Below are 135,066 nucleotides of genomic sequence, written 5' to 3' on the forward strand. Positions count from 1 at the left end.
GGGCAGTTGACGCAGGACACCTTCGGGGCTTGATCCCGCAGCCGGGGGAGTGCCATATGGCCACTATGGTCGCAACTCAGTCAGTGGAGATACAAGGTTGCTGTCCGACGCGCCAGTGATGAGAAGCTTTCGTCAATATGCGTCAGGGCAATGTCTCGTAGCCGAGCCGGTTGAGTTGGCCTGCTTGGGTTGAGGTCCACCTCACGTTACACTCGGAGACCCGGGGCACCAACCTGCGCTTTGCCGGACATGGGAACAAGGCCTCTAGGGACCGTTGTCATCCACCCCGGAACGTGCCCTTCTCTCGGGACTAGGAAATGACGAAGCTTAGGGTTAACTTTGTAAGCGCCAGTTGACGAGGGTATCCGGGCGGAGGTTGCAACACTAACGGCGGCAAAAACAAAGTCGTGCTGTGGGCAAAGCGCAGGTACAATTCCCTCACTTACACCGTCACGACCGTATACGGGGATGCAAGCTTCACCCTCCAACGGAAACGTAGGGCACAAACGAAAAGGGGATTGACGAGTACCGCGAAACACGTCCGACTCGTACTACTGCAACAAATCGCCCCATCCTGTTGTTGTTGTGGATGGGTGGTGGACGTACGGAAAGAGGCAATCTCATGGCCAGCAACTTGACTTCGGTCCTGACAGTGGAGGTGGCCCTCTCTCTCTCTCTGCCGTTGCCCACCGTGGTGGTCCGGCACGGCACTCACAGACGCTGACGCTGTGGCATCGGAGAGCATCCCGCGTGCGCCCTGTGGTCGGCCGGGATCAGGGTACAGATGGTGGATTTGCCCTGGGAATGCCTTTTAAGGGTCTCCACGGGCGCCGCTAGGATGCAGCCATTATTGACGGTCACGTTTGCCCAAGGGAGAAAATTGGGTGTCGATCATGAGGTCATTGTCGATGGGAGAGGATGAAATTGCTGGAGGGGAGAAAACTCTTCGATGGACCCTTCCATGCCGTGGGTCTTGCGGGGGCACACGGGGGGGCGGGCAGCAGTGTGTTGTGCGGTGTTTGGGGGCACAAAAGTGAGATGGCAGATTGGTCCCTGACTCCGATGCCATGATCAAGGTTGGAACGAACAAGGTTTGCACTGGGTTTGGGTATTGAGAAAGGGCGGGAAGAGAGGGGAATTTGGGGGGGCAGAAAGCGACGATGATCATTTCTCGACGAGGTAGGTTTCTCGATGGGTGGAATTCATTCAATGGAACCCTTGATCGCGGCCCCCCCTGAGAAAATCATTGGAATTATATATATTTATAGAGGGCTGAGCCACGATGGAGGCAACTTGGGGAAGTATTGGAGGGGAGGCACTGACGTTATTCGCGTACGATTCTTGCAGATATCAGACATGGGGAGAGGAAAGATTGGCGTGTCCAGATACATGAAGCAGAAGGCAGGAAAAGGGGGTTTGGTTACAGGATATGTTTGGTGGGTGGGAAGAGACAGGCGTGAATAGCAACTAACACGCCCCCCGGTGCCCCGAGACGCATGTCCGACGTCGAGGATTCAGCACTCCTCAGAAAGAACGTCGGCAGTAGGCAAGGAGGGCCGTGAAGCCCGGTGCTCCTAGCCTCCGGTCGGTCGACCGCGGGACTTTGCCACGCGTTGATCTCTCGTGTTCGGCCGGAATACCGGGGGGGGGGGGGGCCCTTTCTCCCCACGAAGCAACCGCCGGGAGAGGGGTCCCCTTTTTTTTTTTCGTAAATGGAACCCCGGGGGTGTGTATTGGGCGGGGGGGGGGGGTTTTGTTGTGTGTCTTTTTGGTGGGAGCCTGTTTTGGGGGCGCGGCTTGCGGGGGGGGGGGGGGGGGCACTTTCTCACCACGAAGCAACCGCCGGGAGAGGGGTCCCCTTTTTTTTTTACGATAATGGATACACGGAGGTGCTTATTGGGCGGGGCGGGGGGGTTGTCGTTTGTTGCTTTGTCGATGAAGCTTGATTCGGGGGCCGGGCTTGCGGCGGCGGCGGTTCCTCTTGGACTAGCATTGCTGGGTGGTATTTTCCTTTCTGTTCCCTCATTCCTTCTTCACCTCCTCTTGCCCACCGCATGCGATGCAACCCTTCAGGTGAACCTGTCAGTTGGAATGCATGGACTCTGGAGTGGGAAAAAAACGGTTCAGAATGCAGATCTTCCAAGATTCCCATGGCGCCAGAGACCCTGAAGTTGGCAGTTGGAGGGGGAAATTATGCTCGTTTGAGGAGGTACATGGAGGGCTCGGATGAAGCTATACGAACTTGACAAGTCGAAAGCAAGGTCAGTTTTCGAGTCGGAGCTCCGGGTTGGTGGGTGAGTGGTGGTTCGGTGAGTCGAGTGCCGAATGCAGGTACGGAGGACGGGGGGCCACGGTTGTTGTCCTGCGGCGGCGCTGCGGATACCCTGCTGCGTACGGATACCACCACTTTGACTGGAGTGGAACATTGTTGCATTCCCTTTTACGGCTCGAAAACCATTCTGATATTGGACTTTTGAAGGGGGGGAGGGGGGTCCGTCCGGGAGTGGTGATACTCTCGGGGGCCCGGGGGGTTGGTGGTTTGAATCGGGCCTTGGAGGCGGCGAAAAACTTTGAAGGCATTCACGAGCTATTGGGATATTTCTCTCCATCGCGACGACGATCAGATGCACGAAGGGTAGCATGTAAGACGGGGAATGAACGGTGGCTGTCCCCTCTCCCCCTTCTACTTCTCCCCTTCTCATCGTCTCGAAGCCCTTGACCGAGATTCCATGTCCAAGATGATGCTCGAGTTGAGGAGATTTTCGGTGGATATTGGACTCGATGGGGAGTCTGATACCGAGATACCGTCGGTACATACATGTTCAGGTATCCCTTCATTTTACCAGACCCCATTCCCATTTTCATTTTCACCCCCCCTTCCCATACCCACTCTTACAGTCCTACTTGCCGAGTTATGAGGTTGGTGATATTAGAGAGAGAGATGAATCGACGATCCCAAGAGCGGACGTTGAGCTCCCCACCCCATATCCCCTTCCCTCACTTCTGATCCTGCTCCGACTCCCATGTAGCCTCCTTCTCCTTCCTCTTCCAGACTCTAGGTTCCCCCCTTGGAATCATCTCGGACCATGAACCCACGGACGAGGGCCTTTGCCTGCGAGGAGGATTAATCCCTGGCAGGACCCTGAGATGGCCTGAGATGAGGGGTTCCTGAAGATCTGCAGCAACAGTAGCAGTGGGACAGTACGGAGTAGTAGTAGCCGCAGCAGCGACAGTAACGGCGGATAACGGCGGCGAGCGGGCGGGTGGTTGGGCGGGTGAGATAGAGGCGAGGGTAATATCAAAGTGTTCAATATTGGAAGTTGAGTTTGAGGGGGCTCCGGTCAACCGTCGGGGGATCATGGATGAAGTGTCAGGGAAGGCTCAGGGGACGGTTCTTTCTTTGGCGGGAATGAGGCGGTCGGGGTGAAGTTGATTCACAGCCTCCTTGGGATGGGGAATGGGCTGAGGAGAGATGGGAGGGGAAGGGGGGGGGGGGGGGGGGGGGGGGGGGGGGGGGGGGGGGGGGGGGGGGGTGGGGGGGGGGGGGGGGTGGGGGGGGGGGGGGGGGGGGGGGGGGGGGGGGGGGGGGGGGGGGGGGGGGGGGGGGGGGGGGGGGGGGGGGGGGGGGGGGGGGGGGCGTAGATTGGGTAGGTAGGTGTAAGTGAAGGTTTTCTCTTTGGTCTCGTGATGGCTTCATGGGATGAGACGCAGTCACGGGATACGAGGTGGACGCACGCAGTACTGCGTGAGGTATGTACGCTCGGGTTGCTGCGGGCCTGCGGGCTTTGCGGCTCTACTACGGATACTGCGCGTCGTCTGCGGGGTGGGATTTGGGACCGCGTGACTGGTTGAGTTTCCTCCTTTGAGCTCTGAGGGGTTTTGCTCGAGGATTTGTTTTACTTGCTGCTGCTGTTTTGTTGCAGAGACATATGCAGCTGCCTGTTTGGCGCCTCCTATTTTTATAAGTAGGTGCTTGAAGTTGATGTTGACATGAGATTGGCTTCTGGAGGACTTGAGCTGGGAGCGTAAGTCAGGTTCCTATTCTGCTCCTCGTTGCTGTGGCCGGTCTGGAGTCAGTGCGAATGAGGGAAAGACTGAAGGGACGAAGGTGTGTGGAACGTTGGTGAGTGATATGCAGTGATTCATGAGATTGAGGTAAGGGCCTTTCGATGTCTTCAGCTGGTGTTTGATCTGAACCAGGAGCCTCAAAGGTGCGATTGCTGTCACTATTATTCGATTGTATTGCAATGGCTAGGATGTACAGCTTTACAGAACTATGATGGGGGTATGGAACCGTGTTAATGAGATCGTTTTGCAGGTGCGAGATGCTGATTTATCTGAGGCATCTGGCAGTGTTTAATCTGTGGTAAGAGACGAATGTCACGAATTCACTCGAGATCGTGTCCAAGGTAAAATGCAGACGCCGCCGCAGCCTCTCATTCCTCCCATGTGCTCGAGCCTTGTTTCCTCCTAGCAGTAGTTTCCCCCTTCCTTCGCTCTCACCACAGAAGCAGGCGTGTTTGAAGGGGTGAGGCTTGAGTCAAGGAGATGAGAGCTTGTGATGGCGGCTGGATTAGACATGTGCGTGGATGATTGGTCGCAATCCGGTCCTGGCGTTGCAAGGCTGCTCTGCTGTCTGCGGCGGTCCGGACACGGCTTTGGGGGTGGTGGATGGGAGCGTGTCTTCCTGACCCTACCTGACACCTACCTTAGTTGGTCAAGTGAGTACAAGGACGATGACTGCGTTGTCTCAGTGTGGCTTTGGAATAGCTTGTCTAATTCTTTTTGTGTTTTCTCTGATGTCAAACAAGACATTATCGAGAGCTCTTCGTTTTTCTCGAGCGGTTGCTAAAAGTCAGAGGTGCAAGGCCCCCTTTGTTTCTGGTGAACCTTAGGTAAGGTAAGGTTGCATCTGAGCGGAGAGATGTCTTATCGCAGCTCTTATCAGACTCTAGAGTATGTTTCTGACAGTTGTTCTCGAAGGAGAAAGGACGGTCGGTGCGTTATCAGAGACTTTTAGGCAGTGCGACTGCTTATCGGAGACAGCCAAGATAGGTGCTACACAGCGGTCTTGTGACCCATCACGTCATATTTGGCACTGTATCATCAAGTACCTACTGATTCGATACTGCCCCCCCAAAGGCACACGCTCAACTTGGCTACAGCTATTGGCTGCTTGGCGCTGTGCCTCCGGTGCCATCCTCCCGCTCCCCTCGTCAGATTGCGCGGGTTTAGCGCTCTCTGTGCGGCGTCACCACTTGCCTTCCCGCTCCGATGCGTGGAGCTCTGTCTGCAGTGCTGCTGGCGGCTGCTGCTGTTGCTTTGATTGCTGCTTGCTGCTTGCTGATGCTGCTGTTCGTAGGTAGCCTTTTGGGTGCCGTGCATGACATTTTTACGTACCATTCTGGGGCGCATGGTTTCGTCTTCGGTTCATCTCTCATTTCATCCTCTTTTTTATCCACCGCCATTTCCAAACTCTTTGTCTGTTTACTTTTTTGTGTGCTGGGGGAGAAAGAAAGAGAGGGAAAACATCACCCCAAATCGAACGAACCTTCTTCTCTACTCCGTACCGCGATCTGGGTTGCGCCTTTTCCGTTTTTCTGGGTGCTCGTCTTGCCGGTTCGCCATCCATCTCCGATACGGCAACGTCCATAGTATTTCATATCCAGACTACCTCACCTCACGGCACCCGTTGTCGCCCTCCAACAGTGGATATTCCCAATAGGGCAGGCGAGGTAAAGGGTCTGATTTCCTTCTGCGGGATCCCATCATCGCATAGCACACGTATCTGAACGCTGCGGCGCGCTGCGCACGAGTCGGAACGACTGAAACGAAACGGACACGCGCGCTCACGCCTTTGGAACCACCTCGCCTACGGAATACCTTGGCTGTCCAAACAAACGTACCCGCAAGAACGGCCATCTCTCTCCTTCGACCCGGAGTCGAGCATCCAAAACCCAAACCTTACTCTGTCATCATCATCATCATCTCTAACTCACACCTCTGGATCTCTACTGCAACCGCCAAACCTCGTGGGCCTGCTACCTTACGTCGTTACGTACTGTGCAGTGTGGGTGTGCTTGTCTGTCACTGTTCGGTTTCTCTTTTTTGGCCGTTCCCATCTCGGCTTCGCAACCCCGCCAGCCGTTCTCGGCACCCCACCTTATCGCAGCCAAAGGCCGCTATTTTTCGCCTGGGCGATTTCTTGGTTCAACAGTACCTCTCACCCAGTACCTTACCTTGCCTTACGCTGTACCTAGTAGGAGAGAAGCCAGGCCGCCAAGCAGCGAATCAACCCAAAGGCGGAAGAAAGGGAAGCGTCGTCATCGGTCCCTCAAACTCTCTCTCGCTACTCCGAAAACCCACCGACCGGCCGCGGGCTCGTTTGAACCTCTCGCCTACCCTCCACAACCAAACCAACCAACGAACCCCTTGTTCTACGGATCTCGAGACTGCAACCATGGCTGCTGCAGCTGCGCATGATACGCCTGAGGAGCCTCAGAGCGATGGCTCCAAGCTCAAGACCTTTATTGGTATCCTGAAGAAGTGAGTCTATCTCGTGATGGATGACGTCGTTTGATGGTTTGGGCTTGCATGCGCAGTGCCTCTGGGAAGCAGGAGGCGAGTTTCTCTGCTTCGCGGGCGGGGATGCGTTGGCTGATGGGCGACGATCCTTGGAGGGGTAAACCTGCCATCGTCACCTCATCAGACCTGCAAAACTCCAAAACCAGACAGGCGTGAATCATCAGGAAAGCGGAATTCGTGCTGACTGGCCTCCTTCTTTTAGGTTTATCGGTGTCGCCGACCTTGCTGCCGTCCGCTTCTCTCTGCCATCCCAACTCCTCGAGCCGACGCCGAACCTCGAATACTGGAACTATCTCGATGCGCCCAACGCCTTCGTTGCCATCGGTACCGCGGACGAACCCCTCGACCGCATGCTCGAGGTCTGCCGGTTCTGGTTCACAAAAGATCTGAAGTACGTCAAGGGAAAGCCTTGCAAACCATACAACTCGTGTTTGGGAGAGTTCTTTAGGGTGAGTGCCGCCGGTCCTTTCTTTGCGCACTATGCGCCTATCATACTTTAGGATGCTAATGGAGGACGCGATTAGTGTAATTGGGAAACCGAAGATAATGCCCCCAAGATCAACACGACAGCCCTCGGCAGCGGCGCGGGTAGCAGCTCGTCAAGCTTCAAGTCGGCCAAGGCAGACAAGAACGCCTCGGCCGTCTCCTTATCCGTCCCGCAACACGGCAGCACGACACCCGACAGCAAGCCCCTCCGTATCTCATACCTGACCGAGCAGACCTCCCACCACCCGCCCGTAAGCGCATTCCACATCAGCTGTCCCGAGCGGGGCCTCTCTGCCCGCGGCTTCGACCAGATCACGGCAAAGTTCACGGGTACTAGTGTGCGCGTGTTGCCTGGCGAGCACAACCTCGGTATTTTCGTCACGCTCGAGAAGCGCGGCGGCGAGACCTATCGCCTCACTCACCCCGCCGCGCATCTCGGTGGCATCCTCAGGGGAAGCTTGAGCGTCAGCGTCAGTGAGATGGCGTACATTACGTGCCCGCAGACCAAGCTTAAGACGATCCTGCACTACATTGAGGCTGGGTGGCTCGGCCGCTCTACGAACCGCGTCGAGGGCATCATCTTCAAGTACGACCCCGAGAACGACGACAAAGTCAACATCAAGGACGTCCCGGAGGCCGACATTGTCGCCCGTCTGAGCGGTCCGTGGCGCGAGAAGATTGAGTTTACCCTCGGCCCCAAGCCAGTGGTAAGTGACCCCTTCCCTGTCCTCCTTCATCCCCCTTCTGCCGCATGAATACTCACATGAATATGGCAGAACTCTCACCCCGCCGAAGCCCGCTACACAATCATCGATCTCGCACCCCTCAATGTAGCGCCCAAGGTGCTGCCCCCGAAGGAGAAGCAACTCGAGAACGAGTCCCTGACGATGTGGGGTGGCGTCACCGAAGCCATCCACGCAAAGCAGTTCTCCAAGGCGACGCAGGTCAAGGTCGAGCTCGAGGAGCGGCAGCGAGAGCTGGCGCGTGAGCGCGAGCGCACGGGCGAGGTCTTCAAGCCCGCCTTCTTCGAGCAGGTGACGGACACGGGTGGCAAGCCCGAGTTGACGGATAAGGGTAGAGAGGTGCTCGCGAGGGCGCAGAAGGGGGAGTGGGACATGAGCGATATCGTTGTTGTAGACGCTTCAGCTCCGGCTGCGGCTGCGGCTACGGCCCCTGCGGCTACGGAGAGCAAGTAAATGGTTCGATGTTATTGGCGGGAGAAAGAAATTAATTGGATTAGAAAGGCATACTGAGCACCTGGGAAAGCTGCGTCGGTCCCGTCCCTTGTTTTTTTCTTTCTTGGAACTCCTCTCTCCTTCTTCTCGTTTTCCGGATTATTTGGATCTGTTTGGCCCTACTGACCCTTTCCTGAGGGATGCATCGCTCGCTTTTTGGAAGGGGTTTTCCTACTTTGGTTGTTTACCTGTTTCATGATCCCCTATCCCTCTCGCTTGAAGAATTCTCGCATTAACGATGAGGGGTTGGAGGTTTTTTTTGTGTTGCATGGTGTGCAGATGAGGAGAGGAGGAGGAGGAGGAGGAGGAGGAGGAGGAGCAGGAGAAGGAGACTATTTTGCATTGTTCGCTCTTGGGTGTGGAACATTGCGACACATACATACATATACATTCACACACACAGAGAGACTCACATAGGCCTTTTTCTTGGAAGGCGGCGTTGGGATTTTAGATTGTTTTTATGTTTTATTGGTTTAGTCTTTTTATAGTAATACATTTCATCAACACTTTGTTTCGTGTGATTGTACTTGGCGCTTAGATGATCAACGTGGGGATACATATCATAGGCGTATAGTACGTACTAGGCGTCAGATTGTGAGAGACTTGAGTTTGCTTGGCTTTTATAGTGATCTGAACAGGAGGGGCGAAAGCTAGGTTTCTGTGGAGCCTGCTGTCTCGTAACGAGACGACATTGCAAGGTAAACTCTGTCTCGATATTTCACTTGGAGGCGTGGGGAAGAAACACTTGACAATGCGATGTTGGGACGGCATTCGCTTTCGGATGGCGGGGCGAACGTGTTGCGCGCTGCGGTTGCGTGCTGCCCGGCTCCGTGCGGTTCGGCCCCGCTTTCGGGAGGGGGAAATCGGGGATTTTGTGGACGTCCGGTTTTTTTCATGGTGGCCGGATTTGGAGTTGGCTGTCACCTTTCTCGACTCACGGACCTCCTCATGTAGTGCTGTTTTATCGCGAAAATTGGGGATGGTACAGGACAGGTATAATGCTATGGGCTGAGAGGACAGACATTCTCGGTGAATATGAGGCGCGGGGTGCAGGTGTCGTTGTGTACGGTTCACTGGGCTCGTACTATTACCCTGGTCGACGTTGTCACGGCGCATGGAATGGGAAGGCTGAAGAGGCCGGGAAGGAATCATTCCATTCTACTCTGCGATGTTTGGTGGAGAGGATGATGTTTTGTATCTCGTGTACGATGAGACTGATCCCATCCACTCCTAGGTACCTAGAACTGACGAGTAGTCTACCCCGGGGTTGGTAACTAGTTACACGAGATCTCAGAATTTGTTGTCTTTGAGCTGGATGGTATCGATGTCTGGTTAGAGCAAGAGACCAACTCCTTTGCCAGCACAAGGGCCTCCTCAGCCAGTGTCTCAAAAGCTTCAACGTCTAAATCCTTGCATCCGGTACGGCGACTATGAGACGGCGCATTGGCATCAACAATGTCTTATTGAATATCATAGACAATGATCTAGAAGAAATGTCTTTGTCGGTTGATTAACGATTACTTTATCGACCTGATTCTTCAAAGCAGGGATAACAATCACTGTGTTTAGAGGGCCACAAAGACCAAGCTCACGGAACCGAAGTTGAAAGGGGCTTGAGGATGAAGTGATAGATAAATTCAGGATAGATTTCACAACTGACAGACCACACATCTCTACAAGATCAACCGCCTCTCGTAGATAGCATCAATCAGTCTTCATTTCACGTCCCATTCCTTAGTACCGGTTCTTGTTCGTCAGGACTAGCTTCCGACCTACTTCACTTTTGCATCAGTTTCATCTTCACCTTTGACTTAACCTACAGAACTCGATTTTTCTACCACAACTTCACGTTCACTCTTCCAGCCTGCCTGTATTTTCTGTAGCACCAAACTCAAAGCAATCACAGCCACGTCTCTCTCTCTCCAGTCTAAGTTCCACTCCTACTTTCTCTCACCAACAGCTATCCATCCCAGCTAACTACCCTCCCAAACCATGGCTGATCAATCCCAGAACAGCCAGACACCGGCCGCCACCAACGAATCAAGTGATTCAAGAGGCGTTGTTCCCCTCGAACTCTTCCTCGAAATCGCAGACCGCTACGTCGAATCCGCCTACGCCCGAGCCGCAGCCGAAGTCTCGACATGGCACGTCGAAGGCTGCCCAGACGCCATCGACTCAATCTACATCAGCGACAACCACGCCTACGACTACGCCTCCCAGACGAAGCGCTGGCGCCTCGTCAGCACCCTCGCCAACCTCCGCAGCAGGCGCGTCTCCGACATCGTCGACAAGACCTTTTGCAAGTTCCCTCGGCACCACCACGTGCCCCGTCACCACCGCACCCCGGAAAACGCCACAGAATGGTCTACAACGGGGCAGAGGAGCAGCGGCATCGCCAACCCGCCCAGACACGCCTGGGTCCTCCCCGACATCGACGTCTTCGTCCTCGACTTCAGAGCCGCGGACCGGCATAACAACGCAGACGGCGAGAACCCGGAACCCCTCGAGACCGCGATCCTCCAAACTCCACAGGAAGCCACGAGAGGACCGCTCCGCATGATCCGCAGCGTCGGCAGCAGCTTGAGAGACCTAATGACCGCCAGCGGAAAGCAGATCCGCGCGCTCGCGGCCTTGCCGGAGTTGAGGTGCGTGCGGGCGTGGTGCGCGATCCGGAGCCCCGTGCGGCCCGCCGGCGAGCCGCTGCACGACCACACGGCGGTTTTGCCTGTTGATCCGGCGATCTTGCCTGAGCTTGCTGCGGAGTTGGCGCTGAGCGAGACGCGGCTTTTGCTGTTGTGGGAGCCGTTGTTTGATGCTGGTGTGGAGATCACGGTTCGGCCAAGGTATGCTTTGCGTGGGGAGATTGAGCTCGTTCGTACGGATGAGGGTCTGCGGATGAGGTTTCTTGAGGAGGAGTGTAGGTGCTATCGGATTGAGCTGGAATAAGGTGGTGAATGGAGGCGTGGTTTGTGAGTGTCAGCGTGAGTTCTTTGGAGTTGGCGGAAGTGTACCCTTTGACTCCAGGCTGGGTACTCGATTTTTAAACTTGATGGTATACATGGTAGGTGGGAAGAACCGAGCGGGGGAGGCTAGATTATGATATCTTTGATACCCCGATTTTGATACCCCGATTTGAATCAAGTCGCTTGCGAAAGTTCCTGCTTTGAAGGCGCCTTGGTATCTTTCCTAACCAATGCCTGTTATTAAGCGATTCTACATGGATAAATACACGAGGTAGCGTTACTATACACTGCAAGATTGGAGAGTGTAAATGTGAACATGTCCCTATGGTTACATTGCCAGATAGATAACGTAGTTTAGACAGCGATTAGAGACCAAGTGTCCTCTGCATTACGATGTAGCTGCATCCCATCGTGCTCTAGATGGAGCTCACGGAAATCTCGGTCACAGCCGGTTGGGCCTATATCGAGTTATCAAGGTATGCGTTGAAGACCCTGCGTTCCGATACTGGAGGTCATCAGGGTGTCTCAAATTATACTTTCTACTCTGCTTGTTCCCGCTCGAAGCTCGAATTTTCTGTACTTAAAGAACTGCCGGATATACATGTCTTAGCCCAAACTAAGAGAAACCTGCTCAAGAAGGTTGTTGACGCCATGACCTCTACGCATACATCGCTATGTAGAAGAATTCAAGAAGTCTTCCTATCTACCACCACTACAGCAGCTGACCCCGTCTCTCCCTCCATCCTATCGCAGCATTGACACCTTCGGTACAAGCAGTGCTGATCCTGGCTATACGATGTCGACTAAATCCTATGCCACATTGCTCTTCGCTTTCGTCATTTTCTATGACAACCTTGAAAGACCAACACCAACCCGCAGCTTGAGTCCCCCTCCACAATTGGATACTATGCGCTGGTCCACCAAGCTTCACAATACCTTCGAACGCATTAAATTTGGTGTCAGAGGCACCACTCTCCCCAGCGGCATGCTTCCGTACGAAATATGGCTCTTAATCGTCGATGCCGTGGTTGACGACTTGGAATCGACAGTCGAGCCATTAACATGGGTATTGACCGGATATGAGTCCGAAAAGGTGACCGATGAGAATCGCTGTCTCATGCTCGATCAAAGCAAACCCCCCTGGTCTTACAGAATCGAGCACTTCTTGATTGACGACGCCAGAAACTGGGAAAAGAGCAAAATCAAGCATCGACAAGATGCCATGGAAGTCCTGTATAACTTTACACTGGTCAACCGCAGAACTCGAGATATTATCAACAGACGACTACCACGATGCACCTTTCTCCATAGGAATTGGTTCGAGCGCGGTAGGCCACTGGAGAAGCCTTCGACCTCAATACGAATCGTCCCGAGCATCGATCAGTTTCCTTACTTTGTCAGACGTCCTGCTCCGCATTCTCACATGAAGCGTTACAGGGCTGTTTTCAGTCCTTGGGAATGCCACGGCTGCGTGGAACCTTTCTCTCATGTTCAGACGATACTGCTTTCGGCGATTCTGCTCAGGCCCGGCTGGGTTTACCATCTCAAACACCACTTCCAGTACTTGCAGAAAATGCCTAGTTTGAGGAGTGTAGAGTTCAGAGCAAAACGACCGTACAGGGAAGCGGACGAAACTACTTACTATACAGTAGAGGACAGTCTTCTCACTTTTCTGCCTGGGGATGAGAATTTGGACATGGACGAGATTATCTCGATGTGGAGGTCGCTCAAAGACAGAGGGGTCAGGTTCACTGCGAGCCATTCCAAGGCTTTGGTCGAGTTTACCTGAAAAACACCTTTAGACGTTTCCACGAGGTCCCCTTCCCAGAATGCGAGCTGAAGTCGTTGAAAAAGAAAGGCTTTGGACATGACAATGACAGAACTCAGGTATTTATTCATGTGAAGAAGACATAGCCAGAAAGGTGTACAGCCCGTGCTAACAGCCAACGCAGTGTTTGTTTTTGCCTGAGTCTTGACACTCTGGGCGATAATTGGAGCTTTCTATGGAGTGTTCGGCGCTAGATAAGTCAGCTTGGCTAAGAATCCATAGGGACAGGCTGCACAATAGTGAGGCGCAATTCCTCAAGTTGCTAATGATATTCGAAGCTGCCTTAGAAGTATGGCACTCGATAGGTTTGAAGTGTGCTGTATATAGACGGCCTTCCAAGGATCGCAACCGACGAGTTTCGACAAACTGGATCTCGACCAACGACGTATGGCCTAGGTCAGACCCGGACATACGGATTACTCCGTAGGCAGAGAAAAGAAGACATCGGTCTAGTGAAATGATCTGTAGATTAATAAAGTCATTGATACGAGATCTGGGCGAAGCGACTCGACTCAGCCGCACTTGATGGGTACCGCCGCCTTGCAAAATCACCGGGGATAGCGGCAGGTACCTGGGTTCCCTTCTCGCTCTCGCGCGGCTGATTCAGCGTTTACGCGTCTCCCCGCCACTTCGCTTACTGAACTCTGATATGAATGCAAGATTGTGATGTCCTGTGAGCCTGTGAGGTGAATGGCGGTGGAGTTATGCCTGACTCGCCGGGTCTATGAAGGCCCGAGGTACGGGACAATCAGGAGCGGAACTATGTATTGGCTTGAAAGCCGTAGAATTCTCATGAACATACGCAAGGACAAGAAAGAGCCTAAACTAAGACCTAAATCCATGCAAAGAGGTTCCCATAGGATCAGTCAACAATCCTACTCGTACTACGTTAAAGGTGCTTAGGCAGGCGACGGTACTTTCTGCATTGGCCAATTGGTCGGTCAACCGGGTTCATCGGGGGAAAGCAGTCGAAGCGATGGGGGACTGTGCGGATTGCAACAGGAAATCGTGACAGAGAAATGGAGAATTGTCGAAGCGAACTTAGCGAAGAAGGCAGAGAGGGGCAAAGTGACACCTTGGCTCAACTCTGTACCGGCGGGATGTAACCGGGGCGAGTTCAACCATGTTGATTTCGCAATCTCGGAGGCCCACCTGGAAGATACCTTAGAGGGCGGCATATAGGCCCCCAACGGACATGGTGTAACTCGACTGAGAGATTTTCTGTCTAGCAAACTTATGCAACGCACAGAGTAGTTTGCGGTGCCGCGGTGCTTACCAGTCAACTCTAAACAGCTCATGACGAAAGTAATTGAGAGATTTGTCGAAGGTGGTCTGAGATGTACACGTGGTAGGAGAGACATCAGACGAACTAGTGTAGGGAAAGGTCTGGGCCAACATTTTTTGCATGACACGAACCACATCCATTTTCTCACAGTCACCAGTACCAAGACACCGGATCCAACGGCGCGGGAATGTGGGAACTCCCAGCCCCGGCCCGTGTAAGCTTTGGGTGCCCAGCTTGGCCAAGGTCAAGCCTCGGCGCCTGCCAAAGACAATCGATCGGGCGGGATTGGCTCGAACCAAAGGGGCGGGAGGAGAGGGAGGGACGAGAAGCAAGGAGCTTAAAGCAAAAAAGAGGCTCAAGGCGCCTCGAACGTGTTCGATGATGATCAATGTGAGTCTATACTAGTTTAGTAGTGGCAAAGATCGATCGTTTGTGGTGCTTCTGGCAATGTTCCAGAGCGAAACGCCCCGACAAAGACTTTGTGTGTTGTTTTTACCCCTGAGTGAAGGCTTGCAGCCGAAGCTAGAGTTTGAAGTTGTTTAATGAGGGAACGAAAAAGCATTGTGCAATGTTTGATTGGCTATACCCCGCACCAGACTACCACTTGAGTTCTCGCCCAGGAGCTGGGCTTTGCCATCCATGACGCCTTTTTATCCCACTTGACGGGATGATCGAAGCATAATAAACAATGTCCGTTCGGCTGCAACTTCATTAATTAGACGAGAAGAGAGTGTCAGAGAAAGAAATGACAGGTGGGGTACTCCGACCTAGGCGAACACAACCAAATAGGGTTTATCGTACTCAGTACCTTACACTATGGATAGCTCCTCTTTCGCTTTCTTCTGTTCTGTTCCCCTCGGACACCGATACAATAGCAAATTGAATGGGCCTGTAAAGAAGACAATTAGAGAGTACCACGGTAAGGAAGACTCTCAGACTTGTCCATTGCAAAGAAAGGGTGAAATGTTGACAAAGAGATTGAGACACCGAGGGAGTCGAAGAGTCGAGAACTGGTCATCATCCCTGAGCAGAGTTGGTTCTGGACCGCTGCCTGGACCACACGCTCGGCCCCATATGGGGTCCCTTCCATTTACCGGCAGCAGCTAAATCCACTGATGTGACATAATCTGGTAGGGCTACGTCCCAGAGAAATCCTTGGAGATCCTGGTGTGGTGGTGTGAGACATGTCGACAGGGGCGAGTTTGTTGCTGCCCGGTCGAATTTAAACCACTCATCTGGGGTCGTTTCCAATGTCAGCGTATCCACCAATACAATGGGCACCGTTGTGTGATCCAACTTCCGCGCTTCCGCGGCTTCTGCAGAAGAAGGGGGGAGGAAACTTGAGAAACTGTTGGAACTTGGAAAGACTTTTTGACAATGTTGTTGGTGTGGGGGGACGCTTCAGCACACTAGATCCTAATCCCTTCCAACTTCTAGGCTCCCCCCCGAATCCCCTGGTCCTATCAGGATGCAAAGGAGATTCCATCATTCGTAAGTGCTCTGTCCAAAGGGCCGGGAGTGTGAGACACCACGTCTTCTAGTTTAATATCTCTGATGTGGAGGCTTGCATACGGGAGATCATCACTCGTCTCAAGTTGAATACCGCCAGCGGCAAAATATCCCGACATCAGCAGGACCGGGGGCAAACAACTCTAACTAAGTAAACAAGATGCAGAATATATAATATCCCAACTCTCGCGTTCCCTTCCTGTTGTTTCTCTTTTCCTCTTCACCCAAAATCGACCTTTTGCGTCTGTCACTCTTTTACACCCCAGCGGTACTCATCGACGCCTTGGCAGGTTCCATCCTCCGTTCACTCCTTCAAATCAACATCCAAGAATCCCGGTGATTTCCAAAAACCCCTTTTCAACCAAACCATCAAAATGCGTTTCTCCGCTGTCGCCGTTGCCGCTCTCGCCACCCAGGCCGCCGCCTGGAGAGGCCAAGGCCCCCCGTCCGGCTCCTACTGGGGCTGGGGTAACACCGGCGTCGAGGCCAGCAAGGCCGCCGACGACTGCTCCGGCGCCGAGGTGACCTCCACCTCCACCATCACTCTCCCCGCCGCGACCGCCCCTCCCGCCGCCACCTCCGCTGCCCCGGTCGTGACCCCCTCCGCCGCCGCCCCCGTCGAGGAGGCCGTCAGCACCACCTCCTCCGCTGCCCCGGCCGCCACCACCGCTGCCTCCAGCGGCACCTCCGGCCTCACCTCGGACCAGCAGGCCGCCCTCGATGCCCACAACGCCGCCCGCTCCGACGTCGGCGTCCCGGCCCTCGAGTGGGATGCCACCCTCGCCGCCAACGCCCAGGAGTGGGCCACCCACCTCCTCTCCGTCGGCTCCCTGACCCACTCCCAGGTCTCTGACCAGGGCGAGAACCTGTACATGCAGTCCAACACCGACAGCCCCTACATCAACGCCGCCAACGCCTGGATCGCCGAGAAGTCTTCCTACAACGGCGAGACCATCTCCGAGTCCAACTACATGGGCTTCGGTCACTACACTCAGATCGTCTGGAAGAGCACCACCAAGGTCGGTCTGGCTGTTGCCACCAACTCCCAGGGCACCTACGTCGTCGCCCGCTACTCGCCCCCTGGCAACTAGTAAGTTTGAGTCTTGAATGGAAATAAAAGCATATGAACAGGCGACTAACAAGGGAAACAGCATCGGCGAGAAGCCCTACTAAACGTCGACAAGGACGCCGCCATTGGACGGATTTTGGAAAATGGCAAACGGGATCACGCAGCGACAACAAGGCAAGGCACCTGTTCCGGTAGCTACGTTGGCTGGGCCGAACACAACCAAAAACTCTTTTCTTTCCATTCTTGGACATTTTTTGTGTACTTGGGGTTGAGATATTTTCCCGCGACTTGATGTCGGATCCATTCCAGGTCTAGGCCGATCGAGAAACGAGGAAAAGGGGGTAGATCCCGGGTCTCTTTTACAAAACCAACCGCCCTTTGGCGAATTTCTTGCATGACTATAACGAGACATAGCGTAAATGCCTCACGATGCAGCTTCAATTTCCCGCAGTGATGTGATGTGATTCCCCAATTGCACTTGGTTGTGTACATTTTGGAGTGGTGTTGTATCATGAAGTGAGGCTCGGGAACCTCTCATTATGGCCTTTACCGAGCTGCTGAGCGTTTTTTATACTGGATACTAGTTGACATTTGGAACGAGTCGGCTTGGCATACAAAAGCCTTGTGCGAATGCCGTGTTTACATAGCCGTCCGTTAAAGTTCTCCGGGAAGTGGAGGAACGGCAAGTGGACGGGTTACATCCACGGTCCCCCGCTCTCTGGAATAGTAACGACAAATTCTATGGGCGGAGTGTCTACTTTACCTACCCCTAAGATTGAATCGTGGAGAAAGCAGAAATCGGGGTAACTTAAGAGAGCTTGTTGTCCTTTACTTGAGGGCTAGGAATACCTCTATTAACACTCGGTGATTTCCATTCAGGTTCTCCAGCAGAGTTTCGATGCACGAGCTGTTCCTTCTCATTTGACTTCCCTCGCGAATTACACAAATCGGGCGATAGTCTAAATCTACCTTAATCGATCATTATACGCTATAATCAAGATAAAATGGCATCTTCTGCTAACATTACTTTCGACGGTAAATCATCTCACGAGGTTTCCATCGCTCATGATGTGATACTAAAGAAGTATTCTAGAATACCTCGGGTTGAATGCATGCCTCTACGAGTGGGCAGACAGCTACGACACAAAAGACTGGAACCGCCTTCGCAAGTGCATCGCCCCTACCCTCCGCGTAAGCTCACGATCCTCCCTCCAACGACACGCAATCTAACACAACACTCACATCGAAGATCGATTACCCCTTCCTCAACAAGATCTGGGAAGCCATGCCCGCAGAAGACTACGTAGCCATGATGAGTAGCAAACCCATGCTTGGCAACCCCCTGCTCAAGACGCAACATCTCGTTGGCGCCAGCCGCTGGGAAAAGATCTCAGAGACCGAGGTTGTGGGCTATCACCAGCTCCGTGTGCCGCATCAAAAGTACACTGACGAGACTTTTAAACAAGTCGCCGTCAAAGGTCATGGGCATAGCAGCAATAAGCATTGGTACAAAAAGGTTGACGGCGTGTGGAAGTTTGCGGGGTTGAGTCCCAAGATGCTCCTGACCGAGTATGATTTTGCGGCTATAGCTGCCGAAGGTCGTGACTCGCTTTTAGCTGGGATAGTGAAGGATGTATAATAGATGATGGCGGCGCCAAGTCTTTAGAGTACTTAGATGATTAGTTAGTTAGAACTATACCGAATTTTAGAAGGTTTCATCATGCCTGCCTTTGCATCTGCAGCTTGAGATTAGACCTCATGGTCAATGAACCATTTGAAGAAGCATAGGACCTCGCCTCCGTCGATGCTGCTGAAATCCAAGTTGATACTGGCCTAATATTGCTCGGCCGTTTCATCGAGTCCAAGGCGACTATCCTCCCTCAGTGTTATTCAACGACTGCTCGTATGCGAGCCATACCGGAGTATCCTCTCTCAGATTCACGCGCATAGAGTGCGGGCCTGTGCACCTTACGTTGGTTCCGAGATGCTCTCCTCTTAGCAGATTTGACGCAGCGTTAATGCTCATTCAACTACTAGTATCAGTCCGTGTACGTAGGAAGCCGCGTAAGACATCGAGATGTTGTAGGCATGCAGTTGCGGCTATTTCCGTGTCGATCAAGGTGATCTTATCCATGATCTGCACCGGGCGAAATACAGAAAGCACTACTTGCTAAAGCAGTGATGCCACCTTCTAGAAACATCCGCTAGCAAACTCATTGAGCGACGAAGACTGTCTGCAGGTAGGTGGTTGATCTGCGAGCAGAAAAAACCTACTCTTGAACTCCACGTTTCCACTCACGAGGTTAGTCGCGCCACCGCTATTCACCTAACCGACCTTGCACTACATTATGCCGATCCTGGCATCCGTTTGCAGCACTTAACACACAGGAAGCGCTTCACATCGACAATGATGAGGTCGGCTGCCGCCAGCACGGCCCTGCAAACCTTACTTAAATGCCGTATTACCGTTTCATGACTCGAGGAAGCCTGCCGCCTGGCGATATGCCCAGGCACCGCCGTTTCCGGTGAGAAGAGATGGCTTCAACCTGGTAATACACGTGTGAGTCGCCTGTCACCGTTATCGTGCTACGTGACTAGTGCCAGTTGGTCTCAGTCGCCCAACCACACATCATGCATCTCGTCGAGTCTACAGAGCGAAGTCATATCCGAGACAGCGAACAACATTTTAAAAGGCCATTGAGCAAAGTTTCATCAAAATTAATCACTAATTACTAGAGGTTATAAACAGCAAGATGTACTCAACATTAGCCAGCCAAAAGGAAAAAATAAAAGAAGTCAAAAACATACACACCCCAGCTCCTAGCTAGAAACCGTATTATCTGTAAGCTACTACTGAGCTGGCTTCCTCCCAATGGTGACTGTGTACTTGACAAAAATCCCTTCCTCCGCCGATGACGTCTCAAGACACTCCTTTGTCAATTTGGAAACATCTTCATCAGAGTATAAGTCCCGCTTTGTCAAAATCTTTCTGAGAAGATCTGGGAATGCCTTGAGAAGAGTTTGTTGCGCATAACAGCCGACTGCTGCGCTGGGAATATTCTTCTCAGACGGCACCATCGAGAACTCAAACGATCGCGTAAGAAGCACTTCGAGCCCGGCGGCTCTCATGTGATCCCCGACATGATCACCAACTAGAATATCCAGTCCCATAGCCTGCGACTCCTCTAGAACTGCTTGGTGCCAGGACCAATTTCCGCTGAGCTTTGTCTGTGTACCTTGGCGATAGTACTCCCAGGAGCAGTCCTGATGCTCGACGATGGCACCGGGCTTCAAGAGGTGGTGGACGCGTGAAAAGTACTCTTTCCAGTCGTCGATCGCGAGGAACAGCATACGCCCGAACACGTAGTCCAAGCTTTGCTCCTGAAGTCCCTGCTCTGACAGATCTTCCATGATGTTGCCTTTCAAAAAGGTGACATTGGTCGGAGCTGAGGCTTTGACATGGTCGGGGACGGCAGATAGATCAATCCCGTACGCCCGAGAAGAAGGACATTGTCTTGCTAGCTGGGTTGTGGCTACCCCAGTTCCACAACCGATGTCGAGGATTTTCGACTTGCTCGGGAGAAGTCTCACGTCGAAGAGAAAAGGCTTCCCACCCAGCATAGACTGAATGGCAAGGGCCTGCTCATCAAGACGAGCTTGCTCGGGAGTACTAGCATAGTAAGCTTGTGTAAAACGAGACGCCTCGGTGGGGTACCAGTAGTACTTACTCATTGGGCAAAACGTATGGAGAAGAAGTGTCATGATACGTGCGTTCGGCGTACTGCGATGATGTTGCCATGATGGATTTTTATAAAACTTTTGCAAGCTTTGAAGAACAGGATATCTGATTGGATTATTGTTGTCTTGTGGTTGAATAGTAGGTATGTTTAAACAGAAAGTAAATTACATGATAGATACTCATACCCCTTTGCAACTTATATAGATATCAGACTCCAGACTCCAGACTTTCTATCGACGGGGCCATTGAGGGGTAAATTGTGCTATCATTGCCATGTTAGTCGAAACCTTGTCCCAAAGTAGCGTTGTGCTATTTCGAAATGTTGAGCAATTACGCGGCAATCGAGGTAGATTATCCTCACTATCTGTCATGCGAGACCTACTCCGAATAGCCTCACTTTAAGTTTGATGGATTCCGCCATTATTGTAGGCCGTGTAGTTGAGGGGTAAGTCCTTTTTCACGGATGGCTCGAACCTTATCCTGAATGCAGCGTTCTTTCAATACGAATCTGTTGAGTCATGAAGATAATCAATCTCACGATCTATTAACGATGAGAAGCCTTTGCAGCACGTGTGTGAATAGCTTCATTTTAAGTTTGAGACATGCCAGGGGGCCCGAGCAGTATAAAGATGCATTCGCTTGAATTTTGGAATATCTATTCCGCTGGATCGCCAGCGTTCGCTTGTGAGAGAGAGGGATAAGCGCGTAAGGTAGCGTCTTTTAGACTTCTCACGATACTGGGCAGAAAAATCAGATTTTAGACCGAAAATCAGTCCAGGTGCATCCGACGACAAGAAACTAAGAGCAACACAGTTCGCACCGCCAATTCTCCAAGGAATGTGGGTAAACTCATGATTGCGGCATCTTGTATGACTGGTGGAGTTCTCCCCGTGCACTTGACTTGAATAGCGGCGGCTGCGGTTGATCAATTTGTGAACAACATATCGTATAGAGACAAGATAAGCAATGATCCTCAATATTCCCGTAAGATATCCGAGTGCATGAATCGTGTCAAGGGAAGCCCTCTTGGGTCTTCGAGGGTTTCGAAGCTTGCAGCTGGCTGGGTTTCCAGAGTGAATGGCGCCGAGCCCTTAAGACCTTGAGGACAGGAAGAACGAGGTTGAGGAGCGAGGACCGCAGTCTACGTGCTATGATTTCTTCGCATCCGAGTATGCATAAGTTGGGCTACTTAAAAGTAGACTGACATGCTTCACTCTTGCGTTCTCCGTCACTCCTTGATACATCATCTTTCACCCAGCTGAGCACCGTCCACTCATCTTCAAGCTATCTTTTGTCCAAGTCCTAGCTTGGGCTTATCCTACAATCATGTTGATGGGTCATCTCCATCTTGTGTCCGGTCAATGGAAACATCTCCGGCAGCTGCTCGACTCGCATTCCCATGTCGTTGTAGACGGCCAGACTTTATCACTTTCCGACGTGGTGGCCGTCAGCCATTATCACGCCTCGGTCTCTTTAACATCGGATACCAACACCATCAACAAGGTCCATGAAAGCACCGCCCTGTTGCGCTTGAAGCTTCGCCAAGGAGCCACAATCTACGGCATCACAACAGGATTTGGCGGAAGTGCCGACGTGCGCACCTCTGACCACGAAGAACTGCAGAGAGGACTACTGCAGCTCCTCCAAGTCGGTATCCTTCTACCTTCCGACAAAGGATCAGATTTCTATGGCGAAAGTCATCTTGGAACGCAAGCCTGGAGAGAGCATGCCCTTCCTACCTCCATTGTCAGAGGAATGCTCCTCGTTCGGGTCAACTCTCTGCTGCGTGGCCATTCTGGTGTCCGTCTCGAAGTTCTAGAAGCTATGTTGACCCTGCTGGACAATCATGTCACTCCTATAGTCCCGCTGCGTGGCAGCATCTCAGCTTCTGGGGACTTGATACCTCTATCTTACATTGCTGGCGTTTTGGAGGGCAACTCGGACGTCTACGTTGCTGTCGGCGCGCAAAGACCAAAGTTCATGACTGCGAAAGAAGCCTTGAAAATGATCGGCCTCGAGCCGGTGCGGTTCGAAGCCAAGGAAGCCCTGGGTATCACAAATGGTACTGCTACGAGCGCCGCAGCGGCCTGTGTCGCCATGCACCAAGCTCATCAACTCGCCACGATGTCGCAGTTCCTTACCGCCATGGCAACCGAGGCACTTCGAGGCCGGCAGTCGAACTACCACCCGTTCATATCCCAGTGTCGTCCACATCTGGGACAGGTGGAGGCTGCGTCCAACATACTACGTTTTCTCTCTGGATCCAAGTTGACCAGAAAGGGAGACGACCATGCCGAAGGCCTCGTACAAGATCGATATCCTCTTCGGACCGCTCCCCAATGGATCGGTCCCTTGCTTGAAGACTTGATGTTAGCTCAACAGCAAGTACAAGTTGAGATCAACAGCACCACGGATAACCCCCTCTTTGACGTCGAAACCGGAACCGTACATCAAGGAGGCAACTTCCAAGCGCTGGCTGTCACTTCCGCCATGGAAAAGGTCTCGTCCTCCATGCAGCTGTTGGGTAAACTCATGTTCGCCCAATGCACAGAGCTTCTCAACGCCAAGCTCAACGATTGCCTGCCGCCCAACCTCGCCGCCGACAACCCGAGCAAGTCTTTCACTACCAAGGGGTTGGACATCACCATGGCAGCGTACATGTCTGAGCTGGCCCACCTATCCCACCCTGTGTCCGCGCATATCCAGAGCGCCGAGATGAACAACCAGTCGGTCAACTCGCTCGCGTTGATCGCTGCCAGGAACGCGTTGGAGATGGCCGAGATCTTGTGCCTCATGGTGGCAACGTACATATACGCCCTCTGTCAGGCTCTCGACCTGCAATGTCTCCATCTCGAATTTTGCAACGTAGCGAGGCCCGCGATGCTAGAAGTTGCTCAGAACTGTATCGGGTTTCCCAGAACCGCCGATGGAGCGGACGACATTGCCCAGCGCTGTGGCGAGATCCTGCTCCAGAAGTGGAACGGCCTGGCCAACCTCGACGTGGAAGATCGAGGCCAAGCTGCTGCACGAGAAGCGAAGGGTGGACAGCTCGAGGTCTTGGCCCCGTACTTCGAGAGTATGCGGCCTGAGGAGTTGATCGTTGCCATCAAGGCCATGGACGCTTATACCAAGCAGTCCGCCGAAAGAATCAGCCATGAGTATTGCAAGACACGCTTACGGTTTCTGGAGAATCCGAGCACAGGCGCATATCTCGGGGTTGCTTCAAAGGCAATCTACAAATATGTAAGGAAAACTCTGGGTGTCCCGATCCATCGCGGTTTACAAGACTATCCAACAACGTCGGGGACCAACGGAAGCCCCGGTGAACCGGGGAAGAAGACCATCGGCACCTTGACCAGCGAGATCTACGTTGCGTTGCGCAATGGGTCAATGCACGACTTGTTGATGTCGACAGTTTCTAGTTTAGACTCTAAGTAGGACCCTGAGCAGTGTGAAAGATTATCCTGTTACCTGTAATGGTTCTTTGCTAAAGAGCCACTCTAATCTCTTTCACGCCATTGAACAAATGCTTTATGGACCTAGTGCGCTACATGTGTGCAGGAGAACTTTTTGATATTACAGATTCTTATGTGGGCAACCGGCACGCCGGCCAGGCCATGATTTTATATAGTACATCGTAGAGTGGAAAACAGCTATAAGACAAGCCAAGAAGGTCCCTTTCCAGGTGGGGGGTTTCGTATCATCTTACACTTTGCACGTGCGCCGCGCCGTCATACATCATTGAGTTTCTTTCTTCCCAACAGAATTTTCCCCCTCCCAAACAGTCATTGAAGTTGAATTTAGGCGTTCACGAAGCCCTTGACGTTGCTCAACCACCGGACATACTCGCGCTGCTCCTTGACGTCAATGTAGTCGGGCGCGAAGACGGCCAGGGCCTGGGTGATGCCGCGCTCCTCGAGGTAGCGCTCCATCAGGATCTGCAGGTCCTCGTCGAGGCTGCCGAAGGGGGGACCGGGGTAGATGTCGCTGCGGGCGTGGGCGACCTCGGCGTTGGAGGCGTGAGCGAGCTTGCCGTCCTCGTAGTAGAACATGTTGTCGACGACGATGGCGCCATCCTGAGCGGTGGCGTCGATGTTGAGGGCGCCGGGGGTCTTGCCGGGCTTCTCGACGACGATGCTCAGGCGGCAAGGGGGAGCGGCCTCGTCGAGGTCGCCCTCCTCCTCCTCGAGCTGCTCTTCGGCGTTGGCGGAGCGGGCGCCGCCGGATGACTGGACGCCAGACTGCTTGTTGGGGTTCTGGACGTCGGACTCGAATTCCTCGTCCTCGAGGGCGCGGTCCTGGTCGTACATCTCGGGATCGTAGTTGGCGAGGTCAGCGATGGAGAAAGTGATTGTGATCCTAAGGTTTTTCTGTTAGTTTACCGTTTCACAGTGTCTGCTAGACGATGCTCGGAATGCAAACTTACTTCTCCTCGCCAAACTTGCGGATGAGCTTGACCTCCTCCTTGCCAGGGGTGTCTTGGAGCTCAAAGGGGCTGTTGTCGATGAAGTCCTTAACGCTCGCGGGCAGCTGCTCGTTTTGCTTCACCTCCTCCTCGAACTGAAGCTCGCTCTCGAGCTTGGCGACAAGCTCAGCATCGGTCTCGCCGGCGGCAGATTTCCTGAAGGCAGAGCTGGAGAAGGCTGATGCGCGCTGGGTCTGAACGGCAGCGCTCCATGAGGCGGCCTTGATGAAGGCACTAGGGCGCGCGGTCTGTCTGAGAGAAAGGCGGGAGAGAGCTCTGGGCGCGGAGCGCGCGACGGATCTGATGGAAAGCATGATGGGCGGTGGACTGAGGTGTTGTGTTGAGAGATCGTGATGGTCAAGGCAAGGGGAGGTGCAAAAGCTTGTTGGAGGAGGGTGGAGGTGGATTGGCTGGATCTGCCAGGTCGCAAAAAAGCTTTGGAGAGCTCCCAAAATTTTTGACATCAGATCACAATTCGGCGAAACCTTTTGCCGGGTGACACTGCACCAGCCGGGCGCTAGGTGGAGCGGAACCGTCAGGGACTGGACGGCAGGGACCATTCTGCAAACACTTTGTCAAGTTCAGGCACCAGACCAAAACTCCACTGCATCTGGAATCGATCCACAGAAGCATCTTGATTTTGACGTTATCGATACGGAATCTGAGCTAAGCTTCAATAGGTAGCAACAGGATCCAGATGTACAGACACCCAGAATCCTCCGTGTGAAGCTGGACTCGTCTTCAAGAAACCGTCTCATTGTAACAGACATCAATGTTCAAGGAAATGGTAATAAATGTTTCTAGCTGGCCCGCAGCTAGCCTACCAGAGAATGGTTCTATCGTTTTCACACTCCTCGTCCATGTTAATTTCCCCCTTCCTTTATCCTACTCCTAGTGAAAACTGATGTGGCGTGACACTGATGATGGTCGAGGGATGCGACGGACCCTCTCTTTACACTTCCAACAGTGATTTCGGGTACAGCTGCGGTCACTACCTATGCCGGCGTCACAGCTTCCAAAGACTCCGTTCTTCTTGGCAAGGAAGCAGGGTCTTTCCGATATCAGGACCGTATCTTGGTGACTGCATACGTTGCAGACGCGGAGGTGTGTAATGTATTTGCACATGGCTTGCTAGGTGTCTATATAAGCATCTGTCTTTAGTGCGTCAGACTGTAGGAGGTGGCTCACATTACTGAGAGGCTTAGCTCAACGATGGAAGGCTTATCGCAAGTATTGAGAAAGATTGAAACAGCTGGAAAGATTGGCGAGACGGTCTAGACAATGAGAATTGCAGCACTTGTAGAGTATAACGCTCCAACAGTGATGAATGGGAGCGCGGAGACCCAGAGATTCGGCTCTATGATATACCCTTAGAGATGACCGAGCGATCCTGCGTGACAGGGATCCCGCCCGAGATCCAGCTCATCGATCCAGCTCAACAAGAGCCCGGCCCCGGGCCGCCATCGTCGTTCAACAGCATGATGCCCTTCTTACTCTAAGCGCCCAGCAAAACCTTGCTCCTTTGTCCTGCGACATTCTCAGACGCTGTTCTGTTCACAGCATCTCACCATTGTGAGAACAGCCTTGGATCGAGTAGAGTAGATGGGTCCATCCCGTCCACAAGACTCTGCAGGCGTGTTACCGTCGAAAGCCTCGCAGAGGAGTAGGCCGGCGGTGTAATGTAGCACTTGGAACTCGAAGGGAAGCTGGGTTTAAGTATAAAGTGGGATAACGATTCGTTGACAAGGTGGTCCCAATGGCCTGGTCTAGGAGGCTTGGGGCAGATAAGATGCATGATCTGGACCTCCTTGGCCAGTCGGGCATGGACAGACGACACTGTGGAAAGGCGTTGTGCAGTGAAGCTGTAAGGTTAGGACCTTTCGGTTCTCGGCATCATCGTGACTATTGGCGTGCAACATGTGATTCGATGGTTGGGCGATCTGGGGCGAAGATGATCATATAATACTAGGCTACAAGGATCTCAGGTAGGGTTTGCCGAGCCTCACCCAAAGTTTCGGAAGTGACTGTTTCATACAAAAACCGCCACGTTGGCTCTTCATATGACGCTGCTTCGATCTCTGCCGCCCGCCTCTTTCGCAACCCCCCTCCGAAGAACCATCGGTATGGCGCGCGATTCCTATGAACCCACATGCTCTCCACGTTTGGGGCCCCTTTGCCGAATCCCCCTTTGTGTAACGGCACAGGAGAATCATGGCTCAGACGCTGACGAGCCAGTGATTTGGCTATGCGTGGTCTGCTGTGATCCGAGCATTGGGCCTTTCGCACCTCAACATGCACGGTTGCTGTATGTAACCGGAGAAATTTGTCTGTTGGCCAAACAAGAACTCCGATACAGTGCCTGACCTGTCTGAGACATTGCCCGCGAAAAGTCCGCCCTTCTATAGTGGCACCGTACGAGGAGCCGGATACAGAAATTGGAGCTGACGGTTAATCCCCCATCCTTTCTCCCGGTGTAATCGATGATGCTGCGTCAAGGCCTAGCGGGCTCGTGGCCTCATGTTTTCCCCCAAACGCCGAAAAAGAAAACGCCATGATCATGCTGTAAAATGCCAAAAACTAAACCCTGGGAGGGAAGCTGGATGGTCTGACGTTCCCGTCACTCGTGATCTTGACCCAGGCGAGGTTGGTGAGGTAAGCCCATGAACCCTCCCAGCGGTCGAGTTGGATGATGTTGGACGACGTTGTGAGGTCAGGAAGGTCTACAAAGATGTTAGAATGCCGCAAAAGAAAGACACCTTGTCGGGAGCCAACTGACAGAATCCGATCTTGTACTCTTCTTCAAGGTTCGAGATTCTCAGCTTGAGCAAGTCTTCCTTGGCACTTGCAGGGCGGCCGGCACGGCGGGTCTTCTTAACCTCGGCGTACTCCTCATCGTACTGGTGCACAAACCTGGCAACGTGTCAGTGTTTGCTCAACATATGTGGGCTGTTCTGCGACGTACTTGCTGATGAGCTCCTGAACGGCGGCCAAGTCGAGGGGTTCGGATCCCTTCTCCTGAATTGCCTTTTGGAAAAAGGAGGCACGGTCGACTACCAAATGTCAGTTGGAAAGTCTCGATGTTTTTTGGACAGTGATGTCTTACTCATGGGCTGCTCCTTCTTGTTCTTTGAGGCGTGGAGCTTTCCTAGCCTTTGGTCTCTGATCGAGGCCTTGTGAAGACGCTTGGAGTCTCTGGAAAACTCATGAAGGGCTAGGTCATGGCCATTGCGCTTCTTCGCAATGTGCTTGCGAGCCTTTTCTAATGTTGAGGGCATCTTGACGGTACTGGAAAACACAGCGAGTGAGACCGGTTCAGTCCACAGTAAGATTGGTATCTGAGATCAATGATTCCCAGAGTTGAACAAGACGCAGAATGAGATTTGCGATGGCACTGGTTCTGTGAAAGTCGGTCTGTGCCCCACCCGATGAAAATCCCATCCGAGTCTGCAGGTGCGTTTGCTGTGTGCACGGACATTGGATGAAAAGACTCAGTACCTGCTGTCTCCACTCTAACCCCAGGAAGGGTCCAATGGCCTTCAACCAAACCCGGGCAGAGTGACGTTGCTCTGGATATCCCAGTCTACGCACGCTAATCCTTTTTGGGGGACATTTCTCAGCATGGTCCCTGCGTAAAAATAAAGATTTAAAAAAGAAAAAGACAGAGAGAGAAAGAGAACTGGGAGTCGCGATATGAGTCTGACGCGGTGCGGTGTGTCCACCCGCGTTCCAATATAGCAGGCCCAGGTCCCCCCGGGCGATTCCACCGTCCCTTTCCCGTGCAGGAAGCCGTGATTCACTCCACCTGCACACTTTCGCTCCTCCGATCTCAGCATCGTGGTGAATTTCTGTCGACCTCGCCTTTTCCCCTCTTCCAGTTCTCCAACCTGTCGTCGCGTTTCCTCCGTACAAGTGGCATTTCCGAACTCGTCAACGTAGCGCCCGAGTGCTTTGTTTACATTTGCCCCCGGATCACCTGACTTGGCGTTCCGACTTCCACTTCTTACGCGAACAACTTGCCCACGCGTCATTCTCTCTCAACGAATGGACTGAGCATTGATCTCCCTTTGTCGACCCCGGCTTCTGGCCTGTGAATCGGACTGGAGAGACACGTAGGCAACCTTCAGGAAATATTGACTTGCCAACCTTTGAGGACCTACGAACACTTCTCGCGATCAACAATGGGCGTCTCAGGTACATTTCCTCCCTTGCTTCCCGCCTGGCGAACCTCCTTGCTCACCAAGAACCCCTAGGCCTGCTTCCATTGCTCAAGTCCATCCACAGGCCAACCGAGTTGAAGAAATTCGCCGGTGAGACGCTCGGCGTCGACGCTTACGGATGGCTTCACAGAGGAGCCATTGCCTGCGCTGTTGATCTGGCCAAAGGCAACCCCACCCGCAAGTAAGTGGCCCTAGCAATGCGCTGTGCATGGCGCGCTTCCCAAGACGCAACCAAAGGTTTGTATGCCTAACCTTGCCTCAGATATGTCGACTTCGCCATGCACCGGGTGAGGATGCTCAAGCATTTCGGCGTCACACCATACATTGTCTTTGATGGCGATTTCCTTCCCAGCAAAGCCGCCACCGAGGGATCCCGCGCTAAACGTCGTGAAGAGAGCAAGAAGTCTGCCATGGAGCTTCTCAGAGCCGGAAAGTCATCACAAGCAGCCCTCGAGTTTCAAAAGGCCATTGATGTCACACCAGAGATGGCTCGCAATCTCATTGACGAATTGAAAAAGATGAATATCTCGTACGTCGTCGCACCGTACGAGGCTGATGCTCAGCTTGTTTACCTCGAACGCCAAGGCCTCATCAACGGCATTCTATCGGAGGACTCGGATCTTTTGGTTTTTGGTTGCAAGCGGCTCCTCACGAAACTTGACCAGTACGGCAACTGTATCGAGATCAACCGGAGGGATTTCTGTGCGGTTCGGGAGGTTTCTCTTACGGGGTGGACGGATGACGATTTTCGCCGAATGGCCATTCTCAGTGGGTGCGACTATCTCGAGGGCATCAACAATATGGGCCTCAAGACGGCCTACCGGATGATTCGCAAGTACAAGACCATCGATCGACTGGTCCGGATGATCCAGTTCGAGGGCAAGCATCGCGTTTCAGAGAATTACATGTCTCGGTTTGCCCAGGCGGAGCTGACATTCATCCACCAAAGAGTCTATTGCCCGAAAGCGAAACGGTTGGTATGTTTAACAGAACCAGAGGAAGGCAAGGGTGTGGAGGATATGCCGTTCATTGGTGGTTACGTCGAGCCGGCCATGGCTACGGCAATTGCACTCGGAGATGTCAACCCCATCACCAAGGAGACCATCATCCCCGCGCCCATGCCTGGCTCCAAGACCGATACGAAGAGAAGACATTCTCAGTCTGCAGAGGCCCTTGCGGCTGTCTCTTCATCGTCGACTCGCACGCGACAACCGACCAAACCGATTGATTCGTACTTCAAGGGCCACCAGCGTATTCCGATGGGTGAAATGGACCGCAACTGTTTCTCTGTCGACCCAGAGAGAGTTGCCGCTCTGACTCACAATGGCCTGGTACCTAGAGTCTTTCCCCTTCCTAGACCATATATCGATGGCACTTCATCATCACAGCCTACCACCAGCTCTCGCCCGACACGAACCGCCCGTTCAAATACCTCCTCTCGCCTCTTACGACGACGGACCGAGCCCATCCAGGACTTACTGCAGCAACATACTCCTAGCAGCTCTGACGGAACCCGTCGTATCACCGTCGGTGACGCGACAAATACTATAGACGACATTGATGCACTGATGAGAGGCGGTTCCCAACGGCCTCCCAAGAAGGTCCGTCTCTGTGCAGACACAGATATTACCGAAACGAAAACTGAGGAATCCCAAAAGAGCAGGTTCTTCTCCAAGAACGGAACCTCCACCAACAAGAACAAGGACAGTTTCCTATTCTCAGACGACTCCATCGACGAGGCGCTACTGAATCTCCCTGACATTGATGGGTGGCATGCCCCGAAGCCCAAGTCCATCGCGGTCTACGAAGAGAGTCAGAGCACGGATACAGGTACGGAAGCAACTGCCGGTACGGACAGCCAGTTCAGCAAGGACGGAGAAATATCAGCCACGCCACAGACCGATCTGTCCGAAGTAGAAGACGTCGAGCCAAGCAAGCCTGTCTCGTCGCTCCCAGAGAAGGACATAAGACGGACGTCATTACAGCGATTTGCCTTCAGCTCTCAGCCCAGCCCTGCCGCCTCAAGCCAGCCCGACACGCCGAGCACCATTGCCTCCCAGCATTCATCAACTTTCACACCCTCGACCGCTGCTCCCTCCACTGCGGCATCCTCGATCACATTTTCGGCTAGCTCAATCGCAGCTGGGACGTCAAAGGCCACTCCTCTTCTCACCCCGCTACAGCGGATGGGAGCCCGTGCCCTCCAGCGCAAGAACCCGCCTGCCCGGCGGCCCCTGTCTCCTACTAAGAGCACGATACAGCGGAGCCCCAAGCGCAGTCCCCGGAAGAGCCGGCTACTCAAGTCATTCCCCATCAACCCGTCGTTTGTGCCTCTGCCCAAAGTCGATCTGGCCGAGGTGGAGGCTCTGAACGCGCCGTGCGGAAGCGAAGACCAGATCATCCCCGATAGCGACGGCGAGAATGACGACGATGTCTTTGCCCACGACCTCGGCCAGAGGGACGACGGAGACTCCGTGCCCAAGGCGCTGAACCTTTCCCGGTTTGTATACAACTGAAGCAATTGTTAAACACATGTCGATGCGATACCCACAAACGTTGTGTCATTATTTTGTTCTATCCAATTTGGAAGAAGGCGTTTAGAGTCACGCATCATTGAGGCGCCATGAGCGCGACTCCTCCAGGGGAGTTTCCTAGGCACCCGGTCATGTTCTCCATCTCTCCCGACTCAGACCAGGGGCGGTATTTGATGGTCGCCATTCAAGATAAGGTCACCGAGGCGTACAGGCAGGAAGGCATACAGCATGCATTATAATTTGGCATGTTGGAGGTTACAAGGGACTACAGAACATGAGAAGCATGCCGGAAAGTCAAGAGAGACGGGGTAGCCAGGGTTTCTTGTATGCATTGTAATTACTAGGACACCATGGAGTTTTTAAGTAGTGATGACGGGAATACATCATGGCCGGAAGACCTTTTTTTTTCTGATGAAACATGTGTCCCACTTGTGATCGGCCTGCAGCTTGATGGGTCAATGTTAAAGTCATTACTTACCACAACCTACCTTCGCAGTCATCTCTTATCTTTAGGGTTGTCGCTGTGAGGTCGTCCGTCTTTTGAAGGATCTAGCTATACGTTCAATCTCGGCCCGGACCGGGAGCCGCCTAGCGCCCAATCCCACCTTATTACAGCCCTTTCCATATGAGCGTGCAAGGAACCACCAAACAGTACCCGTCGGCCATAAACAGACAGACAGAATTGCAAGTTATCCTGATTGCAAATCCCACACGTCTCATATGTTTCACACATCTACATCAGAAGATGGAATCCGGAATGGAAGACTGGCAAGGACGTGGGTTTGCCCAATGATAAAAAAAAGAAGAAGCCCGCCGTGCCTGGGACACTGGGCATGTAACCTGAAGACCTATACCATACACAATGCTCATGATGCGCAAGCAGTCATTCCCTTGCCTTCCTTTACTATGAAAGAGAGAGGAGAAAAAAAGAATTCCAACTCGTTCCATACTCGGAACACTAAAGTGATGACCCCGAGGCAACAGCCGATCCTTCCCCATGTTGATTCCGTTTCTGGGTCTAATGCCTTCATCTTCCAAGGTTTCCGTCTCAAAACCCACGCCACAAATCTTTTGCGTGACCCTCTGAGTCCACGCTTCTGTGTACATCCATACCAAGCCCAAAAAGCGATCCGCGAGCCTCACGAACCATGCGAATCGTGTTCCTTCACCACGGCAGCCGCCACTGCCTCACCACATTGTCGACAGGGAAGGGCTCGTTGTAGGAGAAGTCGTCGTCGCTGTCTTCATCGAATTCGCGCTCCACCGGGGCCGCATCATCCACGATCTACTGACGACGACTGCTTGTGGCACCGACTGGTGAAGGTCCGTGAAGATCTACGTTAAATGTCCAACGTCCTATTCCGGTCAGTTCTTATTCGATCGGCTTCATATTGCGAACATACCATTGGCCAGGTTGTCTGCAGTGTCTTCAAGCAAGATAATCCTTCGCTTCTTGCAGTATGAAGTCTTGTCCATAATGTCGACTTTCAACTTCTTGTCACAGAGCTCCTGGACGGGCTTCTCAAACATCTCTGATAAGGCCTCGACAGCCATCTCAAGGTCCTTTTGGTTATCTTCAAAAATCTCGGTCAAGTTGTTGCGCGCCAAATAAAATGCGAAGGCGTAGGTCCACTTAAGAGTCTGCCGGCAAGTTTGCAGTGTTTGTGAGGCCTGGTTCAGGTATTGAACCTCAATCCAAGACATGCCCGAGGCTGTCTGAAGCTGGACCATCTTCTTCTCCGTCTTATGGTAAATGTCTTTGTCTAGCTTGGCAGACTGTTCGTGATTGGCGTATCGGTTGTAGTAATGCAGGTAGCGTTCTAGCGATATGCGGGACTTAGCCTGGGCATCACGCGCATCTGTACCACTCTTTTCCTCGAAACGATTGCAGTTGTACCAGCTCGTGCCGTGCTCCGACCATAGGCCCATGCACATCCAGCAGAACTCATGCTTGCACTTTCGGCATGTCATGTGGTTGCAGCCGCCGTTCTTCTCGATTGTCGAGTTGCACTTGGGGCACTCCTTGGTATTGGCCGATATCCAATTTGCAGTCTCCGAATCGTCTGCGCACTTCTTCAGCCATCGCTTGACAAGCTCACAGGGAGCAGGCTGATGGTCAGTTAAAATGCAACCAAAGCAGAAGCGGTGACCGCAACCGCATGCTACTGTGGGAACGATTCTGTCCAAGTCCTTCTTCTTAATGGCGCATTCCACGGCATTTGGGCAGTCGGGTGCAGGGCACCACTTCAGGATCTCCTTGTCCTCCACGTACGTCCGATTTAACAGCTCGTGGTATCGGGAGTTGAGATCGGCTGCAACGAGCAGATCCAAGGACTTTGAATCGATGATGCGGCCGCAGCCCTCGGCCGGACACTGGATACGAGCCGCCTCGCCTTCTTCGCGAATCTTTTGAGTCAAGTATTGGCGGTAGCAGTCTACGCAGTATCGGTGGCCGCACTTAAGAGAGAAGGTCTGGAGGCCCTCCTCGTCTTCGCAGCAAATGTCGCACATGAAACCCGGAATAGCTTCAAGCTTGGGCGGGCCAGCCACGTTCGAGCCAAGACCCGCAGCCTCCAAGACCTTGTTGGGAGCGTCCATATAGTCCTCGATCAAACGTTCTTTGTTCCACCTAAAGTGCCGCAACAATATGGCGACATCCTCCTTGCGGATGTTCAGGATCATATTGACCTCGTCAATCATGTCATCCTGTTGACGTTGAATATCCTTTGGTTCGTAGACTTTGAATGAGATGTCGTAGGCCACCTTCTTTTTGTTGTCGGAGTCTTTGATCATGCCCAGGTCCTCGGGCTCGTCTTCGAAGTCATCTTCATCGAAATCTGTGGAGGAATCAAAGACGTCAGTCTGTGGTTTTGAGGCCGGAGAGACTCGGTTGAGCGGTGTATACATACCATCAGGACCAGACATGTCCTCGCCGCTGTCATCCTGCATGATCTCGTCGTCGCTCGAGGGAGCCGACATGAAGTCCTCCTCTGAATCCATGCCGTTGCTCGCGGTGGTGACGGGGGTTGGGGGAGCGTCCTGTCCAGCAGCCGAGGCGATCCTCTTCTTTGTCGCGGTGTCTTGGTTATTGGAGGATATCGTCGCCTCAGCGGCCTTTCTCTTCCGCGTAGTGGGAGGAATGGTGCCGACTGCAGATGGAGGCGAGGGAAGCGTTTCCGAGGGGGCGGAAACGGGTTGAAATGTATAGGCGGGTGAGACACAGATGACGGAGATGGAGAACGAGGATCAGATCCAAACGAGGGGAGAAGGAGTGCCTGCGTTGGGCGCCGGTCGCGGTATGGGAGTCACTTGATGGGTGGAGGGGTAGATTGGTAAGTTGCAGGCTGCGATAGCCCAAGGCTGAGGCAACAACCAGGTACAAAGGCTGGGAAGAGCCGGGCAGGTTATACAAAGGTGCTCGCAGTATGTGGTCGTGCCGAGAAAGGGCGGGTTCGAGGTCGGGCGAAATCAGTCAGAGCGGTAGGCGGCAATAAGGACCTGGCTCGGTTGCCTGCGGTGTAGGAACGCCGCAAAGATGAGTGCGAGGGCGGTAGTCTAAGGTATGGGTGATGGGTGTGGTGGGCGTGGATATGTGGATGTGAAAGTGGGATTGGAATGCGTTGCGGGAAAGGTGAACGACCTGAGTGAGCAACTGAGCGTGTGGGATGTGGGTGGGATGAATGGGTGGATAAGGTAAGGTATGTAGCGGGAGGGAGTCGGATGGTTTGGTTTGGCAGTCATAGACAGTCAGGACCAGGCAGTGACTTCCTTCCCGCCCAGCGAGTGACTTGTTGGATCCAATGACGGAACTCAGACGTCGGGGGTGTTGGTTGGAAGAATGCACTGGAGGGAAGAAGCCGAGTGACTTCATGAATAGCGGGCAACATCAGCAAATATCAAGTACCTCGATGGGGCAGGGGACAAATTCCCCGCTGAGCTGGCGCGGGCTTGCACCGTGAACTACCGGTACTTACTGTGTAGGGGCAGGGCCAAGGGGGACGGGAGGACGCTTTCAAAGTCACTCTCACCACACACTCTGGTAGCTCAGCCCTTGCAACTCCTAGTATTAATGTCACTGCACAGGCTGACTGACTCTAGGGAATCGTTTAACATGAACACCATCGACACTACGTTCCAATACCCATCTCCTATGTCCTTGGGATTATGATGGCGGGATCCAGTCCCAAAATGAGTAATGTGAGTGAGTACCTTCCCTAGGTACCCCAAGTACCTCCATGAAGGTCAGGAGTGAGGGGGAGCATGGTCACAAGGGTAGAGATGCTTCTATTTTGCGCTTCCAGCGCTATCTTTACATCCACGGATACAAGCCTAGGGAAATTGATCAGGCACTGATGAAAGAGGCGGGCTTCAGGCACACGACTCGATAAAGTACCTCAGTCTCTCCAATCCCGCCGGGGAGGAGACCAGTTCTCAAACTCCCTGGGGGCCAGATGCAGCCCCGTGCCAGTGTCATTGCAATAGTCGTTGGCCAGTGATTGTGTCTGACGGCGTGCAGGTGACTCCATGGACCTTTGGCACTCACAATTTGGTCCTTGCCTCTGGGACAGTCCGGGGTTGGGCGATGAGGGACTCAGGAGTAGGCCAGGTATACGGATACCTAGAAGCGAAAGGGTGGTCTTTGGCTTTGGGCTTGATGCATGGCATGACGGTGGACGACTCACACAGCTGCCCTGAGCGCCACCACCACCCTCGAGAGTGTCACCTAGAGTCAAGACTCAGTGTTTGTCGCTCGATAAGCAGTGCGGAACCTGACGGAACTGCCCCTCGCCTTCTCTTAGTCATTCATCCTTATCGATAACGACGACGTTATTTGCCCCTGCATTTGTCAGGCGGGAGCGGCCCGGCACCAAGTGGCTCCGATGTCGCCGGTCATCGGGTACATGTCGGGTGTCCACAAGTGCCCCCGGCTCGGCCAACTTTGGCCCCGAGGTTTCCTTGAGCTTCGGTGTTGCAAGCCTGACAAATGCGATAGTCTCATCATTGTCAATTACCTCAGGTACTCATATCGTGTCCGACATGATAGCTTTCTAAGCAGACGAAAGAAGCATTCGATTTCTTTGTGGACCCCCTAGGCCGATACGTGAAACACCATTTCTTCTCAGTGCTGTCAGTCAGGGGTTCGGATTCGGAGACGCGTCTTTTGGGTTTGTCTTTGAATTCAAGCTGGTATTCGCGATGCGTATTGCATCTTCTTTCAAACTGCATCTACCTAGTCCAAGTGGCCTTCGAGGTTCTTTTTCTTGTAAATCTTTGCAACATCGCGACTCCGAGTCCATGTCTTCTCAACCCAAGACCTTGTCGGCCAGGGAAACTGTTCACACTGTCAGCTAGTTCTCATAAGGCGTGTTACGGGTCCTCGAAATCTTACCTGCGGTACCAATGTTATCGGGCTCAACGTGGGCCTCCTTGACCTTTCCGTTCTCGATCACGAGGGTATAGCGCTTGCTGCGGTCGTTGCCGAAGATGGCCTTGCTGTCAAAGTCGACGTCGAACGCTCTGGTGAACTCGCCAGACGGGTCTCCCAGGAATCGAATCTTTCATAATGTTAGCATGCCAACGCTACCTCGGCGCAAGGCAAGGGGGGAGAGGTTATGTCAACATACTCCAGTCTGGGCGGCGGGGTCCAATTGGTCACCCCAGGCCTTCATGCTACTCGGTCATCAGTATCAATCGCTTTCTTTCCACAAATCCTTGCTCTGAAGCCTCAATGAGGCTACAAATCCCTCAAAGGCGTCAAGGTCTCGGAGAGGAAAACCTACACAAAGGGGTCGTTGACGGAGACGACAAAGACGGGTCCGGCCTCCTTGAGCTTCGGGTGGTTGATGTACGAAGGGATGTGGCTCGCGGAGCACGCGGGGGAGAAGGCGGCGGGCACGCCAATGATGAGTCCATTGGTGACCTTGCCAAACTCCTCGGCGAGGTTGACCTTATTACCGGGCGAGTTCTCGACGAGGTCGACCTCGGGCACGGCGTCGCCAACCTTGACGAAGGCGGCGGGCGTCGAGTGGAAGGCACGCGCCGGCACGGCGGAGCGGGTGAGGGCGAGTCTTCTTGCGGCGAAGCGGAAAGCCATTGTTGTGTCTGTGAGTAGCTAGGTACGCGTTTTGAGGATGAAGCTGATGCGGTGTGAGTGTGGAAAGTTTGGTAGATGCTTAAGCTCAATGACGAGGGCGCGAGGCTGGATAATATGTGTTTGTGTTGGGAGCTTTCCGTTTTCCTGGGGACAAGAGCTTGGGGGGAGCTTTGGTCTTTTCCCCGGACGCTGCCCTGGAGCTGAAAGCTTGAGAGGGGCCGCGCCCACTGCCACTGCCCGCGCCAATTGAGACATTTGCTTGGCTGAGCTCGCAAATTGCCATGACATCAGACCAACGTCCAATGGCAAACGTCCCCCCTGCGTCCGGCCCTCTTCCCCCTGTGAGACAATCATTTTGTACCTACTTACCTAAGGTACTGTATCCATAGCCAAATTTAGTGAAGTTCTGTGTAGGGAACACTACTAGGTGTGTAATAATACCAAGATGTTAAGAGGCTAAAATCCTTCTGGCGCGGTCGTGCTGGTCCACCGTATTTGTTCACAAGCCCCGGGGCGCTGCAACGCAAACTTGACTTGTCATGCACGCCACCAATAACGTCTGCATCTCGTCAACATCTACTTTCTTTTTCCGTGATACTTGCTTTTATGGCGCTGTCTCTCAAGGTCCTCGGGTCCTTTTCCCAATCGGCTGGCTTTAGGACTCGGGGGCTTGATAACCACACAATCAGCAAGCACCCTACGCAATTGGAACGTCAATTGACCGTTGAGATCAAAGCCTAATGGGGGGGGGTATCATTCATCATTACGGGCGTTCTACTCGCGGCGTTGCCGCCCAGCTAATATTTCTACCTCTCATAACTACCTTATCCGTTTATCATCGTCCGTTACCGTCTCCGTTCCTCCCAATGCCCTCTATCTCATGCATCGGGAGCCCTCAATTCCTGCCTCAGACTTCCGTCGGCGTCCGGAGGACCTACGTTATACCGTTTTGACTCAAGACTGTTCCCATTGTCAGTAACGCGCAAGTTTTAGAGAGGGTGATCCGAGGTCGCAAACCTCCAAGTCAAGTTGCCAGTGCAAATCGTCTTGAGCGTCGCAGTCACCTCCTGAATCGCGTCCGCATCCGCCAGGTTCTGGTTGATCAATCTTCGCTCGCAGACGTCGAGCTGCTTAACGGCCTTGTCAATCTCTTCTACGACTTCTCCGACAGCACTCTCCAAGTCACTGCCGTCTTTGCCATTCCAGTACCGCACCGGCACCGCGTTGAGAGTCCGGCCTTTCCGCTGCTCGAATGATTAGTTCCTCCCGCTCACACAGCACCACCACCACGAATCTACTTACCAACTCTTTGTTCAGCGAGAGCAAGTCATTCGTCCTGTTTCCAGAAAAGCACCCCGTCAGCTTCTGGACATCTCCATTTCGGGGTATATCAGAGGGGGGGAACTGACAGGCCAATGATAATGCTGACCGACTCCAGGATCATCTTATACGGCTGCGAGTTGACGACGTGCGCCGGCCACTCTGATCCAGAGGCGAACCTACTTTCGTCAGCAGAAATCCCACTTTCTCAGAGAGATACCCTCATGTCCTTTCTTACTCTACCAAGGCGCACAGAGGGCCAGCGCCCCCGGTCTTCTTGCGAAGCTTCTCATACGATAAAGTCGTCGGCGCGTGTCCGCTCTGGATGTACCGCATCTCTTGCACGGTCGAGTCAATGTACTCGAATAGACTAACCCTTAACCTTCTCCGCTGATCTGCCCACCACCCGAAGAAATCAGCCCTCAGATATCGCTGCTACACCCAGATACGAGAAAAACTGACCTCGGTCGTACTGCTGGCAAATGACTTTGGCAACCGGCTGGAACCCCGCAATGACGGGGTTCGTTGACGCCTCCTTGGGCCCCTCGGAAAGCTGGAGATACTGCGCAATGTAGTCCTTGGCCTTGTTGCGAAAGTCTTTGGCCTTTTCCGCGCTCTTGTACTCGAGGCTTTCGATATGGTCATCGAGTCTGCCCTGCCAGAGCACCATGAGCGTCAAGGTGCCAAGTCTTTCTCTTGTTGCGTTGGGCCAGAGGCTAACGTCACACACAGACAACTTATCAGCAAGTGCTGGGGTTTTCTTCTTCTTTTTTTCAACTCTTCTTGGGGATATCTTACCATGAAGCTAAGAGAGCCGGATTTGCTTCTAGGACATTGGCCTTGTCTTTCGGTGACGCATCGCTGTAATAAGTCAGCATAACGAAACCATTCAATCTTCATATCGGACAAACTCACCTCTGCTCCAGTAGTTTTCGAATCAACCCCTCAACCTCGGAGGCATGAGCATTCTTTCCAGACGGCCAGTGGCTGACCATCCGGCGCAGGTCCGGGATGACCATGACCAATCCATCGAGCCGACTGGCTAGCTGCGCGCTCTCGGTATGCGCAGCCATATTTGCAAAATGGTATAGTTACCTCGAGGAACTTTGAAGTTGCACGCAGGATTTAGAAGAAAAAAAAGGGGTCCGGCTTATCGAGATTTGATTTGCTTTGGGTTGGATTCCTTTTCCGTCCTTCTTTTCTAGAATGTATCCAACGAATGTCACCCTGTCTGGCACTTAGGCTAAAAAGGGAACACTTTCAAGATTTCTCCCCCTTCTTTTTTCTGCGTTGGCATGTGCGTCTTTCTCTCTGTTAATGATGCGGATAATGGGTACAGACAGGACTTTTTGCTTTGCTGGGTTCCTGGTGTGGAGCATTGCGAGATTAAGTCAATGCTACCCCAAGGGAACTAACTCCCCTATTATGGGAATGCTTTTCAAGGAGAGAAAGAGAGAGAGTGACCGATTCAGTGATTGTCGGACATCGTTTCCCTATCAGTGAATCATTAGATAGGCAACTTTGTCCTGCCATTCCCACCCCCTTGGTGAAGTTTGTCTGGCAAGCGTCTACGGATTGGGAGGTGGGGGAGAATTTGCGGGTTGGCCCGCGTGGGAAGCGGCCGGGGTGAGCGTGGCGTTGTAAGTGACAGTTGACGTGCTCGAAACAAGCTTAAGTCTCTTCACCGGGCTCGGTAATTTTCGGTGAGAACGGGGGGATAATGATATATATATATATACATATATATGTCAATTTGCGAGTGTTCATGTGCCCACCGGGATATTCTATCGAAATCGAGGGTGATGAGTATAGTCTAGGCATTAATCATATCTTGCGACATCCCCAATCGCTCATGTTTTGAAACAAATACTACCATCCATCGACGATACTGACATCCCCCGCCGAATGCAACGCTTCACTTCATGCGGCCTCGCAAGCCGATGCGTGGTCGCCGACATAAAACGACACTTTGATAGTCGCCGACGTTCAAGTTGACCACCTACGACTATCTGGACACACACCGTCCATTGCCGAAACACTAGCCTACAAACACAACCAAATTGCCTCCTCCAAGTGGCAATGCTGGTGATTCACAGCGAGCATGGCTGTCCATCAGCGTCTAATGTGGTAAGGTGTGTCATGCCACATTGGTTTGCCCATCCCATCTCATCCCATCCTATTTCATCACGAACCGGCCTGTCGGCTCTTTTCCGCCGCGTCTTCGACTTGACCCGCCACGTTTGATAATGCGAACCATTCGACTTGAACTTACCAATCGTAATCAGAAACATTAAAGTCATGCTGCCACACGCTGATTCATAGCATAGGTTATGGGATCGAAGCAGCCACACAGCATGGATGAGCTTGATTCCAATCCAAGCACCCGTGATGATGGCAACGATATAACGACTAGGCTGGGCGATAGGCATAGGTCCGATAGGTATCGGACCTCTCGCAGTAGCTGTGTAGTTAATCTAATAGAAGGTCTTCAAGACGGCTGATAGGCAAGGTGAACAAGCACTTGTCGGTCCGTCTATTTCTGACACTGATATTTCAATGTCAAATCGACAAAGGCATGAGCAAAGCGATGAAGGTCGCTGACGTGACCAGAAAAGGCTTATAGGGGGGCTCCCGCTACGAAACGATGATTTGCTTTGCTGATTCCATGCAGCCATCCTCTTCATGCCTCGTCTGCCTCCAGCGATTCTGACGACGTTGGAGATATTGTCGCCATGAGCGCTGCCAGCCGCTCGGACTTTTGGGTCCTCAAGTCGGTCGAGGGCACTTATACCATTATACCACCGCGGTGTCTGTCAAGACAGCCCGTCTTGTTTCTAATCACCTGCTTCCGAGCGCTTTGAATCTTCGCCATGGCAAATTACAATCTCAGAGCTCTCTTTCATACGCAGTTGCTTCAGAGCATGCCGCAGACGAGAACCATGAGCCACCTCAACGCTGAAGCTACGTCCGACCACGAAATCCTCCAAGACACAAAATGCAGCTCGTGACCACACCTCGTTGCAGTCTCTTTCTCTTCCAGCTCTCCTGTACCACCCTCATATCGAAAGACCATGTCAGTATCTTGGATGAAAGCTGGCGATGAGCGCGTATGCTGATTGGAGCACCTCGACCCCTGCATCTGCATGCAAAGCCTTCGGAGCTAAAGCTTCACTGCAATATTAGCCCATCCCGAGCTCTTAGACGATTGGGAACTTTGTCAACTCAATCTAATCTTTACATGCAACCTCTTGCCCCAGAAGTGGTTAGACCACTGTATAGCAATGCACTTGCACAGCAACTTTAACCCCCCCCGAAGCTCTCAAGACGTTTTTCCACTTCAGCAATTCAGCTCCTACACTCAAAGCCTGACCGAGGAGGTGAAGGTGGTGAAAGCTTCACTGCAATATTAGCCCATCTCGAGCTCTGAAGACCGTTCCGGCAAGTTTGCCGCCTCAACCTGCACGCAAAGCCCCGTCGTGGACAGCGGAGTCTTCACTGCATTCTCAACCCAACTCAACCACAAAGTTCCCACGACCAAGCTGCACAGCCTTCTTGCAAAGCAAGTCCCAGATCGAAGTCGTCTGTCGGCAACGCGAAAGGAAACATCTTCCTATCATTTGACCATGAGGCCAAGTTAAGGGCACCTTCTGTTCTCGGGCAGAGATCGTGTCTCATGAGGAATTGCTATGCTCTACCAATCTCGTATCGTATATAAGCTTCGGGATGTCACGTCGATGCATCAGATCGACTCTACCTGAAGTTTTTGAGACAAGGTGATCAAATCAACAGGAATGATTTACAGACACCCGGCCTTTATATCACAAGATGAGTGAAAGTTCAATATGGTGATAGACACATCTTACAGGTTTCGAATATGATTGCTAGGTTCCCCCTTATTTCTACTTTCGACTTGGCTGTGAATGTGGAGGATGCATAGGAAAACATCTCCGCGTACAGCCAGGCTTCTCACCTACGCGCTCAGTCCCAGTCCTAGTATGATAGGTATGCAAGAAGCACTGATGGTGGCTGTTTCGCGAGTGATCTGACGAACTGGCAAAGGGGTCCAAAAGTACTTGACCGCCTATCTTCCGGTGATGATCAAGACATGTTTCCCGTCTCATGTGAAAGATTCAGTTGCTCTGTCGTATAGTGCAGATGTTGCAACTGGTCAGAAACCTTGGTTTTTTTCAGGCACATGTTCTGATTATCTTCTCTTTAATCATCACACCGTGATACACCAAGAAGATCATTCGCCGGTTTGCAGTTGATCTGAGCTGTGGGAGCTTCAATGATGATGCAATCTTCAATCACAATGTTCAGAGCTATCTCTGCGAAGACAACGCCTGCTATGAAGAATTGAATCCTCCCTGGCTATCACTCATGTACCCATTCTTCAGCTTTGAGTTTACCAACGGCACATGTGTCAAAATAGTAACATAACTAACCCGAGGACATCTCACTGACCCTCCAAGCTCTCACTCTCAAGCCAGCATCCAAATGTACAGATTCTGACTTCAACTTGACGCCGTCCTGGTGAGAATTCGTCAAACCTCGCTCACTATTCTGACATCTTCCGTGAGGTCCACTTCACTTCCGACGTCATTTCATGCTCCATCGTGAATGTACTCGTGAGACCAGAAGCAGTCCGCCACCTGCACATCCCGAAATCCTGAGCCGCAATCTCATCGTTCGTCCATGCCTAATATCATGACACCTCTAAGCCAGTGACCAGCTCATCTTCAGCAACGCAGCTCTCATTTTCCAGAGCCCACTGTAACCCCTCATGTTTCCAAAGACGCCCTTGCCCTTGAGCTCAAGCTCATTCGACTCATTGAACACATGCAACCTCCCTGTCACAATCTTCGTCATTCACAATGTAAGAGAAGCCACCCACTCTTCCCCCATCTCCAGTCCCCTTCACAAGCAAACTCGTCCACCCAACTCAACAAAAGCTCACCAAATTTTCCGACCTCAGCCTCATCTCCTCTCACCAACCCAACCACCGCCGCCCCCAAGCACCACCACCCCCTCTCCACAAGGCTGTAACACGCCAACCAAACCCAATCGACCAAAGAAAACCATCGTCACCTTTCCATACCCCCTCCTCCCCCTCCCCTCCCCTTCCCCTATACCTAGACAGCACACCCTACCTGACTTTCCCTCCCAACCTAGAAAAAGCACAACCAGCAAGACAGACCCAAAGGGCCCGGCAAACCGTACCCGGCACCCCTCCTCACCCCACCCTACAACCAAGACCTCTCAAACACAAGACACACACACTTCGGTCATATATACCACCGCCCCTATACCAACGCCCTCGACACCACCAAAACTCGAAACACGAACCGGGGGAAAAAAAGAACCAAACAGCCCAGACGCAAAGGCGCAGCGCGACCACAGGACAACGTGGCAGACAGGCTCATGTCATCCCCCCTTCCCCCCCTCCTCCGCCTCAACCGTTACTGTACTCACCTACCAATCCATCCCATCTCGGATGACAAAAGTCATCGGATGAAGTATACCCGACTCGAAAACTCAAAGCCACAGCAGAGAGACACGAGACTTCTGCTTTCGCAACGAACGCGGTCTATCTGTGAAGAGGAACCCAGAAAGTCAATAGAAACCTTCGTTGTAGGAACAGAAACAGAGCAGAAAATCGAGACGAGACACAGGGGCGACGAACTGTCAAATCGTCGCTCAAACCAAAGTGAACCCCATCCTACACCCCCTTTTCCAAACCTTGATCGCGGAAGTCAATTCTTCCCCTCGTACGAGATCGTTACCTCATCATCGACAAATTTTCACAAGGGAAACATGTCACTCTACGTCATCACGGAGAGAGACCAAGTTTTGAGAGAATCATCTACCTTCATTCCATTTCTTTCTCGTCCATCTCCTCTACCGTATCATTTCAGACATGAAGTGCAAAGGGGGACAGGACATAAAACCAAGAGAGTCGCCGGACCAGCCGAATACAACTTGCGCCGTCGTTGCGCATCAGGACGTGTGGATCGAAAAGAGACAAATGAGGACCAAAAAAAGGACAAGCGAAGTTGCAAAAGGCAGCATGAAACATGAATTTCCTGGTGCCGGCCGCCGAACAAGAGAATTAAAAATGACGTAGCAGGTATATCGAGCGGGTGTAAAAAAAGAAGACTCCAAGCCGTACCGCCTATTCGCCGATATGATGTGACGCGCAAGGCCGGACAAAAACCAAGTTCCCATATATCCACGGTGATAATCTTGTACGTGACCCAGTCCAGAGAAAGCTGCTCATAGTCTTGAGCACGCAGACACAGATCTAGGCGAATACGAAAGAGACAGGTATAATAACGCCGGTATGCGTATGGATGAACGAGATGGTCGAGAAATGAATTAAGGGCGGCCGTAGCAAGGAGGCGTTCATAAGGGTGGGAAGCTGGCAACGCATTGATGCAGACGGTTGCGAGGATGGAAATCGGAGGCGGTGCGACGATGAAGACGAAAACGTCGTGGTATCAGGATTCAAAGAGATGCCGAGAACGCCTAATTCGAAGAAAAGCCAGTCGAGGGTATCTCTGGGAGGAAAAGTTGTACAGTTGAGAGTTGAGAGGTCAAGTGGTGGCGTTTACCACCCCTTCTTTCTCGCAAATCGCTTGTTCAACAAAGTGAGAACCTTGGTGACGTTGAACTGGACGTACTCCAGATCTAGGTCGTCCTGGCCGTCTTTCTGCATCTCAAGCAGGTCGTCAAGCTTGAGATCCAGTTCAAGAAGACCGCGGTTGCGTCCTGTACAAGAGTCAGTAAAAGTTGCGCAATGGCCAATCGAGGTAACGTACCCTTGTAGTGGAGAGAGATAACAAAGGTTCCCGGCAGAGGGCTGGTAAAGTTGAAGTAAATATTGGCCCTCCGGTTGTCCGGGACGTTGCTCTTTTGAATAACACCCTCCTTCTCCAGCTGCTGGTGAGTGAATTTGTAAGGCCCGAGGACCTGTTGCTTCTGCTGCTTGCGCTTGGTTCCCTCGCTTTGCGAACGCACGTTGTGCAGGTAGCTCTTGTACGTCTCCAATTGGCCAACGAGATAGTTGTTGTGGTCGCGAATGGTCTTGTAGACTTCTTCCAATTTGCCAGTCTCTTGAATGACTCCGTCCTTGAGCGATCCAAGGTGTTGCAGTTCCTGCTCGACTTCGTCACGCAGCAGGCCGAATTGATCGCTCTTATCAATGACTTTCAGTTCCTGCAGCTGTGAGAGCAGCTCCATCGCTCTGATACCTTTACGGACCATGACGGCGTCGTTTCGGCTCGTAGCTGCGGCGTCGGCAATCCGCTCGAGTCGCAGAGGTCTTCGTGCGACGCTGCTGTTGGATGGGATCGATCGCATGATTTGCACAAAGACGGACTTGGCTTCCATAAAGTACACTTCCTCTTGCGTGATGTCGAGCGCCGCTGTCAAGTCGTCGATCGCTGTTTCCCATCGGCTAAAGAGGGGGAGGTTGATGGCGCGGTTCTCCTTGCGAGGAACCTGTGGGGGCGCGCCTCCTAGCTCGGACATGATGATGCCCAAGTGCGAGTTGTCATCCTTGCAGAGCTCTCCGTTGTGCTTCTCGATCAGGCCATGCATGGCATAGATTTCGTTCAGGGTGATGGACAGTTCCAAATCCTTCTTCGAGAGTGCGACGTAGTTATCCATTTCCAAGCTCTCATAAAAGTCGCCAACTTCACACAAGTCAAGCATGAATTTGTTGATACGCTCCTTGTTCTGGTAGATGAAGGGCTGCAGCTTTGCCATGTATGGCTCCTTGGCGTAGGAGGGCTTGTTAGCAAGGTTTTGTAGCATCTTTGCAATCAAAGTCAGCGTTCTTCTCGGGCGATCAGCCGGCTGACCGTCAATGAGCATGTATGACTTTGGTGTCACGATGGCCGGGTTGATGAACCGCAAGAAGAAGAATCCGCCGATAAGAGTGCAAATAACCTGATCATTGGCATCAGGGTACTTGCGCTTCGTCAAGCTGCGAATCTGTTTGCAAATCCACCGAATACCGTACGGCGCTTCGTCGAGTCCGTCAATGATGGTTGTCAAGAAGCCATTAGCAATCTCGGTGAGCATCGTAAGACGTGGCTCGATGATGGCTTGAACTTGGGGGTTCTCCGCAGCCTGCTCAGCAGTAACGCCCTTGGGAAGCGATGCAGGCAGACTGCCAGTGTCCTCCTCAATTTGCTCAATCATGCGCTCGTAGACCTTGAGCGGGTTGATCTCCAGGTCGAGGTCCTTCAACTCGATCAGACTGTTGATTCTATCAGCGAGAACTGACTTGAGAAAGCTCTGTCCTGGTCCTCTCCGCGTATACGTGGTCATCATTCTCGAGACGGGGGTGTTCGCACGCAGGAGCGAAGAATATTCGGGGGTATTGTCGAATTGGTAGGTCAGAACAGACTAGTGGGTCAAGAGTCAGCTTGCGACATCGCGCAATTTAGTCACAGGTCACGAACCTGGAACATAGTCAAGAGCAGATGTTCTTCGCGACTCTCGTATTGGTTTCCGTAGATGGTGAACATGACCGTCTGCAGCAGAGAGTCGATTTCCGACATTGACACCAGACGGCAGAGATGTGCGATATGCCTCGGCTCGGATTGCAACAAGAACATCAAGTTGCCATACTTTTGCGTCTTGTCGTCGTTAGGAAAGGCGCCTTCTTGCATATCCGTCGCGTCTTCCAAGTGGCTCGCGACTTCGTTCTGTTCCTCAAGGGCCATTCGGTTCTGGATGAGGAGGGCGATTCGTGAATCAAGATATCGTACATCCTTTTCGAGGACGAAGTTCTTTTTGGACTGCGAAGAGATCTTGGACTTGAGCTCTCTGAGAATCTTCTGGGCTGTAAAATCCATCGTCAGTAGGGCAAAAGGGCAAGAAAACTACGGAGGTTGCAGAGCTTACCTTTGGCCAAGTCATCCTCAATCTCCAGATCAGTCTCGTTCGCTGACATGGACATGTACAGCGCGGACATGGAGTAACGCTTGGATTGGCGGGCGGACCGCGATCCATCGTAAGAAGACATGGTGTTTTGGCGGGAAAGAGGTTGGAAGGAGGAGGAGGAGGCGGTAGAAGCTCGAGATGGTGTTTGAAGCATGACGGACATGTTGGCGATGGCCTCAGGTGATGTTTGCGCGAAGTAGGCAGGTCGCCTAAGAGAACCCCTTGAATGACGGGGTCTCGACGTCGCCTACGAAGAGGTTACGACGGCCGACGCTGTTGGATCAGTGGGTGGCTGAACGGCGATGTTGCGGTGCAGCTGCGAGGTTGGCGATTGGGAAAGCGACTCTTGGAATCCAGCGTGAGAGGGAGGAGTTCTTCCGATTGATCCAAGGATGCAGCTATCGTTGCCAGGCCCTTGCGACTCGAAAAGGAAGAACGGTTCGTGAGCGTGACTGCGAAGAGGTGGTGGAGGGGGCGTGGCAGTTTTTGGGAGGGGAACTGCAGCGGGAAACTGGGTGGAATCGAGTCGTGCGTGTCGTGCGGGAACTGGGTCGGTTAGAGTGTGATTGAGTGGTAGATTAGTGAGTGTATATTGGTGTGTGTGCGGGCACAATTGGGATGTCGTCCAGCGAACGCCTCGAGACAATGATTGAGTTGAGTGCACAAGAGGCTGCGAAGTGATTTCAGTCGGTGTCAAAGAACCCAAGATGGCAGACTTCGAGAATGTGGTGTTGGTTTTTTGTGGTGTTTCGAGCGGAAGCTTCGTCGGGGGGCAGGCCGATGGATATTGCTTTTGGCCCAGCTGATAGGGCGGCGCGACAAATAAGGGCGCTGTTTTAGCTTTGGCAGGCGCGGCCGCAAATGTGTGGACAGCGGTGATCAAATTAAAATCGAGCCTAGGAGCGGCGAGGTTCCAGATCCAGTCAGATAATCGGGGGGGAAAGGGTTGTGCTTGGTTTGGTGCGTCTGGTTGAGAAACGTGATGAGCCCGTTCGTTTAGGATATGTTTTCGCTGGGGCGCAACGCTGCGGGATGGTAGAGGTTTCTCACTGCTGTTTGCAAGAAGCAAAGAAAGGAGCGAGAGGGATAGGGTTGAAAAAGCAGAGCAGAGTTGAGTAGAAGAAGAAGAGTAGTGTGAGAGGTTGAGTGTGTATGAATGTGTGTGTATGGTGGTTCCGTGTGGGTGGAATGAGGACCGGGGGCCAATTCTCTTTGGGGGGACACAGAGAGATAGGCCTTGTCGCTCAAGTAGAAAGGAGGGGATGGTACACAGAGTATAGCGAGGTAGGACTGCGTAGGGCAGCGGTTCAGAACGTGCAAAAGGAGGGACAAGCAGCAAAGTTGGACAAGAGTCTGACGGACGGGGGGGGGGGGGGGGGGGGGGGGGGGGGAGGGGGGGGGGGGAGGGGGGGGGAGGGGGGGGGGGGGCGGGGGGGGGGGGGGAAGGAGGGGGGGAGGGGGGGGGGGGGACAGGGGGAGGGGGAGGGGGGGGGGGGGGGGGGGGGGGGGGGGGGGGGGGGTGAGCGGTGCCAGAGAGAATGAGGCAGAGGAGGAAGAGGGGACCACGGTCAGAGAGGGCAGAGAGCGTGAGAGCAAAAAAAAGGCTGTGTCCTCAGGTCCTGGCCATATCCAGGTAAAGGGTACGTACAGTTGGTCGCCGCGGTGCATACGGAGAGATTAAGGTACGGATGGATAGGATGGGTCGCGAATAAAGGGGCATGGATCACTTAGGGCCAGCAGATGGACAGGCACAAGGCACATGGCACGGACACCGAGTGAGCGATCAACGAGCATCGGTATCTGTACCTTATTGCCCTCCATTGCCGCCATCTGCCAGGCTTGTTGCGGGTGCGATGAGAGACAGCCAGAGTTCACTCGACTGCCACACTGCGTACCTACCTAGGCAACCTAAGGTATTCATATGGATACGTACTCAGACTCGTAATTGAACAGGTAGACTGGCCGTAGGTGCAGCGGAGAGGTTGCACAAAACGGTGGGATTGGCTTTATTGGAGGGTCAAGGTTGGATGAGCAAAGTGGATGGATGGAAAGGATGGATGGGGGTGTGATGCGTGACCACTGATGGCTCGTGGGAACGAGAGCAGAGCGGCCGGTCTGCCTGAACGTGAAAGTTGGACCTGATCCGGGACGATGAGGACGGGGGAGTCCCTGGTTCTGTTCGGTACGTATTCCTTCCTAGGTAAGTGGGATGAAGGTGAGGTATCCGTACGTAATGGGTATTATTGAATAGTCTTGAAGAGGAAAACGCGAAAAGCGCGTTGAGTGCCATAAGAGATTGATGTGCGCGAACAGACTGCTAAATTCATAAGCGCGAGCTACGTGTGTCCGAGTGAGAGTTGATGAGAGTGAGAGTGAGTTTGTGTGTGGTGTGCCCGGTACGTGTACCTACCGATACGTATGAGAGTGGGATGAAATGTGAGCATGAACGACTGCCTCCAACAACCTATGTACTATGTAAGCCTACGTATCGTATGAGAGTGACAGAGAGCCAGTCGGTACTTAAGAAGGTACATACACTCACTCACCACCACCACCTTGGGATGAGGGAGGAGATGGGGTCGCTAAGAATGGAGGGTGGGGAACGGACCCCTTGCCTCGTGCGCGCGATGCGGAGCGGTTCCTGGCTTCAGGCGAAGTGGGCGAGCGGGCAGAAACTACCTAAGGTAGATACGTACCGGAGTACATGGTTGTTTAAGGCAAAGATACCTAGGAAAGCGCGACATCCCAGAGTACAAACGGGCACTCAGTCGCCGGCGACCTACCAACTCCAGTAAGGTAGCAAGGAAATCATCAAAGCCCAATGGAGCCTCGCCGAGTCCGCCAGCGGGCGTACCAACCGAACCAAGCGATAATGGAAGTTACAACTTTTGCTCTGCTGCCCAACTAGCAACGCGCAACATGCAACGGGCGACGGGTCCAGCAGGACACAACCTAGACTCCCTACCTAGAGAGTTCTCGGAATTGCCAGTTTGATTACACGTCTGTATCATGACATCAAGACGTTTGGAGATCACAGCGGTCTTCTGAACAGGAGAAAGGAGGCTACCCAGGCTCAGGGGGAAAGGTTACAAGATGCGAAGCAGTACGGAGGGTGAGTATTTATCGCTTCTAGTCTGGAGAAAGGATAGGTACAAGTGGCAATCTGTCAGAGTTCATGTAAGTCGCTTCGAAAATCCAAATCTGGAGCAATTGTCTCTTGTGGTGAGACTGGATACTACGGGCGTGTAACGTGGGCATATTGCAGTGTTTCTCATGCCCGCCCATCTTCTGCTAACTGGAAATTCAACAAAACAAATCTCCATGGGTCGGTTGATCTGGAATTTGACAATGGAGGTATCTGTATTATCCGTACGGATACATGATACATGATACACGATACAGAAAATAAAGGACCATCACCTCCCGAAGCAGATGTGAACAAGAACGCGACCCCACCAACAAGAACCTTGGAAACAGACAGAAAAAAAATCAAAGTGTGGGATGGGACGACGATGACTGGTCCCGCGACTCCCGCTTCGCTGTAACGCCAGAAATCTGTTTGAGAATTCTGCAGGGGTTCCATCGCTTCCTTCTCTCCTCCAAAGATGGTTGCCGCACCTGCACCTGCCTGCGCCTGCGCGCACTTGCGTGAGCCGTGAGCCTTCCCTTCCCAAGCACCCAAGTTCAGTTCAATCCTTTGGCTGACGATGGAAGTGGCGGGGGTCATCCCACAGTCACCCCTTCCTCGACCTGTCCTCAACTCACCTTGACACCTTCCGTGATATCAAGTAGAGGTACGTATCCTCACGATTTCTAACCTGGAAGTTGAGGATGAAATGCACCTGCCTACCTTTTACCACATATCTTCCTCACTAGATAGAACTGCGGTTAGGTATATCGCAGCGTAGGTAGCCGTAGAGCGTTCGCCGCAGTACGTACCGAAGTTCACCTCTGTCTAGCATCTACAGATTACGCTCAAATGTCGTTTTGGACTTTCGTCCTCGAGCAAGATACCGCAGTGATGAAATACCGACGCTACAAATCATCGATCATGTACGTACTCGCCCCATTTGAGACTGCTCGCCTCTTGCCGCTACACACCAATCCCCGTCGCCTCGAACTCTTGGCCATCGGGTCAGATATCTGCACACCACTTCGAACCCCAAGGTCCACGAAGATTCGCCCTTGCACGGTTACACCTTCGAATTTGCGTGAGCTGCCACAGCTGTGGGAGTTCCAGGCAGCCTGGATATCCCATTCGCTTGGGTTCGCTCCATCCAGCTCAGTTGAGCTCGAAATCTCCTTCACAAGCCGCTCGAGACCTGACTAGTCATTCGTTGTCAATCGTCTATTCAATTGGTCGCGCATCATCTCTCACGAACAGACTATCCCGTGCGCGCTCCTTCCCATCAAACTCGCCGAGCTGTGCCGACTTCACCAGCTTGCCTCATCGTGCGTCCAGTCTCGATGCAAATGCAGGAACAATTTGGGCCGAATATAACTGCAGATGCCTGCAACTGCAACTTCCCATCTTTGGGTTGGAAAAGGGGTGAACAAGCCCTGTCTACGGACGACGTCGAGGTACCGTTTCGCTCGATTCCAAAGCGAGGGACCGCCTACCTTGCCTTGCATCCGTCCTGTGATACTTTGCCTTACAGCTCAACTTACCTAGCCGCCGGATGGACTGGGGAAACCTACGTACAAGAAGAAGAATCGGGTTCCAGAAACCTAACGAACCCTCACCAGACCTCGTCTCCATCTCTGGTAGTGTCAGGATCATCCACCAACGCTGGCTGCATTGTTGGTGGCGGCACCTGCAACATATTCTCACATAGTCATCCTAGACATGCGGAACGGACTGGCCTTGACCCGTTCAGCTTCGGCTTCTTGCTCGCCCTTCGCATCCATCTAAGCATCTACCTTTCCGACCGAGACCTGCCATATTCGTGATCAAGAAAGAAGGAAAGACTAAAATAGGTTTCCTCGCAACGAACTCTAGAAGCCTGATGGAACCACTGCCTACAGACTCGGGATGCCACACCGCACTGGACGACGCCGGGCATATGGCTTCCTTTCTTTTAAAAGAACGGATGGACGAACCGCAAAACAAATAACATCGGAGCTGAGTGGGCCACATCCAAGGACCGAGGTTGCGAATCGTCCCTGTCATACTCTTACTATCATTCTTAGTGCTTTTCTGTTCGAGAAAAGTACCGACCAGACAGGAGCAGAAACCGGCATGACGCCCATCGTTCATGCATCCAGGAGGCGCAGGCAGGCTTGAAACCACTGCTTTTTTCCAGCTGCACATTGCGGTCCTGCGTCTGCAAATGCTGCAGAAAGAGGAAAGGCATTCGAAATCGAGACAGCTTGTCAAACGCACAGCAAGATGACACCGTGTCAGTCGCTCGCGACTCTTAGCCTCACGGCTCCTTCACTAGACAAGCAGTGTAACCGTCTTGCGCCAACTTGGCTCACCGTTCGGAGTGTCTGCGTTTGTGACAGCGCAACTTGAAGGTTCATGCACACCTGATTTGATCGGCTTCCCGACCTAAATCAGCATTGATGAGCCTGTCGGCGGCCCGTGTGCTCGTAAAAATCGGCGCCATCGTCAACAACAAACGAGCGGCATGTCAGAGAGCACCACCCCTCCTTTTTCCCTCCGGTGTGCCTCTGTCAACTTCGTTTTTGAATTTGACATTGTCAGTGTCTGCACCCCAGAGACAACGACAGGGACCAATTTCAGGAGCAGGGTCGCGCTTGACCGCATCAAGAAGGCCCACATGCCCGTTCGGAGAGCGGTTGAGCGGGATGTGGAATAGGGGAAGCCAAAAAGAAAAACAAGATATCGACTCGGGCGCGTGCTACGGTGGTCCCCGGCCCATCCAGGAATTCCTGCATCCTTCAATCCGTATCCCTGACCCCGTTTCCCCATGATTGTCGCCTCTCTTCGGCTTCGGACGCGGACATTGGAGGGTGGAACGGACCTCTTGAACCCTGCGATGCTCCAAGCCACACAGCAACTCGTCATCATCAACTTTTACGACCGCGCTATCCGTTCATCACATCCGATGTCTTCAGCGGGCTTGTTTGGTTTCAAACGATATACACGAGTACAGGTGTCCATTGTATCATCGGACGGGATATAAATCTCCTGACCAAAAACTGGAAATCAATTCAAATATCTGCAGTTCCGATACCCTTGAGTAACCCATACGGATACACAGTACCGGCCTTGGGACGCTGAGCCTCCCGACGGCCCTCGCTGCGGCCCGTACGCGTTATTAAGGGATTGTTGTTCGCGAAGCATAATGCCTGCGCCTAAGTCTCAAAGTTGACACCGGTTGCCAGATTTCTGGAACCTTTCATCATCCAGCTGAACCCGCCAGCGGTACATCGCCAAGGATCCCGTGCTCTCCTAGTCTAGTCGATGTGAGACCGCTTCACTGCCGATTCGCTGCCGATCTTCTCTGTGTCACCAAACTGCGAGTCTACGAGGGGCGCAAGTCCGTTCTTGAAAGTATGCGCCCTTCGACCCTCTTCGACACGCATTCTGTCGCCATCTCCCTTGTGTAAGTTCAACTACGAATACCCGCAACTGGACTTGTCGAACCTCCAAATCAAAAGTCTGGTCGCCGTGGCACGTCTACGTCAAGATCTGGCCGCATCAGACGCGGATTCGACGCTGTCGGTCAGGCGCGGCCGCCTGGCCGCGCTGTCAGCAGAAAAGGGGTCTTAGCCGCCCGCGTGCAGACAGGCCTGACAATGACTTGGGACCGGATGCCAACGCCATTACAGGGCGGCTTGCCTTCAAGCATGTCGAATGTAAAGACGCAGCTCACAGAATCCGCCGCATAGAACAAAGGCTGCCAAAGCAGCGGGGGATTGTGGCTGAACTGAAGTCTGCACCGCCTTGAGCTGGTCCATGCTCTTCATTTCCCCATGCCTGCGACACGTGGGAGGACAGGATGCGATTTCATGAGGATCGCCCCCTCTAGGGAGTTCCGGCAATACCTAGCTTCAGCTCGGCTTGTTCCTGACCTTGTCCAAAAGAGACCTTGGCTCGTCCCAGGAACAGCGAAGACAAGACACGCCGCGTGACGGATGGGAACATTGATCCACCGTCGTTCGGGGCTGTTCTCGACGCTCCGCCTACGCGCCAAGTTTTGCTAGCAATAAAGTGCGTGACGCGCAGAAAACGTACACGACGTTTCTCCTTGCGAACTAGATTGATGGACCCTTCTGCAGGAACCGTCGTTCGAAGCCTCCGATGCACAGTCCATGACCCCGTTGCTGTCATCAAAATCAGGGGCTTGTCTCTACTAATCTAGCCCTGCTGGGTTGAAATGGTCACGAGCAGAGCGTTCTTGGCTGGTAGGCAAGGAACAAGATTTCCACTATTGACTGTAGCTCGGATTTCTTGCTGACTTTCCAGCCCGGCTCCGGTCAATGTCAACGGCCACCGTCCTCCTTTTGATCCGATGGTGTTGCTATATTGGGAAATCATTTCCCCCTTTAGCCCCCTTCCCTATTGTGACAGCTAGAGAGGAAGGGCCTCTCTATTCCACACCAGGATGGCTTAACTGGTAACGACGTCTATCATTGTCAGGTTGTCAGTGTCAGATCCCGAGGTGCTTCTGTCGTCGTTAATGAGCCAATCGAATTACGCCAAGCCATGGCTGCCCTTGCGGATCTGCCTCCCGCGATGCTGTCTGTGCGATGCGAGAAATGAACTGGACAACATCAAAGCACCACCCACACGATACAAGATCCAGTCCAAGATCGAGATCATCCCGTATTCTAGTACAGCGCAGCAGCCATTTAGCAGTATTTTCGCCCAATCGGCGACTATTCCATGGGATGGTCGGATTCATGAAAAGGACACAGCCCGTATCCTTAGCAAGATCATCAGTTAGTCGTTCTTTACGCTCTGCCTTGCAAACCGCTAGATCTACGAATAGACATAATACTTATCAAACCACGATCCTCTAGAAGGGACACATGATTCACTCGACTCGTTTAGCCTCTTCAAACAAGCTCATGGGACTAACTCGCTATGTAGTTCGTATCGTTGGCTGGCGGCCTGATGGGTTAGATTGCGACTACCGAGAGTCCTGATCCTAATTCTAGGCTTCCTGATGATCCATCGACTTGGTTCAACTTACACGGCCTGTCGCCTCGCTTGTTCAATGGCAGGTGACATGTCCACAACAGAAACGAAACTAGACGACTTTCTCATGTTGAACAGCGCCATCACAAATGTTTCAGTCACGATCTGCCACAGCTACACGGCATTCCCGCCCTCTCTCCCCGAGGTACAGGAGTACAGGGTACGGGAGCACAGAAACCGCCATTGTCGGTTTGCAAACCCATCTGCAGGCGTCCGACGTCAAAGCTCTCTTCGACAGCTGTCACTTCCCGCGCCCTACCCCCGGAGAACCCTGTAGGAGGGGGCCTTCCTTAATCTCCGCCGACGTCGCCGCATTTCTTGCGCCAACGTAGATCTCTTGACGAGGCCTGGCTAAGAGTTGTACGTCAGACTGCTCGGCTGTAGCTCAGTAGGAAGCCCTCACGCAACAGCGGACTGACAAGCAAGCTTCCGTATCCGTACAGCACGGATAGTATATCATGAACTCTCTTGTAAAAACGGGTGGCTGGGAGGAGAGATCCACAACTCTGAAGCAAAGCGCGAGCAGGGATATCGGCCATTTTTTGAGAGCAACGGCTGGCTTCTTCTACTTCATGTGGAGCACCCAGGGGGGAAACAATCGTAGATCTTTTCCAGCACCCATAAATTCTTACGCCTCCTCGGCCGGTCGCCATTTACTGCGGCGGGGTACTCGAACCTAGTGCACAAACGGTCAGCCCACCCCGACCCGGCGGGCCCCCTCCGAGGACTCGGGAGAAGAGGACTCGGAGTGGTTGGCTTACATGGCCTGAGTGGGGGGGGGGGGGGGGAGCTGCTCTCTTCTTCCGAATCTGCTTACGGAGTATCCGTAGTGCTCACATCTCAAGAAGGCTCAGGCTCGTCGCAGATAGCGAATGTCGAAATGACGATGGTCAGAAATTCTGTTACGTGTGGCAGAAAATCCTAGAGCCTTGGGGGGGGCTCTTGATCGGCGACATGGGTTCAGTCGGGTGACAAGCCAGGCTTTGACAGGGGCGGAAAGAGGGAGGAGGAGGAAGAGGAAGAGATTCTGTTTCCGGCCCCTCGTCCCCAATAATGTGTCGTGTGAATTTGTGGCCAGCGGCATTTTGGTCTTCCAGACATAGTACAAATGGACTAGATTCAACCCGCCAAAGTAGACAGAGACGTCGCGCAAGCAAAGGTTGACCCTGATCTAAACGGATGTGACCTCGCCTCCTTCAAAGTATCTAAGACTCCCCTCCTAGAGGTTACCGAGATGACGGAAACGACGAAGCGGGAGAACAGAACGGGATGGAGGAAGGACTTGCGACATCGAGGGAACGAGCAACCGGGCGAGGTGACGCTGTTTGACGGAGTACAAAGATTGGCGATCTGGTGACTGAGACAAAGAAGCTGTTCAGTTATCCCTGCTCGCCGGTCCTTCTCTTACTCGCCTTTTTGTTGTTCAAGAACATGTTGTTTGTTTCTCGTTGTTTTGTTTCGATTCTTTGCTCGTGGAAGATGGCATCAGGGGTGGTCATGAGATCTCTCGCCTTTGACATTTTCAGCGTGGTATGATTCCCGAGGTTCCGGGCAGGTGGAGATGTGAGAAATCGGGACCACGGCCATCAAAGCCATACGAGTCAAATCTTTTTTTCCAGAACATGGTCGGGTTGGCGCATCAATGGGGGGTAAGGGAAGTCACCCTCTTTAGGAGACTTCACTGTAGAGCAAGTGATGTTGTGACGATTCGTGTCAGCTGTCGAGACAGGTAAGCGTGCTGGCGTAATCGTTCTGACTGGAATAGAGGATCAGGTTTCCACTGAGATTGGGACGGGGCTTGAGATACGTTTTCTTTGAGGGGTTCAATGTGGCAGTCAGGTTTCGGGAAATCCAGATCGAGGATGAAAGACTTTTTCGTTGCCATGCTTTATGGGTGATGTCAGATATACTCGGGGAACAACAGGCTGCTCAAGCCGGGCCAAACCCGCTTTGCTCGGTTGGAAAAGGGAAGCAGTGATTGATGTGTCGAATCCCAACGTGGCCCAGCTTCTTGCATGTGTCGAAGTCGGCTTTTGATTGATTCTCTGATCGAGCTTGGCAATAGCTGAATACTTGTCAGTATGTCCGGTGTTGTGTGCCCGGCGACTTTTGACATTGAGATGTGCGTAGAGCCAGTAGAAAGAAAGGCCTCCGTCCCTGGCCGGGCCCCAGAGTCCGACCATTCTGGAGAGGCTGGGCTGGCACTCAGGAAACAAGCCTTCACATCTAATTCTTGTAGTGTTGTATGTAGTAGATTGACGGTCTCGAAACGTAAAAAGGGGGTATCTAACAACTATAGAAATCTCAATAAATCAAAAACCACCTCACACATTTCCAAACGCCGAACCGTCACCACGCTCACCGCCGCTCCTGCGAATCCCATTCTTCCTCACCCACGTCCACCACCCCATGAAAGACTGTATCAACCCCAAATCATTGCCACGCTGGTACTGGTGCGGCGGTTGCTGCTGGTGCCGTGGCGAACGTGTCGGAGGGGGTCGACGGCCCGTCAACCGCCTCTTCCTCCTGGGTCTCGTCTCCGTCGTGGGCATGATGACGGCGGCCGGGGTAAACTGCTCATCCGCAACGGCGTCCGTGAAGAGTCGAAACGGCCAGGCGAGCGCGGCGAAGGTGTGCCTCGCGAGCGAGTACCCCGCGCGCGTCTGCAGGAGGATGAGAGCCACGATGAAGGGTACGCAGACGCAGACCATTGTCACGGGGAATCTCCAGTCCTCTGGTGAGATTGTAAACTCTGTTATACCAAAGACTGACTGTGAGAGGTTGGATGCATCAGTATAAGAACGTTGAGGGGAAATAAGAGGTAGGTGGGATTGCAACTTACAGTCACAAAGGTCAAGGGCAAAAACACCATGGACCCCAACGTCAGGACCTTGATGTTATCCCCCTGCTCGATTGCCCTCCTCGACTCCTTGATGGAGCTCCCGCTGAAGAGCTGGTCCCGCAGATTCTCAATCTCCTTGCGCGTTGCCGCATTCTTGGCGTGCACCGTCTCCAGGTCCCGACACGCGCGCTCAAGGTCGGACCGCAGGAGCACCATCTTGTCGCGGTACGCCGCGCCCTCGGGGCTCTCCGGCGCCGGGTGCGGCCACAGCGTCTGGTGCCTCCCCTCCCAGAAGTCGTCGGGAAACGTCTCACGGTAGGCGGCCAGCATGGCGCGCAGGCCCTCGTTGACGACACCCAGCGTGTTGTAGGCCCAAAAGTACCGCCGGATGTAGGTGAAGTGCTTGTCCTCGAAGAGGAGCTTGTCGCGCAGGCGGGCGTCGAACATGAAGTCCGTCGGCGGGGTGATGAGCTTCGCGATGCGGGCGTGGAGGGCCAGGTTGCGCTTCGTCGCGTCGCGGTACTCGGTCACCAGGGCGTCCAGGAAGGCGTAGGGCCCCGAGGGGAAGTTCTTGTGCGCCTCGGCGTCGCCGCCGCGGAGGGTGTGTTCGTCGTCTGGGAAGGACTGGATCGAAAGCAGGTGCCACGGCGCGAACGTGTCGAAGAGGAAGCCTTCTTGCGGGCCCTCGCGGCGGCGGGTCTGTTTCACGGATTGGCGTGGCGGGCCGGAGAGGGAGAGGGCGAGGATGGAGCTGCATTCTGCAATGTCGATGTGGTCCTTTGAGCGGCGGTCCGCGGGGCGTTTATCGTACTTTTGAAAGGGGGCTGGTTCGAGGCCCTCGCCTACGACTGTGTAGTACTTGAAAACGAAGAAGAAGCTGCGCTGGCGGAGATGCGAGGGCGAAGCATCCTTCGCAAAGGCTCGATGGACGTGGGCCGTCGTCTTGCCGTTGTTCCCATGGTCTGTGATGAGATGGTTGAGGAGCTCCGTCATGTCGAAGTATGGGCGCATCGTCATATGTAGCGCGCCGAGCATGAGAGCTGACGGTTCTTGTAGGATCGTTACGAGACCTACGGCCTGGCCATCGGCGTGAATCTCTTTGAGGGCGTTCCACACCGTCGGGGCGTCGACGATCTGAGTAGGAGTTGGAGCTGCGTCGGCTGCGGCGCCTCGAGGACGGCGGTCTGGGTGTTTGCCCACGGGTCTAGGTGATCCTTCCTTGTCGACATCGTACAGCTCAAAGGTTGAACTGACGTACCCCTGGCTTTCATATGCAGCGAATTCCTCGAATACCGCATCCTCGTCAATGTCGGCTTGCCGTTTGATCACATCGGTGAGCGCAATAGCGGCGCCACCGGTGAAGTCAGTGTACTTGAGATGGCGTAGCAGTTGATTGTCCGTCCATGATACGCGCTCAACTAGTTTTGTGGGAGGGCTTGTGAGGGTCCCATCTGAACTGTTGACACTTCGAGGGCCTGCAATGTCAAGTAAGGGAAGATACTCGACGTCTAGCTCAGAGTGGATGGAGGCCGGTACGTGCTTTCTCTCCACGACGCTGGACAGTGTCCGCTTCTCGATAGGGTCTGAAAAGGTTGAGCGGCGGGCACGGCGAAGAGCAGGCTGAAAGGTTGCTTCCGATGAAAGCGGTGGACTCTGCCCTGGACTCTGGACGGGGCTTGGAGAAGGTTGTAGGAGGGGGGATGGCTGGCGAGCGTTGTTTGTTGTCCTGGTATCTGATCTGTCTCTCGCGGCACTAGCCAGGGAGTCATGTAGACTTCGTAAGTTACGGAGGTATTGGTCGTGGCTTGCCTCGACTGCTTTGAGCAGCTCCTCAGGGCTCCGGGTTGACATAGCAGGGACCGAAAACAAGTCTGTCGAATCAAGTATATTTTAAGAAAGATTTAGCAGGTGACTCTGTAAAGATGATGAATCAAGAAAAGAGAATCAACTGGGCAGCTCGTTCCTAGAACAGCGGCCCTTTTCTACTCACTAACATGCACAGCCTGCCTTGCCCTGGACCTCCGACAAGACATCCGAAATCAGGATACTGTGCCATCGGCAATCTCCAGCTACACCACAATCACTAGCCTAGGCAGCCAGGACGTTCCCCTCACTCAAGAAGATCGACCCCAAATGCGGCTGAGCTGCGGAGCCTAGGGACTCAAAGGTACGGCGCGGTGTCTTCGGTGTGTGCGAGCATGCGCGCGGGAGAGACGAAGGCCGGCAAGTGATAGTCCCGTCTCGAGATGACTTCATGGGTCCGGGGGGTGCGTGCGTGCGAACATCGGCCGACATCACCGAACCCAAGCTTTTCGGCCACTGGACCGGATTGGTGGGTACGGATGTGTTCCCCGTATGCATCTCTGTGCGCCCCGAATGTGTGGTGTGACGCAGGGAGACGGGACTTGAGAATGCATGCCGGGGAAAAGGGAGCGAATGAAGGGGGGGGGGGGGGGGGGGGGGAAAAGAAGAAACAAGGGGGGGGGGGGGGGGGGGGGGCCCCGGGGGGGGGTGGTTTTTGGCGGGGGAGGGGGGGGGGGGGGGTGGGGGGGGGGAGAGGGGGGGGGGGAGGGGGGGGGGGGGGGGGGGGGGGGGGGGGGGGGGGGGGGGGGGGGGCAGGGTAAAGAAGATACAACGTGGGGTTGGAGCTGGAGGAGTCACCGAGGTGAGGTTAGTTTTGAGCATGAGTCGTCGGAGTCGATTAGCGATCACCAAGAAAGCAGGGCTGTCGATGGGGTGTCGTCCGGCGCCGGCCACTAGGAGCGGCTTTTCGCGGCCTACGGCGTGTGATCGTGTGAGTTGTAATCGAAAGTTGATTGGCGATGGCTGCTGCCTTGGCGGTTGTCAATGGCGTTGTGCTGCTGACAGATGAATGCCGCCAAGGAGAATTCACGTGCGTTAAGATGCAATCATTCAAACCCAACCTGAGGAGGCGGAGGGGGGAGGGGTGGACAAGGGGCGCGGGAGAGGCATCTGGTTGCTGGGGTGCCTTAGTGTGGTCTGGAGAGGATGGAATTCGCAAGCCCGTTTGAAAATGTCTCAATCTCAGTCGCATGATGCAGAAGAAGACGCTAGATCGTGTCGTCGGGATTCGTTTCATGGAGCTTGGCATTCACTTTTTTTTTTTTCTTATCTCTCCCACCGCGGGGTTGGAACTAATACTACAAACCTTGGAAGTAGAAAAATGGTGACTCGCTTCGACACGCATCTAGGTCAACAGGAAGAGTCCAATAGGCACACAGGAAAAGGTATCTTTTGCATCTAATTACTAGGATCGAGTCCCTTCTGCACTTGGTCCCTCTCCAAACCACATCATCTATACTGAATAGTTCGGGTACCTTATGCAATCATCATCCAGGTCGTATTCTTCGTGTAAACCGCCATCCTGCGCAATTCTAGTCGAATAACTTCTGGGTCGGCAAAACAATGGGGGTATGGGCAAAAGCGTCAAAACATCTCTCGACAGGCGTCACCTAGTGAGTAGCGACCTCCTAGGCCTTGCCGGCAACAGCGACGGGCTTGTCACCGGTGTCGACGTCCATGGCGTCGTCATCGGCAGCCTCAGCCTCGCCCTCGCCCTCGCCCTCCTCCTCCAGCTCGTCCTCGCTCTCGCCCTCGATATCAACACTGCCGTCATCCGACATCTCGTCCTCCTCCGCAGGAACGGCCTCACCCTCGCCGTTCTCGACACCGGCCATCTCGAGATCCTCACCAACGGGCTTCTCGCCGTTGGCACCACTAGCCTCGGCCTCCTCCTCCTCGTCACGCTCTTCAGCACCGTACTCATCCTCGTCAGGCACGAGGTCAGCCTCGGGCTGCTCAGGGGGAAACTCGGCGGGGGCGGCGGCATCGTTGTCCCTAAGGCTCCCAGTTAGCTCCACTATTCTGTCGCCTCTTGTTTTCCCCTCATGTCTACGAAAACGTACCACTTGATCGCGAAGCGGGTCACACGAGGCTTCTCAGCGAGAACGTTGCGCTTGACTCGCTCGATGATGGGCTTGGAGGGGGGCTCGGCGTTGAGCTCCTCAGAGTCGTACTCATTGTTGACATAGTAGCCAACGCGAACGAACTCGCGACCGTCGTAAGCGCAGGTCAGGAGGATCACAGTGACACCCAGAATGTCGGCGTCGGGAATTCTGGAAGTGTTGGGCGCATCGGCCTCGAAGATGAACTTGTTGACACCGACGGGAACGGGCCCGACGAGAAGACTGTCGAGCTCTTGGTCGTACTGATCACTGTTGTCTGGCTGTCAGCGAATGGCGGTGAACGTGGTGAAAAATTCCACGTTGAACTAACCTAGTCGCAGAACCAACGTAGGTCAACTTCCACTCGAGATCTGATTGAAAGTTGATTAGAAAAACGTGAGATCATGGCTGTCTTCCGAATGGATTCTTTACCCTTCTCCAAGGACTCCAAGCACTCGAAGGTGATCTCGAACTCGTACTTGTCCGTGAACTTGGCGGGGTTGTTCAGAACCTTAACGCCCAGAAGCGAGACGATCGACATCGTGAAAGGGGCGATGAAGTCTTGGTTGAGTATGTGGTAATGGATGTAGAGGGAAAGTCTGCGCGACTGCGAGCAAAGGAAAGTTGAGAAGAAATTCGTTGCGTGAACGTCGGTCTGAAGTGGTGGGTGGAGTTGGTGTATTGAGAAGGTGGGATTGTTTTGCGGCGAGCGAGATGGAAGAAGAAGGCTCGGCTCGTCAATGGCAACGGGACAACGACGTGGGCCTGGGACGCGCCTGCCTTCCCCTTACCGCGAATTTCGCGTAAAGTGGTCTTCACGTCAAGGCTAGCCCTTTTCGGCTCTCGCGCCCGTCCGTGTGCCTGTCAAGTTCCTGTCCACCTTCCCAGCCACACAAAGCGAGGCTTGGAGATGGCTGATGCCTTTCATTCTTATTTTGCCTGCCTTACCTACTTTACCTAACCCGACGGATACTTCACTTAGATGGAAAGACCCTATGTAGCTAGAATGTGCCAGTATAGTCAAAACATTGAGGCTGACGTAAGTTTTTGATCTTCTTGAACGCCGAAATATGCATAGGTAAGGTATGTCCAGGTACCTTAGGTACCTTACCTTACCTTACCTTACCTAAGGTAGGTCAAAGTGGAAGTCGGGCAGGTGCCAGACACTCCTTATCGATAAGATTGTCTTATCCGTCGGAGCTCGATCCAGCCGAACTTTTGCCAGGTCACCGCCAAACCACGCTAGCCTGGTTTCGGCGTCTACTTTCCTCCAATCTTTCACATTGCCAACAAGCTGCAACCTTCCAATTTTGCGACCCGTTCCGTCTTACAGGTAGCCAACATCATCAGCTTCACTGTCCCGCGCAGCCATCAGCGACCTTCGATAGCCGACTACGAACGACTGGACTCTTTCAAAACTTTCTTTCGCGACCGTTTATCGATCTTCTACGAGCCGGAACACGCCTTCCTCGCCCGCAATACCCAGTGTCTTCGCGCCTAGGACGACCTGGTAGCTCATAGCTACCACGACAAGCGCCACACGGCGAAGTCAATTGATATTGAGGTTCTCAGTTAAGAGCTTCGTATTGTGATCATTGCGAGAAACTACAACACAGATTCTTCGGAGCGCCCATCATCGCAATGGATCCCGAAGTCCCGCAGAACGACCAACAATTCGAGGGTGCGTCTTGGGGAGAAGATGGATATGAAGAAACAAATGATATACAGCATAGCGACGAACAAAGTCAAGATCCTGCCTTCCCACTTGAACAAGCTGCGAATGGTGACTCAGAAGATGCTGGCGAATATGACCCAGAGTCGGTCGCGATAACTTCAGTTCCAGAGACCGCAGAGCCCAATCCCCCCGCCGAATCAACCCCAACTCCTACCGCTTCCACATCCATCAAGTCGAAATCAGGCAAACCCAAAACACAGGGAGGTTTCCTAGTGGGAGACTCCGATGACGAGGAGGAAGATGCGCCTACTCCAGCATCGAACGCTGTTCCTGCTGTTCCTGCCACGCAGACTCCCATTGCACAAAACCCTCCTTTCCCTTCTGCATCTACTCCTGTCCAAGGCCAAGTGAGCGCCACTCCAGAGCAGGCGAGCCAGGGTGTCCCCGTGCGAGCGCCAAGTGCGGCATCGAGTACGGCGCAGGCGCCACCCCCTCCAGCAGTGCAGTCTGTTTCCAGCAGAGACCCGAACGATACTTTTGGCATCTTGGAGGACCGCGTGCAGGAGGATCCAAGAGGGGATATGGATGCGTGGCTCGCATTGTTCGCCGAGCATCGACGCTATGACCAGTTGGATGAGTTGCGCGCTGCCTATGAGCGATTCCTCCAGGTTTTCCCCCAGGCTGTAAGTGGAAATCTGCTTGTGTACAGCGAGGTTTCAAACTAACGCAAATTCAGGCCGATATCTGGGCCGACTGGGCACAGCTCGAGTTGGACTCCAACCGCTTCCAGGACGCCGAAGCGCTTTTCAGCAGGTCCTTGGTCAATGTGCCCAATGTTAAGCTTTGGACCGTATACCTCAACTACATCCGCAGACGATACGATTTAAACAACGATCCCAACGGGGAGTCTCGCCGAATCTTGAGCATGTCCTACGATTTTGTGATTGCTTCTGTTGGCATTGATCGTGACTCGGGTCAACTGTGGAAGGACTACATCCAGTTTATCAAGAGTGGCCCAGGCCAGGTCGGAGGCAGCGGTTGGCAGGATCAGCAGAAGATGGACCAGTTGCGCAAGGCCTACCATCGCGCCATCACAGTTCCCATGTTTGCGCTTACAGACCTGTGGAAGGACTACGACCAGTTCGAAATGAGCCTGAACAAAACGACCGTAAGTTACTTGTTCTTCGGTAGATTGCTATTGCTGACAACACGGTAAGGGCCGCCAATTCATCCAGAAACGCTCGCCTGCCTACATGACAGCCAAGGCAGCAAATTCTCAGCTTGATCGCTTGATTCCCAGGCTCTCGCGAACTTCGCTTCCTCGCCTGCCTCCTGCACCCGGCTTCCATGGTGACCAGGAATTCATGGAGCAGGTTGATATCTGGAAGAAGTGGATTCAGTGGGAGAAGGAGGATCCGTTGGTTCTCCTGGACGAAGAGCCTGAAGCCTACAAAACTCGCGTGCTGTATTGCTATAGGCAAGCGTTGATGGCTCTTCGTTTCTGGCCCGAGATGTGGGTGGACGCAGCAGAGTGGTGCTTTGCCAACAACATTGCAAAAGATGGCAAGGAGCTGGGCCTGTCTTTTCTGACAGACGGCATCGAGGCCAATCCCGAAAGTGTATTGCTTGCGCTTAGACATGGAGACCGTGTGGAAACGACCTACCCGGCCGGAGACGATGATGCTAGCAAGGCTGCCCGCGCCAAGGCAATCAGGGAGCCCTACAGCCTCGTTCTCGACACTTTGTACGCCATGTCCAAGAAGCTCAAGGAGCGGGAGGAAAAAGAGGTTCGTAAGATCGAAGAAGCTTCGGCCCAGGACCCGAACATCAAGGACTCAATCGAGCGGAACGATGACGATATCGATGGCGACAATCAGCCCGGTGAACTTGGAAGGGAAGAGCGCATCAACGCCGTGAAGCAGGGATTCTCGGTACAGACAGATATGCTCAAGCGCACTATTTCGTTCGTGTGGATTGCGCTTTGTCGGGCTGCTAGGAGGACACAAGGCAAGGGCAATACGACTTCGGGTCTTCGTCAAGTCTTTATCGAGGCCCGAGGTCGTGGCCAGCTCACCAGCGATGTCTATATCGCCGTTGCGAAGATGGAAGCTCTCATCTACAACGACCCAGCCGGCGGTAAGATCTTTGACCGCGGTGCGAAGCTTTTCCCCGAGGATGCTAGCTTCATGCTCGAGTACCTCAAGTTCTTGCACTCCAAGGGTGACACAACAAGTGAGCTCCCTCTTCTTTCATACCCAATGACTTCATACTGATCCATGCATAGATGCCCGTGTTGTCTTCGAGACATGCGTCAACCGCCTCACACAGAAAGAAGATAAGAAGGACCAGGCGAAGCAACTCTACTCATACTTCCACAAGTACGAATCGCAATTTGGAGAGCTCTCCTCCATTGCTGAGCTGGAGAAGCGCATGTCGGAACTCTGGCCCGCTGATCCCAGACTTTCACACTTTGCAAACCGTTTCTCAGTAGACACATTCGACCCCATAGCCTACCGCCTTATCATCTCGCCGGCTGTTCAACTGCGGCCAAAGATGCTGATTCCGACCATCGAGCAGCCGACCTCAGTTCGGCAATCCCCAATGGCCTTGCCGGTTCGTCAGACGGCCAGCCCGGGCCCACAGTACATGGGCGTTACAAACTCTCCAAAGAGACCCTTTGCAGGCGACGATTATGAAGAGCTCAACAGGCCACGAAAGCTCGCCAGGGGAGAATCCCCTCTTAAGGGTGCCGCGGGCCGTCGTCTTGACCAGCAAAGACGCAACCAAGGAGCGCCCCTTTCCCGAGACATCACTTTCCTCTTGGGTATCCTACCACCGGCTCACTCTTATGCTCACTCGCCCAACGCATTCCGCTTGAGCGCTCCTAATCTCGTTGGCCTGATTCGCGACACCCCTGTGCCTGATTACAGCGCATGGAAAACCCAACAAGAGCTCGGCGCTCGACAAAACAACGGTATGCAACCCCCTTCCCACAGCCGACAGGCATCTGGTGACTACGCTGGGTACGGAAATGGTGGACGAAACTCCCCCCAGAGAGCCCTCAGTCCATACGAAGGATCGGGTAGGCGCCTGGCATCATCCGGATACAGGAGCTCTCCCCTCCGACCTGGCTCCAGTGGCGGACATGTCGACGCTTCTGCATACCGACAGGACGTGCCTCAGCAGGGGCAGATTCCATCAGCGGCTTCGTTTGACGCGAGCGCTTCTTGGGCACCTGCTAGCTACAGCCAAGCACCAGCACAGCAATATGGCAAATATCAGTATTGATCTTGGAGCTGACGATTGGATTCAGGGGCTGGTTTCCGAAGGGGTTGGCCCTAAGTTCGATGTCTATCACAAACTCGGCCGACTACATTAGTCGATATCTGGTGGCTCATCAAACATCGGGATGATGCCCAGCACACTGTGTTGGGACCTTCCTTTTGATATTGAGCTTTAGTTCATGATTTCGAGGGCAATGATTCTCTCACGTTCCTCAAGGGGACTTTGGTCGCAAAGTCTGCGACATCAGTGTTCTGTATAATACAAAAAGTCTTCAAGGGGCTCCGCATTACTGGAGGCGTTCAGGGCGGCGGCGGCGGATACTTCACTCGTGCGGCTCACAGAAGTAGCACACACTTTTTTTTCGTCAAAAAGCATACGCCACGGCATCACGTTCGATGGCTAGTTCACGCGATTTGGGGGATGGGGATGAATGGCAGACGGCTACATGGGATGCCACGTTGAGGTTTCATCTAGTCTGCTTGGCTAGCCGCTTGAGTAATTCAAAGAAATCTGCTTTTGACATGCCACTTTCTCTAACTGTATGGGCTATAAGAAGGGGACTCCTCCTACGTTGACCGGCATCCTGTTTGGTCACCCGCTTGTGCACTCGTGACATACCTTGATCAAGGCACGCGCGCAATATCACCGTGTGAAGCTCCGGATAACCGTCCTCCAACAGGTCTGAGACTTGGGTTCTCATCCCAAGGTATGTTGCCCTTGTCAAGGAGTAATCTCGCAGCAAGGAAAGCGATGGATGGCTCAAACCCGATGGCACCAACCCGAGACTGTGAAATCAAATCAAAGCCCACTGAACCAGAAAAGAGTGTTCAGGTCCCTTTACGTGCAGTTCTTTCCCTGAAGCAGTACGTAATAAAGGTTCCGTTCCGATATCTATCGTCCCTAGAAGAACCGGGTATTAAGCAGCAAGTAGAGCATCCTCTTGGACGGTGGATCCACCGTCGACGTCATTAACCTCACTTTCGTTCGTTCATGGCGTTGACCTCCATGATAAGACTGACGTGGTGTTAAGGTCCGTCTATGTCGAAGACTCGCACCTTGGGGTCTATTCCGCCTTACTTCTTAGATCTTCCTGATTTGACTAGGTCTACTTATATTAAGAAAGCTACCTCTGCTTTAGTGGTCGGACTGATTTGGAGTAGCTATAGTATTATTATGCTGATAGTTATGTCTCGTAGGGTTTCTCCGATGCTACATAGCTTAATACCGTACTTAGTCGTGCCCTTGACGGGTAGTAATGTCCTGGGCCGTTTTCTAGACTTGATTTTAACTGCGGTACGATCGTGATGGTTGTCTGCATTGGTAGGTGACTGTTGGGGTGATGTTTGTTGTCTTTGTTTTCCCTTCGAGGCTTCATTTCCTCCCTCCCTAATAGGGCCATAGAGTTCGGCTTAGGTAAACATACGATCTAATTTACCACCTCACATCAATGAAATAAGTTGCCGCTCAGCACCCTAGCTCTATTCTTCTTCTTCCTATCACTCTTCCTGTTGCTATTCCTGTTGCTATTCGTCTTACTTTTCTTGTTGTCCCTTCTTAGTTTGCATGTATTCCTGAGAGGGTACGCTTTTAATTATACGAAGATTATTGGAATAAACGTGTTGCTAGGCCCTGATTGTTGAGTGATGCTTGTGTTCATTCATCTCTTTTCTTGACCTGTGAACATAAGTCATGGTTGTAGACACAATCACGCATGCCATCACTTACAGACAATCTGATAGCTCATAGCTTGACAAGCACATTCTGTTGTCCATGGATCGATCTGTAGCCCTCATGTAGACTTGTAAATTTTGTCGTAAGCCAGACTTTGTGAAGCTGGCGGTTCTGGTGACGCTCATGACGATTACGAGCTGGCAAACCCCTCCCGGGAGAGGGACCTTCCCAGTATGTTTATCCAAAAATGAAGCGAGACTCTGGCTGGCGACCAACAAGAGACATGTAGGTCATGTCGGCTACTAGCACTGATAGACTAATAAGCTTCGTAATAGGTGGAAAGCAGGGTGGTTTCACACATGGGATGCTAGAGGCTTTGAACGTGACTATCTCTTTACTTTCAGTATCATCATCATAAGGCAACAGCATTCATGAATAAGACGAGCAAGCTCATGCCTCGCGGTCGAGCCTTCTGTAAAACAAAATGAGTCGGTGATACCTTCTAGGCCACGAATATTCGGTCAATTCGAGGTCTACGTGTTGCGCTCTTTTGACCGTAGACTGCGTATGAACGTGCGGATTGCCCGAGAGTCTAACGCCCTTATTATGTCTTCGAAGCCTTGAGCGTTCTCTACTGGGCTCCTGATCTCCGGTGTCTGGAATATCTCGGTATGGTCATTACATGGTAGCATCATTTACGAGTCTGGCTCTGATGTTCATAGCTATGCCGTAGCTTACTATTGGCGACGTACGTAGACTGAGTGGCATATGCCAATTCCATCATTTGCTGAATATTATCACCCGTGTATTCTATGCCATTCTGCTATCACGCTACGTCGTGAATAAGGCGTTCATGCCGGCGTTCTCAGCGCCTTGATGGCCATCTGGCAGGAGCGAAGCATCGCGATCTTTTTGATAGTGACTTGAATGATTTCATTCTGATATATGCCCGGCCAAAGGTTGAAGATCTCATTGTTTTCACCCTCCTCACATCCTAAAGTGAAGTCTTCATATCCTAAATCCCAACATCTCACTCTCTGGCCATCGATCCTTCCTGCTACTTCTGCTGCTTCTGCTGCTCCTTCTCCAAAGCTACGCAGCCGATTTCTAGATCACTCCCTCACTCTGGAGGCTATATAAACCCACCTCTCGACCCTCTAGCCTCCAGGTCTTCTTCTTCTCCTCCACACACACTCACATCGCAATAAGATCTTGCTTACCCAAACAATCAATCAATCACAATCACACACTTCATTCAACTTCAACTTTCAACTCAGGTAAGTCTGCAACATATTCATGTTTGACACACCTCACATCTCTGCACATACACCACCGAGATACACCCACACGTATGATTTTGCTGCCATATCTTCCTTCCCAAACCCACATGCTGCCTCCTTCCTCCTAGTAAAAAGTCTGGAAATATCCTCCAGCGGATCTACAAAAGGCCTTTCCCTTCTCTCCATTCAACTTCTTCTTCTTCTTCTTCTTCTTCCTCCACACATCACTATACTTTCTACAACCCAGCCTCACTGCCAACCTACTTCAACACAGACAAGGTACCTTGCCCTACCCATACATCTAACCTACCTAAGGTACCTCTCCGAAGGTATCTCTGGACAAAGGTACAAGTTCCCAGCGCTCCTGCTCTCGAAATTCGTTCATTCTCCTCAAATTCCTTCCTTCCTTCCAGGTCACCCATTCTTGACTACCTCCTTCCTCAAACGCCTTTGACAGTTGCCGACCTAGGCAGCTACAAAAAGGGCCCTCTTCCTCTTTTCCCTCTTTTACCCTCTTCTTCCTCTTCATCTACCTCTCAACATCGTCTACCTCTCAACCTCGTCTACCTCAGCGAGCATCATACATACATTCACTGACCACAAACAGCAACATCTGCACAGCAATTCCACAATCTCCACGACTAGACAGGATGTCTTCCGGTTCCCCTAGCCGTGGTGGCCCTGCCAGCCCTGCCAGATCCCGCTCGGGATCTCAGCCTAAGCATGGCTTCGGACCTTCCATGGGGTTCGACCCAGCGAAGCCCGAGGGCGGTGGTCCCAGCAAGGATCACGTCAACTCTCGTATCGACCCGCCCCCGGAGTCGTACCTAAATGCCGGGGAGACTCCCTTCATTCGCAGACCCGGTTACAATACCTCTGGCAAGATTATCAACTTGGAGGTCAACCAGTTCCGCGTGAAGCAGTGGAACGACAGGATGACCATCTATCAGTACGATGTGTCGATCTCGCCCGTGCCCCTGAAGTACAACGTGGTGTTCAAGAAGGTTTGGGACTCTCCGCCTGTCCAAACCATGCTGGCGAAGTACAAGACCCTCTGGTTGAACGATGGCCGCAAGTTGGCTTGGTACGTCATCCTATTCTGAATGCCTATCTCCTCTAACACAAGTTCAGGTCGTCGGTTCCTATCAACCGTGGCGAGGAGCGCTTGAAGGTTGACCTTGACGAGGGCAAGCCCGTTCGTCCCAATGCAAAGCCGCGCGACAATTCCTTCTTCTTCGTCATGAAGGAGACGAAGAAGATCAACCTGGCGGCTCTTGAGGCATACCTAACCGGCAAGATGGACTGGGACAGCACTGTTCTGGAGTGCATGAACTTCCTCGACCACCTAGTCCGCCAATTCCCTAGCGAGAATCTTCTCTCGATCAAGCGCAATTTCTACAACGAGCGCAATCCGCAGACCATGGATCTTGGCCCCTGCTTGCAGGTCGTCAAGGGTGTCTACTCGTCGGTCCGGATGAACCAATCGGTTATTGACAAGTTTGGTCGAGGGCTCGGTCTGAATGTCGACGTTGCCAACACGGCATTCTGGAAGGGAGACAAGCTGTTGCATCTCTTCGTCAGGGACTTTCTGGGTACCTGCGATCGCAGATGGCAGGGCTTGAGCCCGCCGGACATCGCCAAGATCTTGAAGCCAGTGCGCCAGCAGGACAAGAACGGCAAGACGGTACTCACGATGTCAGATGCCTTCAAGCACCTGAGGAAGCTGGCGAAGCTTCGATTCTGCCCCAAGCACCGCGGCAAGGAGAACTGGGACAAGTCCTACACCATCAAGGGGTTCGCATTCAACCCAACCTACGGTGATAGCGGTGCTACTACTGACAGTATCGTCTTCACGAACAACGGCGAGGAAATGAACATTACGAAGTACTTCGACAAGACCTACGGTTACAAGGTTCTGTTCCGTGACTGGCCCGTTGTCGAGACCGCAAAGGCGGGCTTCTTCCCCATGGAGGTTTGTGTGGTCGCTGCTATGCAGCGCTACAACTACAAGCTTGACCCTGATCAGACCTCGGCAATGATCAAGGCTGCTGTCACTCGTCCCACCCAGCGCAAGGCGGACATCATCAAGGCGAAGAACCAGTTAGCATGGAAGGAGGACCCCTATCTCCGCCAGTACGGTGTTGTCTTCGAGGACCAGATGGCTAAAACTATGGGCAGCTTGCTTGAGCCCCCGAAGATTCAGTACGCTAACAATGTGGTCAGCCCCGTCTTCTCTGGTCGCTGGGACTTGCGCGGCAAGAAGTTTTGGGTTCCCAACCGTGCTCCTTTAGCATCCTGGGGTATCGTGATTCTCGAGAACTCAACCAACAAAGCCAGTGCTCAGGCCTTTGCACAGACATTCAAGCAGACTTACACTGGCCATGGAGGCAAGATTACTAAAGATGCCGTCGTGATTGACAGCGAGGCCCGTAACAACAATGTGGCTGAAGCAATTGCTAGGGCATATGCCCAGGTTAAGGCGAAGACCAATGCTATTCCGCAGCTACTCTTCTGCATCTTGCGGTTCAACAACGTTGGCTCTTACGAGCGAATCAAGAAATCCGCCGATTGTCGATTCGGCTTGCTTACTCAGTGCGTTCTTTCACGCCACGTTGACAAGAACCAGGCCCAGTACCATTCAAATGTGGCTATGAAGGTCAACGCGAAGCTTGGAGGCGTTACCTGCCGTATCCCTCACCCGTCCGGTCCTTCTAACAAGAACCCTCCTTTCTTTAAGGAAGTCACTATGATGATTGGAGTGGACGTTTCCCACGCAACTCCTGGAATCGACGCTCCCTCGATGGCAGCGATGACCATGTCGATGGATGCTGACGCTACTTTCTACTCGGCTGCTGTTGAGACCAACGGCTACCGCGTTGAGATGCTCTCTCCAGTCAGTGCCCGCACTTTCCTTGGTCGTCTCATGCCCACCTGGCACAAGCGTATGGGCCACCCTGCGCCTCCTCCCCACATTGTCTACTTCCGTGACGGTGTCTCTGAGGGCCAGTACTCACAGGTGTTGGAGTACGAGGTGGGAACGATGAAGAACATCATCAAGAACATCTACCCCACCGCCAAGCAGCCCAAGTGGACGGTCATTGTGGCTACAAAGCGCCATCATATTCGATTCTTCCCTCAGAATGGAGACAAGAACGGCAACCCTCTTCCCGGAACTGTCCTTGAGAAGGAGGTCTGCCACCCTTTCTGGTGGGACTTCTACATGTGCTCGCACGTGGCCATTCAGGGAACTGCTCGCCCTGTCCACTACACCGTTCTGGTGGACGAGGCGAAGATGGGCACGAATGATCTTCAGCGCATGATCTATGGCCAGTGCTACCAGTACGCTCGCTCGACGACCCCTGTCTCCCTTCACCCGGCGATCTACTACGCTGATCTCGCCTGTGGTCGTGCTCGCGCACACGAGAACATTGCTACCTCTCAGGGCTTCCGCTCCGGCCCCAAGGCGACGGAAATGGCTGACGATTACGGCTCCCGCGGTCTTAGCATGTTCGAGGGCGAGCGTCCCACCGAGTCCCTTCCCCTGCTGCCTCTTGGTGGCAGTGGCCCTGACTCTGACCCCCAGGCATCTGACATGTTCAAGAACACCATGTGGTACATCTGAGTACGCATATCAGAGATTCCAATGGGCGACGACTGAAGGAAATGCGATGGAGTGAGTGGTGATGATGGGAGAGGCAAGCATGGATAGTTGGCAGTTGAGGGAGGATTGCGGGAGAATGAAGTTACTAGTTCCGGGTCAGTCAGGAGGATTGGCCTCAATCGAGCGAAAGTAGATAGGATTACCTGGGTGAGCAGGCCCTGCTCTGCCGAGCCTAGATAGCGAACGTTACCATTCACCAATTGCAGAGACCTTTCATGGTGATTGTGAGTTGTTGTTCCTCAGCAAAATCTGACAATCAGACTTAAGATGGAAGCTTGCTGATGCTAATGTCAACGGCAAGCCTAGCATCAACCATATCCAAAGCCACACACACACGCGCGCAATGTAAGAAGAGACTGGTTTATGTACGATTTCTTGATTTCTTGGTATAGTAAGTAGTACATGACCCTCGTAGACCGACGCTGAACAACATCCATCCCTACAAGTTTGTAGTTGGGAAAACCCGATCAAAACGCTTCCCCTCCTTTCCCACCCTATAGGTAAGTACCTTACGCGATACGAACAATTTTGAAGCAAATGCCACCTTGTTCCCGTCCCCGTCTCCGTTCCCACATACACAACATCGATGGCTTCTCGGATGGCTTCCGACGCGACGTGTGTTCGACAGGGCTCCACATGAGCTCTCCGCTTTCTTCCACGGAAGCTTCGTCCCGAATGACATCAATGCAACCACTTCAACTCCACCCCCGCCATTGCAAATCCACCTCCACCTTTCCGATCGCTCGGCACATTATAGCCCGCGAATCGAGCGGATTGGCTTTCTGATAGCAGTTATACGACATCACTGAAAGCAGATACACTTATTTCGCAGTGACGGTAACGCTGGGAATCGAGAGGTTCTCGCCCTTGCCCGAGGCGATGGGCATCTCGCGAGCCTTCTCATCCGAGCCAAAGTTGGAGCTCGCGCGCCGGCTAAGCGTGAGGCCTGACGTGGAACGGGCGCCCGGGCCGTAGTTGATGTTGCTCGCCTTGTCGAGCGTCTCCTTGCACATGCGCAGGAACACGGCGCCGAGTTCGGGTCGGTGCAGAGGGATCAAGCTGAAGAACAGGGAGGCGGTGATACGGAAGAGGGTCTTGCGGTGCAGGCGCACAGAATATGTCTCCTCGAGGAAGGTGAAGAAGTGCTCCTGGAGGCTCTCGAGGAGGTCTGAGTCGGCCTCGTCGAGGAGGGGCTTGTCACTGTCGAGAGCGTCGCGCAAGTCATAGTTGTTCGCGCTCATAAACAGGATGTGGTCGTAACCGCAGAGAGACTGGAGGACCTTGCCCAAGTCGTAGTGGATGTCACCCTCGGGCGTCAGAGTGTTCTCCAGCTGGCAGCGCACATCGATGAAGCTGACGAGCTTTTCGTCCTTGGAAAGAATGGCGTTGCTGAAGACCGGGTCACCGTGAATGACCTGCGCGTGAACACCCTTCTCCTCAGCCTCGTACGTGTCGAGGAACTCGTTGATACGGGCGAAGAGGGAGGCAGCAAGGGGACCAAGTGCATCGTACTTGTGCTGGTCCTTGTAGTAACGGCTGCGCAGCTTCGAGCCGTAGTTTGCGTAGATGTTGACGCGGTTGTTCGCCCGCGCGAGGGAGTGCTCCTCGAACTTCTTCTCTAGGGCACTGGGAATATTGAGCGTAGCCTTGTCTGTGCTACCCGTGGTGTGGACGGTGTGGAGAGCCTTGAGGAGGGAGATCAGGCGACCCTTGGTGATGGATCGACCGACCAGGAGGTGAGAGAAGGTCAAACCACGGCGGTTCTCCATGGTGATGTTGTAAGTGGTGGTGTCGGGAATGTAGTCCACGTTATATACGGTGGGGAAGACTTGGGCAATCTCGGCGGGCATGTGGGAGTAGAAGAAGAGCTCGCCGAGAATGTTCTCAGACTTGCTCGACTTGATGACCTTGTCGCCAATGATCTGGATGGTGTTGAAGTCGCGAGCAGCAATCATGCCGGCCTTCTTGGCATCGTCGCCCGTCGCAGCATCTTGTCCGATCAGGGCAGCTGGGTCCTGCTCGTCCAAAAGCCAGCCAATCTCACGCATAGTGTCGAGGTTGGCGTTGACAGCCAAATCGTCGACGTATACATCGGCGTAGGGCTTGCCGAAGTGGATGTCGTGGTATGGGATCTCGTACTTGGCCAGCTGGGCAAAGGTTACAGGGCCGACGTCAGCCAGCACTGAGCCCAAGTTTCCGTGATGTGTGCGCATGCGGCGAGCCGTTTGCTGTCCGAGAGTTAGCACAAAGTTTTGGAAAACTGCAGGAAGCCACAATCTGCTTCCTGCTTGCCAAGCGCCAAGAATCGACTTACAATGATGATGTAGTGACCAGCGTTGTACAACTGCTGGACCAGGCGAATGTTCTTCTCGATGGGAGGGCAGGTGGAGTAGTCTCCGGCCACGGCGGGCACACCGACCAAGGTCATGTCGAGATCGAAGCAGAAACGGCGCTTCTTCAGCTTGATGGGCAGGTTGGAAGTATCCGTCTTGAGAAGCTTCAGGAGGTCCTTGAGCTGCTCGGGTGTGCCCACAACACTGAAGTCCTTGGTGCTGACAGGCATGCCCAGGTACGGCACGCCGTTCTGGATCATGAGGGCGATCATCTGGGAAGTGTAGTACTCGCCGACCTCTGAGCCGTCGGGTCTCTTCATGTCGAGGTTCTGGGCAGCCCATGACTTGAGCTGACCCGCGGACGGGAAAACGTATGCGCCAGTGTTTGCCTTGTTGGAGATGGCCTTCTTCTCCTGAATGTCGACAATGCGCTCCAAGCCGTCCCTGTCATAGTAATCTGTTAGAACCTGTATCTTGGCTTGAATAGGTTTGTCCGCTTTGCTCCTGATGGCCACTCACTTGGGTTCTGTCTTGATGTAAGAGAAGATGGGCTTGTCGCCAACGTCGGGGAAGTAGAAGCAACCGCCGTGGCCCTTGGGCATGTTGCGAATGTCCTGGAGGACATCGGCCCAGTAGATGGTGTCGCAGTCGAGAGAGACAGTCTTGCGCTCGAGGTGCTTCTTGGTCATGCTCTGGGTGACGATGTAGAGCTACGAGGGATCGTCAGCGATGCGCTTCCAAGCTTGGCTTCGGCCCTCCTCGGGCGGAATTGCGCAAGGGCGGAGGAAGAAGAGACAAGAGCGAGGGTCAAAAGAGCAAGCAACAAATCTCAAAGAAACTCAGGGAAGAACTGACCGTCTCGCTGGCACCCTTGGTCTGGTGGCGCAAGCGCAGGAGTCTGAAGTCGATCTTGGAAAACGTCTTGCTCACGAGCTGGCCAATTCTGAACTCGTCGTCGACCTCCTCGTTGATGGCCATCCACAAGGTGTCGCCAGGCTTGAGGCTCAGGTTGTCAATCAGCCATAGCAGCATGGGTCGGCCGACGATGTTGATCAGGGGCTTCGGGTAGCGGTAACCCTCCTTTGCGAAGCGGGAGCCAATGCCGCCAATGGGAATAATAACATTGATGGGCTCGTGGTTGACGTCGCCATTCGCAGCAGCGCCGTTGGCGGCTGCCTTGATCTGAGGGGCCATTATATCGGATTGCTACGATGAACAGATGAAGCTCTGTTTAGTCGAGGTGAAATTTGCCAGTTGCGAAAAGCGAGCGGAGGGACGACGAGAGAGGTTTCGCAAGTCAAAGTCGGGCAAAGGTCCGAGAAATTCGAGGGAGTGGCAGATTGTCGCCAACGATGGCAATGTCTCTCTGAGCTTTTGGGTGGAACCGTGGCGGTGAGACTGCAGCACCACAACCAAAGAAGAGAAAGACGGTCTGCTTTGTTGTTGCTGGAGGGGGAAAAAACCAATAAGTGAAGAAATGCAGGAATTGCGAATCTACAATATCCAGTCCAGCATGTCACAGAAGACAAGGAAAAGAAGCGATGCTAGAGAAGGAGGATTTGCGAAATGTACGAGGCCAAGAGAAGAGGGTCGGCCGACAATGGGGAAAGGTGTCCCTCTTTCCCACCTCAGTTAAAAATGGTACGTACTCTGTACTTGCACTAGGTAGAGACAGCCGTCGGGTATTCGTAAGGTACGCACCTACAGGGCTCTGGAAATTTACACAGTTGGTACTTCTTACCTCATGGAAGATGGAAGCTCAGGGTCGTGGAGACAATATCCCGGTAACAGCAAGCAACAACAGATGCGCGATCTCGCCCTGTGTAGCCGTAGCCGACCGACCGTCCGTACGTACAGTGAAGACCAGGGGGGGCAGAAAAAGGTTCGGGTCCTCTTTACTGCGAAAGAGTCTGAGAGAGCGAAGAAAAAAAAAAGTCGCCTTTTGCTATTTTAATTTTCTCCAACTGGAACAGATCCATTGCGGGCGGTAGCGGCCCCCAAACCCCATTAGGGGACCGACCTGGACCTCCACTATCCCCCTCCCTTGTTCCTGTACGCCCTGTACGGAGCTGTGCCCCTCCTCCCCTTGCCTCTTAGACTCATTTTGGTAGTGTCGAACGGAAAGACGACAAGGATAAAGGGGCTTACTCTTCAGGGGTCCGTTTTCTTCTTCACTTTCCTTCCAAAGTCTCTCTTATCGGGCCTCAGCCGTGCAGCCTGTCTCGGCACGTTGAAACTGGCAACACTGGTCTGGACCTACTGATGCTGTCCTGATAGTACACCATATCACCGTCCACAGTGTTTCAACGAGATCGAGTAGCAGTACCAACTCGCCAATCGAATGACTGACAGACAGGAGACAGCCACAAGTACCATTTCCAGACACGAGGTGACATGCGGTCCGCTGGAGTTTTTTTCTCTTGCTGTGCCGCATCGTGACGGTGGATCAATAGGTGAGGCCCGTGGGACGCTTACTTCTCTCGAATCCTCGATGAGCATCGCCAATGGCGCTGTCTGCCAATTGGGTGCGCCGCCCGGGCGCGACTGGTTGACTGCTGTCAATGGATTGCGGGAGTGGAGCCTGTTGACGCCCCGGCCGGAGACAGTTAGCGTCCGAGGTAATTGGCACTGTGCGCCGAACCCCTGCGGCGAGCAGACGCCCGGGCCTGCCCAGACTTTCGACGTGCCTGGCCTTGTGGGTTTCCTCGTCGAGTCCAACCTGAGTTACCAACACACCGTGTTTGTTGCAACTGTATCCGTGTGTAAATTGATCCAAAGTTGTCTCCGTCTCATCGATCATGTCCTCGATTCTTCTCATCTCCTTTTGCTGCTCGCTGATCCTCTTTACTCTCAAGAGATGCCGCTATTTTCCGATTCCACCGTCTGGCGCCATCATCTCACTCGCGATGGGGGCCCCTCCTTGGACCTTTGGAAACCCGTCGCCCCATTTTCGCAAAACTTTGGCTGGGCCAAGCCAGGGTTTCTGCCTATCGTCTGTCCAGCGCTGCAATCATACATGCCCGGCCGCTTGTTTAGCAAATGTAGGGCGTAGCTACGACGAGTAAAGATGGACACGTGTCTTGGCCATCGCATTGGCTTGCTAGAGAGAAGCTGAGAAAGAAGGCGGCCTCTCAAATGGATTTGCCCGCTTTGACTGCTCTTGTTAGAAATCTTGACATCACCACGTATTGTACATCAGCCGAACCAGCCCGCTTGATAAGACTCCTTACCGACGCGACATCCATCTGGTCCTGATTTTGTCGTTTAATTGCGCTGTCTTAGTTCTTGGCGTGAGTTTACGAAGATCAGCCAGTGATGATGCATGTTGTAAGATCCGAGCCAATCCTGCGGGTCGCAGAGTGATGAAGAGAATCAAGCACCATCGACGGTGCAGCTAGGCAGCTGCATCTGCCCGCCTAGCCACACACTCTCGCAAGTCGCAACCACCATCCAACTACAAATCGCCTGGGGCAAGGATAGCCAGACAGAATCGCGCAGCTCATGCTGTCAGCCTTGCGTGGGATTGGCGGAGACGCAGGGGGAGGGGCGAGCGACATGAGAGACCAGGGGCTGTATGCCTGTGTGTATTAGTGTAAGAAGGTGGCTTGGGCATTGGCATTGGTATTGGCATTGGCGTTGGACGTTCAGCGCAATCGGCGTAACCACAATCCATAAATCAATGCCAAGCATCGATACTGTACTGCGGGCAAACGATGAGATTGCGGCATGCAAACTGCGCAATGGACTGATTGCAATACAGCTGTGCGGTTGGCCGCTCCTGATGATTATGTCCCCTTCAGGGGCGTCTCTCATTTCAACTTGGTGCTCAACCCATAGACAAAGTTTGATGGGTTGCATATCGGGTTGCCGGTCCCATTATTGAGACTTTCGCTCCTTCTAGCGGCCCGCAAGCCATGAGAACCTTGGGTTGCGCCAAGTGTCAATGAGCGCCGGTTTGAACTTTGACGTGTAGCAATTATTATTTGACCGAAAATAGCGACCCACAATCCTGAACCCAATACTGTTGAGAGGCCAAAGTCTGTTAGATTGCTGGTTTTGCAGAGTTGTTTCTTTCTTTCGATCTATCGAAGACGGTACTCTGTCATAAACCGGATACCCACGGAAGCCTGGTGAGAGTACCTTGGAATCGAGAGACAGGTTGCGGGCACCTTGTCGATAACGATAAGCGGTGTCTTGGGCGCTGCGTCAAGCCTTGAGAGCTGGGACAAGGCCATGTTGAGTGTGAGACTCGAACAAAGGACGTCCAAGGCGTCCAAGAGGGTCGACCCAAAAGGCGGATGCCGTCGGCGCACGTTCTGAAACCGCTGCTTGACTCGTGGTGGAGGTGCTTTATCTGGCTGTGATGAGCGGCGATGAGCAGAGCAAAGTACCTAGTTGGGCACCCTTGGTGATGCCAGGTACGTCGGCAACTTGTCGGACAGTTGGACTTGAAAGGCGGAGACGGACTGTACGGAGTAGGGGAGACTTTGTACAGTGGAAATGGCACCATTTTTTGTTCCCGAAGCTACCGAGCTACGGGTATCTGATCGAGGGAAAATGCTGGGAGAATCCGGGGAATTTGCAGCGAGTCCTTGTTCAGATAAAGTTATCTGGTGTGTTTCATGACCCAAGGTTACTGCCTCACTTTTACCTTCTTCCCACCCAAAGGTCGTCCGTCCGTTGTCTGTCGTCGCCAATCCACAACCGCCAAGGTAAGGGTGCCACGGATGATATTGTCTCTTGCCCCGCCAAGACGTGCATCTTGTGTTTGAAGAACATCGTTGTCGACGAGGCGAAGCTGGCGGAGACAGCGATAGCAGTGTTGGCGGCCAAGGCGGGATGGAACGGTAAGGAGAAGGTCGCAAAAGAGAGGACGAACCAGTCGTCCGAGTCTTGATGCACTTGCAATGAGGCTCCCAATAGTTCCAGCTTCAGGTCTAGGGCCGCGGGACGGGTGTCGTAATTGCTGCGTCGTTGTCCGTCCGTGTATCAACGAAACTGTGCTGTGCGTCGTCGTTCTGCTTCTCGAAGCATGCCGACCATTAGTATGAAGGCGTCTGAGAGGCCGAAGCAGGCTAGGAGAGAAAAATAGAAGCAACCACTTAAGGTTTAATCCGCTGGAACGGTAGACTATGCACTCATGCCACGCGTTGCAGGGCTGTGCTGGCGACGCGTCTCCTTTTCATTGCGTCCCGCAGTTATCACCAATTCGTCGGGTCGTTTCTGGCCAACGTGGTGAATTGTAGGTAGTCGAACTGGAGTGTTGTAGAAGTGGTGGTTGAATTTGTATAGAAATCTCAATTAGATGGCAGGAAACGTTACCGTACGTCGCACACGGTAGGTACATGGGTACGGTGCGCTGGGAAAGTGCCGTTACCTCCATTCCAGTTTCCACCACTCCGCTCCGTGCCTTCCTGTCGTACCTCTCTTTTGGCACTGGTCAGAATCCAGACCACATGCATGCAGGGTTCCTAGGCAGGCGTGCCCCAGTGCCCGGATACGAACCGACTTTTTTCTTCTGCACTCATCTAATCGGGGTTGGATGAAATTCATAGCAATAAGATAGCTAAGGTATTATCCGTATAGACTGTACAGATTGAGGGCGGAAATACCGACATCATATCTTCTATCAAGTGGCTAGTAATCAAATTTGATATACACAATCCGTAGATTGAGCGCAGACACTGCGATGAAGAGTTTATCGAGTGAATTTCTTTTTGATCGCTTATCGAGGAAGAGTTGGCTCGGCGTACCTAAAGGAGCAACAAGCATTTCTTCAGCTGCTTGACAATAGCCGTCATCTGTGCGATCTGACTGGGCTCTGCGTCTTATCGCACGGAATTTCCAAAGACAGGGGGTTTAGAATGTCGAGCGAAATAAGCATCTCTTGCAGCCCTACTGCGTAAGAGCCATTGTCAACCATTGAGAAGCCGTCGCGGCGCCTAGAAAACGTGTTATTGGCGACGGGATGCACGATTGCGCAAGCTGATGAACATGATGGAAGATTCGCACGGAGTCCGCCCACCTACCGGACTGGAGGTCATCACCGTCATTGAAAAGGCCGTCATCTTACTGAGCGCCCTCAGAAAGAGGTTCTAATTAACGCTAATTGATTGCTGGTTGAGTGAGTGCAATGCGATTCTCCACTGATCAGTGACGGATGAGTGAGACCACCCTTGCCTCGAGCGGGCCGTACTGTGCCAACGAACGGACACATGTCGGGCACTGTACGAACCTCGGTGGCGGAGTCACGCACCCAATCCTCTGTTCTCAAACCCCACTCTTTGCCTGCCTTATTACCTCAAAGTGTAAAAGAAAAGGGTTGCTCCTTCCTGCGGGCTGCGACCCAGGATGCAAAAGGTACGTATCGAGCCCTGAGGTGGGTGAGGGCGGGAAATGGGACCTGCGCGCGCCGCGAACCTCAAGTGGGAAACGGTGCTTTTTTGCTAGCCCCAGGGGGAAGCGCAGCCGGAGCAAGGGGCAGCTTCCCATCTGGCATCGACACAGTACCTACACTTGTGTCATGCTCCAAGCCTAGAAAAAAAAAAAAAAAAAAAAAGGGTGCGTACGGATAGTGTAAGGCGGTTGGCTACCTACAAGACATCGTCAAGCCTCTAGTGTAGCATCTCATCACCGTCGTCCGTTCAGCAGCTGCTACTATCAGCCTCTCTTGGAGGCCAAACCTGATTCGGATAGGTCGACGCGCACATCTCCCGGCAGTTTTGCGTCGTCAATGGGAAATTTCTTCCACGTAAGTTTGGTTGGCCTAATCTCTATTGCTAGCGATAAGATTGAGTTTTGAAAGCCCCTTTTTCCGTCCTGCAGTGGCACATCAACATATTGGCGCCGGCTAGAATAGATTGGACAAACCGAAATCATGAAAATTTAGGATTCATGAGTCCCGGGGCTAGTTGTCCTTTGCCCTCAGCTCTGGATCGCTTCCCGACAATTACTAGATGGTGTTGCCGCCGCTGAACACACTGTAGTCTGTCTGGAGTGGGGGAATCACCGAGTACCATGCGCACCGTTACATTTCATGTCGAGGTTTCGTGTTTGAACAGCTTCGGCACCGGTTGCAGTCCGCGTCATGGCAGGACGAAGAGAGCTATTTCTCCTCGAGCATCGACGAGTGTATTTCCAAGCAAGACGCAGCTATACCCTTATCGCTCCATAGCAGCATGGTGCCACTTGAATCTAGAGAGCATCAGACGAGGCCATACGGACAATCGAGTCTTCACATGAAGATTTAGCTGGTCCCCTTACGACAGAACTGCATAGACAGCGCAGGTTTGACGATACTTGGGTGACACCGGTGTCCCGGCTCGCTCGACGTGGTACTGAGAGTCCCGTTGTCAGAGATCGGCTACTTTAATTCTGACACAGTGCGGCCCCTCCGGAGACCCCTTCGAAAACAGAGCCAAGCTCAAGGTTCCCCCTCGTTTGTGTCCACCTCGCAAGAGTCAACGGGAGAAGGGAGCCGGGAGAAGACAGAAGGTCGGGCGCCTACTGTGTACGGTGTATCCGAACTGGAGTCTGGCTGGCTGTAGCAGCTCCAAGCTGTGACCCCTTTTCAAAGTAAGGTAAGTGCGCCATCATCATCCTTCTCTGAGGTGACCATCGAGGCAGGTACGGATTGTACGTCAACCTTCATCCGTATACCTAGCGGCCTAGGTGCTTTTCATCCACTGGTAGACGAGACGGCGCTGCACCGTGTCTTAATTCTATCCAATGACAGCCCGTGCTATTTTCTTCGACAGACCCGCAAGAACCTGGACTTATCCGACTTCTCATTGGAAAATCGCTTGGCTCCCCCAGAGACCCCACCACAGAGAAAAAGTGAGAAAGAGCGACTACGACGGAGAGAGGGAAAGAGCACATCAGTGGGTGTGTGTGTGTCCCGCAACCTGTACGAAAGTACCTTTTCCACCGGGTGTAGCACACACTGTACATTCGCCAAAAGTATGTCAGCAACCTCGAGTGGACACCTCCAAGGATCCATCTGTGGCCACGGCCCCCTCCCCTTGCCTTCCCTTGCCTCGACTGCCTGCAGTGCGCTTCTGCTTGACGCTGCTCGCTCTCTACCCCGTTCCTGCTCGCCGTGGGCACCTCGCTTCCCATGCAACATCCATTCCAGCCCATTCCTCTCCAGCCTACCTTTCTTCCCGTGTAATTTCATTCCTCTCTTTTTTCATTTCTTACGGTTCTGTCCTGCGCCACCTGTCATCGCGATATTGGGACCATCGCGGGCGGAAACAACCGACGACTTTCCGACTCGAAACAAACCCAAACGAATTCATCGACGAATAGCTGCCAACTCGAATACGCATGTCGGACACGGCGGCCCAGCGAGCGTCATTCCCCCACACCCAGGAAACCTAAACACGATCAGAGAACGTCCTTTCCCACCTGCTTGCAGCACCGAACACCGCCAGCAGATTTACCGCCTGCAATTGCGAGCTGCACGCTGCATCCGAGCAGCACCTTCCTACACTCCTCGCTCGCTGGCAATCACCGAGACGCTCTTTTTGCACAACCCTCGACAGACAGCAATCGCATCTTACGTCGCGCCCCCTCGAGCCTCTACGCTGAACCGCCCTATAGTGGCTGGCGATAATTGCCCACAATGTTACGACACGGGAGCATCCTGGGGCTCTTCTTGAAGCCCCTCAGTTGGATTCCCAGTGGTCCTCAACATGCCGCCTACGCTGCTGCCCTTGGCTTGGTCGCGATCCAGGTTGGCATTGGTATTATCATGAAGATTTCCCAGACAGGCGGATCCTACTCGTTCTCTCCCTCGGCGTCTGTCACCATCTCCGAGTTCCTCAAGATGGTGCTGTCGACCATCTTCTTCTACAACGAATGCAAGCGCAGGGTAGCCGATGGAATTCGCCCATCAACCCGGGGCGGTGGCAGTGGCTATGCCTCCATCGCCACAGAACTCCCTTTGGCCGAGAGAAGCAGCTTAGATGAGAAGCGGGAAGAGGAGGGACTGAACGGCAGTGCTAGCTCGTCCAGCACTGGCAACGTTGTTGAGAGAAACAATGGCCCGCTTCCGCCGCTCGACGTGAGGACATATTGGAGCTACGTCCGTGGCGAGGTTACCAGAGACGTGCGATATGGCTTCTGCAACTTGGCGCTCTTCTACGTGCTCATCAACAACTCGGTACGTGATTCCTACACCGCATACTGTGTAATTGTGTTCATTGGGACTAATTTCTTCAGATCTTTGTAAGCTACAAAATGGCCGACCCCGGTACGATTCAACTCACCAAGAGCGGCGTCACCTTCATCACCGCCTTGGTTATGATTGCGACTCTGAACACCAAGATCTCCAAGATCCAGTGGATTGCCATCCTCATGCAGGTCAGTGGGACGAATCCTGGTACCAAATATTTGATCTGGTCACTGACACGAAGCAGATTTGCGGTTTGATGGTGACTCAATACAACCCCACGACAGGCACGACCTACCCGTTCAGCACCTACTTCATCTTGCTCTTCCAGGTCTTCCTAAGTGCCTCATCAGGCGTGTACAACCAGGCTCTGCTCAAGACCGACGACTCAAGCTTGCATGCCGACAATATGATTCTTTACGGAGCGGGTGCTGCCATGAACTTGTTGTGCCACTTGGTCATCAAGACGTTGAAGGCTGATGAGCCGGGATTCTTTGAAGGTTACACCAGCTTTGGCGCCATCATGGTTATTGTCAGCAATGTCTTCATTGGCCTTGCCATTACCGCTGTATACAAATGTGAGTATCCATCGACGCTTGCTGAGCGACGTACTAACCCTCCTAGATGCCGACGCCGTCATCAAGTGCTTCGCCACGGCTGTTGCGACTGGTATTCTCCTCTACGTTTCACCCATCCTGTTTGGCACCTCGCTCAGCTTCCTCGTACTGCCTGGTACTGTCGTCGTCTTTGTTGCATCATGGCTCTACATGGACAACCCGCCTCCCAAGGACCCCAACGCTGCCGCGACCAACGAGCCTCAGAAGATGTCGTTGTTCGCCAAGATGGCGGCTGTTGCGAGAAAGTTCAACAAAGTTTTCCTCGCCGTAGCCACATTCATCACCGTTGTTATCGTGGCATTCCTCACCATGTCCGAGGCCAAGATGCCCGATTTTGCCAAGGAAGGAGCAACAGCTCCATCTGCGCCATCCGGACCGAAGCCTGTTACTGGCGGCGAGAGCAAGATCGAGTCGCCATTCAAGAACACGATGGCCATGATTCGGTGGAACTCTGCTCGTCCAGAGCGCGTCCCGATGCTGCAAAAGTACGAGCCGTTCTTCCATACCGTGCACATCTCTATGCCCAACATGTTCAAGGAGGAGGATCCCGAGTTCCACAACCTTACCCACGATCAATTCCCGGGAACCTTTACCGTCTACAAGCAGGTGTCCCGTACTATGAAGCTTATCCTCGATACCCAACCCGAGATCGACGGTTTGATGTACTACCACTTCGATGCCTGGATTGACCCTCTTGGATGGACGGGTATGAACCCATACAACATCCACTTCCCCGCCATCATCGACACTGCCCCGCCGTCCCACGGTGGACCCGAGTACATGTGCCTTACCGACACCAAGAACTACAACTGGTGGGGATGGGGCCAGGACTTCCACCGCACTGCCATGGCCGCGGCCGCCGTCGTTGACAACTTTGACCTCGAGTACAAGATCAGACGCGACGAGTGGTGTGTTGGCTGGAGTGATATTTACTACATTCCGAGACGATTCTTTGCCGATTATATCTTCCTTTCCGAAATCTTTGCTGGCTTCGGAGTCTTCCACGAGGTGGCAATTCCTACCATTGTCCGCATCATCGACCAGAGTCGTCGCCGCAATCCGTACCGGTCTATCATTGACCACATCAGTGACTGCTGGGGCCACTGCTGTAGCTCCAACCCCAAGATCCGCGATGTCCTCGGCGCCCGCTGCGGCCACCGTCTCAACTACTTGGAGGAAGCGCCTACTAAGGCATTCTACGACAAGCTTGACGCCCAGGCTTCTATTCTCGGCCACCCTCTCAACTCGACCAGGTATGCCATGTCCAGCGCTGATGCTGCCCACCTGTTCGATAGCGCAGCCCTGGCGAGCATCAACAACGGCGAAGCCAAGAAGGTCAAGCCGATCAACGATGACGCTTTGGAGGATGATCAGCGGGCGGACAAGCTGGCGGCAGACAAGTCCAGTGAAGAGAAGGACAAGCTCAAATCCGAGCACGCTCCCGTTGACAAGACGGAGAGCCCTGGCAATCCCAAGGCTGACCCCAGCAAGATTGCTACGCCCAAGGAAAACAAGGAGGTGCCAAAGAAGGAGGAGCACAAGGACGAAAAGAATGAAGGTGACAAGAAGGTCGATCCTAACGACGCCCTCAGGGAAGCAGATCGGGAGGCGGACGTCAAGCGGATGCTACGACGTGAAGTTGTGGCTGCTGTTGCCGGACTCGGTTATTAACCTCATATACCCCTACATTTCTTTCCTTTCCTGTATTCTTTCTTGTAACCCCCCCCCCCCCCCCTCTTTGACGATAGTTTGTTTGACGATGCCAAAGCAACTACTTGGGAGAGACTTTGAGCAAGGCATCGAACGGTCTGGTTTAGGTTGGGCCACTACCAGAGGGGCAACGAGACACGACAATAAAGGCTGTATTGGCAGCATTGAACTGGTAGATATTTTCTCCTGATGGCATGGAGCGGCCATTGTGTGCACACCGACGGAGCGAGTGCTTCATACAAGCTCTCTGGATACGGTACGATATAGACTTTGTCAACATTTTAGTAGTTCATGAGCAAAAAAGGCTTCCTTTTTCTTTTCTCAGTATTTTTCTCTTGTTCCGGGACGGGCACCAGGCGTAAAAGAGATACGGGGGGGCAATGCTCTTGACAGTCGAGGGGTGAGCGCAGAGCTTGAACAAGCTCGGTTGAGTCTTGAGATTATTAGTGTGAACCGAAAATACAAGGCGTGTAATATTGAGATCGTTTAAAATTCAGAGCACGCTGTGTCCCATGTCCACGGTGACTACAAACATGCTTGTGAGAGGAGTTCTATAAGCTCCATTTAGCTGGCTATTGCCTCTGGCAATAAGATGGGGTGATCTTCCACTGCTCATTCTCCTGGGATGGGTAGGTAAGTGTACAGGCGAAGGAGGGGCGTTTTGACTTTTCGCTTTAGGCTTGGCATCCCGAGTTTTGACGCAGAGAATGTTTTCGGATGGATATGAGGAGAGGGAGAGAAGAGAGCGGGGAAGGGAGGGGGGGGGGGGGGCTTCTTTGATTGAAACGCTCGTCGTTTCCCCGTTTCTTGTGTTCGCGGGCCGTATGTGGCTGTGTGTGTGGTATGGTATGGTTCGTGTGGTTTCTAGAATACCGTGAGAATGGAAGCTTGACTGTGTGATGCCATTGACATTTTCTTGCCACTTCCCGAAGGGAATATACTACGTGGCTCTCTCTTTTGAACAAAATGCGAGACCGAGTATTACTTGATCAAATCTTGCGAGCTCTCGGGTTATTCTCCTGGGGCCCGTTATGAGGACAGTATGTGGGCGTAGACAGGGAGCCGTGGGATGGTATATCTAGAGGCGGCTTACGCACGACAAAGAAACACTTTCAAGATGTTGAGAGTAAACGATAAAAATCATAATTCGTACGAATGCCACCTAGAATGATGTGGAAACCCTGGTCCCAAAAAACAAAACAAAAAGCCCTCTTGTCTGAGCTCTAGAACCTCTCTTCATGCCACATGTCCAACATGGTTAGGAAAAGTCCCGCATCGCTTCCGCTTCTCCGCCCTCTTCCGCGCCCCCCAGACTGGAAGGTCGCTTGGAAGGACGTCTACAAAGCCACCAAGATCTCTAATCACAAGGGATGTCAAGAGGATCTGCTCCTCACAGCTCCTCCGTCCTCCACTTGTCCTGCGTGCTCTGCAAGGCGGAGTTCTCCCTGTACGAACCCCAAGAGCTCTTGAGCGCGACGGCCTTGAAGTCAAAGGTGATGCCCTGGTCGTTGGTCCCCGTGCCGCGGGAGAGGACGATGCCGTCGAGGGGCTTGTCGGTGAAGTAGAGCATGGTGCCAGCCTCGACGCCACCGTTGACGTAGACCTCGAGGACGGAGCGGTCGAGAATGCCGTGCAGCTGGAACTCGACGTTGCCGCTGGAGCCCTCGCTCGAGGCAGCCTCGAGGGCCTGGACGTTGGAGACGCCAAAAGTGCCGGACCTATCCCACACTGCGCTGGCGCGACCAATGTTGAGGCTGGCGGTGGGTGCCCCGCTGTTGGATGTGCCAGTGAAGTCGAAACCGAGGGAGACTTGCTCCGTGCCGTTGGACTGAGAGCCCTGGAAGGCCAGCTGAGCTGAGGCCGTCGAGCCTTCTTGGAGGAGAGACTTGGCCATCTTGACGGTCAAGGTCCACTCTACGGCCGGGTTGTAGTCGCGGATGACAGCGCTGCTGCCCTGAATGCCCGACACGTCCTTCTCGTCAAGAATGGGGTTCCAGCCGGACGTCGTGCTCACGAGCTTGGACAGGTCGCCGGCCGGCGCTGACATGAGTCGGTTGGTGTTGGAGTCCAGCCAGTGGCGGCGCACACCACCCATGCAGTGACGCCATCCCTCTTGGTCGGTCGGCGTGCAGCACCCATAGAGCGTAGCGTCGACCGCCCATGAGACGGAGTATGCATCTTGGTTGGCGTCGTTGAGATTCTGGAAATGGAAGAAGGCGGTGGCGTACTTATCAGGGCCAAAGTCAAAGTCGTAGATGGAGAAGGTGTCCTGGCGCGAGAAGATTCCTCTCCGCGAGCCGAGGCTGGCGGGCACATCTGGGGTGAAGGTGGTGCCGTCCCACTCGCCGGTGATGTACTTGACTGCAGCACCGCCAGTCGGGCCGCCGCCTCCCAGGCTGAGAGTCAGAACCCATTTGGCGCCCACGATGCTTCCAGACTTGTCCTTGCGGGGGATCTGGAGGAATTGGGGGCACTCAATGAGGCCAATGTTGCGCTGAGGATTCCAGACGGATGACTGCGTCCAGTTGACCAAGTTGGTGGAGGTGTAGAAGGCGACTTCACTCTCGAGGGAAAGGACCATGACCCAGGTGTTGGTCTCATGGTGGAACGAGGGCTTGGGGTCGCGGAATCCATGTCTGTTGAGCGAAATGATCGGGTTGTTCTCGTACTGGTTGAAAGTCTCGCCGCCATCGTATGACCATGCAAGATGCTGGGATTCCTGATCAGGCTCCCATGAGGTATAGTAGGCAATGATGTTGTCCTTTCCGCTTGTCTTGTCAGACGGGAAGAAGCCAGACGTGTTATTCTTGTCGACGACGACGCTTCCTGACCAGATGGAGCCATCGCGCGCAGTGGCGGGAATGGCAACAGGATGGTCAACCCAATTGTAGAATTCGGTGGCCGTCGTGTGGCCCCAGTTCTTCACGCCATCGCCCGCGACGTTGTCGGCATCTGAGTCAAAACAGTCAGCGGTCAAGTTCTGAAGATGTTTAAAACATTAAAGCCAGGCCAAGCTTGGCATAGTCTAATCGAAGCAGTGACACATGGCATGCCAGATTGAGATGCATCGCAGGGAGAAGAGCATGTAATTACGGCAAGGTAGGTAGGGTAGGGAGAGCATGCGGCGGTGTGTCTCATTCCGCGCCAAAATGCGGGGGTGGAATTGCAACGCTCATCATCGCGCATGTGATGTTTCCGTCTTTGGCAGAGGCGCAACCCTCACGCCAACGGGAACTAGCACGTGTGCAGAATGCAGATCCAATGAAACGGGCAGAATGGCGCGCCATTGACATTGCACAAGGCAAACATTGGTAACCGCTCGCCCGGAACCTGCGCAATGTGTTGCACAACTCAAAATCGGTAACCGCGGCTTTGGGAGGTGTTTCCAGCACGGTACTTTGCGTTTGGGGAGTTGGGGAATAGGTGGATTGAAATGGGTAGGGGAAAAGGCGGCAATGGAAAAGACTCACATTGGTAGTACATGTGCCAGACACCGTCCGAGTCGACAAAGAGGCCGTTTGGGTCATTAAGCCATTCGGCGGGTGGTGAGAAGTGAATTTGGGGCCGCCAGCGGCCGGATCTGTCGGCTGCTTGTCTCGCCATGACTGCTGCTGGAGATTCGGGGTCTATTGAGCGTTTGAGGTCTGATGAGAAATGGGCGCGTTCTGCATCGGAGAAGAAGCCGGGCAGAGCGTATGACGGTGCTGCGAGCAGTGTCGACAGAAGCGATGTGTAGAAGAGATGCTGCCTCATGGTTGCGAGAGTTCGGCTCCCCGGTCCTTAAGAGAGAACCACCTGAGCAGTGTCAAGGTTTCGGCCAAACGGTGCGGCGGCGGGTAAGGGGGTGCTGTTCCCTGATCGACAGACTTCGGATGGGGGTGAGTAGCGCAGCGTGTCAGCTTAAAGGTAGAGTGACTTTAGGACGAAGCTTGTGTAAAGGTAATTCAATGAACTGTAAGTCTGAGGCACAAAAAGGCAAGGTAGTTCAGCTGAGAGGGAACACCAAGAAGTCCGGGGGTGAGACAATATGGGGGAAGAGAGAGAAGGTATAGTTCTTCGTTCACGAACGAGCTAGAGAAGAGCGGGAAAAGAAATGACGGATCTGGAGCGAGGACAGCGGGTATTTAATCACGAAGAAGCAAACGAAGGTGAATCAAACCTCGGGAGGTGTCTCTCACAACATGCAGTAGGTAGCCCACAGCCAAACAGCAAGCAGTAGACAGGAAAAAAAGGAAGAAAAAAACGGCAACGGCGAACTAGTCGCAGTGACATTGGCTTAGCTTGGCCTCCGCTGGCTGAGTAGCGGTTGCACCATCGTCGGGGCAAGTCAATGGCAGGCCGCAGCGGCAGACTGACGAACAGGATGTCCAGTGCCATCATCTCAACTGGGCTGCTTGCTGCCAAAGGACAGGAGAGTACTTCGTACTTCCCACGGACGGAATCATGGCACTGGACGCCAAGGACGCAATGGGGAAGGGGCCATCGCACACCATGCGTCCAAGACTGGTCTCATGACTCTCTGTCTGGTTGGCAGGTGGCTGGCTCTCGTGGCCTCCTTTTTGCTGCACTCGTTCGCAAACCACGGCTTACACCCCGCGCCAAGTTGGCCCATCTCCAACTTTTTTTTTCCTTCCAGAAAGTTGGGGTAAGGTAGCCCTCAGGGGGATCTGTGCCCCCCCCCAACTTGCGGTAAACAACGCTAGATTGTGTTACCATAAAAGGGAGTGTGCGTGAGAGAAAGAGAAGGGAGAACAGGCATGGTGTGAGGTGAACCACCAGCTGATTGATTGTGAATTCAACCCCGCAAAAACAGCTATTCCAAAGCGGCCGGCGGTACGGATAGGGACCGGGACTGCATCGTATGCCCCGGACTGGCAAAGAGGGCCCGTTCCCGTCCCTACTTTCCCCGGATTTCCATTGGTCAGGTGGCCAGGATTTGCGATACTTGCATTGTTGAAGGCGGTCTAGCGTTGGGTTGATCAACTTGGATTATTGTGACGTTCTGCAGCGATTTTCCATGATGGAACCATGTATCTGGGGAACGGATGCGGGGGTTGATTGTTTACTGCCTTTCGACGGGGACAATGCGCTCAGATTTCTCAATGTTCCATCAAGAAACAACAATAGAGAAAGAAAACAATGACCATGTGAGCGACCTAATCTTGGCTCTCCGAAGTAACGTCGGTGAAGCTGAAGTCATTGAATGGCATGTGGATGAGACAGAAAGACAATGACCGAGGAAGGTGTTGATGAGGGGGAACTGGCAAACAGGAATCGCTTTCCTCCGGGCACCTCAGTGTTCGAGACGCGCGCGGGGCTCAAAAAGTGGGTAGCCTCTGCCCCTCATCAGGTAAGCATTCGTATTACCTAAGTTGAGTTGTCAAGGGAGGACATTGAAACAAAGAAGGGAAACTGCCCCTCATTCACGCCGGGAAAGAACAATGTTTGGCATGCTCACAGGCCAAGGCGGAAAGGAAAATCCTTTCCATTCCTCCTGCTGTTTTCCACGTTGCCCGTGACTTTCGACGGTCATATTTTGCGGAAGCCAAGACGGACCGGAAGGCAAACTACCTGCCTGTCTGAAGTGACGCTGTTTGTCTCGGCTGCTCTTTGCTCCGATAGTTTGCCCTCATGAAAGATGGCCGCATTGTCAACATCGTTCCCAGGCGGCGTCTGACTCCTTTGCGCGCATGTCCACACCATTTCTCCAAAATTCTCAACGTCACAACTGCTACACTCCAAGTACTCCGTCATCCTACCCTGCCCTACTCGAACCATCAGACCGCCAGATCGTGAACGCCTTTTGGTGCGTATCATCTCACCTCTGCGCATCTTCCGGTCTCCCTTCTACCCAGGATATGTCCACCCTAATTTGTGGCCGAGGAACCTTTGCGAGATACCTTCTAGATCACCTGTCGACCAACAAGGTGCAACGGCGCGCGAGATCTCAGCAAGACATGGATCGACACCGAGTCAGAGACATGGCGCCCACGCGATGCCGGCCCTAACCGCAACTTTCACCTCCAAACCTGTACCACCCGAGTCATGATGCTCAAGTCACCAGCACTTGGCACTTGTTCTTACGTTACTTCAAATATGCATCGCGAGTCTCTTCAGGCCACGAGGCAGCGATGATCTTTTGTCCGTCTCTCTCTTCGTCTTGCCAGCGCTGCCTACGTCAAGCATCACGGTCGTGGATGACGATATTTGCTGCCCTCACATATCACATCTTGCATCGCCACGAGACAACGACAACACTCGCATCGCATGCGATGCAACGTCCGAGCGAGACTAGCATGGCATTTGCTGACTATCATTACACTACAAACAAAGCGAGGCTTCATGGCCATGCCCACGGTCGTGCCGGCCCAACTTCGGCATCCGACTGTGTTGCCAGAGTCACCGGCCCAGGAACATGTCCAGACGTTACATTAGACGCAAGACCCTTGACAGGCTGGTCTCTTGTTGGCCGCTGGGCATGGCAGTCATTAACACCTCATGTGCTCCCCCGCCTTTCTGGCTTTTGGCTCGACTACCACGTGATGAACATCCCCCTCAGCGTTTGGATTTCGGTGCATTCAAAACCTCTACTGTCGCCAGGTCCCCTTGAAAGAAAAATCATCAATAGAATCGCCAACTCTGGAACCTCGTGGAGCAGAAGAATGCAGCTGAGGCGACTCTCCTTGCAGGGCCGCCGTCTTCGCCGCCCTGTACGATGACACGCCACGGTCAGTCTAGACTTGGTCGTTTTACTTGAATCAATGAAGCTGCTACCACAACAACTTCATGACTCTCGTCAACATCTTCAAGCCAGCCGTTCACGCGCCCTCGGCTTTCCTCATTTGGAAGTCTTCCGGCCAAGCAGTCGTGAGGGTTCTGCTGCTGCCCGTCGTCCGCCACCATCGAGCATCGTGGTGGGGACCCGGATGCTTAGCTTCAAGACGGAGCATTAAGATGCGCACTATTGATGGGCCTGTGGTCGGAGCCGCAGATGTTGCTGCCCACGCGGCCTGGCCTAGACTTGTCTGCAGTCGGAATGCTCAAGGAATACGATCCAGTCTCGCATGTGGCGCTATTTGCGAACATTCCCTTGATCATGATTTTTACTAACAGCGCAAAGCTCGCGATATTTCCTGCGGCTAGGTCAGCTTCGCATTAACTAGCAGTCATCTAGTACGCTCCGTTCTGGAGAATGTGCCGAGGAAATACTGGAGGCGGAGCCCAATGCCAAGAGGCCATCGGCGGAAGATGGCCGCGTCGAGATTATCAGATGAGCTTGATTCATGCCAGGGGCAAGGCGAAGCGAACGACCAATGACGTGCGTATTTTGATCAGGCTAGCACTTGAGGTTGTCGCTAACGTAAGTAGTCGTTGAAGAAAAGGGTGCTCTCGGGCAGAAGCCGTTGAAAGGTATGATGGGATGGAATTCCGACCATCTGGTTGAGCTGTAGACTTGTGCTCTATCAGTTTTCTCTAATTTTTGGAACTTTACTCTTGTCTTCGGTTCCATCATCTTGGATCTTGTGTCCTTGAGGGCACTTTCCGTCACGAAGGAGTATCGCTGCGGCTCCTTGGTAGTCTGGTCTCGTGCCCCCCTTCTGCCCAAAAGCTCGGTGAGCGATGACATTGAAGGATGGGTTGGGCGAATAATGGCGCGCCAAAACTAAGGTTGAGCGGAGCCCAACGTGTGAGTGCTGGGCAGATATGCAGGTTGCCCAAACCGACCAACGGCGAGCCCCAGTTCGATGTTCCGATCATCTCCAATTGGCTCATCTTCACTCCAACATGCTCCAATATGCTGCCCACCCTGCGTTATCAGAACCAATGCCAGTCTTTGCTAGCGAATGGTAGCCACTGCTAGCCTCTAAACTTTTGAGGCCCCCTCCTCTCCGATGCACCGCCCCGCCGTGTCCGCCAGATCCAGCACGTCGAATCTGCGCTCACTTTACTTAAGTATCGCCACGGCCCGGCTCCTTGTCCGTGAGTCAAAAAGGTCTCGACTCTCCGCTTTCCCCCACGTCTGCAAATCCTTGACTCCCGAGAAACCCGGAACATTCAATCCCGCCACCCCGCGCCGCCATCAGCCTCATCCCGAGAAGCTTGTCTGAATCCAGCAACCCGGACGTAACTCAATCTCCATTTATATAACCTCGACCGTTATCCCATCTCATCTCAACTACTTCCCGCTCTCGGACCTCGACAGCAAACCAAGCTAGATACTCCAAGCAAACCGCTTCTGGAGGATCATCTCAACCTCACCTCACATACCTAACGGAATGGCCCGATAGCATCCCCACGCTCCAACCTCAACTGCTCGTCACAAAACACCAATACCTTTTTGGTAGCCTCCCCGGAGAATCATCTTCTATTCTGAGAGCCGCATGCGGGGAATTTCCCCGCCTACTCTTTGACTCGGTCAAAGCACCCTTACACCCCAGGGCTCGCTGTTGCCTTTGGATCTGTTAACCGCTTAACCGTCCTCCCCATTTCCGACGACCCTCACCCCCTTTCGAACGGGTCGGTCTAAGCCTTGATCATCGGATCAGGTCTTCAACACTTCTCACCCAGGAAAACCCTCCCACTCTGCCACGGTGGCGTTCTACCTAGACACCAATATACAACCCAACCTTGTTGACTCTTGTTATTGCGTGTTACTCGGGAACACCATTTGCTACTGCGAATCCTACTCCGACCAGACGACGACTTCCATCTTGAAACTAGATTCGGTCGACGACCCACCTATTCCACCTCCTCCGATCATCGGCTTGTTGCCGTGTTCATCATGGAGATCACCTATGGCACTTGGTGTCATGGAGTGTCCACTCGACACCCCCTCCTATTCTTCGGAAACGCTGAGCCCGACTCGAAGCCCCCTAAACCCCGGGAACGAAAATGAAAGCGACAAAGCCAGCGACAGCGGGTTCAGCAACGGCGTCGCGACGCCCGCTGCCGCCGGTATCGACATTTCGCGACTACGTTTTGAATGCCGTTGGCAAAACTGTGGCAAGGTCTTTCGCAGACCTAGTGATTTGACGTAAATTTCACCTATACTTTTCTTACTTTTGTCTCATCACCTACGAAACCCCACTCCCTCCTCTCCGTCTCTTGATCAGGAATGACGAGAGACTGGAGAATCTTTCATCAAACTTCACACATGGTGAGAAAATCTATGAAACTGACATCCAATCTCTCATCAGCAAACATGAGAGGTACCACATCAAGGAGTACCTCTGCGACGAAGCAAACTGCGACAAGGCCTTTGCGACCATGAAGGACCTGAAGCGGCACAAGAAGACGCACGAGACGCTCGACGGCGACGGCGCGGGCGGGGGCTACAGGTGCCGCGTCCCCGGTTGCCGAAAGGCGAAGACGGGACACGTGTACAACCGCCGCGACAACTTTGTCCGTCACCTGCGGACCAAGCATGTGGGCATGGAATTTGATGTCAGGGAGGAGTTTGATGTGACGTACTGAGAGATGTGCGTTGCGTGGTGGTGTGTGCGGAGAGCGGATTAGGTGCAGAATGAAAGGGTGGTAAGGGGTTTAGGAAATGGGGAGGCCGGGGATGCCTTTTTGTTGCTTCTTTTTGCGGCTTCGCAACTTCTTTTTCGGTTCGTTTTACTTGCGATGTGGGTATGATCTACGCAACCAGGCAACAGATTCAACTGTTTTCGTTTTCTTTTTCTTGGTAATTTCCAAATTTGGGTTCGGGATGGGCTGCTTCGTTTCACAAACTGGTGAACCAGACAAGGAAGCGTTTTAGACTTGGGAGGGTATTTTCGATTTTTCATGGGATTGTTGGACATTTTATACCTTTTGTTCATGAAATCATGCGATGGACTTAGGATGGAACACAACCCGACGGCTGGTTTATGATCTGGGGCCTGAGATGAGTGGTTTCTAGCAGCGAGGAGGAATATAATGATGCACAAAACATCTGTCCTGGGCTTGACTGCGCTTTGTTGTTGCGATGTTGATGCGTGGGTGAGATGTTCTTGGCTGGCCTTGGCGGCCGGTTTGATTACCTATTCTAAGCGTTGGAGGGAAACAGTGCCGAATCCGTAGAACAAGACAGGCAGATCATGATAAACTCAGTTATCGAGCTTTACTCGCTGTGAGTTGTCAGGTTAGTATCAAGAATTCTTGAGAAGATACCGAAACGAGTAAAAACCGAAGGCCTGCCCCTCGCAGTCCCGAGGCCAGTAGCATACCTTTCTCCCGGGATCCTGAGGGAACGTGACTGCAACGGAACTTTCAGATTTTTCTTGTAGCCTGTCAACGAGCATCCTGACCATTTAGCAAGCATACCGGGTCCATTGAATGCCGCTGCCTAGTCTGTCTTGCTCCAATGATTGGAGTTGAAGATCAGGCACCACTGCACTCGGGCCCTCGATGTACGTGGGAGAGAAGTCCCATCCGTGCTCTGTCTCTCGCGACGACCTCCTCATATGCCGATTACCAGGTGAGCAGATACAGACGCTGGTTGACACCGAGATCATTGAAACGGAGTATGTCACTCTTTACTTTCTTCGTCTCTGGCGCGATGTATACATTGCTGGAGCACAAGTTCATTCACTACTATCTTGAAAAGTCGCCATTGCAATCTTTCGCCCTGACGGAAACAAGCCTAACGTGGTTATACATACAGTCCATCAAATGAAGACTCCGTCACATCTTGATTCGAGCCTAGAGATAATAGCCTGCTCTTTGAAGCACTGCAATAATTCCAAGGATCAATGCGAAAATTTCGTACTATTAGATCTTCAACCTTATAGCACAGCCACAAAACGGTAGCTGAACATTTTCATGAGATGAGATCAGAACTGGATGGGGAAATTAGTGTGTAACCATAGGATAATGACTCAACACTGTTGCTAATATCGTCTCTCACTAGAAAAAGCCGAAACCCTTTCGTCATCGTTAGCAAGGGCTGGGACCCGGGAGGGAGGCTGAGACATTCTCAAAAATGGAATTGAGTAAAGCGGATGGCAATACAAAAGAGCTTGAATTCGTCGACGAACCTTGCGATCTCGTTCTCAGCAGCCGTATGTAGACTTCCAAGACAGTTTCGTCCCCAGCTGTTCGTCATGGTCAAAGCCCGCCGAATATTCCCAGAAAAGTGCAGTTCATAACAGACCTCATCTCCTCAGAGATGATGGGTTTCTTGCAGTACCACCATAAAGGTCATTACCGGCGTATCAGGCACTTTGGAGAAGTTTGCATTTCTGCTTTTCCACCGGATTATACTTCCACATATATACAGATCGCTGCTTTTGGGAGTATAAGGCGTAGTGAGACTTACTTTTGTGTTGGTATGACCCTTGCACATTGGGCCATCGTCTTGTATCGCTTCCAGAAAAGCCAGCGTGTAAGCTGCTCGATGACTCGCATCTCAATTTCGGGGGTTCCGAACCAGTGTCTCCGCATCAAATGGCAACAAAGACCGTCGAGTGAAGCGTCCTCTCACGAAGCGTTGGTGGGCAACAGGTCATCAACGTGCACCATCCACCAAGGGAGGTAGGAGGATGTCCACTTCTCAAGCGTTTATGTGCAATCATTATTCAATAGAACTTTCAGAACGATTTCTGATGAGAGTGACCCATGTCCACGTACGTATGGTCATACCAGAGCTTTATCTCGAAAATCTTGCCCTCGTCAGTGAAACAGACCGAGGCTGAGAGCCCCTGGAAGGAAAGGCGTCTGAGCAGCCTTACTTCCTCGGACCTATGGCGTCTGTAAATGCTTATGCCGAGCCACGTGGTCTGCATTGATGATTGAGAATTCTGACCCGAGTTGTGGTCAGCAAATTGCATCGACAGATCCACAGGTAATGCGAGGAAGGCGAAGAAGAGAAATTCGGAAATGCCGATCTCTCAAAAATAGACCTGCGTTCCTTTTGTCCATGTACAAGCCGACGATAGATCACTGAAGCCCCCTGTTTCCCAGGAAATAGTTCGGTATTTGAGCGGGGGACTCAGCGTAACCTCGTGGCTATCTTGTAAAGACTTTTTGAGAAATCTGAGGCACATATGGCATATGTTTCCCAAGAGTTGAAGAGTCCATCTTATTATTATTATTTTAATTCTTTTTGCCTACAAGATCTTCAAGATTGGAGAAGAGATCAGAGTCAAACCCATCTTCCTCTCATGTAGTACCTCGTAAGGGAAAACGGCATTATTATAGCATTGGAACAGTGGAGAACTCTCTTCGACGTCATGTGCTACTATCGACGAGCCTGGTGTCTGCTCAGAAAATGGTGTCGAAAATGGATTGAAGGCCAGCCCCCGCGCTAACAGGTGCCATGACATGCCATAATGGGAGCGAAGTAGTAAGTGAGCTCAGGGAATGGGTACGTCGGGCAGCTTTCCCTAGCTCGACTGCGGCATAACATACTGAAGATCATGGAGTGAGGTAAGCGCAAATCAGCGACATTGGGTTGGCTGCTCCATCACATCAGTTGTGTCTAGCAATGAAGTCGCCCAACAAAGCGGTGCAAATGGTAGTTGGGAACTTTTCCTTCCCTGCCATTTTCATGTGTGACACAAGTACCGAGCTAACGCCCGGACAAAAGCCCAAAAATGGTAAGCCGCGAAGACCGGACAAGCCAGCCGTCGCGCGCCGCGGGCGATTTTTCGTGTCATGCAATCGTATGTGTCCCTGAAGCAAGAAAAAAGTCCGACTGACTTTGGCACTTTTGAGCACTCCTTTGGGCGACCGAAAAAGACTTGTTCCCGCAGCAGCGGCGGCGTGTCGAGGTCGAAATACACATCCCGAGCCAAGGGGACGAACGGTTCCACCCACGTGTGCGAAATCTGGGGCTCCATTGGTTCAAATGGAGACTATGGACCCCCCATCTGGATCCCACCCCAGAGACAATTGGGAACCGGACCCTGGCTTAGTCTGGCAGGTCTGGACAGGACTAGCTGGGGGTCCGTAGCGTCCTGGCTGACGACTGTGGAAGAGAGAGAATGGGGATGGCCTTTTTTCGGGCAGATTTAGTACTTCCCTATCGTAGCAGAGAACAACCGAGTTGATCAGGAGGATCGGAAAGCGTGGTGCGACAGGTCGGAAGATGGTGTTGAGACTGATGGCTAGAATGGTCTTGGTGAAAATTTAGGTACGGCCGACGTTTGATAGCGGTGGCAATCGAGCGCTGCTAATGGGCTCAACTTCGTACAAGGTTCGAGCAATCTTGAACTCATCAGACTGACGAGAGCTATCTTCTCGCTCTCTCCAGCTACTTAGAGAGGTATCTCATAGTCTCATTGAGCCTTGAGGGTCCTGTGCGCAAATACGCCATGCGACAGCGGCAAGGATATCTGTACCAGAGAGCCGGAATAGAGAGGATACATACGTGTAACGCCATGCAACACGCGCCCCGGTGTCATACATGAACCCCTTCATTGAGACTACGTCGATCTGGCTACGACAGGTCTGCCAACAGGGAACGCCGTCCGAGCACGTGGGTTGACGAGACTTGACTTTTACGACTCCAGCGGACAGACTTGAATGCCCCGTCCGTAACGAGACAACGGGCACGCGACAGCTTTGCAGAACTCCCTTCAATGTTGGGGGAGGGCAATATCGATATTCCTAGACGGGCGTCGTCGTCGCACGCCCGAAAGCTTGGCCTCCTTCTTGGCGGTGGCATCATCGCGCGACCTCAGTGGTAAAAAGGTTGTCGATGCCAAGTGCCAAGCAGCGGCAGACCACGGGAGCTTCCAGCCAGGAATGCGAGCCGCACCAGGGTATTTCATTCTCTTCAACGACATGCCGTCGATTTCAAAAAGAGCAGTCGCTATTCAAAACCTCCTAGTTTGGCCGATTTTCGTCAAGCCAAAGAATTAAAAAAGTCCAGCGCTGAGATCCAAAGCCGTTGACATCGAATGTCGTTGCTGGGTAGAGCCGTCGCGCAACGTGCTCCCGACTCGCGATGTGATTGGCGGGCCGTAGCACGGAAACATTAAGCCCACCTCCCTCACCACCCCGGGGCTGAATCCACGGGAGGGTCGGCCGGGCCTAGGCTGATGCTGGAAGTTGGAGAGGAAGGGAAGTACCTCCGGCGGAGAGGGACATGTCAGTCAGGCAAACCGTGGTACCCCTTGTTTTGCTGGACTGATTGGTCTTCGTATCGGGCGTTCGGTATGTGGAATAGGCTAGAGTATGGACGGTTCCAACGTGGAATGTCGGCCAACGTGCTGCAAAAACCTGCCATGATATGCCAGCAGAGCATTATTTCTCGGCGATAATGAAACATTCGGCGTCATCAATCCTCGGAAATCGACAGCGACGAGTGGCGGGCTATTTGTCTTCTTGTTCCACGTTTACGTCTTAGACTTGGCTATCTTGGATGAACTGCTTTCGCGTTGCCAAGCTGCCACTGGAGGAATCCACCCGGTGGCCAAGCATGATCGGCTGTAGCCAAGTCTCCCGTTCGAAGCGCCCAGAAAGCTTGACTGCAATCCGGCTTGGGCTTCAGATCGTTGGGCCTGCAGCCTACTCAATGTGTTGTGAAGGTGCCAGGTTGGCCTGGACAAGGGCAATAAGATCGGAAATTGTTAGAGCGGTACCGCGCGTGCCACCATCGTTGGTCGTTCCCCGACTGGACTAGCATCGCCCCTCCAAGGGACCATGTTCTCAAAGCGAGCGTGCCCATTGGTTCCCGAGCAACATTGACATAAGCGGGCCGTTACATCTCACTTCTACTGTGAGTCTCGACTTCCCAGTATGAGTTTGACAGTTTGTCTAGACCTCTCCTCAGCCAGCATTTCTAATGCGACTCGACCTCGCGAAAAGTCCGATGACGCCCTATGTCTTGTTTGATCTTTCTGTAGCCGGTGTAAGAGGCAGAAAGTGAAATGTGCGGGCAGCCAGTCGGGAGTCGCGGTCTGGAAGTTCAGCCAAAGTAGAGACGAGAGACGAAGTCTGGGAAAAAGTGAAAAACACGCGCCATTCCCAATCGGTCGCCGAGCACGGCTCCACACAACCATAATTCCAGACCTGCGCAGCACACATCCCTGCTGCCCTCCACGCCTCTTCTCTATCGCCTGGCTCCTCTCTTGGTCGTCGTCGGCGGTCTCCATATTGCTGGTCCCCGGGTGGGGGGCCATTTCCATTTCGAACCTTGTCTTCTCTGCTGTCGATTCCATAGCCGATGTCTCGCTCTCTTGAAGGTGACCCAAATGATCGTGGTCCAGGCGATACTCTCACACTTCTTCGACGCTTGTCATTCGCCCTACGAGGTACATCAGCCCTCCCTGGAATCCCTCCATCTCGTCCCGTTCTCTACGCTAGCACGTAGTCTCCGAGGTGGAGGCTGATTCTGAACCATGTCTTCGTCTTCTTCCTCGTCGGTGTCCCTAGTCGTCGCATCTTCCGGGTCCACTAGAGAGTGTTCGTTGCCAATATCCATGCATGTAACTCTGTAGAAGGCTGTCAGCTCAGATGGCACCAAGTCCCCTTGCCCACATGTGTCCTGCTTATAAGCCAAACACACTCCCCGATCCCCCTAAGCTTTGAGTTTGTCTGCTCTTCACGCTCCTCCCTCATCCTTCCCAGCAGGTCATCAAAGCCATCCAAACCTGCTTTCTCCTTCGGGCCTGACTTTGCCATTCGTTTAGTCAAACCGGACTTTGAGCAGATCGACACAATGGCCGGTGTCATCGAACCTTCGCACGCCGCGGGCGTGGACGCCGCCGCTCCTCGCGAGCTGACCGGTGCCGACATCAAGCACAACAAGACCTCGGGAGGAAACGCAGCCTTCCATAACTTCAACAACGACTTCGCTCACGTCGCCGACGCCAACGAGCGCCGTCGCCTTGCTTTGGCCGAGATCGACAAGGCGCCTTTCGGCTGGTACCACGTTCGTGCCATCGTTGTCGCTGGTATTGGTTTCTTTACCGATTCGGTACGTTGTCCTACGAACAGACGAATTGGTCGAGACTGACAAGGCACCAGTACGATATCTTCACCATCGGCCTCGTCACCTCCATGCTGGGCATAGTGTACTTCGGCGGCACTCTTCCTGCCGAGCACGACACCGCTATCAAGGTCGCTACCTCCGCCGGCACCGTTGTTGGTCAGGTCGGATTTGGTGTTCTGGCTGATATCGTCGGTCGCAAGAAGATGGTAGGCGCTCGCAGCTTCACTGACGTCGCGAAAGAGAAGAGGTAGCTAACTCAGTCACAGTACGGTGTCGAATTGATGGTCATCATCATTGCTACCCTTGCCCAGGCTCTTTCGTCTTCCTCCCCGTCTGTTTCCATCGTCGGCCTCATTGTTTTCTGGCGTATCATCATGGTAAGTGCTGGTTGAATGACTTCGAGGGAGAATGCCACTAACAACGGCCGCAGGGTATCGGTATCGGTGGTGACTACCCCCTTAGCGCTATCATTACCTCCGAGTTTGCCACGACGAAGTGGAGAGGATTCATGATGAACGCAGTGTAAGTCCTCGGCTCCGCCCCAATGAGTGATTTTCTTCTAACGTTGGCGATAGCTTTGCCAACCAGGGTTTCGGCCAGCTTGCAGGTGGCATTATGCTTTTGATCGTCACCGCCGGCTTCAAGGGCTCCCTTGAGACTGCTAGCAAGGCCGCCACCTGCTCTACCACCGAACCTTGCATCATGGCTGTCGACAAGATGTGGCGCACGATGATCGGCTTCGGCGCTGTTCCGGGCTGCATCGCTTTGTACTTCCGCCTCACCATCCCCGAGACTCCCAGATACACCTTCGACGTCGACAATGATGTTTCCAAGGCCGAGGGAGACGTCGACTACTACAAGCAGGGCAAGTGGGGTGAGTCTCAGGTCGATGAGGCTGCCCGCGTCATCGCTCGCCAGGAGGCCAAGCAGCAGCTCGAGGTTCCCAAGGCCTCGTGGAGGGATTTCTTCAGCCACTACAGCACCTGGAAGAACGCCAAGGTCCTCCTCGGTACCGCTGGTTCATGGTTCTTCCTTGATGTGGCCTTCTACGGCCTGGGCCTTAACAACGCCATCATCCTCAACGCCATCGGGTGGTCTGGTGGTGCTGATATGTACCACATCTTCTACAAGACGGCTGTTGGCAACCTGATTCTTGTCTGCGCCGGTGCGGTTCCCGGATACTGGGTTTCTGCTGCTCTTGTCGATACCATTGGCCGCAAGCCCATCCAGCTCTTCGGATTCTTCGCTCTCACGCTCCTCTTCTGTGTCATCGGTTTCGACTACTGGAACCTTTCGGGCTCTGCTCTCATGGCGCTGTACACCCTCTCGCAGTTCTTCTTCAACGCCGGTCCCAACTCGACGACCTTTATCGTTCCTGGCGAATGCTTCCCTACCAGATACAGATCCACCTCTCACGGAATCTCTGCCGCCTCAGGCAAGGTCGGTGCCATTATTGCGCAGGTGGTTTTCGGACCCCTCCGTACCATCGGTGCCGATGCCGCCAAGGCCAAGACCGACCCGAGATACAGCACTCCTTGGCTCAACCACATCATGCAGATCTTTGCGCTCTTCATGCTCTGCGGTTTCTTCACCACCCTTCTGATCCCCGAGACGGCGAGGAAGACGCTTGAGGAGCTCTCCGGCGAGGACGACTTGTAAGTTTCACTTGATTATGGTATATTGCTTCGGAAACTGTACTGACTGAATTCGCAGGGCAACAAGTGCCATTCCCGTCCATGGACACAACGAGGAGAAGCGTGTTGAGGAGGGCACTGCTGCCGGCTCCGTCTAAACATGGTGCCACTAAGGTGAACCCAAATTTGAGCATTCGTTGTTTTGAGCAGCGATCGATACCCTTAATTGTAGTAAAAGATGGTGTGGAAGAGCTTCATACGTAGTATATTGTAGACATAATAGACAGCATTATCAGCTGCAGGTTGCGTTGCTCAGTCGTGCTGCTTGTGACCGAATCCTGGGAATTGTGATCTCGGTTCCGCCGACCGTCCACACAACGGTACATCTTGCTTTACCCGGTAACGCATGATGGTCTATGTTGAAAATGCCGCCAGTATGCAAAGCATCTGAGATCGTATGTAATGCTGTCCTTTCAGGCAAGCTGAAATTGTTGTTGAAGCGGCGTTGGCGGAGAGTTGGATGGGCCTGGACGCTGTTGAAGATTGCTTACATAACCCGTCAATCGTTGGCAGGAGTTTGGGCTTTGGGCTCGCTTGGATGGGGCACAGACCAATGGTAACCTTATGACGTCCGTTTGGTTCGCTGCAGGGACTTTGACCACTGCCCACTAGGCACCCCGCCAAGCGGATCTTCGGCCGCCCTAAAGTATTGAAAGTTCGGGGCATCCCAAGCTTCCCGGACCTCCCTCCTACATCTCCAGATCCAACTTGCACCACTCTCTCACCATGGCTGCCTTTCTTCGACAAAAGCAGACAGGCATGCAGAATGACCTGTCTGCGTCAATCATCCCCGAGCTCTTCGCTCCCGATTACCAGTCTGCATACGGCATCAACTCGCAGGTTAGGTCAGTAGCCAAGCTACCCCACGTTGACGCGCGTCAACTTCATAGCATTTCGAACTGCAGACCTTGATGTGAGGCCCGAGACTGACTGGAAATGGTGCAGTTGCCTAGCATACGATCCGATTCAGTCCCTTCTCGCAATTGCGACCAACGAGTCCAAGTTCGGCCCCGGCAAGATCTTCGTTTTCGGCCAAAACAGAGTCTCCAAGGTCATGGAGCCGCCAAGGCACACATCTTTCCGCTCTATCCACTTCACCGCCAATAAGCTCGTCTCCCTTGATGCCAAGAACGAACTGGGAGTATGGGACCTCGACACTGCGAAGCGCATCGCGGCTCTCGTCTGCCCCGGTCAGGTCATCTCCATGGTCACAGATCCTATGCTCGATTGGGCCTTTCTTGGCATGGCCACCGGAGAAGTCTTGGCCTACGATTTGGACAGGGAGAATATTGCGAGATCATTCCGGCTACCAAACTTTTGGAAAGAGAGGGATCCGAATGCCCGCATTGTTGGGCTGGTGAGCATTTCGTTGCATCCGAGAGATATCGGGCAAATGCTCATCGCGTACACCACGGGCATCGTTATTTATTCGTTTAAGCAAAACAAAGCTCTCAAGTTCTTCGAATACGTACTTCAACCAGGCGCACCTGGTGGTGGAGGGCAGCCGGCGGACACAGTTCGCAGGCCGAGAGTCACGCATGCTCTCTGGCATCCAACAGGAACCTTTATCATGACGGCGCACGAAGATGGTAGTTTGGTATTCTGGGATCCTAAGGATGGCCGCATCATCATGGCAAGGACACTCACGGAAATGAGTGTCGATCAGTCAACACCGAACGCCGGACATGCCGGCTACACAGAGCCATATGGGCGTATTGCTTGGTGCTGCAAGGAGAATCCGGATGATACTGGGCTCTTGATTTCTGGTGGTCAGAATCCGGAATCTCCCCAGGAGGGGCTGACCTTCATCGAATTGGGCCAAACACCAATTTATGCGACTTCGAGTTGGCAAGTTCTTCAGGACCATCTGAAAGGCAAACGCCAAATCACCTTGCCAACTCCGCCGGGCGCCCAAGTGGCAGACTTCCTCCTCATCCCTCGTTCTTCGCCCTATTTTGCTGGCGCACAAGATCCCATTGCGATCATGACCCTCCTGACTTCGGGCGAGCTGCTGACGATGAGCTTCCCGTCGGGATACCCAATCAGCCCCACAAACCAACTGCATCCGTCCGTCTCCTTTGTCCACCCATATGTCAACAAATTCGCTGTGCAAACGTTGGATAGAGGTCGCTGGATGGGAATGGTCGAGACCAGAAACCAGGGCGAACCTCTTCTGAAGGGTGGTGCCGAGACCGCGAAGCCCAAGCGCAGATACGAAGGTCGCACGATCTTCCAGATAGCACATGGGGACAGCACCGTGCGACTTTGGGATGCTGGTCATGATGATGAGATCGAGAACCCAACCATGCTGCAAGTTGATGTCGCACGCGCACTGGACCGCTACCAAGACATCGACATCACCACGATGAACATGGCCCCCAACACTGGCGAATTCGCGGTCGGAACGCGTACGGGTGAATTGGTTCTCTACAGATGGGCCGGCAATCGGTTCTTTGGAAAAGACCACCATGAAGATCTGCCACCCAACCCGGGAGCGCTGACGGACATCAGCTCAAGAGCGGAGCCCGGCCTTAAGGAGGGTTTGCAGCCCTGGCAACTGTACGAGATGATGCAAGGTCCTATCACGGCCACTTGCGTCTCAGACGTGGGCTTCGTAGGCGTCGGCTCTGAGGGTGGCTTCTTTAGTGTCATCGACTTGCGTGGTCCCTCTGTCATCTTCCAAATCTCCATGACTGAATTCGCTCAGCAATCCAAGAGATCTTCTTTCTTGAAAGGGTCTCATGGGAACGCCCATGGAAAGGAGTGGCCGGTGGCCATTGAGTTTAGCGTCATGACGTTAGAAGGCGACAACTACTCTAGCATCTGTTGTTTTGTGGGAACGAACCTCGGCAAAGTAGCCACGTTCAAGCTGTTACCGTCTGGAAATAGCTACTCCGTCAAGCTAGCTGGCGTCCAACATTTTGATGGGCAGGTAGTGGCACTCTGCCCCATCCAAGCAGACTCTGGAAGACCTGCTTTTGCAACAGGTCCAATCGTAGCGGGACTGAGAAACGGGCAGCAGGTTAATGGTGTTCTCGTTGCTGGTAAGCCCCTTGGGTACGACACTTCTTGCGCTGGCTGATACTGACAAATGACTAGTGACACAAACCGAAATTCGAATCTTCAAGCCCGCCGGCGGGAAGGGCGCTTCCAAGACCTTTGACGACATCCTCTGCGATGCAGCCAACGTCACTGAGTTTGAGCTTCACGGCTTCGCCATTGTCGGTGTTTTTGGTGACCGAACGACTCGTGCATTCTCCATTCCTGGTCTCAAGGAAATTGGCAACGCGCCGCTTCCCATGCTCGATGGCAGTCGCACTCTATCGTCCGTAGTGACTCAGACTGGCGACATTTTCGGCTGGACTGGGCCCAGTGAGATTGCCGTTCTCAATGTCTGGGGTACTGGCAAAGATCTTCAGATAAGCGACGACATTCTCGTCAACCCCGAGCTCGTCACACCCCCGCGCCCTACAATCTCGAACATGCAGTGGCTCTCCGGCACGCAGCATATCTCCCCGACAGACCTCGACCTCCTCATCGACCCCAATCGCCCGCCAAGCCGGCGGATGATGGCCGCCGCGGCAGCTGAAGCGAGAGCTGCCCGCTCTGCAGGCCAGCCCGGCTCGAACAATGCGGGAGGATCTAACGAAGGCTGGGGCGATTATCTGACGAGGCAGCTTAACGAGCGCACGGAGAAGCTGAACATCATGAGCGATAACATGGATAGTCTGCAAAATCAGAGCCAAGGCTGGGCGGACGACGTTGGCAAATACATCAACAAGCAGAAGAGGAATGTGGTCCTGGGAGGGCTGAAGAGCAAGTTCTTTTAAACTAGCTACGACGAGATGAATAATGGCTGCTACGACCTCAAAGGGATATCTTGTGAGAGCTTTGTGTAACTTTAGGGCGTTAGGTATTGGAATTTCCTCATCCCCATTGATCAAAATGAGATGAATTTTCCATTTTGATAACAAAGAGTGTATGCCTCGTATTTATTCAAGCTGTCTCGATGACGAGCACTCTGCTGCAAGGGGCCGACTTGAACAATATTGCCCGAACTTGATCCCTTTGCCCCATTCTTTCTTCCAAGCCTGGTATGTCCCCTTTAAACCACCAAGCATCCACAAGCCTCCTACCAACTCCTCTGACAAAAATAAAGACAAACAGATATCCCGGCTCTTTCAGATCATTTGCCATTATTCATGTGCATTCGGTCGGTGGAATCGGCTCGCTTCGTATCGGTCGTATCGTTCAGATTGATCGCCGTGGTGGTACAGAGCTTTTCGGTCCGTAGCTTGTAAGCTTCGTGTTCTTCGTCTTGACGGCTCAAGACCCCAGGGGATTCGTCGTTCGGGCTATTACGTCAGCCGACAACTTGCGAGAATAGGAGTACTTACCTGATCGTCTATGCACTCCGCGGAATCTTGGGGTGTAGTCTTTTTCGGTAGATGCGCGTTTGATGATGTAGGGTTTGGTTCTAGGCTTCCGCGTCAGTATCAGGGGTTGGGGTGCTTACCTACTTATCGCTAAAGCGCCTGAGTACTTGATATTCTGTTGCAAGAGACCTGGAGAAGATTGATTTTAGCGTATTAGAGGGGCCTAGAGAGACTTACAGTCTACCTGGCCATAGTTGTGGTCTGATATGACGTGAATCGATGCGTGATGTCTGCCCTATGGTTAGTTTTGAAGAAGGGGAAGTAGGAGACTCACAGAATAAAAGATGACAGATGCAAAGCTAGGCTCGTAGTCACCCTGGAGTTGTTAGCGTGACGGGGGAGGGAGGACTTACGGATAACTTGAATACGGATTCTAAATGGCATGGGGACATCAAGTTCTAAATCCGTTTAGATACGAAGTAGGAAACGGAGGGTGACTTATGAGATGAAGACAGGTCGAATGCGGCATTCGTCTGTGTTAGTAAGAGCCTATGATTAGTATTCTACAAAAGGATGCAAGAGACTCACGTTCCAACTTGAAGGAATAGCATCGATTTCCAGAGGCGATGGTCCAAATTGCTGCCCAAGTTAGCAGAGGAGGGGAGGGAGAACGTACGCTGAAAGGTGACCCCCTTGAGGATCAGCCGTTGTGGCCCATAAGGGTTTCAGGCGCTGCGATGGTTAGCGGATACCGAAGGGATTGGAGAACTCACAAGTGACAGGTGCGATCAAGTGATGAAAGCTTACGTCGATTCGTCGAGGGCCTAATTTCTGTCAGTGAGCTGAAGGGATGACGCGACTTACAAGCAGTAGCCGGAGAGGTCTGGGTACATGTAGCATGGCACAAGCCGCCTTAGACTCGCTTCAAAAGAAGAGTTAAAAGGACAGAACGTTCTTGTATGGGAGAGGAGATGAGACCTGAATCTGGGGCCTGCTTTTATGTTAGCAAATAATGTCGAGGGAGCTCTCACCTGTATAAATTGCTGATAGAAGCTTATTGATGACGAAGTGTGTGATGAGGATGTGAAAAAGTTGCATCAATGACTGGGTTACAACCAGAACCTATATAGAAACATTTTTCAGAAGTACAGTTCTTCAAGTTCCATCGAAGTCGAGTCTTCCAAACACGTTTCATCCGCAGCAGGCTTTGTTGTTCTTTTCCTTGTGACCAGGAACTGAACAAGAGGCCGAGTTCACAAATGCCTTGTCTCGAGAACCAAGACTGGATCCTGGCCGAGTTGGCTGTGAGTGAAAGACGACATTGTATTGGGAATTCTCCGAGTCTTGTGCTCTTTGTTCTCTTGTTTCTTCCACCCGTTCGACCTCAAACGTGGCCAGGTCTTTGAGAGTTCGAGTTGTCAAGACCTTGATTTCTGAAAGCTCAAGCTCGGACCACATCTTTCTTCAATAGAAAGTGAAGGCTAGCTTATTTGTTTTCATTGTGACATTGCGTTAAGGGACTCTCATTCTTTGGCTGTAATTGTTCAACAAACCTTAGGTTATCTGTACCATCAACGCTCTCTATCTCAGACGCCTTTCTCATCACACGTTTCTGTGGTTGGCACCTGTGCACGCATTTGTGAAGAGGAAACCCCTCGAGCAGGCAAAAGTGGCAACCGGCACCCAACTACACGTGGTACAACATAAGGTAAAGCCCCGGCCTCAATCGAAAGGTACGCAACTACAAAGCCCGACTCAAACTTTGGTTGCACCTTTATACTTGGGACGGGAGAGTCGAGCCAACCACACACAGTGCTCAACTTGTCCTGAACACTGAAAGGATGTTATGAGATCTCTTGATTGCTATTCCCGTCGCGACTTCTATTACGTTCGTTCACGAATAGTTCAAGAGTGGGAAAGCGTTGCTACCGTCGTAGTCCACAGCCACTTCGAGTACCTCTTGCCCATCCAAGTACATAACATCTTTGAGATCAATGACATGATTAGCACTAGTGGCTTCGCCAAGAACGATCAGCAAGACAAGGCTCCATCTTGAGCATGATGTAGAATGCGGCTGGGAACCTAGCTTTGATATGCCCTTGCTGCCTTCTCCTTCCTCGTTTGAACGAGTTCTCAATTTGCACCGTTTCTGTCTATATTAAGCACGTTCATCAAGAAGAGCTTCGAAGGCTGCTTGATGAGGGCTGGAGCCAGTCATGGAGGGAGTGATGATGAGTGCGAGGTGTTGTATCGCGTAGTGAGACTGTGTGCGCTGCTTTTGCCCCCCGGTCTGGTGGCTAAACCCTTCCTATGAGTTACAAACGTAATTCAGAATTCGTTAACAATCTTGCTTTCTGATATTCGCCTCTCCCTCAAGTATTAGTAGCTAGATTCGTTAAACTTGTTGAGATAGCGTGTCAAGCACTTCAAGACACACTCTTAGGAAAGGAACATGAAAATTCTAGATTGAGTAGAAGAATCAAGCAAAGCGGGTTACTAGTCAATCTTATAATGACCCTTATGATAACTGTAATGTGAAACCCTTCAGCCAAATTACTTCCTTATTTCTCAAACTCTCCTTAACGTATTTATAATTAAAGAAACTATTAAGATAGCATAACAAGCACTCTAAGACACACTCCCAGCAAAGGAAGACGGCATTTCAGATGGGTTTGAGGGAATGAGAGAAGCGGATGGGTAATTTATCTTGTGCTTGACCGGGTTCTCCTCCTCCGGGGAGGGCTGTTTTCAAGATTTCACTTCCTAGTTCTCTGATACCTCCCTAACGTATTCGTCACCAGATACGATAACAAGACGGCGTGCTGAGCACTGGAAGACACGCTCACAACAGAGTTAAATGAACTTTGAAACGGGCTAGAAAGGTCAGCGGCAGCTTGACCATGGGCTTCCATGCGGACAAGGGCTTCGAAACGACAAAGACCGAGCCACTAATAGGGCGATGAGAGAGAAAACGTAGCGGATTCTAACAAGGTGTCCTCTTTATAGTTGAGACGTTGAAGCGGAATTGGGGCTTTAACGGGAGTGGAACCCCTAAGAAGGACGGGCATACCTTATGTGATGGCTTCCAATATATTGAGAGCTGCCGCAAACACAGACGATGTAGGAGGTTCTTGACGGAACATAAGAATTCATAGCAGGGATACTCGAGTTGTGTCTGACCAAACTTGAGTATGTCAAGCAGCAGATCAAGTCACGAGCTTAGATTAGAACGATATATCAATGATTTCAAACGCAAGAAGCTTTTCCCCATGAGATACAGAACTTTGACAGGACCCAGCGAGTGACGGCACGTTTTGGATGTTATCCAGGAATGAACCTACCTACTACCTTGCCCCTGAATAGGAGGAGTCAGCGGAACATCCTGCATACCAGCTGCAATCGCCTGAATCCGCGGCACCTTACCTTGCTTCCACTTTTTCTCCTCCTCGCTGAACCGCGGAACACGATCACCACCATCCGCAACATCACTCTCCTCAACACCACCATTCAAATCCTCCTGTGAAGACTCTTCAACCACGAAGACATCCTCATCCTCACGCAAGTGTTTATTACCCATAGGAGAGCTGACGACATCAGTCACGCCCGAAGTCTGCTTCCCCTGCCCAGGCTCGAACCGCAACTGATTATGGCGCGGATGCCGACCGTACTCCTTGATGTAAAAATCGAGCGTCATCTGCAAGTTACGAGAGTCCTCGCGGATGAAATCGTGCTGGTTCTTGAGCGTCTTGTGGACTTTTTCGAGCGTCTCAAAGTCGATGGCGAGGGAGCGGAAAGATTTCCTGTCGCGGGCGAGGCAGATGCGGAAGTGAATTGCGAGGTAGATTGCGAGGATGCAGATTGATGATACGACGACGAGGCCTACCAGGAGGCGCTTGACCCCTACGCAGTTGACGCCGCCGAAATCGCCGTAGTCTTCGCGGGAGGCGATCATGTCTCTGAGGAGTTCGCTACGAGGCATGCTTGGGGTTTGGTTCTGTGGATGATGTTAGCAGAGAGAGGGGTTGGAGTTGTACCTGATATGTTTGTGTGAGCGTATGTGGGCTGTTGGCTTTTGAGTTGTTTTAGAGTAGAGAAGAGCAAATAACAGCCGGTAAACCTCTGGACTTATAAAGACTCTCTTCGAAGAATCTGGACTACTCGGGCCTCATACCTTGATCATGATGCTTTGTTTCTGGAGCGCAAAGTATGGAGACATTGTGTTCGAATTTGTTTCTCCAGGGTCTTTGTGTGTCCACAGACATGGTGTCTGACAAAGGAAGCTATCAGACTTTGATCCGCATTGATTCGCCAAAAGATCCGTGACCGATGCCCCGACCTTTGGCCAGGATACAAGAGAGTCGATACAATCAAAGAGGTCATAGAAACAATACCCATGAAAATGCGTGCTCATACTGACCAGTCACAAAGTGTCTACTGGAAGTAGCTTCATATAGTTGGACGACCGAAAACCGAGAATCCTTGCAGGTCGGCAATGATACTTTAGCAAGGCTCCGAGGAAGCCTGCCTTGGCGTGGTATTGATCGATGAAGCGGATGTGTAGTCACTAGATACTAACAAGTACACAAAAGGTGTCGCGCAGCGAGGCGTTTGACCGGCAGGATCTTGCATCCTGTTCTGGATCGATTTTCAGAGTAGCGGTCTGAAGAAGCGCGGAGGAGCGGCAAGAATGTCACTTGCTGCATCACGATAGAAGCGAGGCGTAAGCTGCACGTGTCCCATTTCGGATTCCGTGTGGCACGGAGCTGGGTTGCGTTGTGAGTTGCTTTGTGAGTGACCCACTCACGAAAGCATCTAGACTGGAAAATAGTCCAACAAATGAAAGTGACTGAGGAGCCAGGGGTCGAGAGCCTGCGCGCCCGCTTCGAGTCGGCATATTGCGGCACAGCAGGGGAGCCAGACGGCGCACCCGTTCTCGCCGCTCCCGCGGGCGCATTTTGCGAGGGTGTTCCCCAGGGGCCGCGGCGTCCTTCCGAGATGTTTGCTTGATCGCTCCGGCATTTGCCCTTGTATCGAAGGGTGACACCAGAAAGTGCAGGTGTTCAGGGGTAAGCTCCTGAGGCTCAAAAAGACGAGAACCGGTCAGATACTAGCTCGTCGTGACCTGGGCGTAAAGGTTCATGATCGGAATCGAACATGGTGCTGTCAACGTGACCAGCACAGCCGCAAAAAGATCAAGATGCCTGTTGCCTCTCTTGCCTCGCAATATCTAGCAGGTGGCTGTCCCAAGCCCGGAAAGCAGCGGTCAAACCCATGTAGATCCCACGGCCGTCAAGAAAAAAAGCAATGATGAAAGTGCAGAATTGGAAAAAGTAATACTGAGGCCCGCTATCGATCCATGAAGAACAAGCGAGCTGTACGGAAACGGTCGATTGCATTATCGATCTGCAAAGAAGGTGCCCGGTGGAAATGGTACTTTTCTCTTCGTCACTCACCGCCAGATGGCCTGGAAGATACCAGGCTGTCTTGGTTGTTAGGTTTCAGAATGTCCATGGCGGGCTTTGGACATGCTTCATGGATGTGGCGTGTTTCAAGTTCTAGGGCCATTTCATTGGTAAGATTTGTTGTTTAGCTCGACGGCGGCCAAGAGGTGGAGGGGCCATATTTTGATGAGCTGGTGAACCGAAGACCGGTCAGGGATGGTGGTTGCAGCCCAGCAGGCAGAACCGGTGGGCAAAACTTTGGCTTGTTGGTACGGCCGCATGATGCACGGCCACCATCTAATTAATAACCCTAGTCGCGGCGGAGAGGCGGATTGAAAGAAGGAGACCATCTCGGTCTTCCGCGTCGTGGAGACACATTCGCAGCGTAATCTTTAGGCAGCTGCTTCGACTGCAGCAAGCGTCATCAGGTACGACTGGTGAGTGAGTCGGCGCTGCGTTGTTGAACGTGGTTCTCGCATTTGCTGTATGGTCTACGGTTGCTTGCATAACGGCGGGACGCGGGATTCCGTCGGTCCAGTTACTCGGGTTCGAACGGTACTTTAGAGGCGCCACACAATCCATGTGCAAGAACATGGAACATGTTGATGTTGAGCGATCATTACCGAGTCTGACATCTCGCGGCTGGGATTGTTTCGGTCAAAAAGTATTATGCGGATTTTCTGCCACTAACGTCAGCTTTGAGCTAGATAGAAACACCTTGTAGACGTATGTTGACCACCAAGTCATGGCCAACGTGGGTGTGTCGCTAGGGCTGCACGAACCAATGCATTCCTGACACTAATCTCAAGTTCAGACGGCAGACCAGGCTCAGATGGCTGGACAGGCTCATTGCACACTTTAACGACGCATCTAAGCACCGTAGCAGAGGACCAAAAAGATGGCGGACAAAAGTGTAGTGCGTCCGGCTCGCACTGGTGTGGGCGAGATGTCATGCATCATAGCTTCCAGGCTTCTTTGGGGATACTCTTTTTGGTGTCTAGGGCAAGGGAGTGTGTCGACAGGGCGATTACAGGGCTTAGGTATTGAGCCAAGGACTCAGAGAAATTGTATGCCACGTGGCACCGTGGCATTGCCGTCAAGGGTGTAGGGTTAAAATGTATCCTTTTGCGTACGGAGTACTCCGTACAGGGCTCGGATGTTTACTGTTGCCGGTCAGGATTTACCTCCAACTTGGTGTCAAAGGTTCCGGGGTGCTTGGAGAGGTGCCGTGCGGATAGAGCCTGGAGTCAAGTGTAAGTGTCAAAGTCTAGGATCCGACAGGGGGGGAGTTGACAAGGTGAAGGAGATTACGACATTGCGAGTCCCTGGCCTTGCTGGGCCGGAGATATGCATCCGTACCTGAGGCACGCCGCACGAGAGAATCAAGTACGTACTTTTGATGCTGATGAGACCATATCTATCCGTAAGGTACGGAAACCAGACGGTGCAGGCGTACGAAATGGAAATGACCAGGATGAGGAGGATCGTCGAGAGGTCGGGAAGGACGACCGTCCAGAAGAGGATAGAAGCTCAAAACATGGGTGGCCCTTGAAAAAGAAAGATGTAGGGATGGATGGGCGTGACTTCAGATGGTCGAAAAGCAGGGATGGGACGTTTACTGGATCTGACCTGCCTGAGGTACGTCTCCAACCCCAAAGTGGAACACTTACCACTGTGGTCCTTCCATCTCTCACCCCATCCGTTCCCCAACCCTGCTGCTCTTTCCATCCCGTCTGGCACAGAACATATGGATATGGTACCTCTGGTACGTGTCCAAAATTCGGTGCAAGGCAAGGCAGGTAGGAGGAAGCAGATGACCATGCCCTTTCCTGCCCCGGGTGCCATACGGAAGGTACCTAGGTACTTACTCCTCACGGGCAGTCCGTCCTTACCGCCCGTCCTCTCTCGTGTGGTTCCATCCGAGCCGGCTTCGTCTCCGCCCTTTTCATCACCATGTCGCGGCTTTACCGGGCTCAGCTCTCAGCCCGCCCTACCTCAAGTCACTTTTCACGCTATCACGACCTTATCTCAACAGATTTGCCTGGCACCCGTCAGTCAAAGGTAGCGTGCTTTCTCCAAAGGTCGCCTCCGCCGGTACGGACACGGATCACGACCCGGAGCGACAACCCTGCCTTGGTCCCTTCGACTAACCCCAAAGACCTACGGCAACTTTGGCTTGTTTCGAATCTAATCTGCTGATCGTGAGTTGTTCACTCCATTGTATTTCTTTCCTAATGATAGACGCTATCTACCCTGGTCAGGTAGCTACAGGGGCCAAATTCGACCACCAAACCTCGCTCTACCATCGCCCGTCCATCTCAGACCCAGCGTTCACCTCCCGTCTTTGCCTCCAACTACGCCCGCCCTCAACTTGACGATTGCGGGCTGATCGATGACCAGCCCGCTCCCCGCTGCTACCCGGGATCCACGAACGAGGACAAGCATCCCATGGCGCTTTCTACGAGTGGTTGCCCGAGTAGGAGAACGGTCTCCTTCACCAAACGCCCCCCACCCAGTTCTTCCAGAAGCAACTCAGAGCCTTCTCAATCATTTCTAGTTATCGGCAACCTCGATCACGCAGTGTGGCGCGCGAGGTAGACGATTGGCCTCTTCGAAAGCTCACCGCTTCTTAGCATTGAGCGCCTCTAGAACCAAGCCTCCCGCACTGAAGGACTTCTTCACCACGTCTGCGCCCGATGCGCAGCAAGACGCATCCGGGTGTAAGGCTACCAGAAAAGTGTCGCCCTTTTCCCCCGCATTTCATGGAGCCCGCCCTGTTCTCTCCTTCAAGGATGCACTGGGCGTGAACTCGACATATTTGGCCCATGAGGGCGCTATTTCTCCAAGTGGAAAAGAAGACAGAAGCAAATCCCTGCAATAGTCTACCTGCAAGCTTCTCGGTCGCAGTTGCGACGAGGGAAGTTTTGGATCATCCCCATCCAATTTGGGGGCTTTTCCCAGGTGGTCTTGTTGCTCTGCAGACACCTCACCTCAGGTCTGGACACGATCTAATTACCTGTCAAGCACAATCATCAATCACTTTCTGCCGACCTTTGCGTTGCTTCCTCTCCTCACACCCCTAACACCCTTTTTCTCGCATCCGCACCACCCTTTTCCTCAAAGGTTTCTCCACCATGTCTTTCCCCTTTCACTAGCCCCCTGGGCAATGAGGCCTGCGTCTCACTCTGATGCATCCTCGGGAATTGCGCCTGTCAGATTTGCCACTGCTTGACCTCTCCAACGATGTACACGGCTCTGTTCCTGAGTCTATCCCACTGTTGATCCTGCAGGCAGGGAAATTGGGTGCTTGGAGGCACAACCAAAACCAAATCAAGTTCTTCTGGCAGTCAGGCACGAGGCCAAATGCCGGACTCAACATATCAAAATACCTGCACTTTCACTAAACGGGAACTTGGGTACCGGAAAAGTCGCCAAGTATCCCGGACGGTCGTCCGTAATCCCACCTCCCCCCTGCCTTTTCTCTAGATGAACGGCGTGTCCAAGCAGCCGTCACCCAGATCTCTCGGTACTCAGTGCCGCAGTCTATGCCTTGGCCGCCGTCGCCCTTCGCCAATCTCTCATTGACCTCCCCCCCGCGTACTTTCCACCCTTTTGACCGCTTCCAGAAGGCGTCCAGATCTGGGTCGCCAGCGACTCTCTTGTTTCTAGCAACACTTTCACCTTCATTTACTTAAACTCTATCATCCGCCACTCGGCCTACAATGTGAGATTCACTCTGTCGCTCTATACTCTCTCTATTACTCTCTAGATACCTTCTAAGGAGTCCGACATCTCCTCATCATCCGTCCAAAGAATACTTTACGTCTTCGTTCTGAACAACACCTCAGCTTCATCTTCGTCACTACGGTTCACGATCGTTACCTTCTCTGTACTTTACTGTACGCTACTGCTCTCGTGCAGAAACACACAGCATCGTCATCATGCCCGCCAGCCACACATCCTCTCAGCATAACCATGCTGGAAGCTCGTAAGACACTGCTTTTTACTTCAACCGTCCTAGAGAGACTCCCCTTGGACAGTAACTGACGTCTGGCGGCAGCAGCAGCAAGGCTGCTGAGAAGCATCCCTCCGACGGAAAAGCCTCCCGAGAAAACCGCTTCGAAAGATACAAGAAGGACAACGAAGATAATCTATTCTCCCGCCTCCGCGATGCCCAACCTATCTCTCAGAATCTCGAAGAAAAGCTTGGTCCATGCTACGCGAATCTCCCATGAACGACTGCAACGAAGCACTCGTGCACTCGAGTAAACCCGCCACCATACCAAGACCCCATGTACAACAAAACCTGTCACCATATTCTCCTTTTGGCTGGCCAAATCTTGTTGTCTTTTCATATGGCCCCTGTAATAATGTCGTTCCTCGTTCCTTCATTTGTCAAAACTAGAGAGAACAACTCATGGGCCTCGGTCTCTCTAGTATTATGTAATCAGGGAAGGATGTATTAATACACAGTGTTCGCTAGAGGTATGCCAAAGGCTTGGTGGAATGTCATGTATAAGACGCTTCGAAGATTTCTTTTTTTTATCTGAAAATAGATCGACTACCCCCCTCTTTCTGATGTTCCTTCTGGCCCCCTCACAAGTCAACCGACCCTGTGCAATCGCTCAAGACCCGAAGCCCACGACGACCCGTGAAGCGCAATCTACGATCGAGGAAGGCGCCATCCAAACACATGGTCTTCCTATCGACTCTACTCTTGTATCTCACTTGCACAACCCGCCGCGCCGACGACGACTCATCATTACGCAAAGGCGGGAAAAGGCCCGGTACGAGGTCCCTTGGACATTGGTGACGCAAAGCGCGCGAGTGTCCACGAAAGACACGCGCGTCTCGACTGCAGAGTCCACGGAATAAGGCTCCTGCCAAGAGGAGCCGTGGGTCATTGGTCAGCTATCCGCGAAGCCGAGCGGAAAGGCACGCGCGGCCCATCTTCGACATCCTGGTCTTGGACCCCAACCAAACTTTGCTTTTACTTGGTCAAGTCAAAGGTCTCGCACATTTGGGTGGTGCTTATCGATCTACCTTACCTTGGTACCATTCCAAACAACTCCCGGACCAGTACTTCGCTTTACTCAATCCTAGGCAGACCTTCTATTCCCCCCCACGACTTTCCTCCCACTACGAAGAGTGGGCAGTGGGCATCCTAGGCTGGAGAATAAAGATTGGCATTAGGGTTTGCAAGGTAGGTACCCAGACCTTGCACAATTTTCCCCACTGAACCCCGCGACGGGGCTAAGGTAATTGCTAGTGGGCCGCATACCTGGAGTACGCTATCCCTGCACGCCCTACAGGGCGAGGAGAACTCGGCCGAACAAGGGCCGATGACATGGCTGGCCATTCACGCTTTCAAAAATGAGAGGTTCAGAGACATTGTGATGAGTCCAACATCGAGTTCGTGGCCTTTAGCCTGCATGGTATTCTCTCCAGCTGAACATTAGGCCCGAGGCGCAGCCGTTTGGAATTTAGCCAGCCAGTACGCTTTCATGGTTGGTCCCCAGAGACTCAGGCGAACCGGCACTTTGTCAAGCGAAACATAATCCCAGTACTTTTGATTTGTTCAGATCTTGGTTTCAGGGGGAAGCACGTAGATCTGTCTGCTCCTCCTCGGCACGATTTCAATCGGGGAAATCAAATGACCGACAGCGCGATGGTGATTCGCTACGAGTCCTGACAAAGCAGAGCCGCTGACGCTGGTAGGAAGCGCGACATCCATGTCTGGCTGAATGCACGAGTCGGGATACGACAGGATCTTTGATTTGCCTAGATCTCTTGGGTGCCTCGCGCCCGGGAGAGCCGGGCCTGGGGGTTCTGATGGTACGCCTGGTTGCCCGCTCACCGGGAAACATCGGGAGCAGACCGTTGACAGGTAAGGAACGGCGCCGTTTGCCCCCGTCTGTGGGTCTGCACGGACGACGGGTGGAAACGGTGCAGCCACAGCCGCCTTCCGGTCCCGAAACCTTGGGATGGATGGTGGACTGTCCTTTTTTTTGTGCCCTTGTTTTGTGGGTTGGCGTGGCTTTAGTCGGAGGATCGCTAGTCGCTTCGAAAAAAACGTTGTTCATTGAGTTTAGAGCGCCACAAGTGCAGGCCTTGAAACGACGTCAATCTTGTCTCGGCCTCGCGATCGCGTTCCTCAGATTTCAATTCCCGCATCTCGTAGAGTTTAGGAGAATTATTAGTAGAGGAAAAGGTGTCCTTGGTGGATGCTCGTGCATATTGCATGTCCACGACCGACAGAGCTTCCCAGCGGTGTTACATAGTACCGGTCGTGGGTCTAAGTGAAGCCGATCCCAGCAGTGGAGCGGAAAAAGACCACCCATACCAGCGGAGTTCCGCTCTTCAACGTCTCTCATGAATGAAACGAACAGGCCTCAAAAGCCCTTCTTGAAAAATGTCCAAAAAGCCAAAAAGGAAAGGAAAGATGGGCTGGTGACAACTTACTCGATAATTCACGCCCCTATTCGGATTCGAACAGCGCGCCCCTCAGGCCAGCACGGCTTCATTGGAGTATTTCATTTACTATCGACTCTGCGTCAGAGTCTAACCCACCCGGCCAAGTGGCCGGATGGGTGTGCTGGTGACAGAATGAGGTGAATTGGCTCCTTAGGTAGGTAGGCACGTGGTTGGAGTGCCTTCTTCGGATGAAGGCAGGAACGACGAGGACGGTAGGTAGGCAGGAAGAAGCATCTCGGGATTTAAGCTGCTGCCTACCGTGATCCATCGGACTAAGGTGACCTAGCGCAACATTAAGGTACAGAGGGAGGAAAAAGTGTCAAACGCCCAGACACGCGATATGGGGTAGCTTGTTGATCTGCACAGACGGTGTCAACGCCACAAACTTCCTTAATCTCGACTACCCCCAGATGCCCCCTTACTTGCGATATGTATAAGGAGCTTTCCATCGTTTCTTCAACGACTCTATTGTTTCCCTCGTGTTTGCAGTCCGGCCAAATCGCTCATTACTTGTCCTTCTTTTTGAATCAAGCCCAGAGGCATAGTCACTCCCTTTGAGGCAACTGCTCTTCATCCGCTCTTTTTGCAGTTCTTGTGCACAGTATTCCTCGTCTACCGCTGTCAACAAACAGTCGTCATCAAGATACCGTCAAGATACCATGAAGATCTCGGTTAGCCTTGTTTCGGCGCTGGTCGCCGCCGGTATCGTTGAGGGGCACATTGCCGCATGGGCCGATGGCATGTATTGTCGAGTGAGTCTCGGAACTATGAGCCATGTTCCTTCGTGGTAAGCATAACGCTAAGCAAAACGATGACAGGGTGGGAACAACACTGTAGTAGACGACTCCAACACCAACCTGGTAGTCAACCCGCTCTACCAACTCCCAAAAGCCAGGTGGTGGATGCAAGCCGACCGCGGATGCGACAAAGTGCCCCCTCCAGCGGGCCAGTTCCTCAACCTACCCGCCCGGGGCAAGTTTACCGTCGACCTCGGGGCCAATCGCGGCTGCACGAGCCTTTCCTACGGCGGCAAGACCGCGACGCAGTGGCCAGACTGCAGCGAACACCCAGACGACTGGCATGCGCCTGGGCCGGGCAAGTGTCTCGTGGATAACCCGGACGTCAAAGGAGGGGCGATGCACACGCAAAACTATACCACCACGGCAGGCACAGCATTCGCCATCAGCTATCAGTCAGATATCAGAAAGGTGACGATGGAGAACCTCGTCGTCTTTTCGGTTGTCGAGCAGTAGGTTGGGACCTATTGGACGGAAATGATCAGCAACTGACTGTGGTCGAAAACAGCACACCTTGGAAACGCGTAACTTTGTACCAAGTTCCGGACTTGCCTGCTTGCCCGGTGGGAGGCTGCTACTGCGCCTGGCTCTGGGTTCCAGATGGATGTAAGATCACCCTCGCTTCTGGGCCCCCTTGGCGCATTTGACTGACTCGTTCATCGCAGGTGGCCAGCCCAACATGTAAGTCACCTTAACCAGGCACGATCGGAGGGCAAGATACTGACAGGCCAAAAAGGTACATGCAAAACTTCAAATGCAATGTTAGCAACGCCGTGTCCACGAAGCGACTGGGTATCGCTAAGCCGCCCGTCGCTTGCCGAGATGATTCGAAGAAGTGTGTTGCTGGACCGAAGCAAATGATTGCTTGGAATCGTAAGTTGTCGAATGGCAATGACGCCCCTTTCCAACTGTTCAAGTGCTGACGTTCTCGTAGAAGCCGAAGGAAACAACGTGCCGGATGTCGGTTATAGCCCCGGATACAACGCCAGGATGGGTTTCAAGCCAGGTGCCCAAAATGACATTTTTGTCTAGAGCGCATCGTCGGAACTTCACCTCCAGGCTCCAGCCAACCGTCTGCAGGGTTCCCGATGCGGATACGCACACCTTGACCGAGAGCGCTAGCGATAGTCACCGGTGACATGGGGTCTGGCCGGACTGGTTTTGCGTGGTGAATTCTTTCCCATTTCTTGTACATATTGATGCCCATAAGCGAAGAAAAACAATTCACAAACGTCAATTGCTTTACCGGTGGAAGGTAGCGGTGACTACTGCACGCGCCGCCGAGCGCTTTTTCGCCAAAAGTTGCCTGGATTGACGCGAGGCTTCGAGTAGGAACCACTGAAAAGTGTTTGCGGGGAGATCATCGTGAAGCGGCATATTGGAGGCATGACCTGATCTGAAAACTGATATTGTGAAATGACCTTATCATCTTATATGCAGCTCGGTCCTTTCAAAAAATAGTACGGCCGCACCCCTGCGAGGAAACGTGGCCGAGCACAAAATCTGAAGCGCATCATCTTGTTGCAGTCGAAGAGGTGCAACATGCACAAAGGTGTGACACACCAGCGAAAAGAATGCCGCTACACCGACATGCGACCTCTCACCGCGCAAGATGCGATGGCAAACGACGTGGGGACGACTTGACGAGCGACTCTAAATATTTCGGATGTGTGGGGGGCCCAAGCACTTCCTGTCATCTGAAGTTAATGAGGGGTAATGCTTCTCACACTCGACGTCATGACGTGAGACCATAGCTTTGACGGCGCGGGAACGGATGAAGTTTAAACGCTTAAGCCAACTCCAAAGGCTCGAAGCCTCCGAATTGCTGGTCAGCCTTTTGCTCCGGCTTCAGGCCCGGACCTAGCTCACCGAAGGCCTCTCCGGCTTGTCGCATCAGAGATTCTCGACATATCTCAATTTCACAAGACATCGGCGTCGTCTTAGGCTTTAGGGGGGCGCACGGGGAGTTCGGTTGCAGCAGCCGGCGGTGGCACGTCACTCCAAGCGCCCAACCCTCTCAAGGGCGCAAACATGGCGGAGTCTGTAATGAGTAAGGGTGCCAATTTGCACCACCCAAAATTCGTCATTACTTCTGGGAGTCCTGACTCTTCCTCCTCCTGTCGCTTGTTCGTACCATGCATGCACTAAGAGGTGTGATACAGCTCGATGTACTACTCACGATGTAATATCAGCCTGTCGATCGAGAGGCGAGAGCAGGGCCTCATGTTCGAAGAAGGAGGCGTTTTGAGATCTCCCATTACAAAAGGGGTGTCGGCGGAAAGGTAGTTTTCCTTGGCCTCATCTTGCGCTCGCCAATAGGGACACATCCGTTCAGTGCCGATGCAGCGCAAGACTACCTGAGTATGGGGTTGCTGTTTCTCCCAAATCCGATTCGTACAACCCCAGAGTCAACTGATAAAGCTGTCCTTTTCCTCCGCAACACCGAAAGAGGCAAGTGGATGTGTGGCGACAGCATCCTGGGGCAAAACAACGTGGCGCCGGCATGGGCCGTTCCACTGGCGCAGAGTTGCTTGTTGACCACTGAGCCAGGCTCGATTGAGTTGGCAAGTTAGGGGAGCATGGGTTATGTGACCGCGGGACCTGGTTATCTCTGAGAGAATGACACCTCAGTGGGTTGTCGAGTGTCCGGCATGCTGGTGCCGGATGCTTGCCTTGCTTCCGCGGGGAAGGCTAGAAGCTTGACGGATACATTGCCAATCGCATTGAAGCCGCCCGAACAGGTTGACGCCAAGTAGCTGGAAACTTCACGGCGATGAACTCGTCGTAAGGCATCCGCAGGCAACTTGCAGCTGGTCTTGTCATGTGAGGCTAGAATGACCGACGGACTGGTGGGTGAAGCGATCGTCCGAGTTCACCCTCCCACGATCCTGAGCGGTCCCTCGAAGACGCAGGGCCGGTGAAACCGACGAGTCTTAGTCCGACTCCTTTTCGAAATGACACCGGGGATCTTGTTCTTTCTTCCCATACATGGCCTTTGGCGGGTTCTTGACCGACCCGACATTCCATCCAATAGGATTCGTCCCACGCTCGGCATTGGGACTAGGTCCATAGCACTGACATACTTGAGGCTACTGCGAAGGCTTTTGTCCTTTCTGTCGTGGGATTGAGGCCCTGAAAATTGGTGTGACTCCAGAGCTCTTCCTCTTGGACTCACGCTCTCCAGTACGATGGGCGAATGAGTGTGTTGTCCCTGACCTCACGATCAGCCGTCAGCCATAAGTACGTGCGACCCTGCAGTGAACTCCATGGGTTTCTCCCCCTCAACCAGACCATTGACATTGAGTCATCTGCAATAGCAAATTAGCGATCAAATTGTTTTCAAGTTACCCTAATTGAGACGATACGTTTCCAATCCCTCTCTCTCGTCAAAAAGTACCTCCTCAGTTGCAGTATGCCTGCCTCAGACGTCTCCGTCCTTGTCAACGGTGCTCCAGCGACAAGGTTCGTTACCGTGTCTTACCTACACCGTTAGCTCCCGGAATCTAACTCAATTTGAGAACGATGGCGAATACAGCGTACCAAGCCGCACAGCGTCAGTCCCGTGTCACTGAATTTGTTGAGACGGATCCCAGCTTGTACCGAAGACTCAGCCAGAGCGTGCCGAACGGGTCCGGAGAACACGAAGCTCGTGCGCGCGATGCCCTGAGAAAAGTCGACACGAAACTTCAGCAAGGAGCAAAATGACGCATTGCATGTCGAAACTTTCTGCAGCACGTGGTGATCCCTTAGTTGTACTCGATATGGGAGCAGCGCTCTATGCGTCAATGTCGATGCCAGAAGCAGACGGAAAGTCTCCCATTTGACGCCGTAAACGTTGGAAAGCCACGCGGCTGAGGCTGAGGTAGAACATGCCTTCAAAGGTGGGAAGGCACGTGGAGGGAGACTGCCCTGGGGTCTGACAGCAGGTCACTTGCGAAACGGCAAGAGTTCCTTCTCGCTTAGTTAGGGACAAGGTACCAAGTACCAGTGCACCCGAGCTTCAGTCAATCTGGAAAGCTGCCCGACCGGCGATGGCATTTACAAAAGAGATCACCTTCTCTCCTTTAACTCAAGGCTGAGATTCAATGAGGCAGGCACTGGTCCTGTCAAAGAGTCGTCGAAGGCATTCTTGATGGAATAGAAGGTTCAATGTCCATGTACGGAAGAGACATGCGCAAAGACCAGTGCCAGGTGCGGCTTAAGTGCTAAATTTTTGGGTTAAAACATCTTCAACTTCTCTATTGTCGCTTTTGAGCATCTCAATTCTAGTTGTTTCGTCCACAAAAGCACTGCAGCGCTGCATCTCAAGAGTCCTAAGGCGAGGTATCGCGGATACCGTACCTTGAATAACCCTGGCACTCTCCACTGGCCCCACTCGCCGCATTGTGGTCCCGTCTCGGGCCGAGGTGGGGCCAACCTGCCCATGCGGTGACCCGCATCCCAGGCCGAGCGGTTGGAGGCTTTCATGGGCCCACGAGGTGAAAGCTCTGCTTTGATGTATGACACATCCATATGCTGCCGATGCAGATGGGAAACTTTTATGCGATCCAGTATTGTTCATAGGTCCCGTGTAAGCCAAGAAAGACAGTCCGAGACGGGATAGGGCTTGCAGTCTCACTTCTCTCCCTATCCCTAACTGAAAATTCCCCTAGAACGCCATTCCTTTCAGAAAAGAGGTTTCGAAAGTTCTGAAGCAGACTCAAGGAATAAAATAAATAACTCCACTTCAGGGGAATAGCATGCCAAGTACCTTGTCTACATTCAGCAAGGTCTGACGGTTGTCTCAGTGCCTGTGCCCTGATTATGTACAACGTATTACCACTTTGCTTCATGCAAAGCTGGAGACCCTGACAATCCAGTTCCCATTATGCTACTTGATGACCTTTCATGAGTTAATTAGCCCTCATATGCAGCCGTCATGACAATTGGCGTCAAAGACCTTGGAAGCTATGAAGCGGATACTGCATTAGTCTCTGCACATGCCACCTGATCTGCAATGCATCGCCCTCTTGAATCTGGAATGATGTAGATTTATTTTGCTTCTTGAAATCTTTCAGCCAATTCAATGCGCTTTTGCGGAGGCTTGCACGCGACGCGGCGCATAACAAAAGTTCATAGGGCTGAGACTGGCCGGGCTTACTCTTAAGTCGGGATTCGTGGCTGTGGCTGTTTTTCAAGCAGAGACATGAATATCCGCTGTCTCAAGCCAGAGACTACGAGTCATGGAGAGCATCACTGAATGAATCGGTTGCAAATCGCCATTGCAGTGTCTTGACTGCGAAATTACACTGATTCTGACGCCGAAGCACCCACATCAAATGCCTTCTTGTTGGGATTTTGGTTGAGACAGGCACCATGCACGATAGAAGCCTTGGACATGTCTTGATCAGCCTTATCACAGGTAGCCTGGCCCTCCTGAGACATCGATGAGAATGGCTGGGCCCATGGCCCTGGGGATCTGTCCAGCTGAAAACACGTAATGCATGCTTGCGAAGAATGCTAGCATTCTGACCTCAGAAGCCCGTAAACTCAATGACTCGTTTCTTGCCGATCAAGGGTAAGATTGTTTCACGCAACGAATTTCTACTAATTTGCCCGGTAAGGCTACACTGATTTACCTGTTTTGGCCCAGAATCGAGGCTCAGAGTGAGGCCTAGCGACAAATACTTCCAGCGGCCACTAATTCTTGATGAGAGTCTCTGGCTCTCCATGTCCCTCAATCTTACTGACTGTTCGATAGTTCTTTTCCAGGAGCCAAGGCTACTTCTTACGTTTCCCCCAAAAGGCCGGTATCCCCTCCGCCACAAGCGTGATGGTCTCCTCAACTTCCACGCGACACTCCCGTTTTAGCTACTCCCAGCTTTTACTCTGTAAGCGCTTCCGAGGTCCCATTGTAGCATCCAGATTGTATGGTTGTAGAAAGAATTTTCGAGAATTTCTGCCATCCATCATATCGATGGAAGAGCGTAGTATTCAGAGGTAAGACTTACCTCATGTGCTCATTTGCATCCACAAGCTTGGCTCCCAAGTACAACATATTCTACCTGAGCCTTCATACAGCGCTAATACTGATGAACGTGTCAATACTAGGGCTCACAAACGACGGGATCGAATACGGAAAAGGAAGATGGAAGCACTATCTAGAGTAGAGTTCTTCTTCAACCAAGGAAATGGGAGTGATGCTATGAGAGACATGTCATCAATGCGTACGAGTATCCTTGAGAGTCCCGGAGCGCGTCAAGAGAGAATTACCAAGGAGATAGAAGAATTGTCGACGCAGTTGCACGGCATTCTCGATACTATCACGGCTGAGGAAGGCAGCTGCACTCTTCTACAAGCAGATCTTTTGGGACTCGGGTGCCAATTTTCAAAGCATGACTAGATTCATAGACTATAGGTAGAGCTTGTAGTGCGACAGGTTTGCCCCCAATGGCTTATTTGCTACAATTGAGGACAAGGACTAGGTAATAATAACCTACCCTGTGCTATCACCCTGAAAAACCTTGCTACGTGATGGACATGGACTTCTTGAGAAGCATCCTCCATAGTTCCTTTGTAAGTACACTTCCTATCTTTTCCTAGCTTAGCCGTCTGGGATATCTGGAATATGAAGGACAATCTACAGGGACAAGGACGTTGTCAAATTTGGCTCAACAGGGACCCGTTCTAGTTCAGTGAACTCTAAATTAGTTCATGGTATCCTTGGATGGGATCAGTGGGGCTCGATACCCACCACCCCATCACCATGCAAGTTCCACCATGCGTTGCATGGAACCCTAGTCCATCGTCTAGAGCTTCTCATTTTCCCAAACCCAACGAGGGATAATGGTCTCCAGACGAAAAGCCTTCCGTAGATTAGCTGGTGACTCACGAGCTCACGTGTGCTTACAACGGCGGGGCAATGTACAACCCGAAGTTGAACGACCAATATCTGAGCCCCGTGCGCAACGTCGGGCACTTTCGGGAGTCTAGCCCGATGCGACCAAACCATTCGCGATCTTCATGCCAACGCCGCATCCTTCCGGACCGACATAAGCACTATGATCTTGGACAAAAAATTACATAAATACAAGCCCCATCCGCAGTGTTCATATTTGGAGGACCTTCGAGGCGCTAGCGCTTTACACATGCATCCGCCATAATGCCAATATCATACATCAAGTCACTGCTGTTTGGGAACAGCAACACAGGAGCTTTTACAGAAGAATCATCACCTCCGCCTTTGGGTCCGAGATTGGTTCCAGAGCCCGATACCTCCGACACCTTCACGCTGCCAGATGGACGAAAACTCGGGTATTCGCAGTTTGGACTCGCGACGGGTAAACCGATCCTCTACTGTCATGGCCTCCCAGGCTCGCGCGTCGAAGCTGGCCACCTTCACGAAGCAGCCTTGGATGTAGGAGCTCGAATCATTGCAACAGATCGTCCGGGAATGGGACTAAGTACTCCTCAACCCGGACGAACACTACTCGACCACGCCAAAGACTTGGAACACCTTGCGACGCATTTGAAGCTGAAGGAATATGGGGTTCTGGTATGTTTGTAAACCGCTCGTGCTGTGACTCTGTTGCTGACATTTGATAGGGCGTGTCTGGAGGCGGTCCCTACGCCTTAGCTTGCGCGACCTCAATGCCTCGCGAGAAGCTCAAATGTGTGTCCATCGTCTGCGGTATCGGGCCGCCCGACATCGGTATGAGCGGAGCCGGATGGTTTCACTGGGTCGGGTTCAATTACGGGTGGCGCTACGTCCCTCGAATCGCCGGATGGTTCTTCCATCAGCAAGGGCGCTTCCATCTTTCGGACGAAGAACGACTCGAACGACAACTCCAGGATGCGGAAAAGAAGAAAGCAACTTTTCCGAAGCAAGAAACCGGGATCTGGACGGACAGAGAGATTGTGGGGCGAATGGTCATGGCAAGTCGCCAGTACTACGCTCAGGGGATTGATGGCGTAACCAATGATGGTCACCTGATTGGCACGGAGTTTGGATTCCGTATCGAGGACATTCGGTCTGATTTGCCTATACGGCTCTGGTATGGTAAACATGACACGTTTGTCCCCATGAATCACGGAATACAAATTGCGAAGCGGCTGGGAAGCAGTGCTAGCCTCAGAATCGAAGACGACACACATGCTAGTATCTTCTTCAATCGGAGAAAGGAAGTGTTGGCGGATTTGGTCGAAAATATTTGAAGCCATTTGTTTTTGGCTTTGCTCTGTATATTTCATCTCACTTCTTTAGACATGAATTACCCTCTCAGCTTATTCCCTCTTGTTACAGGTGTTGAGAAAGGGGCGAGTTATATGTCAACACCCAGGCCAATGATCCGTATGTTTGTGAGCCATAGATCTAGCCCATCTGTCAAATTTCACCATCCCTATCATTCACCGTGAAGCACTTCACTTGCGTTACTTTGAAGCACCAAAGGTTTCCTCGTGGGTCTTCAAGGTCATATCCATTCTTGCCCACTACATTACAAAAATTCCATTGTTTCTTGATTCGATGTGAGATGGCTATAAAATTTAACTCCCAAAGATAGCATGCATTGACAACCTTTCTTTACTCCGGTATGTTATAGAGTTTTGCTATTGGGGCAGTACCATTTGGCTATTGGGGCAGTAACCCACTTTTTAGACCAATGAGGGTTTATAGCTATAGAGCCCGGACCACTACCCCACACCGGTACCCGCTATACCTGCCCACGGGCCACCTAGCGTACTTGCCTACGGTCGCAATTGCCTACGGTCGCAATTGCGCATCGTAATTACGTAAGGCAGCTGCGGGCACGTACGGTCGCAGTTGCCCACGGTTGCAATTGCTTATTGAAAAAGACAGTTATTGCGACCGTGGGCAATTGCGACCGTAGGCAAGTACGCTAGGTGGCCCGTGGGCAGGTATAGCGGGGCCAAAAAGGTTAGAGTTTAGACGGCATGCTCTAATTGGTCCAAAAAGTGGGTTACTGCCCCAATAGCCAAATGGTACTGCCCCAATAGCAAAACTCATGTTATAACGGCCTGAATGTTTCCATCAGGAGGTTTCGAGTTGACGAAGAAGAAGTTTGTATGATTTTACGCGATATACTTACCCAACGTTTACTTCACTTTGTTAAAGGAGAACACACGGCAATGCAAAATTTGACAGCCTGTTTGCACCAACTGAACATGTCAATCAATTGCTATCACGCAAGTCTTTTAGGCTTCCCAAGAGGAAAGACACTTAAATGTTATACTTTCTTCATACCAGTTGGCCAGATCATCAGAGTTCTCTCTAGAGGAACAAACAGCACCTCAAGAGCTTGCAACCACAATTCCGCCACCCTAGAGCCATGCAGAAAATAAGAAAGCGTAGGTTTTCGGATGCCAGAATACTCGTCACTGACTTGTGGTGCGTGCTTATTTGGGCAAGTAACCAAGACGCGATTCTATGTCCCAAGACCAGGGATTTAACAATGATTCTGAACGAGCGTCATTACCAACGTTGCGGCAATGTTGTTTTTTGACGCTGCTATCTTACGCCACGGGGTGGAAGTGAGAATCTGAGCGTTAGTTGTGGGCGCAACGGTCGACTGCCTTCGATTCGTACGGGGTCCAAGTAGGGACCGCTCATAAAGGCGCTGGATGAAGGGGTGCGGAAAGGTAGATAGCAGACAGTCGCACAAGGAAAAGTTGGGCGAAATCACTAGCTTAGGTCAGGTAAGTTGCAGCTCAGTTTTAAAAATTGAAACATCGTTCGGCGCGCTGGTTACGTCGGGAATGTGGGCGCCAAATGGCAACTCTTTTAGGGTCATGTTATCCTGCCAGCAGCTCCCGCTATTCTGCCCCCAACTGTGGCTGGTACCACAACGGCAATTTACAACTTTCTATTACAATAGCTAACTTTTAAAATAATAAATCTATACTATAATTAATATCAATCGATTCGCCGATTACTATACTTTATATTGATCTAATAAAATTTATTATTCTTCCACTGATAACTTCTAGAAGTAGTGTTAAGTACTGACTGTATAGAGACTAGTAGACGCTACGGTGGCGGCCTTGGTAGTTTGTATGGTACCAGCCACAGCTTGGGGGCAGAATAGCGGGAGCTGCTGGCAGGATACGTGCCCCCTCTTTTACCTTATCGAGATGTCAGCAGGCTGTTGGCTTCAGCTGCCTGCTGAGCTTTGCACTAAGGTGCCAAAATCATTATGCTCTGATACCTACGTACTAACTCCGTACGGTGTGAGGTGGACCACTTTCATACGTTGATTGAACGCTTGTCCCTCACCCTGACCACCATGCGTGATCGAACGCGAGTTAGGGCGGCGGACTGATTGGATGCTGGTGCTCTCCTCGGTTGCTGTTCCACGTTCGAAAGAATCCCGTAGAAGACCCGCTGTGTCGTTTCTCCCACCATTTTCCCACTCTCTTGTCCCAAAAGCTAGCTAAAGCGGATCCGTTTCTCTTTTCCACACACGCCTCCCCCCGCCCCAATCCCTCACCCCCTCTTCATACCAGTTTCACATCTCCCCCATGTTCACTCAGTCCCTGAGCCCTTCTCTGATTCCGTTTTTCTTTTTCACAAGACCTGCACTTGCGGAGATACGTATGCTCCTCCCACCCAGCTCTTTGAAATGGCCCCAAGCTGTTCTCAGGAAAGCGCTGACTCTTCAACCAATCAAAGCACAACGACACGGTACAGGCCAACAGTAGCCTCTCCCACAGTCGCCGCCTCGGCGGTGCCCCCAAGGTTCCATGTCCCCCGTTATCTTGGCGAAGGCCTTAGCAAACTTCAATACGATTTACGATACTCTGGAAATGCATCAAGTGATGTTCCAAACACATAATAACGACACATCAGCGACATGTGCGAAGAAGTCTAAGGCCAAAGTTTTGCTACAGTCAGAAGTTGAGTTGAAGCGGCTCTAGGAATTCACGTGGGACACAATTTCGGGTTTGATCAAGGATCAAGCTCTGTGGTTGAACCTCGTCATTCAATGCTCAGAAACGGCTAAGTTGTCGGGCCACATGAGCCGAAAACGAGACTGAGTCCAAAATCCCTTTCAGCCTGGTTCGAGGTATTTCTCATCCACCGCACTTTGATACAGGGAATCCAATAGGGCACGAAGACTAACGGCAAGCTCTCAGTAGGAGCCGCGAGCTTCACGACTGAGGCAGTGTCAGCAGTCTACAAGTCAACCTTTCCCAGAGCCCGGAAACCAGCAATAGAGACACGCCTCCCTCTCAGAAACTTGTCGTCTGTATTCCGTCCCTAGTGTGGCGCTCTATGAACCTGAATAGCAGCCGAGTTCTGTGTGCTCATTCGCTAGGGCACGCCAGCCTCCTCTGTCACCCCTGTCTTTCTCTGCAGCAGGGAACAGAACCCCCTCTATTTCTTGACAGCAGGGGACAGAAACCCCTCTATTTCTTGACAGCAGGGGACAGAAACCCCTCTATTTCTCGACAGCAGGGGACAGGGATCAGAAAGGGAGGTGCTTTGGTCCCACCGAGCAGCCAACCACGCCCCAAGGCGGGACTGCAAGACTTTGGACTACCACCCCTGTGGTCCGTGGTCCTCTTTCGTGATTTTCGTGATTCTTCCCACGCGTCCCTTTTCCTCTCCCACCAAAAGTAGGAAATGCACCAAACATTTAAATACCACGCCGTCCGCTGATGAAAGGTCCAGCAAGATTCTGGCATTCAACCGACATCCTGTGG

The 135,066-nt window shown here is 52.8% G+C and overlaps 37 protein-coding genes across 37 annotated transcripts; 22 read left to right on the top strand and 15 right to left on the bottom strand.

Annotated features, from left to right (window-relative positions):
- Positions 1–1,935: 1,935 nt before the first annotated feature.
- Positions 1,936–2,246, top strand: CABS01_05033 (uncharacterized protein; the record flags this gene model as incomplete). Its single annotated transcript, XM_060538403.1, has 2 exons — positions 1,936–2,073; positions 2,109–2,246. The coding sequence occupies 2 exons, from the start codon at positions 1,936–1,938 to the stop codon at positions 2,244–2,246; spliced, it is 276 nt and encodes a 91-aa protein (XP_060405575.1).
- Positions 2,247–6,460: 4,214 nt separating this feature from the next.
- CABS01_05034 (oxysterol-binding family protein) lies at positions 6,461–8,267 on the top strand (the record flags this gene model as incomplete). The annotated part of the gene is made up of 4 exons (XM_060538404.1): positions 6,461–6,546; positions 6,788–7,034; positions 7,110–7,778; positions 7,848–8,267. 4 exons carry the CDS (start codon positions 6,461–6,463, stop codon positions 8,265–8,267), a joined length of 1,422 nt encoding a protein of 473 aa, XP_060405576.1.
- A 2,031-nt stretch (positions 8,268–10,298) lies between these two features.
- CABS01_05035 (uncharacterized protein) lies at positions 10,299–11,252 on the top strand (the record flags this gene model as incomplete). The annotated part of the gene is made up of 1 exon (XM_060538405.1): positions 10,299–11,252. The coding sequence occupies one exon, from the start codon at positions 10,299–10,301 to the stop codon at positions 11,250–11,252; it is 954 nt and encodes a 317-aa protein (XP_060405577.1).
- An 813-nt stretch (positions 11,253–12,065) lies between these two features.
- Positions 12,066–13,058, top strand: CABS01_05036 (uncharacterized protein; the record flags this gene model as incomplete). The annotated part of the gene is made up of 1 exon (XM_060538406.1): positions 12,066–13,058. The coding sequence occupies one exon, from the start codon at positions 12,066–12,068 to the stop codon at positions 13,056–13,058; it is 993 nt and encodes a 330-aa protein (XP_060405578.1).
- Positions 13,059–14,038: 980 nt separating this feature from the next.
- Positions 14,039–14,518, bottom strand: CABS01_05037 (uncharacterized protein; the record flags this gene model as incomplete). Its single annotated transcript, XM_060538407.1, has 1 exon — positions 14,039–14,518. One exon carries the CDS (start codon positions 14,516–14,518, stop codon positions 14,039–14,041), a length of 480 nt encoding a protein of 159 aa, XP_060405579.1.
- Positions 14,519–16,265: 1,747 nt separating this feature from the next.
- Positions 16,266–17,064, top strand: CABS01_05038 (SCP-like extracellular protein; the record flags this gene model as incomplete). The annotated part of the gene is made up of 2 exons (XM_060538408.1): positions 16,266–16,981; positions 17,043–17,064. The coding sequence occupies 2 exons, from the start codon at positions 16,266–16,268 to the stop codon at positions 17,062–17,064; spliced, it is 738 nt and encodes a 245-aa protein (XP_060405580.1).
- A 900-nt stretch (positions 17,065–17,964) lies between these two features.
- Positions 17,965–18,599, top strand: CABS01_05039 (scytalone dehydratase; the record flags this gene model as incomplete). Its single annotated transcript, XM_060538409.1, has 3 exons — positions 17,965–17,995; positions 18,054–18,151; positions 18,210–18,599. The coding sequence occupies 3 exons, from the start codon at positions 17,965–17,967 to the stop codon at positions 18,597–18,599; spliced, it is 519 nt and encodes a 172-aa protein (XP_060405581.1).
- Positions 18,600–19,810: 1,211 nt separating this feature from the next.
- Positions 19,811–20,759, bottom strand: CABS01_05040 (methyltransferase domain-containing protein; the record flags this gene model as incomplete). Its single annotated transcript, XM_060538410.1, has 2 exons — positions 19,811–20,630; positions 20,689–20,759. The coding sequence occupies 2 exons, from the start codon at positions 20,757–20,759 to the stop codon at positions 19,811–19,813; spliced, it is 891 nt and encodes a 296-aa protein (XP_060405582.1).
- A 1,266-nt stretch (positions 20,760–22,025) lies between these two features.
- CABS01_05041 (phenylalanine ammonia-lyase) lies at positions 22,026–24,137 on the top strand (the record flags this gene model as incomplete). Its single annotated transcript, XM_060538411.1, has 1 exon — positions 22,026–24,137. The coding sequence occupies one exon, from the start codon at positions 22,026–22,028 to the stop codon at positions 24,135–24,137; it is 2,112 nt and encodes a 703-aa protein (XP_060405583.1).
- Positions 24,138–24,499: 362 nt separating this feature from the next.
- Positions 24,500–25,724, bottom strand: CABS01_05042 (uncharacterized protein; the record flags this gene model as incomplete). The annotated part of the gene is made up of 2 exons (XM_060538412.1): positions 24,500–25,058; positions 25,126–25,724. 2 exons carry the CDS (start codon positions 25,722–25,724, stop codon positions 24,500–24,502), a joined length of 1,158 nt encoding a protein of 385 aa, XP_060405584.1.
- A 331-nt stretch (positions 25,725–26,055) lies between these two features.
- CABS01_05043 (uncharacterized protein) lies at positions 26,056–26,289 on the bottom strand (the record flags this gene model as incomplete). The annotated part of the gene is made up of 1 exon (XM_060538413.1): positions 26,056–26,289. The coding sequence occupies one exon, from the start codon at positions 26,287–26,289 to the stop codon at positions 26,056–26,058; it is 234 nt and encodes a 77-aa protein (XP_060405585.1).
- A 1,452-nt stretch (positions 26,290–27,741) lies between these two features.
- On the bottom strand, positions 27,742–28,439 carry CABS01_05044 (uncharacterized protein; the record flags this gene model as incomplete). The annotated part of the gene is made up of 4 exons (XM_060538414.1): positions 27,742–27,884; positions 27,941–28,074; positions 28,127–28,214; positions 28,268–28,439. 4 exons carry the CDS (start codon positions 28,437–28,439, stop codon positions 27,742–27,744), a joined length of 537 nt encoding a protein of 178 aa, XP_060405586.1.
- A 903-nt stretch (positions 28,440–29,342) lies between these two features.
- Positions 29,343–31,897, top strand: CABS01_05045 (uncharacterized protein; the record flags this gene model as incomplete). Its single annotated transcript, XM_060538415.1, has 3 exons — positions 29,343–29,355; positions 29,415–29,562; positions 29,644–31,897. The coding sequence occupies 3 exons, from the start codon at positions 29,343–29,345 to the stop codon at positions 31,895–31,897; spliced, it is 2,415 nt and encodes an 804-aa protein (XP_060405587.1).
- A 1,303-nt stretch (positions 31,898–33,200) lies between these two features.
- On the bottom strand, positions 33,201–38,009 carry CABS01_05046 (IBR domain-containing protein; the record flags this gene model as incomplete). The annotated part of the gene is made up of 7 exons (XM_060538416.1): positions 33,201–33,271; positions 33,319–34,024; positions 34,082–34,752; positions 34,825–35,064; positions 37,305–37,470; positions 37,540–37,585; positions 37,696–38,009. The coding sequence occupies 7 exons, from the start codon at positions 38,007–38,009 to the stop codon at positions 33,201–33,203; spliced, it is 2,214 nt and encodes a 737-aa protein (XP_060405588.1).
- An 878-nt stretch (positions 38,010–38,887) lies between these two features.
- CABS01_05047 (uncharacterized protein) lies at positions 38,888–40,402 on the bottom strand (the record flags this gene model as incomplete). The annotated part of the gene is made up of 8 exons (XM_060538417.1): positions 38,888–38,969; positions 39,027–39,253; positions 39,312–39,345; positions 39,419–39,508; positions 39,568–39,724; positions 39,792–40,045; positions 40,128–40,190; positions 40,245–40,402. 8 exons carry the CDS (start codon positions 40,400–40,402, stop codon positions 38,888–38,890), a joined length of 1,065 nt encoding a protein of 354 aa, XP_060405589.1.
- Positions 40,403–45,936: 5,534 nt separating this feature from the next.
- Positions 45,937–48,444, bottom strand: CABS01_05048 (GTPase-activator protein for Ras-like GTPase; the record flags this gene model as incomplete). Its single annotated transcript, XM_060538418.1, has 4 exons — positions 45,937–46,097; positions 46,148–47,741; positions 47,798–48,180; positions 48,243–48,444. 4 exons carry the CDS (start codon positions 48,442–48,444, stop codon positions 45,937–45,939), a joined length of 2,340 nt encoding a protein of 779 aa, XP_060405590.1.
- A 5,770-nt stretch (positions 48,445–54,214) lies between these two features.
- CABS01_05049 (uncharacterized protein) lies at positions 54,215–55,020 on the top strand (the record flags this gene model as incomplete). The annotated part of the gene is made up of 4 exons (XM_060538419.1): positions 54,215–54,354; positions 54,509–54,555; positions 54,658–54,853; positions 54,909–55,020. The coding sequence occupies 4 exons, from the start codon at positions 54,215–54,217 to the stop codon at positions 55,018–55,020; spliced, it is 495 nt and encodes a 164-aa protein (XP_060405591.1).
- Positions 55,021–58,775: 3,755 nt separating this feature from the next.
- Positions 58,776–61,144, bottom strand: CABS01_05050 (uncharacterized protein; the record flags this gene model as incomplete). Its single annotated transcript, XM_060538420.1, has 2 exons — positions 58,776–59,222; positions 59,294–61,144. 2 exons carry the CDS (start codon positions 61,142–61,144, stop codon positions 58,776–58,778), a joined length of 2,298 nt encoding a protein of 765 aa, XP_060405592.1.
- Positions 61,145–62,784: 1,640 nt separating this feature from the next.
- On the bottom strand, positions 62,785–63,799 carry CABS01_05051 (ASF1 like histone chaperone; the record flags this gene model as incomplete). Its single annotated transcript, XM_060538421.1, has 4 exons — positions 62,785–63,151; positions 63,220–63,528; positions 63,590–63,629; positions 63,691–63,799. The coding sequence occupies 4 exons, from the start codon at positions 63,797–63,799 to the stop codon at positions 62,785–62,787; spliced, it is 825 nt and encodes a 274-aa protein (XP_060405593.1).
- Positions 63,800–64,899: 1,100 nt separating this feature from the next.
- CABS01_05052 (mRNA 3'-end-processing protein RNA14) lies at positions 64,900–68,221 on the top strand (the record flags this gene model as incomplete). The annotated part of the gene is made up of 4 exons (XM_060538422.1): positions 64,900–65,616; positions 65,670–66,101; positions 66,151–67,165; positions 67,218–68,221. The coding sequence occupies 4 exons, from the start codon at positions 64,900–64,902 to the stop codon at positions 68,219–68,221; spliced, it is 3,168 nt and encodes a 1,055-aa protein (XP_060405594.1).
- Positions 68,222–71,819: 3,598 nt separating this feature from the next.
- CABS01_05053 (piwi domain-containing protein) lies at positions 71,820–74,791 on the top strand (the record flags this gene model as incomplete). Its single annotated transcript, XM_060538423.1, has 2 exons — positions 71,820–72,253; positions 72,301–74,791. 2 exons carry the CDS (start codon positions 71,820–71,822, stop codon positions 74,789–74,791), a joined length of 2,925 nt encoding a protein of 974 aa, XP_060405595.1.
- Positions 74,792–75,651: 860 nt separating this feature from the next.
- On the bottom strand, positions 75,652–78,357 carry CABS01_05054 (capsule biosynthesis phosphatase; the record flags this gene model as incomplete). Its single annotated transcript, XM_060538424.1, has 4 exons — positions 75,652–77,058; positions 77,145–77,607; positions 77,683–77,873; positions 78,019–78,357. 4 exons carry the CDS (start codon positions 78,355–78,357, stop codon positions 75,652–75,654), a joined length of 2,400 nt encoding a protein of 799 aa, XP_060405596.1.
- A 3,439-nt stretch (positions 78,358–81,796) lies between these two features.
- CABS01_05055 (uncharacterized protein) lies at positions 81,797–82,195 on the bottom strand (the record flags this gene model as incomplete). The annotated part of the gene is made up of 1 exon (XM_060538425.1): positions 81,797–82,195. A coding segment is annotated over one exon (399 nt), but the record flags the coding sequence as incomplete, so codon positions are not given.
- Positions 82,196–85,786: 3,591 nt separating this feature from the next.
- Positions 85,787–88,623, top strand: CABS01_05056 (UDP-galactose transporter; the record flags this gene model as incomplete). The annotated part of the gene is made up of 4 exons (XM_060538426.1): positions 85,787–86,326; positions 86,386–86,526; positions 86,583–86,913; positions 86,960–88,623. The coding sequence occupies 4 exons, from the start codon at positions 85,787–85,789 to the stop codon at positions 88,621–88,623; spliced, it is 2,676 nt and encodes an 891-aa protein (XP_060405598.1).
- A 1,429-nt stretch (positions 88,624–90,052) lies between these two features.
- On the bottom strand, positions 90,053–92,415 carry CABS01_05057 (uncharacterized protein; the record flags this gene model as incomplete). Its single annotated transcript, XM_060538427.1, has 2 exons — positions 90,053–91,614; positions 92,133–92,415. 2 exons carry the CDS (start codon positions 92,413–92,415, stop codon positions 90,053–90,055), a joined length of 1,845 nt encoding a protein of 614 aa, XP_060405599.1.
- Positions 92,416–94,352: 1,937 nt separating this feature from the next.
- CABS01_05058 (uncharacterized protein) lies at positions 94,353–94,711 on the top strand (the record flags this gene model as incomplete). Its single annotated transcript, XM_060538428.1, has 2 exons — positions 94,353–94,518; positions 94,581–94,711. 2 exons carry the CDS (start codon positions 94,353–94,355, stop codon positions 94,709–94,711), a joined length of 297 nt encoding a protein of 98 aa, XP_060405600.1.
- Positions 94,712–94,859: 148 nt separating this feature from the next.
- Positions 94,860–95,381, top strand: CABS01_05059 (uncharacterized protein; the record flags this gene model as incomplete). Its single annotated transcript, XM_060538429.1, has 1 exon — positions 94,860–95,381. One exon carries the CDS (start codon positions 94,860–94,862, stop codon positions 95,379–95,381), a length of 522 nt encoding a protein of 173 aa, XP_060405601.1.
- A 2,076-nt stretch (positions 95,382–97,457) lies between these two features.
- On the top strand, positions 97,458–98,136 carry CABS01_05060 (uncharacterized protein; the record flags this gene model as incomplete). The annotated part of the gene is made up of 2 exons (XM_060538430.1): positions 97,458–97,696; positions 97,860–98,136. The coding sequence occupies 2 exons, from the start codon at positions 97,458–97,460 to the stop codon at positions 98,134–98,136; spliced, it is 516 nt and encodes a 171-aa protein (XP_060405602.1).
- Positions 98,137–104,311: 6,175 nt separating this feature from the next.
- CABS01_05061 (phosphate:H+ symporter) lies at positions 104,312–106,376 on the top strand (the record flags this gene model as incomplete). The annotated part of the gene is made up of 6 exons (XM_060538431.1): positions 104,312–104,569; positions 104,620–104,790; positions 104,851–104,961; positions 105,015–105,106; positions 105,160–106,239; positions 106,298–106,376. 6 exons carry the CDS (start codon positions 104,312–104,314, stop codon positions 106,374–106,376), a joined length of 1,791 nt encoding a protein of 596 aa, XP_060405603.1.
- A 628-nt stretch (positions 106,377–107,004) lies between these two features.
- CABS01_05062 (uncharacterized protein) lies at positions 107,005–110,108 on the top strand (the record flags this gene model as incomplete). The annotated part of the gene is made up of 3 exons (XM_060538432.1): positions 107,005–107,123; positions 107,224–109,322; positions 109,378–110,108. The coding sequence occupies 3 exons, from the start codon at positions 107,005–107,007 to the stop codon at positions 110,106–110,108; spliced, it is 2,949 nt and encodes a 982-aa protein (XP_060405604.1).
- Positions 110,109–113,991: 3,883 nt separating this feature from the next.
- Positions 113,992–114,870, bottom strand: CABS01_05063 (uncharacterized protein; the record flags this gene model as incomplete). The annotated part of the gene is made up of 2 exons (XM_060538433.1): positions 113,992–114,648; positions 114,826–114,870. 2 exons carry the CDS (start codon positions 114,868–114,870, stop codon positions 113,992–113,994), a joined length of 702 nt encoding a protein of 233 aa, XP_060405605.1.
- A 1,350-nt stretch (positions 114,871–116,220) lies between these two features.
- Positions 116,221–116,445, bottom strand: CABS01_05064 (uncharacterized protein; the record flags this gene model as incomplete). The annotated part of the gene is made up of 1 exon (XM_060538434.1): positions 116,221–116,445. One exon carries the CDS (start codon positions 116,443–116,445, stop codon positions 116,221–116,223), a length of 225 nt encoding a protein of 74 aa, XP_060405606.1.
- A 3,591-nt stretch (positions 116,446–120,036) lies between these two features.
- Positions 120,037–120,330, top strand: CABS01_05065 (uncharacterized protein; the record flags this gene model as incomplete). Its single annotated transcript, XM_060538435.1, has 2 exons — positions 120,037–120,083; positions 120,156–120,330. 2 exons carry the CDS (start codon positions 120,037–120,039, stop codon positions 120,328–120,330), a joined length of 222 nt encoding a protein of 73 aa, XP_060405607.1.
- Positions 120,331–121,437: 1,107 nt separating this feature from the next.
- Positions 121,438–122,398, top strand: CABS01_05066 (uncharacterized protein; the record flags this gene model as incomplete). The annotated part of the gene is made up of 3 exons (XM_060538436.1): positions 121,438–121,507; positions 121,555–121,602; positions 121,818–122,398. The coding sequence occupies 3 exons, from the start codon at positions 121,438–121,440 to the stop codon at positions 122,396–122,398; spliced, it is 699 nt and encodes a 232-aa protein (XP_060405608.1).
- An 830-nt stretch (positions 122,399–123,228) lies between these two features.
- CABS01_05067 (uncharacterized protein) lies at positions 123,229–124,398 on the top strand (the record flags this gene model as incomplete). The annotated part of the gene is made up of 6 exons (XM_060538437.1): positions 123,229–123,321; positions 123,388–123,818; positions 123,875–123,972; positions 124,032–124,047; positions 124,103–124,239; positions 124,301–124,398. The coding sequence occupies 6 exons, from the start codon at positions 123,229–123,231 to the stop codon at positions 124,396–124,398; spliced, it is 873 nt and encodes a 290-aa protein (XP_060405609.1).
- A 2,380-nt stretch (positions 124,399–126,778) lies between these two features.
- On the top strand, positions 126,779–127,071 carry CABS01_05068 (uncharacterized protein; the record flags this gene model as incomplete). Its single annotated transcript, XM_060538438.1, has 2 exons — positions 126,779–126,828; positions 126,885–127,071. The coding sequence occupies 2 exons, from the start codon at positions 126,779–126,781 to the stop codon at positions 127,069–127,071; spliced, it is 237 nt and encodes a 78-aa protein (XP_060405610.1).
- Positions 127,072–130,507: 3,436 nt separating this feature from the next.
- On the top strand, positions 130,508–131,559 carry CABS01_05069 (alpha/beta hydrolase; the record flags this gene model as incomplete). The annotated part of the gene is made up of 2 exons (XM_060538439.1): positions 130,508–130,900; positions 130,951–131,559. 2 exons carry the CDS (start codon positions 130,508–130,510, stop codon positions 131,557–131,559), a joined length of 1,002 nt encoding a protein of 333 aa, XP_060405611.1.
- Between the last annotated feature and the right edge of the window lie 3,507 nt (positions 131,560–135,066).

This window comes from Colletotrichum abscissum (assembly GCF_030869225.1).
Source record: "Colletotrichum abscissum strain IMI 504890 chromosome Unknown Scaffold_10.1, whole genome shotgun sequence".
Classification (NCBI taxonomy): Eukaryota; Fungi; Ascomycota; class Sordariomycetes; order Glomerellales; family Glomerellaceae; genus Colletotrichum; species Colletotrichum abscissum.